At 46.1% G+C, this 138,819-nt stretch overlaps 5 protein-coding genes, 1 long non-coding RNA gene and 1 pseudogene across 34 annotated transcripts; 3 read left to right on the top strand and 4 right to left on the bottom strand.

The window, feature by feature from the left end:
• Positions 1-41,153: 41,153 nt before the first annotated feature.
• Positions 41,154-52,770, bottom strand: PLAAT5 (phospholipase A and acyltransferase 5). Its single transcript, XM_025445917.3, has 6 exons — positions 52,618-52,770; positions 49,628-49,712; positions 48,125-48,233; positions 45,597-45,705; positions 43,391-43,653; positions 41,154-41,428 (listed from the first exon to the last, which is right to left on the bottom strand). The coding sequence occupies exons 1-6, from the start codon at positions 52,706-52,708 to the stop codon at positions 41,336-41,338; spliced, it is 750 nt and encodes a 249-aa protein (XP_025301702.3). The 5' UTR covers positions 52,709-52,770; the 3' UTR covers positions 41,154-41,335.
• Positions 52,771-56,913: 4,143 nt separating this feature from the next.
• Positions 56,914-76,871, top strand: LGALS12 (galectin 12). 13 transcript variants are annotated; one of them, XM_025445907.3, is made up of 11 exons: positions 56,914-57,378; positions 59,010-59,098; positions 59,223-59,436; positions 60,258-60,377; positions 60,924-60,962; positions 61,563-61,589; positions 62,093-62,181; positions 64,824-64,909; positions 65,454-65,696; positions 70,215-70,359; positions 73,594-76,871. In XM_025445907.3, exons 1-11 carry the CDS (start codon positions 57,310-57,312, stop codon positions 73,733-73,735), a joined length of 1,263 nt encoding a protein of 420 aa, XP_025301692.3. In that variant the 5' UTR covers positions 56,914-57,309; the 3' UTR covers positions 73,736-76,871. The 13 variants fall into 13 exon arrangements, 12 of the variants coding, with proteins under 12 accessions (XP_025301692.3, XP_025301697.3, XP_025301695.3 ...); XM_025445912.3 differs by having other exon boundaries at positions 73,339-73,737; XM_025445910.3 differs by lacking the exon at positions 73,594-76,871 and adding an exon at positions 71,357-73,249.
• Positions 69,908-79,697, bottom strand: LOC112659308 (uncharacterized). Of its 3 annotated transcripts, XR_004806740.2 has the most exons (4): positions 79,294-79,697; positions 77,152-77,304; positions 71,282-71,507; positions 69,908-70,864 (listed from the first exon to the last, which is right to left on the bottom strand). It is a non-coding gene; the product is annotated as an uncharacterized LOC112659308 (long non-coding RNA). The 3 variants fall into 3 exon arrangements; XR_007403531.1 differs by having other exon boundaries at positions 69,908-71,507; positions 77,152-77,317; XR_003136296.3 differs by having other exon boundaries at positions 69,908-71,507.
• PLAAT4 (phospholipase A and acyltransferase 4) lies at positions 79,649-86,541 on the top strand. The gene is made up of 4 exons (XM_025445918.3): positions 79,649-79,773; positions 82,442-82,550; positions 83,332-83,600; positions 85,167-86,541. Exons 1-4 carry the CDS (start codon positions 79,765-79,767, stop codon positions 85,263-85,265), a joined length of 486 nt encoding a protein of 161 aa, XP_025301703.1. The 5' UTR covers positions 79,649-79,764; the 3' UTR covers positions 85,266-86,541.
• Positions 86,542-91,398: 4,857 nt separating this feature from the next.
• On the bottom strand, positions 91,399-96,981 carry LOC112659472 (phospholipase A and acyltransferase 3-like). Of its 4 annotated transcripts, none has more exons than XR_003136341.3 (4): positions 96,725-96,981; positions 95,113-95,371; positions 93,346-94,324; positions 91,399-91,866 (listed from the first exon to the last, which is right to left on the bottom strand). XR_003136341.3 is itself a non-coding variant. In XM_049096441.1 (3 exons), exons 2-3 carry the CDS (start codon positions 95,347-95,349, stop codon positions 94,229-94,231), a joined length of 333 nt encoding a protein of 110 aa, XP_048952398.1. In that variant the 5' UTR covers positions 95,350-95,371; positions 96,725-96,981; the 3' UTR covers positions 91,399-94,228. The 4 variants fall into 4 exon arrangements, 2 of the variants coding, with proteins under 2 accessions (XP_048952398.1, XP_025302101.1); XR_004806737.2 differs by having other exon boundaries at positions 93,346-93,537; positions 96,725-96,962; XM_049096441.1 differs by having other exon boundaries at positions 91,399-94,324.
• Positions 96,982-105,388: 8,407 nt separating this feature from the next.
• Positions 105,389-136,062, bottom strand: PLAAT3 (phospholipase A and acyltransferase 3). Of its 12 annotated transcripts, none has more exons than XM_025446037.3 (6): positions 135,932-136,062; positions 135,254-135,329; positions 120,658-120,760; positions 113,609-113,877; positions 108,838-109,006; positions 105,389-105,656 (listed from the first exon to the last, which is right to left on the bottom strand). In XM_025446037.3, the coding sequence occupies exons 2-6, from the start codon at positions 135,266-135,268 to the stop codon at positions 105,550-105,552; spliced, it is 663 nt and encodes a 220-aa protein (XP_025301822.1). In that variant the 5' UTR covers positions 135,269-135,329; positions 135,932-136,062; the 3' UTR covers positions 105,389-105,549. The 12 variants fall into 12 exon arrangements, with proteins under 12 accessions (XP_025301822.1, XP_025301821.1, XP_025301820.1 ...); XM_025446036.3 differs by having other exon boundaries at positions 135,813-135,950; XM_025446035.3 differs by lacking the exon at positions 135,932-136,062 and adding an exon at positions 135,482-135,635.
• Positions 117,405-117,954, top strand: LOC112659355 (peroxiredoxin-1-like; annotated as a pseudogene).
• Positions 136,063-138,819: the final 2,757 nt, after the last annotated feature.

Here is a 138,819-nt window from a genome sequence, read left to right as displayed (position 1 = left end):
AAATGTATGTACAAATTACATAATATACAAATGTACAAATTAATAATAGACAAGATGATTGAGCAAAAAGAGGCTCAGGGAGGGAGGGTGCGGCAGGTGTTTGGGGCAGCATATGCTAAAATGAGATGTGATAGGCCTAAAACACAAATAACAGATGCATTGACAAATCCAAAGGAGTCCAGAATGATATGGTAGCATGTATGACACATAAATTTTATAATTAGGGCATTGTAAATCAATGGTAAAGATGAATGAGTCCCATTAACTGACTTTATAAATAAATGCCTAATAGTTTAACTTCTTTCTCTAAACTAAAAAAATACTCCATGTGATTAAAAAGATATATAGAACAATTAAACCATGTTATTCAATACAAAACCTGGCTACAAAATCTTGGGGTTACAAAAATATTCTGAATAGTAAATCAAATGCCAGAAAGGTAAGTAGAAATAGATCAGACTAAATACTCATTTAAAACCTCTGTTGGCGGGGCGCCCAGCTGGCTCAGGCAGTTAAGCATCTGCCTTCGCTCAGGTCATGATCCTGGAGTCTTGGGATCCAACCCACATGGGCTCCCTGCTCAGTGAGGAGTCTGCTTGTCCCTCCCCCCACTCATGCTCTCTCTCTCTCTCTCTCAAATGAATAAATAAAATCTTTAAAAAAATAAAACCTCTGTTGGACCAGCCCTAGAGACAGAAGACATCTAGAATAACATTCATTAAAATGATAAAAACTGTTAACCTCAAGTGGTGTACCTTTATGAGATTTTTCTTTTCTTTTTTTGTAAGTTTCTGTATTCTAAGTTTAAAAAGGATAATGCAACATTTTAAAATATTATAAGGAATCATGAAAAATAAATTGCAGGGTGCCTGAGTGGCTCAGTTGGTTAAGTGTCCAACTCTTGATTTCAGCTCAGGTCTTGATCTCGGTTGTGATATCAAGTCCCGCACTGGGCTCCAAGCTAGGCATGGAGACTGCTTAAGATTCTCCCTCTCCCAGGACACTTCAGTGGCTCAGTGGTTTGAGGATCTGCCTTTGGCTTGGGTTGTGACCCTGGGGTCCTGGGATTGAGTCCCACATCAGGCTCCCCTCAAGAAGCCTGCTTCTTCCTTTGCCTATGTCTCTGCCTTTCTCTGTGTCTCTCATGAATAAATAAATAAAATCTTAAAAAAAAAAAAGATTCTCCCTCTCCCTCTGCTCCTCCCTCCTCAAAAAAATTGCAAAAGACAAATAAAAAATATTCAAAATGGATCTATATTAATATGTATATCTAATAAATATTCATGAAAAGAATACATAATTCAATATTAAATAGTCAAAAGGTAGGAGCATATAATTTTCAAAAGAAAAAAGTCTCTTAATAATGCAAAATTGTACAAAACCACTGGAATTTGAAGCCATTCAAACTAAAATAAAAGACTTGTAAATAAAAATGTATTAATTGATGACAGGGCATGCTATAGAAATGCTTAAAACACTGGATGATGTCATCATAAAGAGCTTTGCAAACCTTTAATTAACTCAGTAATCATTTATTCAGCATATAACCATTACCGAGCAGTATGCTGAGAACCTTGGATACAAAGAAGAAATGAAGAAAAAAGGCATAAGAGCAGCTGTAGCAGTGATCAGTCCACATGTGCGAGTGTGACATCACATTTTTATTTTTTAGGGCAACAAAATTTTATTTTTAACTCCCATCCCCTCCAGTTGGCAGAAAATTGCAACCAGTTAGTTATTTTCACAAATCTTTCATATCAGGGCTATCTAGATTTCAAGGCACATACTTTGGCAAGATAGTGAGGTGACAACAGGGAGGGGCTACAGTGGTTGTCTATGTTCAAAATCCCCAAAATAAGAAAAAATTGCACAATGTAAATAACTTAAAATACACACACACACTCTTGCACATACTTTTTACAGAACTGTGCTCAGGGTAATGCCATTTGTTGAGCGCCACAGTGGTTATATTTTGTTAAACTGCTGCTCTGGGTATTTTTGTTTGAAAAACCTATCAAAGTAGGGCACAGTTGTTTCCTGGATGAGCGGAAATGAAAGACGCTTCTGGCAAGCAGAAAGTGTTAAGGTCTTTCCAGTTGTACAAAATGGACCTGAAGAATCATTTAAGTGTTCTCAAGATGCAAAGTTGGAGCTGATATATCCAACCAGTTGCAAAAAGTGTACAGCAGCCACCTCTGGAGGTCAAACCTGGTACCAGGCATGCAAGGAAGCTCCAGGATACCCAGCATGTTGGCTTTGTTCCATATCATCACATCATTTAATCATGTGTGAATTTCACCAAAGATTCATATCGTTCTGCTAGTTTTGTATTGCAGATTTGCTTATACTCCTCCTGAATTTTATCTTCATGGTCTTTTAAGAGACACTCACATATTATTCCCATTTGTCAGAGGGTACGGCTGAGCTGGTCCTTCTTCATCCAGAAGGAACCTGGACAACAAGCTGCTATGAAGGCCAAGGAATGAAGCTGACTCTCTGAAGTACAAGCTTCACAAGAACAACTTCTAAATGTCTCCACCTCTGATAATGACTGTTTTCTTTTTTTATGTTCTGAAAAATTTATCTGGGTGTTGGTGGGCTCTGGCTGGGCGTCTGGGGCTGAGGCCAGGAGCAGGACCAGGCAGAGAGGTGCAGAGGCAACTGGGGGCCAACCTCCAGCTCCTCAGCAGAGTTTGCCTATAATCTTTAATTCCCAGTGAAAATAAAAAAGTTAGCAATTGTGGTCTGTCTGTCACACTGGCATTCTGTGGGTTGGCAGATTTATAAATCCATGTCCTAATTTCCGGCAGTATATTTTTCTTCGAGGAAAATTTTTCAATGTAGCACAAAACACGTTTAACAACAGACCCAAATATCTTTAGTTCTTCTGTAAAAGGAAATTATTCTTTTTATGAAAAGAATAAACTTGTGTCTGATAATGTGTCAGTATTTTATCTCATTTGGAAATTATTCAGATATTTAATGAATATCTATCATTTAACTTGTCTCAGGATAACTTCAAAGTTTCAAACCAAAAAAAAATTTGGAAACTATTTTTAAGTAGACATACCATAATACATAATTATTGTTGCAAATGTCATTTATAATCTTTTATCTCATGGCTAGTGAATTTGTTACTTGTTTTAACAATATGTTTAGATCACTCATGAAGATTTCATGAGACATTAAACAGCTCTGATCTTAAGTTATTTTCTTGCTGACAAATCTTGTAACAGAAATAACAGGAGTGTATGTGACTTTTAGTAAACTTAGGTGGAATAAGAATTGTTTGTCTGCGTTATATTTAATGCTGATAGGTCTAAAGAAATGCCTAGTTTAATTAAACCTGCAAATGTAAACTACCTTTTATTTACTGAAGATTATTCTAGACCATGTGAATTTGAAAAATATTTAGGTTAAAAAAAAAAAGAAAAATATTTAGGTTAGTTTCTACATATCTAAGAACATACTTGATTTATGTAAGTGCTGTCTTCCAGCCATTAAGTAGAGCACTTTATTTTTTTTTCCAATTTTTATTTTATTTTTAAAGATCTTATTTATTTACTCATGAGAGACACAGAGGCAGAGACACAGGCAGAGGGAGAAGCAGGCTCCCTACAGGGAGCCTGACATGGGACTCAATCCCAAACTGGGATCACGCCCTGAGCCAAAGGCAGATGCTCAACTGCTGAGCCACTCAGGCATCCCAATTTTCCAATTTTATTGAGAAATAATTGACAAACATCACTGAGTACATTTAAGGTATACAGGATGATGGTTTGACCTTACATGTATTGCAAAATGACCACACTAGATTTAGTTAAGATGCATCATCTCATATAGAAAAATTTTAGCCCTTAAAAAAAAGTAGTTTGTCACATTATTTTAACAAACTTTAAAATTAAAAAATTGAAATAGATAAAACATTGAGTACTAGCTTAGAAATTGACCATAATTTTACTTTCTTATTTCTTTTTTAAATTTGTTTTTATTTAAGTTCAATTTGCTTACATATACTATAACACCCAGTGCTCATCCCATCAAGTGCCCTCCTCAGTGCCCATCACCCAGCTACCCCAACCCCCCCACTGGCCTCCCCTTCCACTACCCTTTGTTTGGTCCCAGAATCAGGAATCTCTCATGGTTTGTTTCCCTCTCTAATTTTTCCTACTCAGTTCCCCTCCTTATAATCCCTTTCACTATTTCTTATATTCCCCATATGAGTGAAACCATATGATGATTATCTTTCTCCAATTGACCTACTTCACTCACCATGATACCCTCCAGTTCCAACCACATCAAAGCAAATGGTGGGTATTTGTCGTTTCTAAAAGCTGAGTAATATTCCATTGTATACATAGACCACATCTTCTTGATCCATTCATCTTTCCATGGATACCAAGGCTCCTTCCACGGTTTGGCTATTGTGGACATTGCTGCTAGAAACTTTGGGGTACAGGTGTGCCGATGTTCCACTACATCAGTATCTTAAGGGGTAAATAGTGCAATTGCTGGGTCATAGGGCAGATCTATTTTTAACTCTTTGAGGAACCTCCACACAGTTTTCCAGAGTGGCTGCACCAGTTCACATTCCCACCAACAGGGCAAGAGGGTTCCCCCTTCCTCACATCATCTCCAACATTTGTTGTTTCCTGTCTTGTTAATTTTCACCATTCTTATTGGTGTGAGATGGTATCTAATTGTGGTTTTGATTTGTATTTCGCTGATGGCAAATGATGCAGAGCATTTTCTCACGTGCTTGTTGGCCATGTGTATGTTCTCTTTGGTGAAATTTCTGCTCATGTCTTCTGCCCATTTCATGATTGGGTTTTTTGTTTCTTCAGTGTTGAGTTTAGTAAGTTCTTTATAGATCTTGGATACTAGCCTTTTATCTGATAGCTCATTTGCAAATATCTTCTCCCATTCTGTAGGTTTTCTTTTAGTTTTGTTGACTGTTTCTTTTGCTGTGCAGAAGCTTTTTATCTTGATTAAGTTCCAATAGTTCATTTTTGCTTTTGTTTCCTTTGCCTTCATAGATGTATCTTGTAAGAAGTTTCTGTGGCCAGGTTCAAAAAGTGTTGAATCAGTGTTGCCTGTGTTCTTCTCTAGGATTTTGATAGATTCTTGTCTCACATTTATCTTTCAACCATTTTGAGTTTATCTTTGTGTATGGTGTAAGAGAATGATCCAGTTTCATTCTTCTGCAAGTGGCTGTCCAATTTTCCCTGCACCATTTATTGAAGAGACTGTCCTTTTTCCAGTGGATAGTCTTTCCTTCTTTGTCAGATATTAGTTGATCATAGAGTTGAGGGGCCATTTCTGGATTCTCTATTCTGTTCCATTGACCTATGTGTCTGTTTTGTGCCCATACCACACTGTCTTGATGATCACAGCTTTGTAGTACAGCTTGAAATCCAGCATTGCAATGCCCCTGGCTCTGGTTTTCTTTTTCAATATTCCTCTGGCTATTGGGGGTCTTTTCTGATTCAATACAAATCTTAAGATTATTTGTTCCAACTCTGTGGAGAAAGCCATGGTATTTTTTGGGATTGCATTGAACATGTATATTGCCCTGGGTAGCATAGACATTTTCACCATATTAATTCTTCCAATCCATAAGCATGGAATATTTTTCCACCTCTTTGTGTCTTCCTCAATTTCTTTCAAAAGTGTTCTGTAGTTTTTAGGTATAGATCCTTTACCTCTTTGGTTAGGTTTATTCCTAAGTATCTTATGCTTTGGGGTGCAATTGTAAATGGGATTTACTCCTTAATTTCTCTTTCTTCAGTCTCATTGTTAGAGTATAGAAATGCAACTGATTTCTGGGCTTTGATTTTGTATCCTGCCATATTGCTGAATAGCTTTATGAGTTCTAGCAATCTTGGGGTGGAGTCTTTTGGGTTTTCTATGTACAGTATCATGTCATCTGTAAAGAGGGAGAGTTTGACTTCTTCTTTGCCAATTTGAATGCCCTTTCTTTCTTTCTTTCTTTCTTTCTTTCTTTCTGATTGCTGAGGCTAGGACTTCTAGTACTATGTTGATAACAGTGGTGAAAGTGGACATCCCTGTTGTCTTCCTGATCTTAGGGGAAAGGGTTTCAGTTTTTTCCCTCATTGAAAATGATATTCACTGTGGGATTTTTATAAAGGGCTTTTAAAACATTGAGGAATGTTCCCTCTATCCCTACATTTTGGAGAGTTTTAATCAGAAATGGATGCTGTATTTTGTCAAAAGTTTTCTCTACATCTATTGAGAAGATCATATGGTTCTTGGTTTTTCTCTTGCTGATACGATGAATCACATTGATTGTTTTATGAGTGTTGAACCAGCCTTGTGTCCCAGGGATAAATCCTACTTGGTCATGGTGAATAATTTTCTTAATGTACTGTTGTATCCTATTGGCTAGTATCTTGTTGAGAATTTTTGCATCCATGTTCATCAGGGATATTGGTTTGTAATTCTCCTTTTTGGTGAGGTCTTTGGTTTTGGAATTAAGGTGATGCTGGCCTCATAGAATGAATTTGGAAGTACTCCATCTCTTTCTATCTTTCCAAACAGCTTTAGTAGAATAGGTATGGTTTCTTCTTTAAACGTTTGATAGAATTGCCCAGGGAAGCCATCTGGCCCTGGACTCTTGTGTCTTGGGAGGTTTTTGATGTCTGCTTCCATTTCCTCCCTGGTTATTGGCCTGTTCAGGTTTTCTATTTCTTCCTGTTCCAGTTTTGGTAATTTGTGGTTTTCCAGAAATGCATCCATTTCTTCTAGATTGCCCAATTTGTTGGCATAGAGCTGATCACAATATGCTTCTAAAATCATTTGTATTTCCTTGGTATTGGTTGTGATCTCTCCTCTTTCATTCATGATTTTATTAATTTGATTTTATTTTTTTTTAATTTTTATTTATTTATGATAGTCACAGAGAGAGAGAGAGGCAGAGACACAGGCAGAGGGAGAAGCAGGCTCCATGCACCGGGAGCCTGATGTGGGATTCGATCCCGGGTCTCCAGGATCGCGCCCTGGGCCAAAGGCAGGCGCCAAACCGCTGTGCCACCCAGGGATCCCCCTATTAATTTGATTTTATTAATTTTCTGTCTTCTTTTTAATAAGGCTGGCTAGGGATTTATCTTATTAATACTTTCAAAGAACCGACTCCTGGTTTTGTTGATCTGTTGTTCTATGGTTCTTCTGGTCTCTATTTCATTGAGTTCTGCTCAAATCTTTATTTATTTATTTATTTATTTATTTATTTATTTATTTTTTATTTATTTATTTATGATAGTCTAACAGAGAGAGAGAGAGAGAGGTAGAGACACAGGCAGAGACACAGGCAGAGGGAGAAGCAGGCTCCATGCACCGGGAGCCCGATGTGGGATTCGATACCGGGTCTCCAGGATCGCGCCCTGGGGCAAAGGCAGGCGCCAAACCCCTGCGCCACCCAGGGATCCCTCAAATCTTTATTTAATATCTCTTCTTCTGCTTGGTGTAGGCTTTACTTGCTGTTTTTTCTCCAGTTCCTTTAGGTGTGAAGTTAGCTTGTGTACTTGAGTTTTTTTTTCCAATTTCTTGAAGGAGTCTTGTATTGCAATGTATTTCCCTCTTAGAACCACTTTTGCTGTGTCCCAAGGATTTTGAATGGTTGTGTCTTCATTTTAATTAGTTTCCATGAATCTTTTGAATTCTTCTCTAATTTACTGGTTGACCCATTCATCTTTTAGTAGGATACTTTTTAACCTCCATGTGTTTGAGTCTCTTCCAAATTTCTTCTTGTGATTGAGTTCTAGTTTCAAAGCATTGTGGTCTGAAAATATGCAGGGGACAATCCCAATCTTTTGGTATCGATTGAGACCTGATGTGCGACCCAGTATGTGGCCTGTTCCAGAGAAAGTTCCATGTGTCCTTGAGAAGAATGTGTATTCCATTGTGTTTGGATGGAAAGTTCTGTATACATCTGTGAAATCTATTTGATCCAGTGTATCATTCAAGGCCCTTGTTTCTTTGGTGATGTTCTGCTTAGAAGATCTGTCATTTGCTGAAAGTGCCATGTTGAAGTCTCCTTCTATTAGTGTATTATTATCTAAGTATCTCTTTACTTTGGTTATTAGTTGATTGATATATTTGGCAGCTCCCACATTAGGGACATAAATATTCATGTTTGTTAGATCTTCTTGTTGGATAGACCCTTAAGTATGATATAGTGTCCCTCTTCATCTCTTACTACAGTCTTTGGGATAAACTTTAATTTATCTGATATGAGGATTGCTACCCCAGCTTTCTTTGAGGACCATTTGAATGGTAAATAGTTCTCTACTCCTTCATTTTCAGGGTGGAGGTGTCCTTAGGCCTAAAATGAGTCTCTTGTAGACAGTATATAGATGGGTCTTGCTTTTTTATCCAATCTGATACCCTGCATCTTTTGATAGGATCATTTAGCTCATTCACATTCAGAGTAACTATTGAAAGATATGAATTTAGTGTCATCATATTACCTATTTAGTCCCTGTTTTTGTGGACTTTTTCTTTGGGTTCCCTCTTTCTTTTACAGGGTCCCCTTTAATATTTCTTGCAGAGCCAGTTTGGTGGGCACATATTCTTTCAGTTTCTGCCGATCCTGGAAGCTCTTTATCTCTCCTTCTATTCTGAATGAGAGCCTTGCTTGATAAAGTATTCTTGGCTGCATGTCCTTATATCATTTAGTACTCTGAATATATCCTGCCAGCCCTTTTGGCCTGCCAAGCCTCTGTGGAGAGGTCTGCTGTTAATCTAATATTCCCCTCATATTAGTTAAGAATCTCTTGTCTTGAGCTACTTTATGAATTTTCTCTTTATCTTTGAAATTTGCAAGTTCACTATTAAATGTCAAGGTGTTGAAAGGTTTTTATTGATTTTTTTAGGGGGGTCTTCCATCTTTTGGATCTTTTTTTTTTTAAGATTTTATTTATTTATTCATGAGAGACACAGAAAGAGAGAGGAAGAGACACAGGCAGTGGGAGAAGCAGGCTCCATGCAGGGAGCTCGATGCAGGACTCAATTCCAGAACTTCAGGATCATGCCCTGAGCTGAAGGCAGATGCTCAACCGCTGAGCCACACAGGCATCCCTCCATCTCTTGAATCTGAATGCCTGTTTTCTTCCCCAGATTCGGGATGTTCTCAGCTATAATTTGTTCAAATATACTTTGGGGTCCTCTCTCTCTCTCACTCTCACTCTCGCTCTCACTCTCTCTCTCTCAGTCTCTTCTGGAATCCCAATTAGACGTATATTCTTCCTTTTCAAGTTATTAATTATTTCCCTAAGCCTTTCCTCATGAGCTAATTGCTTTTCTCTTTTTTCCTCAGCTTCCTTCCTTACCATCAACTTGTCTTCTATGTTACTCACTCTCTCTTCCATTTCATTAACCCTAGCAGTTAGAACATCCAGTTTGGATTGCATCTCATTTATTTTTTTTTAAGATTTTATTTATTTATTCATGAGAAACACAGATAGGGGAGAGAGAGAGGCAGAGACACAGGCAGAGGGAGAAGCAGGCTCCATGCAGGGAACCCAATGTGGGACTTGATCCCGGGTCTCCAGGATCATGCCCTGGGCTGAAGGTGGCGCTAAACCACCGAGCCACCCGGGCTGCCCGGATTGCATCTCATTTAATCTATTTTTTATTTCAGCCTGATTAGATCTTAATTCTGCAGTAACGAAATCTCTAGAGTCCTTTATGCTTTTTTTCCAGAGCCACCAGTAGCTTTATAATTGTACTCCTGAATTGAATTTCTGACATTGTATTGAAATCCAAATTCTGTAACTCTGTGGCAGAGTTGTTTCTGGTTCATTTGTGGTGAATTATTCCTTCTAGTCATTTTGTCCAGTGCAGAGTGGCTGTATGAGTGGGCTGAGTCAAAAATATCAACCATGACCTAAGTAAAATACACCCTAGATGATTCCAAAGAGGTCAGAGACCAGAAAATAAAAGAAAAAAGAAGAAGAACAGAACAAAATAAAGCAAAAGGACCACTAAAGTGAAAAACAAATTTTAAAACAAGGTAGCAAAAATAAAAAGCCAAAAATCAAAAAGAAAGAAGAAGAAAAAAGAAAAATCAAAGAAAAGAAAGGAAGAAAGAAAGAAAAGAGGAAAAAAGAAAAAAGGGGGGAAGTGGTAGTAGAGAGAGAATGTAGTTTACCTGATCACCCTTGAGGGTGATCCTCTTGGTTCTGAGTGTATTTTGTTCTGTATATTAGGAGATGCTCAATCCCAAATTTATATAAACCAGCAATACTTATATAAAGCCCCAACATTGACCACAAAAACATAAACAAGATAAAAGAAGGGGGCAGAATGGAAAGGAAGAGAGAATATAATCTCACAGAATGAACCAATATGGTATTCCACTTGGTTCTGAGTGTATGTTGGTTGTGTTTTAGAAGGTACTAACTCCCACCATTGTAAAACAAAATGAGGCAGAAAAAACAAAAAAAAACCAAATACCTATATCTTGTATATTGACCAAAATTAAATTGAATACATTGAAGGGAATCCAGAAGTGAAAAATTTATCTAAGATATGTAATTGTAGAAATATGAAAGTCAAAAAGGAAAAAACTTAAAAATGAAGAGCTGGTAAAATATTGTAGTTAAGGTGAGAAAAGAGAAAAAATATTGGCTATTTTTAGTCTGATATAAAAACGAGTTGTAATGGAAAAAGAAAAAAAAGACCCTTTAGTTCTATATACTATTTCCCCTCAGTCCTGGAGCTTTCCAGTGCTGCTTGGTCAATAAGCTTGCTCTTCCCTTGTTCTTCCAGCTGACCTTCTGGGGTAGGGGCCTGCTGCACTGATTCCCAGGTGTTTGTGCCTGGGCAGAAAGGCTCTGCACGCCGGGACACCTGCACCCCGATGTTTATAGCAGCAATGGCCACGATAGCCAAACTGTGGAAGGAGCCTCGGTGTCCAATGAAAGATGAATGGATAAAGAAGATGTGGTTTATGTATACAATGGAATATTACTCAGCTATTAGAAATGACAAATACCCACCATTTGCTTCAACGTGGATGGAACAGGAGGGTATTATGCTGAGTGAAGTAAGTCAGTCGGAGAAGGACAAACATTATATGTTCTCATTCATTTGGGGAATATAAATAATAGTGAAAGGGAATATAAGGGAAGGGAGAAGAAATGTGTGGGAAATATCAGAAAGGGAGACAGAACGTAAAGACTGCTAACTCTGGGAAACGAACTAGGGGTGGTAGAAGGGGAGGAGGGCGGGGGGTGGGAGTGAATGGGTGACAGGCATGGGGGTTATTCTGTATGTTAGTAAATTGAACACCAATAAAAAATAAATTAAAAAAAAAAAAAAAAAAAAGAAAGGCTCTGCACCCTGCTGGGTGCTGGGCTCAGTATGAGCTGTTTGTCCTGTGAGGCCTTTGTTCCCTAGAGGCCCCGCCTCTCCCAATAATGAGGTGAAACAAAGAAGAAAAACAAAAATGGCAGCAGCCAGATTTTTAGCTCTGGAGTCAAGCTCCCCACAAGTAACTAAGCATAGTCTCCCAGTCCGCACTAGCCTAGATGCTCCTGGGGACAGGCACAGGTGTACTGATCTGAAAGGCTTGTGGGACGTCCAGCAGCAGGAGAATTCTCACTTTCCTGTGCCCTCCCCACTTCTGCCTGTACGAGGGGCACGGAGGATCCCCGGCTTTGTCTGCTTGGGCACCCTTGGATCCGGGGCCCTGTGCCACTGGACCCACACTCCTGGGGACTGCCTCTCCCAAAAGGAACAGGGCACAGCCAGGATCTAGGGTAAAGGGAGCTTTGGAGCCCGCCTGCCTAACCAATTAGCTTCTCAATGTCCCAGAGGGCTGCCAGGCTCCAGCCCTTTACTGATATCAGGCCATGGTTTACAGTGACCTTTCCCCTGGATGCCCCTCTTCTTATCAAGTAGAGCACTTTACAAACTAATTTTGCAAGTACATCTGGAAACAGAAAAAAAAAAAAGCCTGCATTTATAATACACACACATATATCCACAGACATACATGTAGACACAGAGATATCTTATAGCTTTCATTTTAAAGTTTTAGCCATGATCCAGGTAAGACGGTGCAAAACACACTTGTTTATAAAAGAAGTGTTGGATTCAAATCATGTTTCTAGCAGATGGAATAAGTCAAGGTGATCTGCTCAGATACCTTAAACTTTTCACTAACATTTGTTGAGAAGATGTTAAAGCTTTTTCATAGGCCTGGTTCTCAAATAACCTTTCCTCTTTAAAATATTTCTTCTTACTATTGTTCGCTAATTGAATTTAAATTAAAAAGAAAAAAACGAAAATTTTTCTTCTGATAAGAATGGCTTCTGTTCCTAGAGAAGACCTAGGTGCATCCTGCAATCATAGTAAGAACCACAAGGTCCAGTCTGGCCACAACATTGGCCCCTGTCAAGGAAATGTCGGGGGTGGGGGGGGTGCTTTCCACAAGTAATATGGGGCCAGGCAAGTGCCCCAGTGATGGGAGATAATGCCATTACTATAAATATGCTGAGACCCACACAATAAGGATCCACTAAAATTGGGGCACCTGAGTGGCTCAGTTTGTTAAGCTTCTGACTCTAGATTTCAGCTCAAGATCATGAGATGGAGCCCCATATTGGACTCCATGCTCAACATGGAATTTGCTTGAGATTCTTTCCTTCTGCCCTTCCTCCAAAATATAAAAGTGAATAAATCTTTTAAGAAAGAAGTATTGTTGATATGTTATATTAGTTTCAGGTATATAACATGGTTATTTAACAATTCTTTTTTTTTAAGATTTTATTTATTCATGAGAGATACAGAAAGAGAGGCAGAGACACAGGCAGAGGGAGAGGGAGAAGAAGGCTCCCTTTAAAAAAAAAATTTTTTTTTTAAAGGCTGTACTCCCAACCTTAGCAGAGAGTCACCTCTAGTAAGAGAAACTAAAACATGTGCTATAGTGCCACCTGAAAAACAAAAGGAAGGCTTTTATTTGTCAACCTATTGAACTGTATCAAAGTAAACAAAACCTTGCCTAAATAAGAAAGGTACTTGCTACTTCAAATGCCACAGCAGAGGCACTTTCCATCAAGCACCATGAAAAATCGCAACAATATGATACCACAAAAAGACAATGACAGTTTTCCAGCAACTGAGCCCCAAAGCATGGAATATTGCAATCTAATCAATAATAATTTAATATAGCTATTATGAAGACATTCAGCAAGCTACAAGAAACTCAGTCAATACAATGATCTCAGGAATAAAGGGAATAAAATTAACAGACACAAAGAGAGTACTTTAACAAAGAGATTGAAATTCTGGGGGAAAAATTCTGGAGCTGAAGAACTCAATAAACAAGATGAAGAGTGCATTAGAATGCATTAGAAATAGAGCATATCGGGATCCCTGGGTGGTGCAGCAGTTTAGCGCCTGCCTTTGGCCCAGGGCGCGATCCTGGAGACCCGGGATCGAGTCCCACGTCGGGCTCCCGGTGCATGGAGCCTGCTTCTCCCTCTGCCTGTGTCTCTGCCTCTCTCTCTCTCACTGTGTGCCTATCATAAATAAATAAAAATTTAAAAAAAAGAAATAGAGCATATCATATGGAAGAGAGAATTAGCATGCTTGAAGATATAAATATAGAAATGATTCAGGTGGAAAAGGAGAGAGAATTAAGATTTTTTAAGTGAAGAAATCCTTTGAGACAATCCAGCTTCATCAGAAAAGTCAACATAAAAAAAAAGGAAAGAAAGAAAGAAAGAAAGAAAGAAAGAAAGAAAGAAAGAAAGAAAGAAAGGTCAACATAAGAATAATGGGAATCCCAGAAGGAAAAAAGAGAGAGAAAGGGAGCAGAGACCATATCTAAAGGAATAACAGCTGCAAACTTCACGAACTTGGAGAAGGAACTGGATATACAAATCCATGAAACTAGTAGACTAAACTAATAACTATTATCTCAACAGAAAGATTTCCAAGACATTATATTAAAACTGTCAAAAGTCTATGATTTAAAAACAATTTTAAAGGCAGCCAGGGGAAAAGAGACAGTTATCTACAAAGGCAACATCATTAGGCAATCAGTGGATTTTTCAGCAGAAACCCTATAGGCCAGGAAGAGTGGAATGACATATTCAAAATATTAGAAGATAACAGCCACCATCCAAGAATACTCTCTCTGGCAAAGTTATCCTTCAGATATGAAGGAGAAATAAAGTCTTTCTCAGACAAACATAAGCTGAGGGAAGTCACTAGACTTGCCTTACAAGAAAGATTGAAAAGGGCTCTTCAAGCCAAAATAAAAAGACAAAAGTACACAAAACTCTGATTATAGTGATAGTCAGAATTAGAACACTGTAGCTCTTTCTAAGAACAATATATTCCAGTCTTAACTACAGCATAAAGTTTAAAGGAAAAGAGCATTAAGAACAACTGGGATGCCTGGGTGGCTCAGTGGTTGAGTGTCTGTCTTTGGCTCAGGTCTTGATCCTGGGGCCCTGGGACTGAGTTCTGCATCAGGCTCCCTGTGAGAGCCTGTTTCTCCCTCCATCTGTGTCTCTGCCTATGTCTCTCATGAATAAGTAATTTTAAAATCTTATAAAGAACAACTATAGCTACTACAACTTGATAACAAAATAACAGCATAAAAAGAGATAATCGTGGGATGTTTGGCTCAGTCAGTTAAGTGTCAGGCTCTTGTTCTCAGCGTGGGTTGTGATCTCAGGGTCATCAAACCCAGTATTAGGCTCCATGCTGGGCATGGAATCCGTTTAAGATTCTCTCTCTCCCTCTACCCTTATGCCTCTCAAAAAAAAAAAAAAAGATATAATCATGACATCAAAAATATAAAAGAGGAAGGGTAAAAAGAAGGAAACCTGACAGAAGAATGAAGATAAATTGCTATCAGCAGAAAAAGGAATATTTTATGAGATGTTTTATGTAGACTTCGTAACCACAAAGCAAAAATCTAGAGCAGAGATACAAAACATAAAAGAAGGGAATACTGAGCAAATCACCATGGAAAACTACCAACTTACAAAGGTAAACAAAAACAAGAAAAAGAAACAATGGAAGACAAAATAACCAGAAGGCAAAAGATGAAATAGCAGTAGTAAATTCTTACCTATTGATAATTACCCTACATGTAAATGGATTGAACTCACAAAACAAAAGGTACAGAGTAGCTAAATGGATTTCAAAAACAACACCTGAATATATACTGCCTGCAGGAAAGTGGAAGACTATATTCTGAGCAAGTGGAAAAGAGAAGGCAGGTGTAACCATACTTACATCAGACAAAACAGACTTCAAGCCAAAAAAGGGTAAAAAAAGACCCAAAAAAAGGTTATGATATAATATCAAGGGTACCAATACATCAAGAAGATATAATAATCATAAATATATATGCTCCCAACAGCCAAGCATTGAAATATATTAAGCAATTAATAATAGATCTTAAGGGAGAAACAGGTAACAATACAATAACTAGAGGAGATTTCAATAACCCACTATCAACAATGGATAGGTCAGCCAGACAGAAAATAAACAAAAAAAAATATTGGAATGTAACCGCGCTCTAGAACAAGTGAACTTAATAGACATAGAACAATTCACCCAACAGCAGATGAATATATCTCTTTCATCCAACATTTAAAAATGTGAAGTCTCATGCTTTTGTCATTTCTTTAAAATGTTGAATATCTAAATGTTTAAATATAAGCAAAGCAATGAAAGTTTTCATGATTTAAATCTCTCAAACAAGCCAGACCCCACCTTCACTCCATTGCTGAGTCAAGGCCCATGCTAATGCCCTTGTAGAAACAAGTTTTAAAACACCCTGATGAGGATGACTCAGAGTGTAGACATGGGCTTCTACACTCAGACAACCACCTTGGTGATCACGGTTGTGTGCCAATTAAACACACGTCTAAGCCTAGACAAACCTACTCAGCATTGGTTCCTTAAATTCTTTCCCTTTGCGTATCTACTGCAATAGCCCAAATTCCTTTATTCCTTGACTGACCAGCAATTCCATTTGCCTAATTATTAATAACAACCCCTTTTGGTGTCAAAAGTATCTGAATGGAGATGAAAACTTTACGGTTACTCTACATATTCCTGACTGGAGAGAGGCTACATATCAGAGTTTGGAGAAAGGAAATCATTGGTAATGCATCTAAGCCTTTTGATGATAATGAAAAATTTATTATGAACCCTGATGTGAGATACTGACCTTGAGTCGTGTACAATGTCATCCAGATTATTATCTGCCTGGCCTCCTTTAGGATCATAGAAGCAGTAAATAATTGGGGTAAAGAGAAGGAAATGAGCCATGCTCACTGTCACAGAGTAGAAACTGTTTACTGGGGACTCTGCATAATGTCTGTAACAAAAGCCCTTCCCTATTCCTACTCAATATTAAAAGGACTCTCAAGATGTCAGTTCTTCCCAACTTGATCTCTAGATTCAATGCATCAATATCAAATCTTTGCAAATTATTTTGTAAATATCAACAACTAATTCTAAAGTTTATATGGAGAAGCAAAAGACACAGACTTGCCAACACAATATGGAAGAGAAAGAACAAAGTTGGAGGCCTGTACCCAACTTCAAGACTTGGGTACAGGTCTCCAAAAAAAAAAAAAAAAAAAAGCTGACAAAGCTGCAGTAATCAAGACAGCATAATATTGGTGAAAAAATAGACAAATTGATAAATGGAACAGTATAGAATGCCCAGAAATAGACCCACAAAAATATAGTCAATTGATCTTTGACAAAAGAGCAAAGGCAATACTGTGGAGCAAAGATAGTCTTCAACAAATGTTAAAACAGCTGGACATACACATGCAAAAATAAATAAATATAGACAGAGACCTTACAGCCTTTGCAAAAATGAATTTAAAATGAATCATGGCTCTAAACTCTGGGAAACAAACTGAGGGTTGCAGGAGCCGAAGTGGGTAGAGGGATGGGGTAACTGGGTGGTGGGCATTAAGGAGGGTATGTGATGTGATGAGCACTGGGTTTCATACAAATTTTGATGAATTACTGAAACTGCATCTGAAAATAATGATGTGCTATATGTTGGATAATTGAATTAACATAAAAAAATGAATCATGGCTTGCACTCAAAACACAGCACTACCAAACTACAGGAAGATGACATAGGAGAAAAGCTAACAAACTTGGGTTTGATTATAACCTTTTAGATAGAGCACCAAAGGTGTGATCAACCCATGAAAGGAAGAAATGATAAGCTGAATTTCATTAAAATTCAAATTTTCTGCTCCGCAAAAGACACTGGCAGAGAATGAAAAGACAGACCACAGACTGGAAGAAAATATTTGAAAAACTATATGATAAAAAATTATTAGCTAAAAATATACAAAGAAATTTTAGAACTTGAGAATAAGAAAACAAAACAATCTGATTTTAAAATGAGCTGAAATCTTAACAGACACATCACCAAAGATACACAGGGCAAATAAGCATATGAAAAGATGCTCCATATCAGGGGTCATCACAGAAATGCAAATTAAAAGAACAATGAGATACGGCTACATACCTATTAGAAAAGCCAAAATCCAGAACATTAACAATACCAAATGCTGGTGAGGATGCAGAGCAACAGAATTTCTCTTTCATTGTTGGAGGAGATGCAAAATGTTTTGGCCACCTTGAAAGATTTACAAAACTATATGGTTTCCTACAAAATTAAATGTGGCCATCAGGTACATGAAAAGGTGCTCAACATCACTAATCATTGGGGAAACATAAATCAAAATTAACTCATGCTTGTTTAGAGTGGCCATTATCAAAAAAAAAAAACAAAAACAAAAAGCAAAAAATAACAAATGCCCGTAATAATGTAGAGAAAAGGGAACCTCTCAGTACTATTGGTGGGAATGTAAACTGGTGCAGCCACTATGGAAACTGGCATGGAGGTTCCTCAAAAAAATAAAAATAAAACTACCATACAATCCAAAAATTCCATTTCTGGGTATATATCTGAAGGAAACAAAAACACTATGTTGAAGAGGTATCTGTACCCCCATGTTTATTGCAGCATTATTTACAATAGCCAAAACATGGAAACAACCTAAGTGGTTTTTGATGGGTGAATGGATAAAGAAGTTGAATGGAATACCATTCAGCCAGAAATAAAAAAGAAAAAAAAAAAAAGGAAATCTTGTAACAACATACACAGACGTTGAGGACATTATGTTAAGTGAAATAAGTCAGACAGGGAAAGACAAATATTGTACGAACTCACTTAATGTGGGACAAACAAATCACTCATAAGAAAAGAAATTAGATTTGTGGTTACAGATATGGGGGAGTGGGAGGGATTGAATGAAGGTGGTTAAAGGAACTATTTACATTTATAAGATAAATAAGTACTGGGGATAAATAAATATAACATTGTGAGTATAGTTAACACTGCTGCCTGATATATTTGAAAGTTGCTAAGAATGTAGATCCTGAAAGTTCTCATTGCAAGAAAATTTTTTCTTTTTTTTTTGTATCTATATGAAATGATTGTTGGTTTTTTTACTCTAAAATAAAAAGGACTTTAATATAATAAAAAAATCTAATCTACCATTTACTATTTAAGATGATGAGATATTAGTCCTCCAAATAAGTAAAGAGATGGAAGGAAGTGGTGTTGAGCACCACTCATGGGTCCCATGCCCATTGTTGCCCATGGACACCATTAAGCACCATTGTTGCTCAGCCCTGAGGTTGACTGTGGCCAGTTCTTCCTGTTCTTGAGTTCTGCTGGCCAGCTAGGATCGGGGCTCCAGCTGGCAGGACAGGATGTAGCTCTCCTCTTCACTGAGCTACTTCCCGGACTGGAACCAGGCCCTAAAAGGATGCTTGGGCTCTATGTTGTAATGATCTGCAGCCACCTGGAGCAGCATGATCTCAGTCATGACTCTGTATTCCTTATTCTTCCGGTGGTTGATCTCATTCCCCTCCAGGTACTCCTCCATTGCAGTATCCAGCATCAGCAGGTCAGTGGGGAAGGTACCAAGGAAGGGATGACACCCCCTCTTCCATGCTCTCTGGACATCCATCCCCAGGGTTCCAAGTTTAGATGGCTGTTCCTGGATAAGCAGAACACATGGGCCAAAGTTTCCAGGAAGAACCTACAGACATTTAGAAAGATGTGCACCAAATACAACAATACAACAGAGCAGGAAATGATTGCTGTTAACTAAATTTATTGTGGTAATCATTTTACAATATATGGAACCCAAGTCTTTATGCTATATACCTTAAATGTATACAGTGCTTATGTCAGTTATATCTCAATAAAACTAGGGGAAAGTATGCACCAATCATCATAGTATCTAAATATATTAAGCAAATACTAACAGATATGGGAAGAGTAGAGAAGAATCCAATAATAGTAGGTGATTTAAATACCCCGTTTTCAACAATGGATCAATCATCCAGGTAGAAAATCAATAAGGAAATATTGGACTTCGAGTATACTTTATATTAAGTGGACCTAAACGTTCTTTAACAGAAAGATTTTATTTACTTATTCATAAGAGACACAGAGAGGCAGCGACATAGGCAGGGGGAGAAGCAGGCTCCCTCTGGGGAGCCTGATGTGGGACTTGATCCCAGGACCCCGGGTTCACGACCTGAGCAAAGGCAGATGCTCAATCACTGAGCCACCCAGGGGCCCCTGGACCTAAATGTCCTATAGACATATGGAGAACATCCCATCAGCAGCAGAATATATATTCTTCTCAAGCATACATGGGATGCTCTCCAGCATAAATCATATGTTAGGACACAAAACAAGTATTAGAAAATTTCAGAAGATTGAAATCATTTCAGGTATCTTTTCTGATCACAGTGGTATGAAACTAGAAATCAGTAACAGAAGGAAATGGTTTGCCTTAGTTTGCAGGGTCCTAGAGACTCCGGTATAGATATGGATATGGATCCACTATGTCCGAGGCACTGTGTACTTTCTCCTGTGCTAAATGCATCTTTTCATACAAGGAATATTTATGATGTGCTAAAATTTCCAACATTGTAGCTTGTCTTATTTGGTTCCAACTGGTATGAAAGATCTACTGGTAATAGACTGGGGAAGAAACTTTGTTATACTCAGTATCTCTTTACAAACAGGAGGGTTGCTTCTGGAAAGATATGTTGCTAATTACCTGTTGTTGATTCTTTAAGGTCTCAAGTGCGGAGTTTCACTTGATAAAACTCACCTAAATTTCAAAGTGTGCCTTTTTTTCCACACTTATTTTTTCCACAGACTATTATTATTCCCATAATCTAATCTGTACCTGTTCCTCAGGTTTGGGAAAAGGTTACTCCTTGTTTGGTGTTTGCACCACCTCACCTTCCTCATTTCCTGCTCACTGTGGTTCTTGGCTGGACTTTCTATCATGACCATCTTTGCAAATAGTGTTATGCTCAGTAAGTCAACACCTTTGGCCTTGTATGCTTTCCAAGCGTTGACTCTGACATTGACATTCCGCTTTTGTTTGAACTTCAAATCCTGTTTGTGTTTTATTTCAGTTGTAGAATGTACAGTGCCCTCATGCCAAGCCATGGGAATGACTGGTGATCTATGTCAGCAGTTTCAGACATTTTATCTTAAGAGGTTTGGCTTTTGCCATTTGAGGCTGGTGTACTCTCCAGCTGGTGGTTTCTGTGCCATTATTTGTCATCTTTCTGATTTTAAGATAAAAGCTCTCTCTTAGCCTTACAAGATCCTGGGATGAAAAATGCATGGAATCAGGATATGTGAATTCTGTTTGGTTCTTGGTCAACACTTGAGCATGTACTTTACTAACCTGTGTGATTTGAGAAGCTGAAAAGACAGGGTTGTTAGGTAATATCTTGGACACAACATTAAATGTGTATTTCAGACAAATAACAAATATTTTGTAATAATATCTTAAGTGTTGCATGGCACATAGTTACTCTGAAAATTATTCTTTGTTTGTGTGACATTTCTACTTGTTTGAGGTTCTGGATTTTTATGTGCTACCTGGATAACATACAGGATGTACCATTCAAATTTCTGATGCAGAACAAATAATATTTTAGTATAATTATGTCCAAAGTATTGCATGGAACATAGTTATACTAAAGTTATTTACTGTTTATTGGAATCAAATTTTACTAGGCACACTGTACTTATACTTGCTAAAATTGTCACCTCCCCTGAATAAAAGGGGAGCCAATATGACTCCAAGTCTGTATTCCAAGCAGTGAAGGTACACTGCATGGAGGAGTCATCCTCATATTTTATGTTATGAGAAGAAGTAGATTAGGGACACCTGGGTGACTCAGTGGTGGAACATCTACCTTTGGCTCAGGTTGTGATCCTGGGGTCCTGGGATTGAGTTCTGCATCAGGCTCCCCGGAGGGAGTCTGCTTCTCCCTCTGCCTATGTCTCTGCCTCTCTCTGTGTCTCTCATGAATAAATAAATAAAATCTTAAAAAATAAAGAAGTAGATTAAATACTTTCTGCTATAACTGAACAGTGGTGGTTATTAGATGGGAGAGGAAAGGCATCTATCTGCAGGGGACGAAAACTTCCTTCTAACTTTTTAGATTCTGTGGATAGCCTAAGAGTTAAACTGACATAAAACAGATTAGCAGGAAAAATACATACAAATTTATTTAATATTTTTACAGGTACACAGGAGTCTTCAGAAGGAAAATAGAGAAAAAAGAAAGAAAATAAAGGGAGAAGAAGAAGAAAAAGGAAAAAGGAAAAAAAGAAAGAGAAGGAAAATGAAGACTGAAGGAAACAATTAGCCCCTAAAGGCTAATCTACCACACACACACACACACACACACACACATACACACACACACACATAGTAAATTGTGAGGATGAGACAAGACGAAGGGGCTGGGACTGGGGGCAGTAATTTGTGAGACAATGAGTAGAAAATATATGGCAAAACTAAGCAGAAAAGTTATTTTATTATGAGTTATTCTATTAATTTTGTACAGGTCCTTTTTGGCATGAACTCCCAGTCTCTACTGATAAGAATGTTCTTTTCTTGGCAGAGAAAGGACATCTTTGTCATGGGAAATTTTATGATCTACTTTTAGGTAGAAGGAGAGAGACTGGAGCTCTTCCTGTTTCTCCAGTACCTTCAGCTCAAAATAATCAATAGGCCAGAGTAGCATATTTAGGGTTGTATGTTCTGAGCACCTCCACATCTCAAGACAAAAAATATGTGAAAAATGGAGACATGAGAATTGGTTGCACTTCTGTCTTCTCTGAGTAGGTGGGTGACAGATTCTGCTCAGTGGCCGATTATCACCAATGAACATGAGGAGGACTTAAAGAAACCTAGAAAAGCTGCACACAAGAATGGAAGGAAGAATGCTGGTGATGCCCTAACCAAGGGAGCTGGATATAGAATATGGGGAAGACATAACCTAACATCTATATTACTTAGTATCCATAAGGGGAATGAAAGATAAGATCACAGGTCTTCCAATTTCACTATCCTGGTCCTCAGTGGGTGTCAACATCGTTTGGGTTAACATTAGAAAGGAACAGGCTGTTGCTGAAAATATTGAACACATATTTTCCACAATAGAGGCAGAAATCACTAAGTATTTACAATTCTAAAGAGTATATATTGGTTTCACTCTGTGTAAGAAAAAATAAAAAGAACCAATCCATGCCTTTCCAACTAATGTTATAGAGGCTATTTTTAGAACAGTAAGGCTCTGAATAGTCAAAGCAATCTTTTAAAAAGATTTTATTTATTTATTTGTGAGAGACACAGAGAAGCAGAGACACAGGCAGAGGGAGAAGCAGGCTCCCTGTGGGGAGCCTGATGCAGGACTCGATCCCAGGACCCTGGGATCACGACCTGAGCAGAAGGCAGATGCTCAACCACTGGGCCGTCCAGGTGCCTGCCCCTAGTCAAAGCAATCTTGAGAAAGGACAGAGCTAGAAGAATCACAAGCTCAGATTTCAAGATATATTACAAAGATATAGTAATCAAAACAGTATAAGACAAAAATAGATACATAGATTAATAGAACAGAAAAGAGAGCTAGAAATAAACCCATGCTTGTTTGGTGAATTAATTTGTTTACATTGTCTTCAATTTCTTTCATCAATGTCCTATAGATTTCAGAGTATAGGTTTTTCACTTCCTTTGTTAAACTTATTCCAACGTATTTTATTCTTTTTGGTGCAATTGTAAATGGGTTGTTTTTTAAATTTCTCTTTCTGCTACTTCATTATTAATGTACAGAAATGCAGCAGATGTTACCTGTGGATTTGTTTGCCCAAAGATTTTATCATGAATGAATGAATTTTGTCAAATGCTTTTTCTGCATCTACTGAGATGACCATATAGTTTTTATCCTTCACTTTGTCAATGTTGATGTATCACACTGATTGGTTTGGGGATATGAAACCATTCTTGCATCCCTTCTTGTACATCTTTTTAGTGACAAGGAAATTGAGGCTTAGAGACGTCCTGTTACTTTCCTCAGGATATATACCTAGCATGTTGCAGAGCCATTGTATAAGGCCAGGTTATAAAAATCTGAGTGTAAGTCATACTACACCAAGCTCTCCCCTGATCTCATTCTCAGATTTAATTCTAGCCATCTCATTCATGGCGCACAATTTGCCAAGATTTCTCTGAAAGAGGTCAACGCAAGAACCAAAACAGGCTCTCAGGAAATCATCCTCTTTCCTGAAATAAAACTTTATTTTGTTATTTTATTTTTTTGGTGAACTTTGATTTGCCAACATTAAAATTTTATTTTTATTATTTATTTTTTTACTAAGAGCAGCTGACTGAGAACCAAGCTCAGTTGCCAGAACTGTCATGTCCATCTGATATCAATGAAGTATTGGATCATAATCCTAGTAACTCTTCATCTAGTCCCCATCCTGATCTAAATCTCTAGCCTACACAACTCTTCTGGGGCCCTACAGCCCAATCAAATCTCACTTTAAAATGTCATTGTCAGGGATCCCTGGGTGGCGCAGCGGTTTGGCGCCTGCCTTTGGCCCAGGGTGCGATCCTGGAGACCCGGGATCGATTCCCACGTCAGGCTCCCGGTGCATGGAGCCTGCTTCTCCCTCTGCCTGTGTCTCTGCCTCTCTCTCTCTCTGTGACTATCATAAATAAATAAAAATTTTAAAAAAAAATGTCATTGTCAGGGCAGCCCCGGGTGCTCAGAGGTTTAGCACCGCCTTCGGCCTGGGGCGTGATCCTGGAGACCCAGGATCGAATCCCATGTCCGGCTCCCTTCATGGAGCCTGCTTCCCCTCTGCCTGTGTCTCTGCCTCTCTCTCTCCGTGTCTCTCATGAATAAATAAATAAAATCTTTAAAATAAACAAACAAATAAATAAATAAAATGTCGTTGTCACCATATAATTTCCCTCAGTCCCCAACAGCCCCTCAATTCACCTTTCATGGTACTTTTACACTTATCAATATACATTTAATGGCTGTATTTCCCAGTATTTTATTTCCCAATATTCAGAAAAATAAGCCATCTATCTTGTCCCCCATTATGAATCTCACAATGCCAGCATTTTGTGAAAACAAAGTGATTTCTTGCTGTTGTTATTGAAAGTTGTGAGATCAGGAGGACCTGGAAGCAACACACAAAACCTTCTGTGTGTGACTCAGCCCGCACACCCAACCTGCGTAAAAGAATCTGTGCCCTGTGCTTTGTGAGGCTTTGTACAGTACAGGAAGAGCACTGAAATACTGGAAATATTTTTGTTTGTTATTTCAATGGATACAACATGCTCTAGAGACAGATTTGAAATAAAACTTGAGGAAGGCACAAGATAATTGCTGTTTGGAGGTACCAAATGGATTATGAAAGGACCAACACAAAAGAAATTGCACAATAAGGAGTTTTATCACATGGCCCTACAAGGCTCATCACTGGAGATGATGGTGAGATCTTCAGTCATGGAAAGAACTTGCTTTAAGTTCCTTCATTTGTTTGTTTTCATTTCACTTGAGGTAAAATTACAAACAGTAAAGTGCAGCTCAGTTAATATTTCCATATGTGAATACATAACCATCACCTAGATGAAGATATAGCAAAAACCTCTGAAACTCTAGAAAGTCCCATTATGTAACCTCCATAACAAGACTCCCTACCCTAAATAAGCTTAACAATATTTATAACCTCCATTTTCATAACATTATTTTATGATAACTTTTAAATAACTATCTTGCAAAGGAATTGTGTTTAAATTGTATCCAGAGATTATTTTTTTTAAAGATTTATTTATTTATTTATTTATGATAGACATAGAGAGAAAGAGAGGCAGAGATACAGGAGGAGGAAGAAGCAGGCTCCATGCCGGGAGCCTGATGCGGCACTCGATCCCGGGACTCCAGGATCGTGCCCTGGGCCAAAGGCAGGCGCCAAACCGCTGAGCCACCCAGGGATCCCCCAGAGATTATTTTTAATCAGGTGTGGTAAGACATGCAGACTTAGAAACAATTGTCATAAAGGGAGTTTATATTCACAGATCCCTAGAAAGAGAAGGCATGACATACCAGACAGGGCCATGTGGAGAGCACCAGGATCCTACAGGAGGCACAAAGGTGGAAGTTTGGCCTAGCATCTTTATTACGGTTGTGGTGGGAACAGGAGAAGAGGGTAGGTCCCTCAGTCAGGTTAGGATTCATTGGTTTGAGGAATTCTGGTGGGCTCTGGGTTATAGTGGTGACCCCTAATCATTCAGAACCTGGCACTGAGGGGGCTTGAGGGGAGGGGGAATATTGGCATGGTATGTGAGTTCGATAAAGGAGATGGGCTCTGGGTCAGTGGTTTGTGTATCAAAGGTGCACTTATAGGGGAGTGTTTGTTATTTCTATGAATTAGCTGACCCCAGGAGAGGCAGTCTCTCGGGATCAAGGCCCCAGTGCCAGAGTTTCAAAAATACAGAAAATAAAATATAATCAACACAAATATTCTACAAATTATACCATGCCTTTATATTTTAACACCAACCCCTGGCTTCCTAGCTCAAATGATCATTTTTAGAACAGGGAATTTAGACCTTATGACATCTGCCTTTCCTCTTTTGTTCACTATAGACCTGCAACTGCCATACTCACTTATGGCCGGACTCTCTACTTCCAGCACGTGGAGGGAAACATCTTCCTGTTCCAGATTCTCTTTGGCTTCATCAACCTTCCAGGCAATTGTGTTGGATTTTTGGCAATGAATCTCCCAGGCCCAGGAGTAAACAAGATGATTTTTAGGAATCATCCATTCTAGCCATCACATTTGTGCCCCAAGGTGAGAAAAGAGCACGGGTGAGGAACGGCTTCTCAGCATTCCTCAGGTTTTGTGTGGATCACTGATGATCTGACACCCAAAGAAAGGGAGGATGGTGTTCCAAGGATTTCCTGAAACAGGGGGCTTAGTACAGCTTCTGCCATTAAGTTGCTGGGAAGAGAACCACAGGTGAGCAAAGGTCAGCTCAGATATATGGTTTCCTTCATCACAACCTGGAAGTATCTGGAAACTGGTGCAGTTTCTCTAGGACAGCAATTGATCACTTGTATTTTGGCCAGTAACACTTTATATAATAAGCATGATTCCACATAAAAACACAATACTGTCACCTCCTCTGGGCTCTTTTTTACAGCTTCGGTGAACATTTACTCTCTGGTATATACGTAACCACTCACGTGACTCCATCAGGCCACCATAATTGCAACTCTGGTTTGGGGATGTTATCCTGACCTCAAGAGAATAAAAATTCCTGTCTTCAAGGAAAGGAATGTATAGTAGGAACAAGGCATTTAGCAGTTAAGAGGCTCTCTAACATCTTTTTAAATGCAATGATTATATGTAACGAATGGGCAACCAAGGCGATCGCCACGCTCCACCTAACTCCCAGCACAGATGTGTTTTTTATAGGATCCCAGATCAGGGACTCCACATCTCACACTGAATGTCAGCAATGCCGCAAGCTTGCATCTTACAACAGAGCCCACGCCCATGTTGTAACACAGTTACTTTTTTAGGGATTTTTTTAATTTTTTATTTATTTATGATAGTCACACACACACACACACACACACACACACACACACACACACACACAGAGGCAGAGACACAGGCAGAGGGAGAAGCAGGCTCCATGCACCGGGAGCCCGACGTGGGATTCGATCCCGGGTCTCCAGGATCGCGCCCTGGGCCAAAGGCAGGTGCCAAACCGCTGCACCACCCAGGGATCCCCCTTTTTTAGGGATTGAGAGACAGAGAACTGCAGGGAGGGGCAGAGGGAGAGGGAATCTTGCGCAGCGCAGAGCCTGCTGCGGGGCTCCTCTCACTACCCTGAGATAATGAGCTGAGCCGAAATCAGGAGTCGGCACCACCCAGGCCCCCTGGACTTGCTATTTTATTTTTCTCTTCTAAGTACTAGTCTCCCGCAATATTGTGTGAGCTCCTCGGTTCTCAAGTCAGAGACATGGAGGAGTCTTCGCCCTCAGTAACTGCTCACGGGCAGTCCTGCTTTCTGCATAAAGGGCAGAGAAGACACCGGACAGAATAAATTAAAGCAGCTCCTGCTGGACTCAGCTTCCTCTCTCCTTTTCTGGCAAGTCTCAGATACACAGGAAGAGTCGATGAAATAACTCAGACCCTCTTATTCGCCACACACCAAACTGTGTAAGTAAGTCACACTTCTCAGCACATTAGCCACCGCACATGTTCTGCTTCTGTGCACTTTCTCTACAGCATATTTTACTAACGCAAAAGCAGCTCCAAGGAAGGTCTTTTTCATTTGTAATTTGATGGATTCTGATCCTTTCAGCTCAGATGTTTTGAGTCTCACTGGTCTTCTTCTCTCTAGAAATGCAGACTCTGCAAGTGGTTTCAGGAGGTTTGGGAGAAGTTTCTTCTGCCACTGTGACTACTGCTGCCACTCATGGAAGTGAACTAATCCCCACCATAATCAGGCATAAATCTCATGATGCTCCTTCAGGATCAAAACAAATTTCCCAGTGAATTGAGTTATTGGGAGAAGAGAACCAGGGCCAGTTGGTTATCAAAAGCATCAATTATAATAGCAATAATAATAACAAAAATTATACCTAAATTTGGTTGAAAGTTGAGTTTTTGCCAGGTACTAGATTAAGTCACTTAATGTAACATCTCATGTGATCTTCTGAATCACACAAAGGGTAGACGCTATGGCTAATAGTATTTTTTTAATGATCAAATTGTGTCTTAATGCACAATTAAACTTGAAAAAAAAATTCTTAGCAAATAAGAGAGATTTCCAAGGCAAGAAGATGTCATCAACCTTCCCTGTGTCTAAACATGCTGATGTGCCATCTCCCACAATCAAAGCAAAATAATAAATCACAAATTATATGTGTGGATATTCACTATATTTTTTGTATTATTGTTTGTACCCCAAGAGCAATAGCCATAGGAATCTTGAAAATTGCCGCTAATATTGGAACAGCCCTGGCTTCTCTCTTGATGATCCTAACCATTTATTCTCCCCACCTGTCTGGATCATGTATGGAATCTTCCCCATCCTCACTGGTCTTGTTCTCCTTTCTGAAACCAGGAAATCAGCCTCTGCCTGACTCCATCCGGGGTGCGGAAAAGGAGTGAGTAAGCCCTCTGGCTGCCCCTGGGGGGAGCTGTGTGCTCTAGGTCTGTGATGAAGAAGGCAAAACATGAGTTGAGCCCATCGTCCCCCAGTCTCAGACCTAGACTTTTCTATGTGGTCAGTGCCTTTGGTTTAGCTACAGCCCCATCTCTCCTCAAACTGGCCTCACATTTCCCCATGGCTCCCTACACAGACTCTCTTCCCAGGCTGCACTGTAGGTTGAGTGGTGAAGAGGCCAAAATTAAGTGCCCTTGTGCGAGATCCACACCCTGAAGGTATTTCATAAACAGGCACAGACCTAAACACCAGGCTCTCAGGCTCTCATCCCTCAGATCCTGGCAGTCTCCAGCCCAGGGAGTGCAGGAAACTCTCTGGGACCGCTGATTCCTGTGGGCCTGTATTAATCTGATTCTGATTTTCCAGAGAAACAGAACCAGTAGGATGTGTACCTATACAGAGAGTTATTTGAAGGAATTGGCTAATGAGATTGTAGAGGCTGGTACATTTGAAATCTGTGAGCAGGCCGCAGCCTGGAGACTCAGGGAGGAGTTGAAAGAAGAGACGAGTTCCTCAGTCTGAAGGCCATCTGGAGGCAGAGTTCCTTCTTCCTCTTTTTCCTTTAAGGCCTTCAAATGATTAGATGAGCTCTCCACTCCCCCCTACATCCCTCCCCCCACACACATTATGGAGGATGTGTTTTACCCAAAGTCTACTGATTTATATATTAATAATATCTAAAAACTACCTTCACAGAAACATCTAGATTGGTGTTTGACCTAACATCTGAACAACACAGCCTAACCAAATTAACATATACAATTAACTACCACAAGGTCTGAGGACTGCCCTGGCCCCTGAAGAGTCTGAGGGGGATCAAGGAGAGGGCCTGAGTCCCTCCCACAGATGATAGGCATCTCGGGGAAGAGTCCCCTTGTGCTGCTGGTGAGATCCAGACTAGCAGGTTTCCACTGGGAATGCAACTGTTGAGCAAAGAGGAAAAAGAGTAGTAAATACAGGCTTTTTAAATGATCAAGAATTGGGAAGAATCTTTAAACTTCTGTATACTACCTTTGCCACTTCCAAATCCCTTTGTCATCCAGATCCTTGGCATCCAAAGGTGAGAGTTTAAAACTCTGCAAGCTGCCTTCCCAGATCCTGCCCTGGGAGCCTGGTCTTTTTCTTCACAAGATTTACTCAAACCCTTGGCACAGGGGTGGTGGTTTTTATCAAAAGTGGTGGGTTAAGAACTAGCTTGTTCTAAAGAATGCAGGACATATATGCTTATTTGATGTCTTTTCATTTTTGTGCTACTTTATTGGTCACATTGTATTTTTACCAGGAGATAGGCCCAAGAAAAGCAAAGGAGGAAGATATTTCCATTAAAGTGACATCGTTTTAAAGAATTCTAGGAGCTGACTCAAGAGAAAAATGGAGAAAACAGATAACTCCCAAATACTGGAAAAATTTGTAAAATAAATAAAAATGGAAAAAAAAAGATTTTTTTAACATTTGTGGTACTAAATTGCTAAGTATAAAATACCTATAGTTGGGACACCCGGGTGGCTCAGCGGTTGAGCAGCTGCCTTCGGCCCAGGGCATGATCCCGGAGTCCCGGGATTGAGTCCCACATGCAGTTCCCTGCATGGAGCCTGCTTCTCCCTCTGCCTGTGTCTCTGCTTCTCTCTCTCTGTCGCTCTTGAATAAATAAAATATTAAAAAAATAAAATAAAACAAAATAAAATGAAATACCTAAAATTAATCACAACAAGAAAGGTGAAGAAAACCATAATATTTTAGAAGGACTTAGAATATTTGCAGATAACTAGTGTGCTTCTATACAGAAATGTTGAATAAGACTAAAAATAATAATTTTTCTCCCAACGAATAGTAATTACAATGAAAAACCACAAACTTTTAGAAATATTTGAGGGTGGCTCAGTCAGTTAAGCATCTGACCTTGGCTCAGGTTATGATCCTTAGGTCCTGGAATTGAGCTCCGTGTGGGGCTCCCCACTCAGCACGGAGTCCACTTCTCCCTCTCCCTCTACCCCTCTTTTTGCTCATGCTCTCTCTCAAATAAATAAATAAAATCTTAAAAAGAAGAAGAAGAATTTGAAAAATAGCTACAAATTAATCTAGAATTTAATCATAAGCAAAGTGATTTTAAAAAAGAGGACCAGGGGCACCTGGGTGCCTCAGTAGTTGAGCATCTGACTTTGGCTCAGGTTGTGATCCCGGAGTCCCAGGATCTCCCCTGCAGGGAGCCTGCTTCTCCCTCTACCTGTGTCTCTGCCTCTCTCTGTGTCTCTCATGAATAAATAAGGAAAATCTTTAAAAAAAAAAAAGAGGATCATGGATGAGCACTTAATAAATATATAGAATGGCTGAATCACTGTAATGTACATGGGAAACTAATATAACTTTGTATGTTAATTATACTGGAATTAAAATTTAAAAAAATATAAAAGAGGATCATGGAATGGGGGAGGGGCTGGCTAGTATCTGGGGTAGCACATGCTGGCCTTTATCATAGCGGCAACAGTGGAGACAATACTAACAGATGCATTTACATCAAAGGAAGTCTAGAAACAGACCATAGTAGATGTAATACTTAATATGTAATTATGACAGTATAAATCATACTGTCATATGTTTTGGGCAAAACAAAGGATTATGCAAAAAATAGCATATCTAACTATTTTTAAATAAATGACTAATGTGATATCATAGCCTAAACCAGAAAATAGTCTAATTAATAAAAAGTTAAATGGAATAATAAACGATAATTTTCGATACAACACTTGACTACTGAGACATCTAGGTGGCTCAGTCAATTAAGCAACTAACTTAGTTTCAACTCAGTCATGATCTCAACCCAGGTCATGCTCCCTGCTTATCATGGGGTTGGCTTGGGACTCTCTCCCATTCCCTCTGCCCCTCCCCCCTCTTTCTTGCTCTCTCAAATAAATCTTTTTAATTAAAAAAAAAAAAAACAACTTGGTGGGCAGCCTGGGTGGCTCAGCGGTTTAGCACTGCCTTCAGCCCAAGGTGTCATCCTGGGACCCGGGATAGAGTCACACTGTATTTTTACCAGGAGATAGGCCCAAGAAAAGCAAAGGAGGAAGATATTTCCATTAAAGTGACATCGTTTTAAAGAATTCTAGGGGATCCCTGGGTGGCGCAGCGGTTTGGCGCCTGCCTTTGGCCCAGGGCGCGATCCTGGAGACCCGGGATCGAATCCCACGTCGGGCTCCCGGTGCATGGAGCCTGCTTCTCCCTCTGCCTGTGTCTCTGCCTCTCTCTCTGTGTGTGTGTGACTATCATAAATAAATAAAAATTTAAAAAAATAAAAATAAAAAAATAAAGAATTCTAGGAGCTGACTCAAGAGAAAAATGAGCACCTGGAATGCTAGAACTATATCATCAAAAAATGTATTTAGGGATCCCTGGGTGGCGCAGCGGTTTGGTGCCTGCCTTTGGCCCAGGGCGCGATCCTTCCGACCCGGGATCGAATCCCACGTCGGGCTCCCGGTGCATGGAGCCTGCTTCTCCCTCTGCCTGTGTCTCTGCCTCTCTTTCTCTCTGTGTGACTATCATAAATAAATTAAAAAAAAAATGTATTTAAAAGGCCTGGGGCATTTAGCAGTGTTATGTATTCAATTTTTTGCAAGACAATATTTTACTTTCTTCTTTGTAATTTTCTGTAGTCAAAGTTTAAATAAGCAATATGTAAAATTTCAAAATATTATGTCAAAAATAAAAGAGCAAATGACAAAAAAAATTTTCAAAATACACTTTTAATATCTACCTCAAAAAAGACTATAAATAAATCAATAGACAATGAGTAAAAGGCAGAAGATTAAATTTTCTTTTTTTTCTTTTTCTTTTTTTATTTTTTATTTATTTTGTTTATGATAGTCACAGAGAGAGAGAGAGAGAGAGAGAGAGGCAGAGACACAGGCAGAGGGAGAAGCAGGCTCCATGCACCGGGAGCCCGACGTGGGATTTGATCCCAGGTCTCCAGGATCACACCCTGGGCCAAAACCAGGCGCTAAACTGCTGTGCCACCCAGGGATCCCTAAATTTTCTTTTTTTAAAAAGATTTTACTTATTTATTCATGAGAGACACAGAGAGAGAGAGAGAGAGGCAGAGACACAGGGAGAGGGAGAAGCAGGCTTCATGCCGGGAGCCCGATGTGGGACTCGATTCCATGACTTCGGGATGACTCCCTGAGCCAAAGGCGGACACTCAACCGCTGAGCCACCCAGGTGTCCCAAACATTAAACTTTCAAAAGAAAAAAGTGACATGGCTAATATATTTATGGAAAGCCATATAAACCCACTGGAAATTAAAGACATACAAACTAAAATGGAATATCAACTTTTGTTTTCAAAAGACCAAAAATTAAAATGTGCTCATTGTCAAGAGTGCAGTTAAATAGAAATTCATTAATCAATAGCAGAATTATGAAACAGTTCCTGCTAGAAAGCAGCTAGAAACGCAACTTGGCATCATTATCAAGAACTTTGAAATGAGGAGCACCTGGGCAGCTCAGTCGGTTAAGCATGTGCCTTCAGCTCAGGTCACGAGCCCAGGGTCCTGGGATTGAGCCCCACGGCAGGTTCCTGCTCAGCAGGGAGTCCGCTTTTCCCTCTCCCTCTGCCTGCCGCTCTTCCTGCTTGTGCTCTCTCTCTGACAAACAAATAAATAAAATCTTTAATAATAATAATAAGTAATAGTAGTAGTTTAACATGAGTCTTCATTAATTTAACAGCCATTTGTGGAGCATGTAGTAACTTCCAAGCAGTGGGGTAAGCACTCCACAGACAAAGATGGAATGAAAATATAGGCCTAAACAGAAGGAAGGGTATATTTCTTAATGCGCAAGTACAGGTATAGTTTTATTTTCTATAGGGCAACATAATTTTAAGTCCTCATTTCCTCCACGCTGACAGTAAATCGCAAGTGGTTTAGTTCCGTGGATTGTTTTTACAATCCTTTCCTGCTAGAATTGTCTATATCCCATGGACATGTGCAGAACTGTGATGGGGTGGGAAAAAGCCAGGGATTGTCAATAATCTGTTCAAAAAGACCACCAGGTCAATACTGGCCCTGGACTCACTTGGTTGCTACCACTCTGCCATTCACCACTGCAAGGCATTGGAATTGGAGGCTTCCATGTGAATGTGACTGCTCCTCTCCCACTCTGCTACAGGCCTGCTGCTTCCCTGGGGTCCTACCAGACCTCAGGACGGTGTTCTTGACCCCCACAACCCACAGACCCTGCCCCATTTTCTACCCTTCCCAAACACTCAACTTCTTTCCTCTGTCCCATTATCTCTTCTGGAGAACCTCTAGTTTTCCACGTGGACTTCAGGTTTTGAAGGCAAAGTCAATCGGTCTTAACAAGCATGTTCTGTTTTTCATCTGAGAAATGCGTTCTGAGAGACCAAACAAAAGCATAGCTACTATAAACTGTAGGAATGTGGGAAAGACACAAAGGAAGTTCCAAAGAAATCATCCCCAAAATTATTGGCTTATCCAGCCATATCCCTCCTCCTAACGAAATGTTTGAGGTCCTATCATGGGAAACAACAGGCAGAACCTATTGTTATTCACCTCGACAAGTGGTGGCCAGTCTACAGATGCCGAGGTTTCTGGAGGGCAGCATCCCACGGTTCTTCATGGGCATTTGATGTTGCATCCAGTACTGTGCTTCGTGAGATTGTCAGTGTGTACCACTGGGATTGAAGAAGAATTAGGTAGGAAGTGACACCATGGGAGATGGGAGAGTAGGAAGCCCCAGGAGTCCATCATCTTTTCATCTGGACAACAAAAGAACTGGAAAAACCTATCCGGGTAACTATTTTAAAAATAGAGAGTCTATCTATTCAAAGCTTATAGCTTCAGGATGAATTCTTAGCTGATAACTTGTTGCTAATTTCTGTCCATTTTAGCCACTAGCACAGCACGGCACATCCACAAACTCCTGTCCCTGTGGTACATAGCTGTGCCCACATTCCTGGAACAGCTGTGGGAGCCAGGGTGTACAAAAAGGACCTTGTCCTTCAGACATCCAGGATCTGGATTCACCCGCTATGTCTGATCACAGAGGTACACACAGATAGGAAGGTTGCCATCACTGCAGACCCCATAGGCTGAAGCAGCTTCCAAGAGATTTAAAGAGAGAGCACTTGTCTCTTTTTTTTTTTTTTTTTCATTTTTCCCCCTTTTGGGAGCTACACTTAAGAACTAGGACAATCAAAAGCAACCACACAGGGGCACTTGGCTGGCATAATCAGTAGAGCATGTGACTCGATCTCGGGATTGTAAATTTGAGCCCCACACTGGCTATAGAGATTACTTAAAAAATTGTTTTAAGTCTTATTTTTTAAAAAGCAATCATATATACAGAGAAATTTAGATATCACTCCTATGCTCAGGTGAAGTTAGGCTCGGAGGACAACCAAAAAGTTAGGCTCAGAAGAGAACAAAATGGTATAAGAAATATACCATTCTTTCTGTTTAGGCCTAAGATTCCATCTGGGGCTGATCTATCACAGAAACACTCTGTAACAGTTCTTGGTTTTCTGCTTTTTCAAACATTGACCCCTGGAAAAGGCAGAAATTTTGACTTCCAATGTTACCATATTAAGATTCAAATGTTAGGTTTGCAGCAAAAAAAATCACAAGAGACACAAAGAAACAGGAAAGCATGACGCATTCAAAGGAACAATATAAATCAATAAAAACCATCCCTAAGGAAGCTCAGAGGATGAACTTACTAGGTAAAGACTTTAAGGGGCACAAGTCAGTTGAGCGATGGACTCTTGATTTCAGCTCAGATCATGATCTCAGGGTGGTGGGATGGGCCCCCCCCCATCAAGCTCCGTGCTCAGCAGGGAGTCTGCTTGTCCCTCTCCCTCTGCCCCTCCCCCTTGTACTCTCTCTCTCTAAATAAATCTTTTAAAAAATAAAATAAAACAATACATGGAATGCTAGAACTATGTCATCAAAAATGTATTTAAAAGGCCTGGGGCATTTAGCAGTGTTATGCGTTCAATTTTTTGCAAAACAAGATAATATTTTTAAGTAACAACTGATGTCTAATTTTTTCTACACACACACACACACACACACACACCACCTTTCATTTAACATCTTCACTTGTGCACTACAGTGATCGTACATCCTGGTTTGTCCAGCTCACACCTCTTATCTTGGCGTAATTATTCACTTTATGTAATGAAATATTTGACTGCGTTTGAATAACATTTTCCAGCTGGAACTTATCATTTTTTAGGTGCTCAACTCTTTTAAAACTAAAGAACAAATTAAGAAAACAAAATGTTGTATAAGCAGTATAATAGTAGTTGCTTCTATTGTACCTTTTGCTGATGTTTCCATTTTGCCGCGTGTAGCTTTTGTTGGAATTTACTTACTGGACAATTATTTACATAAAATATAATATCAGGTTGGAACCAAAGGATAAGGTTCAAATTCCAAGGTAGCATAAAAACTATTGAGTAAATAGTGGTACTTTGTATTAGTTGTTTTATTTTAGTCGATTGTGTTTGCTTGCTTGGTTGTATATTCAAAAATCAATTTAAAAGTTTTTCACTGTCTAGTCTGGCTATGATATTATTTGCTTATTTCATGATTAGGACTGAAAATCATTTTGCCATATAGAGGATGAAGGGCTTAAAAGATGACCTATTCCCGGTGACAAATGCGCTAGGTTCTGCCCCCCTAGGAGAGGGGACCTGGGAGTAGAAGGAACTTGTGCACCACTCCCAACAGAGCGTTTGTCACTTGACAGCACTCTAGATGTTCCCCTGCCACAAACTTAAGGAAGCAGCAGGGTATGGATGCAGCGCCCCGGGAAGGGAGGGATGATGAGGGACCCAAGCCTCCCTGGGCAGCCACCAGGCCAAGAGAACAGCTAGGGCTAAGCAGCTCTGGCAGGAAGGAGTTTCAGAGCCTCGAGGAGGGTGCCTCTCAGTGGACAGCAGTGTGAACTGCACCTGTGGGAACCGAACAAACCACAGGGTCCTCTGCAAGTGATGGTCCAACCGCAACAGAAGAGTTCGCCCAGGGTAGATGCAAGCAGTGGGGGACAGGAAACGGACCAGACGCCACCCTCTTCCGTGTCACTTAAGTATCATCCGTGGGCAAAAGAAAGAGAAGAAGATGCTTGGAAATGGGTCGGTTTAAACCTGAAATGACTGAATACTGTCTGCCACCAGGAGGAACTAGGAATCTAAACAGATAGAAAGTTACATTTTTTTTCTAAGTTATATTTTTGCACAGCCTCGTTACTTCGCTTTAAGGAAATCTCACCTGCAGCTCTTACACCAGTGTTCAGTAAAATCCAAACACCCCTGAAACAGAAACCATTTTTGTATTTGCCGACAGAATCGCGTGGACAGGACATGTGGAGGGGAGGCAATGATGTGGTATCCTATGGTGTGGGTATCTCCTCCCCACGATGAACTTTTTATTGTTGAATAAAAACCACAGAAATCATCAGGGGGCCCAGAAAATGTTAAGTGTAGCAGAAACTTCTGTGGGTTGCCTACATGTGTGGTGTGCTGCTCGCTCCCCCCAGACTTCAGGATGAATCTTCCACCTGCTAGGAGTGTTGACTGCTGGCAGCTCTCAACTGAGACGCTTTCTGGGAGTGTCACCCCTTATCCTTGACAGCCTGCAGCCACCAGCCCATACATAGAGAGGCCCTCTATTAAAGGATGGGCCCTGTAGCCTCACTGCAGGACAACCCTACAGGGCCATCACAGCTCCCGAGCTCCCGGTAGGCTGGCTCAGGTCTTTGCTGTGACTGCACCACGGCTGGACTTGCTCTGCCTAATCCTACTGCCTCATCTTCCCCCAGTGAACTTCCTGCTGGCAAACCTCTGTCTCAGAGTTTGTGTCCAGGGAGCCTGATCTGCAATGACAGAGTTGCTGCAATGCACAATTGGAACCACAAACACTGTAAACCCCAAAACACATTTTCTATGGCATAAGCTAAGAGGGAAATCTGTTAACAAGCATTACCCATGACTCACACATTTGAAGCTTCTCTAAGGAATATCAGCCCTGAGTCTAGACAGCAGGATCAGCTTCTGTGCATCAGAGCACGTTCTGAGTCCTACTGGAAGTAAACAAGCAAGGATCATCTAAGATGATAAGGTGTACTGTGGTCATTTGTTCTTTCGGTGGACCTGAGTCCTTCACTTCTTAATCCACAATAATCACATGGTTCTGGACAACTGGCCCATCACGTTATTTTAAAGCTGATGTGATGAAGCCTTAAAATCCAGCTCATCTACTCCAGGATTTGACAGTTACTCAAATCAGTAAACTCCTCACTTCGCTTATGTTATTTTGTTGAATTTTCCATCCTTTGCAAATAAGAGATTCCTAAGCCAGTCTACTTGCAGCTCTGGGAATATCTAGAGGAAGAGATTTCAAGAAGCCTCTAAGAAATTATTTCCCCATATCTGGAGGATGACAGATTAATCATGATATATATATATTTAATCATTTTAAAGATATATATATATAAAGATATATATATAAAGATATATATATCTTTCCACACTTTTCCTAACATTATGTATCTGCCAGGGTAGGGTCCTCATGCTTGGAGTGTGGGTATATGTCCTTCATAAAGCTGGGTGAGCCTCCCCCGCCCCACACTTCCTGAGCCCAGCATTGAGAGGAGTAGTCCAGTTGATGCTCTCTGCTACACCAATCCTGAAAGGCTGATTCATACCAAAGAGATTCTGATGTCCTGCGACTTTCCAGTCCCTCCTCAGACTGAGTTTTTCTCCACCTCTTGTAAAGAGGATACATTTTGTTGCTTCAGCTCTGTGAGTAGTTACTGCATGTGGGTAAACACAACTCAGTGTCTATATCCTGCAGAGCACTTCCATCCCCAAAGTGGTACTGGTCAGCTTCAAGAGTTCATCCTACCCACTAATATCTTACTACTACTCTCCTACTAGCCAAGGCCCGCTGTTAGGACTATGTGTGGACTCTGTCTCTGCTCAGTGGGCCCTATGGATGATGCAGTCTTTGGCCCTCCCCACATTGTCCTCATTATGCATCTTTGCATAATGTACTCAAGTATGCTCTTCCCCTAGTAATCTCTGAATTCATTATAAAGCAGCTCTTCAAAAAAATAAAATAAAGCAGCTTCTGATCTCAATTTCCTTATGTCGCCAAGTGGAGACATTACTGCTATAAACATTTACCCACTCAAAGCACTGGATCAAGCGAATCGAATGGGGAAGCTGTTTCGGGGGCCACAGAGTCTACCGTGAAGGGAGTAAACACATGGACCGTGGGGCCAAGGAAGGTCCTAAAGCATTTAAAATAGTGCATAGAACAGTGTTGGTATTTTATTCCTATCAACAGTTGGCAGAGCACATCTGAGAAGCTTCCAGCCCAAAAGACATCGCCCTCCACCTCCACCCCTGCAGCTACCTGCACCAAGCTCTGGGCCCCACTTCGCTCATAGCTGCTCCATATACATCTAATGGCTCAATGACGTTATGCCTGGAGAGTGGGTTCCGCTGCTGTGACATGAAAGCCACGGCTCTGGATAATCAACAGAAGCTACAGTAGCCTTGTCTTTCCAACTCAGGAGTTCTCACTGCCCATTCTACTCGTGGGTTCAGGAGAAGGTGAAGGAAGCCATCTTTCATCAAAATGAAAAGACCAGGGTATTGTGGCCTCAGGTGATTTTTCCAAAAGTTTTTCTTTTGAAGCAGAAGTATCCACATGTATTCATTTATAAAGCATCCTCCACACTGCTGCAAACTCAGATATGCTTTAACTTTGGAGTCCAACTTTAAGCAATCTATCTAAAAACAAACATAAAAATTAATCTTTTGTATATTGTGGAGACCGAGAAAAATCAAGGCCATTCCACCTCAAGTTTAGCATTAGCACAAGTACAGCCATCTTAGGCCCCTGGGAATAAGAGCTGAACTTTTTTTTTTTTTTTTTTTTTTTTTTTTTTTTTTTTTTTTTTTTAAGAGCTGAACTTTACAGGAGAAACTGCGGAATGTCCTAGGCAGGGAATCCCATATCAGATCTTAAGAAACTCCCCCACCCTTTTCCCCATATTGGAATGGAAAAAATTCTTCCACCCCTTATGAAAATCCCCTAGACCAGCCCATAAAAAACCCAGCTGTAACCCACCTCGGGGTCCAAGTCCCTGCGCCGCTGTGTCGGGTGAACTTGGACCCAAGCTCGAGCTTGCTAATAAACCCTCGTGTGTTTGCATCAGTGTCAGCTCCTTGGTGGTTTCTCGGATTTGCAATCTTGGGCACAACAAAAAGGAATATATTTTATAAAATATAAATTGCTGGTGATTGGATTCTACTTCAAAGAAAAACTCAACCTAGACCACAATGAAGAAGGAGCTGAAGGGAGTGGTATTAGGAACTCAGCAGATTCTGGGGATGGGGGAAGAGGGAGGGGGAGATGATTGGAGGGATTTGGGTTTTATCCTCATCATGATTCACAGAAATTAGGGCAAATGTTCTACCTACCAACACCCAGAACAGCCACACAAACCAGAGAGGCCATTGCGAAGGGCTGGTAGAAGACACACTCCAGAGTCTAGGGAATAGGAGGATATGGTCAAGTTTGGATTGCTAAGAAAAGGATGGAAGGGGGAAGAAACATGGAAGAGATTCAGAAAGTGTCTAATTTGTCCAAATAGGAGAAAGGGTCATGGGACACCATGACAGAGGTCTGGGAGACCTAACAGAGCTCATGTGAAATGCTTTGGGAGTTCCACCCCACTCTCCTTCACATGGTTCCCAGCTCCTAGTCATTCTGAGAGTCCCTCTCTAGCCTTCCCAGGTGGCTTCAACTCTCTTCGGCACCCACAGTCCCTGGTCATAATTTTAGCTCTTCTATCATGACAACGGCAGTCGACACACAAAAATCACTCCTTCCTCTCCCTCATTCGCACAGAAGTCCACTGAAGAAATTGTTTTAAATATTCATCTGAAATTAGTTAAAATGACAGTGTCAAATTTTCTGGTAATTCTAAGGTAAAAGCAAAGTAAATGTTGATTATACTTTAAAGCAGTGGGGTTAAGCAACAAAGAAAAAAGCTGGTGTATGATTTTGGATTGGGGACAAATGGCCCTGAATAGCAAGCTACCAAGTTTCCTAAGCATCCTCCCCTCCCCCCCCCCCCCCCCGCCCTCCACAGCACTGTGGGGCAGAAAGAGCAGGATTCATGTGAATGCAAAAAGCTGGAGACATTCTAGTGCAAGAAAAACAACTTTTGAAAGAGAGCTCTTCTTACTGGGAATGTTCAAGCAGAGGTTTCCTGGATGTCTTAGGTGGGATTCTAACATCGCAGACCAGAGCCAGCCTAAGAAACAAGCAGGGTTCTTCCCACCAAACAAGCAGATGAAATGCCTAGCACCATGCCTAGTGCCTAACGGATGCGTAATAAATATTAGGTTCTTCTCACCCCAAGAGTCCATGGATCTATGATCACACATATTGGATGTATTTCTGGGGGGCGGGGTAATGGGATACATTCTAGATTCTCCGAGAAGCTCACAATTCTCTTGAGTAGGGTTATGGCGAGAGAAGGCAGGGGGAGGCAAGGAGGCATGTTGTCCATGCTAATGGCAGGAGTCCTTCCTCTGCTTGGAGTTCCCAGCACCTTCAGGCAGTTACAGGCTTGGGCCTTATGCTCTCCACTACGGCTGAGATGACTGCTCCTGCAGCCTTAGCTCCTTCCATCAGGGCGTGCTCTACCTGCAAAGCAGACCGGTTCACAGGACATTCAGGGCCATCCCAGGTGTGTACCCTGCCCTACCCCTACTGCACCACTCCCCTTCTGCAACTGGCCTGCCTGGAGAGGGAAGTGATCTATTGCTATCCTCTATTTCCAAAGATCCTAGAGCTGCAAGAGACCTAGAGAAATCAGGATGGCCTGAGATGGACATCTGAGGCAGACGCACTCCCTCTCTGTCCCCCAGGGGAATCCACAGCTTCTGGCCCCTGGCCTCCCTCAGAGCCATCCAGCCCAGGGTCTGCCTCTAGCATAGGGTTCAGAGGCAAATGTTCTCAGAGTGGCACAGCCACTGAGGCCCTCATTCCACACATGGGAAATTTGAAAGCCAGGGAGGGGAGCTCGCTTGGATGAAGTCACAGTGCTAATTAGTGTCTGAGTTTGGCCCACACCCTAGAAGCCCCTTCATAGTCCATTTGATCCTTGGGGTCTTCTTTTCATGTACAAATGCTCATGGGACTGGAGATCCTTTACACCAGAGCCCCCGAGCCCTGGCCTGCACTGGAGCAAGGCCTCCAGAGAATGAAGTACAAGCCAGGAAAGGAGAGGATGAAGTACAAAGGATAAAGGTGCAGAAATTGGAAGGGGACAGGGGATGGTGACCTGTTCATGCTCACTCAGCAATAGTAGAGAGACCAGTATTGGGATCTGAGCCCAATACCCTGAGGGAACATAAGAATCATAGAAAAAAGGCAGAAGAATTATGTCCCTCTTTTAATTCTTGACTTCTTGGGACACCTGGGTGGCTCAGCGGTTGAGCATCTGCCTTTGGCTCGGGTCATGATCCCAGGGTCTTGGGATCAAGTCCACATTGGGTTCCCCACAGAGAGCCTGCTTCTCCCTTCTACCTGTGTCTCTGCCTCTCTCTGTGTATCTTTCATGAATTAATTAATTAATTAATTAATAATTTTAAAATCTTGATTTCTTAATCTATTAAAAAGGATAAACCCCATGCTCATGTCATGGGGTTTTAGTAAGGATTAAATATGAATAAGGGCCACTCTAGTTATCACAGATACGTAGAGCTATTTTTCAAAGCACATGGGCTGTGCCTCATTGGATTCATTACCACCCTGTGTGGTGAGGGGTCACAAACCCAAATGCAGCACGGGCCAAGGAGGTAAAGCGGGTGAAGCTGGCAGGTGGCACACTGATTTCCACCCACCATGCCCCATCTAAAGAGGCAGCCACTACTCAGCCCCACGGGATGCCAGCAAGCAGGAACACCACTCTGATGGCGTCATCTATTAGTTGTTCTAGAAAGGCTGTGAATTCAGATCTTTTTATATAAAATGTCTATATTTTTAAATGTTGGCAAGTAATTCAAATTAAAAATGAGACAAAACACTGCTCATCCAAGCAAAACATGTCTGTGGGCCCCATGCAACTGCTAGTTTGCAACTTTAGCAATAAAGTATCTACCTCAGTTTATCCCCATATTGTACAAGAAATAAAGCAGTCTGACCAAGGAGACAGCATGGCCAAGCTGGCACTCCACCCTGTGTCTTTGCTCTACAGCCCAGTGCATTTGCACTCTTCCAGCCGTTAACAGAGATAAAAATAGGGGATCCCTGGGTGGCTCAGCGGTTTGGCGCCTGCCTTTGGCCCAGGGCGCGATCCTGGAGTCCCGGGATCGAGTCCCACGTCAGGCTCCTGGTGCATGGAGCCTGCTTCTCCCTCCTCCTGTGTCTCTGCCTCTCTCTCTCTCTATGTCTATCATAAATAAATAAATAAATAAATAAATAAATAAATAAATAAATAGACAGAGGTAAAAATACCTCCAGAACCGTCAAGTCCTGTAGAAGTAGAAGCCCACCAGTCCAACAGACAGCATGAAACCACTAACCACTGTTCCAACCACTGATGGAATCACAAGCCCCAAGAAAGTTCAGCAAGAAGCCAGCATCAGAGCAAAGGTACCATACCTGCTGGCTCCTGGCCACACCGTATCTGAGGTCATTGACAAAGTGTTCACAGTTCCCTTCAATCAGGCTGTACTGTACTATCTTGTTGATCATCTTTTTGGTCCGCTGGATAATCTTGTCCACAGGCAGGGGCAGGTACGTCCCATCCAGCTTGTTGTTGATCTTCCAGGAGCAGCCATGCAGCACATCCTCCAGCCGACTGTATTTCACGACAGCCCGGTTGCTGAAGACAGAAGTGATGCTGCCGGCCTCAAACTCCTCACCTAGAGGCCAAGATGAACAGAAGTTTGAGAGCTGCTAGGGACAGCTGGGGCAGAGCCCTGGCTCCCTCTAAGATGCTGGTTGAGCTACTTCCCTCCGAGGCCGAGGCCTCACCATCTATGAAAGGCATGGCCAAGGACAGAGAGTTGGAGGAAACTGAGCTGCCCAGCAGTGAGACACCTGTCACTTGGCTATCAGCCTGCCGGATAGGACGGCAGCATTTCCAGGAGATGTGGCTGCTCGGGACCAATTTTCTCAGGAAGACTCCTGCCCTGCACTGCACTCCCCACTGTCAACTCCCACCATCAGCAATCTCTTTCTTATCAAACTCTAGAAGTACCTTATGGTGCAGCCCCAAGATTCCATTCTATGTTGTACCGAGGTGACCAAGTCCTAGGATTTGAGTCTTGCTTCCCTAACCAGACTTCAGTAGTCTTCAGAAACGTGTGCTAAACACCCTTATGTGTGAGCATCAGCTCCTGGTTGTGGGGGCTAGCCTGGGGCTCCATGACATGATGCCCTGTGCAGCCACAGCTGGGCACAGGGGAGGTCAAGCAGACAGGGCTCTGGGTGTGACCGGCTCAGCTTCCACCCAGAGCCACAATGCCTTTCTCTCACTCAATTACTGGGATTCAAAAACAGGGTTCCACAGATTTGAAAAAAGGACCACGTGAAAGGCGTTGTATTAACATGTTCAGTCCCCAGAGGAGACAGGTGCTTAGAGAGGATCAAGAGCCTGCCCAAACTCAGGATGGTCATAATTCAAAACCAAGACTGTTTTTCTACTCTGACCATGCAGATAAGTAAATGTGTGTACCCTCCCCCTCCGAAAGTTGACTGAGAACAAGAATGTCCTTTGTTCTTTTCTTACGTATTTGAAGAATATCTGCTGATTTTACAAAAGCTGGCAGCGAGCAATTCAGCTTTCAGGAACAGAATTCATTTTTACAGGAAGATCTGATGGCAAAGGTACAGACATAACTATTAGCCACCTCTTTGGTTATGTAAGAGAGAGGCTCCTGGACTTGGTCTGGAAAGGAGATGTGGGGGTGAATGTGATGTGGAGCATTCTTTACCTTCTCTGCATGTAGGCAGGGCACAGGAGAGGGGCTCTGCCCTGTGAGACAGTCTCTGCAGTTAAGAGGCTAGGCCAAGAAAAGAGGAGGATGGAGCCTAGGGTGAGAGCCATGAGTATGGTGTGGCCCCAGGCCATTGGTCCCAGGCCCTTCTGCAATTTCATTCTGAATGGGCAGTACTTGAACAGAATATAAATTCCAAAGGCATCAGAGCATAAGCAGTGGTGTCCCCCAATCTCCCTTTCTCCCAGTGCCTCCAGATCCCTTTGCCCAAGGACCACTGTGACTGAGTTTTTATCTTCTACTATCACCACACCCTCCCATCAGATCTCCACTATTTTCTACTATCTTCCACTATCACCAAGCACTCCCATCAAATCTCCTCTAAATTTTAATTAGTTGCCAATTGAATCTCAGCCTTGTGTTAGGCAACCTTCAGAAATGAAAGGATGGCTGTGTCCACACGGAGGCAGGAGCAACCAGGGACAAGCAGAAAGAGCCGGGAGACAAATCAGGGTGAAGGTGCCCAAGCAATCAGGAAGCTGGAAGCAGCATTTGGGGGCAGTTGGAACATGCAGGCATCTGCACCCCTCCTGGGCAAGCCTCAGAAATATGAGGAGGGGCACCAAGGCTCAGCAAACATGGGGCCACTTTGTGCACTTGCATCTCCCTCAGGGCTGGATACTTGGTGGTGTTTGGTAGACAGAGATCAAGCTCTATCACCCAGCAGTTAAGATCCAGGAAGGCACCAGAGTGTTTCACTGCTAATGAAGGACAGCAGCTGAGGAACAAGATAACTAAATGCACTTCTTCTTACTCTACTAACTTCATTATCAGTATCGATATTTCAATAGAGTATCCACCCTTACTCGGGGGAGCCAGATGGACCACGCAGTCATCTTCCACATAGATGGCCCAGTGCTCATAGCCAATTCGAAAAATCTCAATCAGGTCTCCAGGTCTGGGTCTTGGTTTGCCCTGTGATAGAAGAATAAGGTAATATAATGACACTGCACATTACCAAGGAATTCCAGGACCCTGTTTGGTTGGGGATTAGCTACAGCTCAGCCTGAGGACACTGGGTTTCATTACTTTGTAGAAATCCAGGCTGCAAGAAGCTCCCTTCACAGGCAGGACCAAAGGACCCCCCAACCCCCGCTATCACTCCCATTATTAAGGCCACAGAGGCTAACTGTGCCAGCTATTGATGTATTGCCACTTGGCCCCAAATGTACCCTCCAGATAAACTCTGTGATATCTGATGGAACTCTCTTAAGCTTTTCTCCTTGAAAAGGAGCACTGTGTTAAGCATTATAAGAAGAAGGGGTTCTGGGCAGCCCTGGTGGCTCAGCGGTTTAGCGCCTGCCTTCAGCCCAGGGTGTGATCCTGGAGACCCCGGATCAAGTCCCACGTCAGGCTCCCTGCATGGAGCCTGTTTCTCCCTCTGCCTGTGTCTCTGCCTCTCTCTCTCTCTGTCTCTCATGAATAAATAAATAAAATCTTTAAAAAAAAATAAAGGAAGGGGTTCTCCTGCAGTTTCTGGCTTGGGGCAGGGGTCAGGGGAGGATGATGGTTGCGTAGTGTGGGTGTAAGAACTTCTGATGGAGCTCTGACTGAGCCAGAACCCTTCAACCCCATCTATCTTTCAGCCTTGGCCTGGCAGTAACCTTTTGGGCCCTTTGGACAGAGAAATCAGTGCTCAAACACCTCCTGCACCTGCTGGAGTCTTGATTCCCTCTGCCCATCTTCCATGTGGACGATCAGTGGTGTCCAGAGGGTGCCCCCCCCCGTCCCCACTCCCACTCTGCATGCCCAAACCACAGCCAGCCCCCAGCCTGCACTCCAAAGAGTTGCACTTGCTCAGCAGTTGCAGTGTGCCCCCAGCCTGGTGAAGTAAAGGGGGTTTTTCACCTGTTCCTTTTCTGAGGTATAATTTACAAAATTTGTTTAACCATCACCACCATCTATTGTACTTCATCAGAATTTAAAAATTTTGTCCTTTGATACTGTTAAGAGAATGAAAACTCAAGCCACTGACTAAGAAAGAATACTGCAAAGAGGGGTGCCTGAGTGGCTCAGTCCATTAAGAGTCCGCCTTCAGCTCAGGTCATGATCTCAGGGTCCTGGGAGCCAGCCCTCCATTGGGCTTCGCGCTCAACGAATCTGCTTCTCCCTCCCCCACCCCGACTCTCTCTCTCTCAAATAAATAAAATCCTTAAAAAAAATACACCTACCATATGATCTAGCCATTTCATTCCTAGGTATTCACCCAAGAGAAAAGACAAATTATGTCCATACAAAGACTTGTACACAAACGTTCACAGCAGATTTATTTGTAATAGCCAAAAACCAAGAATAGCCCAAATGCTCACCAACGGGTGAATGGATAAACAATGGTGTATCCATACAATGGAATACTATCCAGTAATAAAAAGGAATGAACTATTAATAACATGCAACAACATGGATAAAACTTTAAATAATTACATGAAATTATGTGAAAGGAGATAGATAAAAAAAAAAAAAAGCACAAACAGTAGATTCCATTTACATAAATCTCTAGAAAATGCAAATTAGGGTGTAGTGACAAAAAAGCAATACAGTGCTGCCTGGGGATGGGAGTGAGAACAGGTGGGATTTACAAAAAGAAACATTTGGGGAGGGATCCCTGGGTGGCATCCCTGGGTGGCGCAGCGGTTTAGCGCCTGCCTTTGGCCCAGGGCGTGATCCTGGAGACCCGGGATCGAATCCCACGTCGGGCTCCGGTGCATGGAGCCTGCTTCTCCCTCTGCCTATGTCTCTGCCTCTCTCTCTCTCTCTCTCTCTCTCTCTGTGTGTGTGACTATCATAAATAAATAAAAATAAATTAAAAAAATAAATAGAAACATTTGGGGAGTTACGGAGATGTTCATTATCTTGATTATGGTGATGGTTTCATGGGTGCACAAATACCATACCCAATATATCCAACTGCATATTCTAAATATGTGCACCTTATCATATGTCAGTTATGTCAGTCATACCTTAGTAAAGCTCAATAGAGTTCAACAAAGCTGTTTTCAAAAAATTTTAAAGGCTTAACCAAATCCCAAATCAATATGCACTTCAACCTGCCACACAATCTAAATAAAGTAAAAACACAGTCTGTAGAGGAGTCAGAGGCACAGTAAAAATCTAAGAGCTCGGGATCCCTGGGTGGCGCAGTGGTTTAACGCCTGCCTTTGGCCTGGGGCGTGATCCTGGAGACCCGGGATCGAGTCCCATGTCGGGCTCCCGGTGCAGGGAGCCTGCTTGTGTCTCTGCCTCTCTCTCTCTCTCTCTCTCTCTGTCTCTCATGAATAAATAAATGAAACCTTAAAAAAAAAAAAAAAGATCTAAGAGCTCTTGTGATACCCACCTCAGCAGCTTGCTTGGTTAATTTCCCTCCACTCTCAGGCTTTGGGGTTGAGTTTGACTCTGTTTTTTTCTGATTGGCTGTGGCCTCCAAGTTAACTGTGGGCTTCTCCCTAAACGAATTTTGTGATCACAGAGTCAACAAATATCACCATTTCGCAATCAGTGGCAATTCTATGTCATATTTGCGATTTTAAGATATCTTTCAATTTTGAGACTCTAGGAAACATTTTCCCTGAAGCTCATTTCTGTGATCATGCCATTAGCTGTCATACAAAATAACTGCAGATGATTGTTTAAAATGCTAATGATAGCAAATGAGTAGCTTTCAGGATTTGTGTGTGTGTGATCATCTCTCTTACATGTTTATCAAAGTGACACTTGTACATAGCTTTAAAAAAATAAATGGTAGCGATACATAATGGCTTCTAATGAAATGCAACAGGCCTCTGCTCCCTCCTTTCTCTCTGCCTGTCCTACTGGGAGAGGCAAGCCCCCTTGAACTCTTGAGCTGTTTCTTCCAATAACTAGCTCCACCTTTCTGAGAAATCTCATTAAGCCTCAACACTATAACTGCAAGTATCCTGAAAGAAATCAGTATATTTTGTCCCTTGAAACAAAATGTTTAAAAAAAAAATGTTGTAAGAGAGGACTGAAACCTTGGGATATGCTTTGAGATCGTATATTGAGGTCAAAACAGCCTGGGTTTGGGGTGCCCGGCTGGTCCAGTTGGTAGAGTGGTAGAGTGTGTGATTCTCTGTCTCAGGTTTGTGAGTTCAAGCCCTACATTGGATGTGGAGATTACTTTAAAAAATAAAAATCTTTAAAAATAAGTAAATAAATAAGAGACCTGGGTTTGAATCCTGGCTCTGATCCTTGCTGTCTAACCTTGAGCTAGTAAATGAATGTGTCTGAACATCAGTTTGATTATAAAATGGAGATGAGAGTATTTGTCTCACAGAGTTGTCAAGAAGGTTAAAGGAGAGAGAGCGTACCTACCCGTCTGGTGCATTACCAACCAAAAAAATGGCACTTTCTTTGCCTTTTCCCACACGTTACCTCTTGTCCCAATTATAGTGAATGGGGGTGGGGTATAGCCCTTTGGGGAACTTTCAGATCCTCAAAATTTTAAAAAAGAAGCAAACTGTTGTTAATGAAAGTGAATTGAGGAAATTTGCAAGAAGATTACATCATTCTTTAGTGAGATCAAGCGACCACGTGATAAGCGCCAGTTTTCAGGGTCCTGGAGGTCTTGTGGCTAGAAACTGCTGCAAGGCAGGTCCTGTCAGTGGGCCTCAGGCCTGGTGGTAATTTTTTTTTTTAATTTTTTTTTCTGGTGGTAATATATTATCAGAGGCACACCAGCCTTCCTGTCACTGGTTAGGGGTAGGATGGTTCCTGTGGAAACCACCTCAGGATTTGCTTTACAGAACTACCTACCATCAAAGTGGGTTCTTCAAAGACTTCCCCACCCTAAGACCCAGTCCTTCCATACAGAGACTCTTACCCATCCTGGTTGCTTCTGCTCAGTTCTGAGGTTCCCTCTTGCAGCTCCTTGGGAGGGAGCTGGACCAACGCTTGAGATGATTCTTCTGAGGGGGAAAGGGGAGGATGCTATTTAAGTCACAACTGCCTCCTACAGGGAGCAAAATCTGTGAAGGGAGAGTTGGAGCAAGTGCCCTGACATCCATGTAGAGGTGGGATCAGGCTCCAGTCGAGAACCGTGCGAGGCCTGGTCGATCAGTTTTTGGGTAAATGAAGGGGACTGTGGGACTGGGTGCTAGAGAGGTCTGTGTCCCTGGGAAGGAGAGACTTTGGAACTCCCACGGATAGAATCAGGGAGAGGATGAAGTGAGATCCCAGAAATCTGCGGGCTAAGCCTGACAACAGAGCCATTGTCAACTCTGCCTGTCAGGAAGCCGCTACCTCTGCTTCCACTTCCACCCAAAACAGAGAGGCGCTGGACGCCTGGCTCACTTTGATTAAATTACCAACAAAAGATCATTCCCGCTTTGTCGAATATTAGTTGACCATAGAGTTGAGGGCCCATTCCTGGATTCTCTATTCTGTTCCATTGATCTGTGTCTGTTTTTGTGCCAGTTCCACACTGTCTTGATGACCACAGCTTTGTAGTACAACCTGAAATCTGGCATTGTGATGCCCCCAGCTCTGGTTTTCTTTTTTAATATTCCCCTGGCTATTCGGGGTCTTTTCCGATTCCACACAAATCTTAAGATGATTTCTTCCAACTCTCTGAAGAAAGTCCATGGTATTTTGATAGGGATTGCGTTAAATGTGTAAATTGCCCTGGGTAGCATTGACATTTTCACAATATTAATTCTGCCAACCCATGAGCATGGAATATTTTTCCATCTCTTTGTGTCTTCCTCAATTTCCTTCAGAAGTGTTCTGTAGTTTTTATGGTATAGATCCTTTACCTCTTTGGTGAGGTTTATTCCTAGTATATTCTTATACTTTTGGGTGCAATTGTAAATGGGATTGACTCCTTAATTTCTCTTTCTTCAGTCTCCTTGTTAGTGTATAGAAATGCCACTGACTTCTGGGATTGATTTTGTATCCTGCCACACTGCCGAATTGCTGTATGAGTTCTAGCAATCTTGGGGTGGAGTCTTTTGGGTTTTCTATGTACAGTATCATGTCATCTGCAAACGGAGAGTTTGACTTCTTTGCCAATTTGAATGCCTTTTATTTCTTTTTGTTGCCTGATTGCTGAGGCTAGGACTTCCAGTACTATGTTGAATAGCAGTGGTGAGAGTGGACATCCCTGTCATGTTCCTGATCTTAGGGGAAAGACTCCCAGTGCTTCCCCATTGAGAATGATATTTGCTGTGGGCTTTTCATAGCTGGCTTTTAAGACGCTGAGGAATGTTCCCTCTATCCCTACGCTCTGGAGAGTTTTGATCAGAAATGGATGCTGTATTTTGTCAAATGCTTTCTCTGCATCTATTGAGAGGATCATATGGTTCTTGTAATATTCAACAAAGCAGGAAAGACTATCCGCTGGAAAAAAAGACAATCTCTTCAATAAATGATGCTGGGAAAACTGGACATCCACATGCAGAAGAATGAAACTAGACCACTCTCTTACACCATACACAAAGATAAACTCAAAATGGATGAAAGATCTAAATGTGAGACAGCATCCATCAAAATCCTAGTGGAGAACACAGGCAACACCCTTTTTGAACTTGGCCACAGCAACTTCTTGCAAGATACATTTATGAAGGCAAGGGAAACCAAAGTAAAAATGAATTATTGGGACTTAATCAAAATAAAAAGCTTCTGCACAGCCAAAGAAAACAGTCAACAAAACTAAAAGACAACCTACAGGATGGGAGAAGCTATTTGCAAATGACCTATCAGATAAAGGGCTAGAATCCAAGGTCTATAAAGAACTTATTAAACTCAACAGCAAGGAAACAAACCATCCTATCATGAAATGGGCAAAAGACATGAACAGAAATCTCACAGACGAAGACATAGACATGGCCAACACGCACATGAGAAAATGCTCTGCTTCACTGGCCATCAGGGAAATACAAATCAAACCCACAATGAGATACCACCTCACACCAGTGAGAATGGGGAAAATTAACAAGGCAGGAAACCACACATGTTGGAGAGGATGTGAGGAAGGGGAACCCTCTTGCACTGTTGGTGGGAATGTGAACTGGTGCAGCCACTCTGGAGAACTGTGTGGAGGTTCCTCAAAGAGTCAAAAATAGACCTGCCCTCCGACCCAGCAATTGCACTGCTGGGGATTTACCCCAAAGATACAGATGCAGGGAAATGGCAGGACACCTGCACCCCGATGTTTATAGCAGCAATGTCCACAATAGTCAGACTGTGGAGGGAGCCTCGGTGTCCATGGAAAGATGAATGGATCAAGAAGCCGTGGTCTTTGTATACAATGGAATATTCCTCAGCCATTAGAAACGACAAATACCCACCACTTGCTTCTACATGGAGGGACCTGGAGGGTATTATGCTGAGTGAAGTAAGTCAACCAGAGAAGGACAAACATTCTATGGTCTCATTCATTCGGGGAATATAAAACACAGTGAAAGGGAATAAAGGGGAAAGGAGAGAAAATGAGAGACTCCGAACTCTGGGAAACGAGCTAGGGGTGGTGGAAGGGGAGGAGGGCGGGGGTGGGGGTGCCTGGGTGATGGGCACTGAGGGGGGCACTTGGCGGGATGAGCACTGGGTGATACGCTATATGTTGGCAAACTGGACTCCAATAAAATAAAATAAACTCTTAAAAAAAAGATCCTTCCCAAGTAGGCACTCATTCCGGTTAACCGGCTTTTCGCAAGATCCACGGGCAGCCACGCGAAGGAGTGGATCCGTTTCCTCGAGGAAACTCTGGGGCCTTTTCTGGGGGGTCCGACGGCCCGCGGGGACCCGAGAAGCCCGGGCGGGGGGCTCCGTGGGGAGGAGCCCGCTGCCCGCGGCGGGTCCCGGCCCGGCCCGTACCTGCGGCTCGCGGGGCGAGTTTGGGGCGTGGCCGGGGGAAGCCGGAGGGGCGCGGCCTGCTCTCTGCGCCGGCGGCGGGGCTCAGGCCCATCCCGCTCTGCGGCTCCGCGCCGGGCCGGACCCCGTGGGCCTCCCGGGGAGGGGGGAGGGGGAGGGGGGGGAGGCCGCGGGCGCAGCGCGGCGAGGCCCTGCGGGGGGCGGGCGGGCGCCTGGCAGGGAACGCGGAGCGCGCAGCCAACGGCGGCGGTGGCGGGTCCCGCGCGGCTGCAGAAGCCGGTTGTGCAGGAGCCGGGGGACCCGCAGCCCCGGTGGCGCCGCGGTTTAGCGCCGCCTGCAGCCCGGGGCGTGGTCCTGGAGACCCGGGATCGAGTCCCGCGTCGGGCTCCCTGCGTGGAGCCTGCTTCTCCCCCTGCCTGTGTCTCTGCCTTGTGCTCTCTCTGCATCTCTATGAATGAATGAATGAATGAATGAATAAATAAATTAATTAATTAATTAAATAGGGGATCCCTGGTGGCGCAGCGGTTTAGCGCCTGCCTTTGGCCCAGGGCGCGATCCTGGAGACCCGGGATCGAATCCCACGTCGGGCTCCCGGTGCATGGAGCCTGCTTCTCCCTCTGCCTGTGTCTCTGCCTTTCTCTCTCTCTCTGTGTAACTGTAATAAATAAATTTAAAAAAAATAATAAAAATAAATAAATAAATAAATAAATAAATAAATAAAGTCTTTAAAAAAAAAGGGGGGATGAGGACGAGCGCTTTGATGCCAGATTAGGAGCGCCTGCGGAGGCACACTCAGGAATAAAATCTTGAGGGACTCGAGGTTTTTATGTAAATTGTTTCTACGCCTTAAATTATATATGTATAATTATATTTATATATAATGATTATATATATAGCTGATTATATATAATATGTAACTTATACAAAAGAACACATGCGGGGCTGGCTGGGTGGCTCAGTCCGTTAGGCCTGGAACTCTTTTTTTTTTTTTTTTAAGATTTTATTTATTAATTCATTCATGAGAGACAGAGAGAGGCAACCAGTTGGCGTGCCTCCTAATTGCATTGAAAGATCAATTAAAGTAAAGTCAGCACCTACCCACTACCGACCACCCATTGCCTGTCTTCGTTTGGCCTGAGAGCTAAGATTGGTTTTGTACATTGTTAAATGGTTTTCAAAATAAGAGTATTTGTGTCATGTGAAAATTATATGCTATTCAACTTTCAGCATCCATGTTTGATTTAAACGTAACCATTCCCAGGGTGCCTGGCTAGCTCAGTCAGTTAAGCCTTCGACTCTTGATTTTGGCTCAGGTCATGATCTCAGGTTGTGAGATCAAGTCCGGTGTTGGCTCCACACTGGGTGTAGAGCTTCCTTCCTTAAGATTCTCTCTCTCCCTCTCCCTCTGCCCCTCCCCTGCTCGCTCACTCTCACTCACTCTCTCTAAAAGAATAAAAATAAATAAAGAGTCATATACTTTATTTTCAGGTTATCTATGGCAACTTTCCCACTACAAGGCATCCCATTCCTCGTAACTTTTTAATTGAAGAAATGGGTTCACTGGCTTAGGCAGCACATATACTAAAAGTGGAATGATAAGAAATGATTAGCATGGCCTCTCTGCAAGAATGATATGCAGGGAATCCCTGGGTGGCTCAGAGGTTCAGAGCCTGCCTTTGGCCCAGGGTGTGATCCTGGAGTTCCAGGATCAAGTCCCACATCAGGCTCCCGGCATGGAGCCTGCTTCTCCCTCTATGTCTCTGCCTCCTCTCTCTCTCTATGTCTATCATGAATGAATAAATAAATAAAGTCTTTTAAAAAAATAAAAAAAAGAATGATATGCAAATTTGTGAAGTAGTCCATATTTAGAGGGAAAAAAAAGAACCAGTGTTATTTGTCTTGTAAAATCTCCCACAGTCTGAATTTTGCTGCTGTTGTTTAACATGATCACTCATGCCCTATATTCCTATACTCTGGTACCTAAATATAGAGACTCAATCAAATTCAGATTAGGTGACTTTTTCTTCAGGAGGATTCCATTAGTAGTGATGTGTTCTATCAGGAAGTAAATAGGTCTGCTTCTGTTTCTGTGGTGTCACCAACGTTGATGATCGGTGCTATACTGTATTGAGTTTCAGTAACCAAAAGTGATTGGAAAGTGACAGGAACCCAGCAGGAAAGAGCCAACCCACATGGTCAAGAGCTGTGTGTAGGTGGGGGGAAAAAATCAAGCTATGTCAAGTTTTTGGTTGAGATTCTTCAATAAATTCGTGTTCCATTGGGTAGGGAAGAAGGTTCATAGGATAAACACAAAAGTAACAAGAAGTGTTATGTAAGCCTACTGAAGTTATGAGGGATGCTTGCTCTTTCCTGCATTTCACAGTACCTCCATCCACATGGTTTGATCTCTTTGGGGGGAAAAGAATAAATAAAAAGCAGCTGGCTTTGTCCTATTGGTTTTTCCCCTCCAGTGTATGTCGTCTCTTTCCAATTAGACTGGAAGTTCCTGAAGAGCTAACCTAACACTTGGTTACTCAACTGGTTACTGGTAAATAAATAGGTAAATTTGCCTCAATGAGGATCTGGGGCCAGTTAGAAGAGCATGTGCCTAGTGTGTGCTTGGGCCAGGGCTCTATACCTGCTGGGGAAGAGACAGAAGTTGCTGGCAGCGGCCGGACAGGAGCCAGAAACCATGGCTCCTTACAGTCATTCATTTAAAAAAATAATAATAATTAATTAATTGGTGAGACAGAGAGCACAGGAGCAGGGGGAGGGGCGGAGGGAGAAGCAGACTCCCTGCTGAGCATGGAGCTGAAGATCCCAGGTTTTGGGATCAGGACCTGAGCACAACGCACATTCTTACGCCTGGTAACTAGAATGAGACTATATTCGGATATAAGGCCTTTTTTTAAAAAGGGTAATTAGGATAAAATGAGTCCATAGGGGTAGAGTTCAATATGACTGATCTACTTGTAAGAGATTAGGACCCAAACACACAGATCAAGGGGGAACCCTCTGCAAGTGTCAGAAAAAAAAAAAAAATCCTTGCAGATACCTTGACCTTGGGCTTGTAGCCTCCAGAACAGTGAGAAAGTGAACATCTGTGTTTAAGCAGCCCAGTCTATGCTATTTTGCTGTGACACCCTCTTTCTTCAATTGGGGTGGAGTTGAGGGTAGGGGGAGATTGAGGGTGGGTTGGGGAGAGGGGGAGGGCATATTTGCCTCAGACCTAAAGATGGGCACTGGGAGGCGGGGACCAGGACCCAGGCTTGCCTCCCAGAGACAGGGCCCCCCTTGCCTTGCCCAACAACCCGATTCTCCATCTTGGTTTCTCACCTACGGTGTGTGTGGAGATCATTCCATCTGAACACACCTCGGATGGAATTCCCCCCACTTCCACCGCACAAAGCACCTTCAGCAGCCCAGCTCCTCCCACCCACCAAGATCTGCGCAAACTTCCTTGCTCTGCTGGTTAAGACCTAAGTCAGTGAGTGCCTCTCAAACACCAGCATGCATCAGAATCAGCTGGAGAGTGCGTGAAAATGCAGCTCCCCGGACCCTGCCCCCAGAGACATTCCTCTTCAGCTGGTCTGGACTGGGCCCAAAGTAGGCATTCCTAGCCAGCTTCCAGGCCAGCCACACTAGAGGAGCTCACTGAGACGTCTTTCCCCAGGGCCGCCCATGCATCTCCCAAATTGGGATAAAGTGGAACGGTTGTGCTGCCTGTTAAAGCGAAGGGTTTACTAGAATCTGAGCCAGAACTGGAGCCACTCTAGTCCAAAGAATCATGGGGGATCTCAATAAAAAGGCAGATACCTGGGCCCACCCCCAGACTCTTTTGGAGTCACCCTCTCTACACAGAGATGAGCAAAGGGAGTCACAGAGAAGGCAAGTGACTTGTTCCAGGGCGCACAGCACGTTAGAGCAGAGGCTGAGCTGGACCCGGGCCTTCTTCACCGCAGAGTAGACTGCGGGCTCTCCAGTCCCTGCCTCTGCTGCGCCTCAGGGAGGTGGGGGGGGGGGGTGTCTCCTCCTGCCCCTTTCTCACCACCCCCCACCTCCCTTCTGGTGATTGCAGCTGGGCCCTGGCATTTGTGGCTGAAGCTGAAAGGCAGCCTCGTGGGACTATAAATCATGCAAAAGAGAGAAAAGTGGAGGAAAGGTTTGTGGGACGGAGGGGAAGAGATGAGAACCTCTTGGTGGGAGGGGAGTAGGGAACGAGAAGCCATTCGCTGATGTCCAAGAAGCTGAGGGTGGGGCTTCTCCTGAGACCTGCCTACTTGTGTCCCCACCCCTGCCTCTGACTGGGGAGGACTTCGCAGGGAGCCCAGGGAAATCACAAATCCCCACAAGGCCCTAAAAGAGCCTCCCTCTGCCCTCCCTCTGCAACAGCTCTGTGTTTCAGGTCCCCACGCACACGGGGACCGGGGGCTGGTCAGTCAGTTGCTTAGTTCAAGCTTCTTGCTCCTGGACTCGGGTTTCTGCTGACAGCCCCAGTCTGGCTGGTGGGATTGGAGCTGGGGTGTGGACCAGAGGTGGACCACCGCCCAGACCTGCCCTCTCACCTGGGCACAAGAGAGGCTAACAGCTGGGAGAGAGCTGCCCTGGCACCTAAGATCCTGGCTGGGAAAGGCCAGTGAGGGCAGGGCTCCAGGAATCTGGATCTGCAGACTGGGTTGGAGGCACTCCACTCCCATGTCACCTGGAGAAAAACTGGACCCACTTCCTGATATCTTCATCTTGCAGCCACCTGTCTTCCATCCGGTGAGCAGCCGTTCTGGTCTGGAATCTCCAGGTCCCAAGGCTCCCCCTACTCCAGCTGGACCCAGACTCCCTGGGGGGTGCACTTGCGTAGGAATGACTGGGCTCACAGTGCCCTTATATTTTAAAAGTAGTAGCGCCTGGGGTCAGTGCTGCATGATGGGTGGCTCGGAGGATCTGGGGCTTCTAGGGAGAATTGTTGCGGGGGCACCCTGAGTACCCAGGGTAGCCTCATCTCCAGCCTGGAAGAAAGTCAGGCTGGAACCTCCAACTCGAGGTTGAGTGGGGGGTCCCCTCCCTTCTTCCTCCTGCTTGGGCCCATGCAAATTGTCTTTTTTTTCTTCCATGCAAATTTTCTGAAGTGTGCCCTTGCTTTACAGAAGGCTGAACGCCCAGCACACTGTGTGCTCCCGTTAATGAATGCTAATTATCACTTTCTCTTTACTTGGCCCTCTCCCTGGGGGCTTGGGGGGAGGGTGGTGAGCTGCCTCAGCTCAGTAATCACAGGCCAGGCCTGGAGCCTGGGAAGTGGGGGAGACTGAGGTACTAAGCCTGGCTATGCTGTGGGCCCTCTGACAGCCCACCTCCCCAGGTGCCTGAGCAACGGGTGAAGCAGCTGCCCAGGTTACAGCCACTCCTTGCTTTGCAAGCTGCGAGGTCCTGGAAGGGCAGCATTGTTGGGGCTCAGTTCCTTCTAGATGGTTCCGGCTTCTAAAGGCTGCTGACAGCTGGAGGGCACGTGAAAGCGGGTCTTGTGTTACGTCAGCATGTGCTTGCGACAGTTCACATTCGTTCTGCAAACACCTAGTGGAACACCTGTGCCAGGGCTGGTGCGGAGCACAGAAGGGAAAGACAGGGCCTCAGCTCTGAGTGGCCAGTGCCTCCAGCAGAAACAGCCAGCCCCCTGGTCTCCCTGTGAGCTGGCCAATGGCCAAGCTAGAGCTGCAAGTGAAGCATTCTGGGAACACAGGGGAGGGAAGGAAAAACTCAGTCACGTGATGGACAGTGCTTGGAGAAGGTGTCAGAGAACCTTGAAACTCAAGTTGGATCTCACAGGGCAGAGGGAGGGCACAGGAAGCAGCCCTGAAAAGGCAGCGAGTTGTAAAGGTGTACTGCGTTTTAGGAATCCTGCAGAGCTTCTGTGTGGGGAAAGGTGAGCCCAGGCTGGTAGGCTAGGCCACTGTTGGGTATCTCTCCAAGTATTCATATCAGGGTCCCAACTTGTCCAGCCTCCTGCCCCCCGCCACCCTTCCAGATCCTGAGCTCTAGCCAGTAAAAGTCCTCAGGACCTCGATACCAGGCCTCTGGAAGCCAGGGTGGCATCCAGTGGACATCAGGTCTCACTGAGGACACGACTATGCTCAAGGAGCGGGGGAGAGGGGCAAGGCTGGTCCTCCAAGGGGCCAATGGAGCTGAATTTGGCAACGTGGCTTTGACATGTGAAGGTCCGGGAAAGGGGAGAAGGTGCAAGAGAACATTTCAGAGAAAACGAATTTTTCCCCATAAGGACATTTTTCTGTTGGGGAAGGAGAATCAAATGTTCTTCTTCTCTGCCCACCCACCTGCCTGACATGGGGGTCCCTAGTAAGACCCTTTCTCCAACCCTCTATGGATAGCCTTCTCCCCTTTTTCAGGTGGTTCCTTATGTGACAACCATTTTCGGCGGCCTGCGTGCAGGCAAGATGGTCATGCTCCAGGGAATGGTCCCTGAAGATGCACACAGGTAAGGGGTGCTCCATGGCGCTGCTGAAGCTCAGCCCCAGAGGCATCGAGCTGGAGGCTGCTCCCTGCCTTCGGGGTCTCGGGGCTTCTGACCAGGGGTGCCTTTTGAGAGCACCTCTCACCAGGTTCCAGGTGGACTTCCAGTGCGGCTGCAGCCTGCATCCCCGGCCCGATATCGCTATCCACTTCAACCCTCGCTTCCACACCACCAAGCCCCACGTTATCTGCAACACCCTGCAGCACGGGCGCTGGCAAGCCGAGGCCCGGTGGCCCCACCTGACCCTGCAGAGAGGAGCCAGCTTCCTCATTCTCTTTCTCTTTGGAAACGAGGAAATGAAGGTGAGTAGAAGGGGTGGACATCATTGCCTAGAACCTGTGTCCGTCCTTCCGCTGAGCTGCCCACATCATTGTGTTGAGGGGCATTGCCAGGAGGGCTCAAGAACCCAAGCAGCCACCAGGCCCCATTCCAAGCTGCCCAGCGCCCACATGGCCTGGTACACTAGGCCCTGGAGAGGGCACCACTGCCATAGTCATACCAAGCTCTTCGAGAGTGCCTGCAATACGCTGGGCTCCGTTCTAGCCCCTACATATCAGCTCGTTAGGGCCTCACGACAGCACACAAGGTGGGTACTCATGTCCTCCCCGTCTCATGGTGGTGGAGGGCCCAGGCCAGGGAGAAAGAACTCCACTTCCAGGCTTTCCAGATGTGAACTCCTGCCAGAGAGATGCCAGGACCTTGACCTCTCCAGGGAAAAGGGGGGCTGGTGAGAGCCAGCAGAGGAGGGAGGGTTCTGTGGCATAGGGGTTCACACAGCCACCTGAACCTCCATTTCCTCACCTGGGATAGGGTGGTTGCCGCTGCTGATAGGTCTGCTGAGAGGTGAAAAGAGGGATGGTGTGGGGTGTCAGGGGCAGAGGGACAGAGAAAGGTACCTTGGTTCTAAGGCCAGCCCTGCAACCTTGGGAAGGTCACCTAAGCTCACCAAGCCTTGGGTACCTTGTCTGTCAAATGTGTCTCTCAGAGTTGGTGTGCGGGTAAATGTGGGACACTCCAGGTAAGAGCGCCCAGCGATGCCAGGCACGTTCGTATGGATTCAGTGTACATCAGCTCAGGTGCAGCTGAGCTGTCTGTCGGTCTGTCTGCCTGTCTGTCTATCCAGGTGAGTGTGAACGGACAACATTTTCTCCACTACCACTATCGGCTCCCGCTGTCTCGTGTGGACACTCTGGGCATATTTGGCAACATCTTGGTGGAGGCCATCGGATTCCTGAACATAAATGTGAGTTCCCTTGGGGCCAGTGTGAGTTCCCTGAATGGCAACTGCCCCCGACTTCCCCTGATGTCTGGATGGGCCCAGGACCACCCCCTCTGCCCCAGGCAGGCCCTGTCACACCAGCTATAACCAAGGGGGAGGGGATCCATCAAGTTGCAGGATATGAGGGGGGTGAGGAGCTGACCACAGAAGGGGACCCGAAGGCCACGGCAAGGAGGTGGATCACTTGGACACTTGGAGCCACAAGGCCCAAACAGCAGCTAGCTCTGTCATTCGCCCCCAAGGAGCTTATGAAAAATGCAGATTTCTAGGACCTGCCACCAGACATTCTGACTCAGTAAGTCTAAGTTGGGGCCCAGGAATCAGCACTGCCAAATGCCAAGTTTGAGAACCACTGACTAGGTGTACAGGGAGAATGAGGAGCTGCCAAAGCCAGCCTCTGCCCACCCCCTGGACAGCCCCTGGACAGACAGGGTAGGCGGGAGCCAAATAATGACCCTGAGCTTGCAGTGCTCCTGAATCCCGCGTGTGGCTTTCTCTCCTTCCCAACAGCCGTTTGCGGAGGGCGGCATCGAGTATCCCATTGGATATGTGAGTCTCTTGGGAGCCAGGTTGGCCTCTGTGGTTCCACCAGGGATCCCTGCTCCCCCAGCCTGACCTGCCACTCACTGGGCCGCTGCCCAAGTTAAGAAAAGCCAGCTGCCCCATCTTCCCTCACTGCGCAGTTGCCATGGATACTGCCAGCCCTTCTTGGTCCCCAGCAGGCCTTGATTCGCCTCTCCCAGCCCGAGCCAGCAGGGCCAGCTTGGGAAGATGGACGGGATGCACTGGCTGCCCAGGATGGCCAGAGCTCCAGGAGTCCTCTCAGGAGATCCCACTCGGCTGGGAACACTTCTCTTCTCACAACCCGGGGAAGCAGCTGGGGTGGGCTTGTCAGGAGGGAGGGGCAATGAGGCCCAAGGCCACATTCACAATGAGTGAATGACAGACCATCTGTCTAGCTCCTCCCCATTATTCCAGACCTGGGGTCCATCTGGATCCAAGAGGGACCCCCCTGGGGCTCTAATCAGTCGCCTGTATTGTCTGAGATTGACAACACCCAGGTACCCCCAGTTCTTAATAATAATGTTGAGAACTCTCTCACTGAGCAAGCACTGCATGGCTTCCATGTCCTGTTTCTCTCCTTGTTAGCCCTTCCTGCTGAAGAGCCCCAGCCTGGTGAGTGACCTCCCTTCTGGGTCTGGTGGTGGTGTCCTCCCGGGTGTTGTCCCACCCCTACCTGTTGGGAAATGCCCTCAGCGTCAAGCTGCCCCGTTCCTTTATAGAAACCTGCAGGCTGCATGGGTGGGTCAGGCAGCTTCAGGCTGAAGCTCTAGCTTCATCTTCCCTTTTTTCCACTTATTCTGCACACAATTATTTGCTACTCCTCTGTACCAGGCCTGGTGCCAGGCCCTGGGAGAGAGGGACCAGCTAGTCCCAGCCCTCCAGGTACTTGCAGGCTGGTGGGGAGGCAGATCAATGAGCAGGTGGTTCAGGATGCAGCAATGGGGGGGGGGACATGTCAGGGGCTCAGAGCCCCAAAAGGCCAGGGAGAGCTGAGGCCTGCAGTAGATGTTTAAGAAATGAGCAGAGCTGAATCTCCCGGCTGCAGGCCTAGAGGCAGCAGCCCTCCCCAAACTCCTGTGTGCCTCCCCACTCAGTCATCTCCTATCCTCCTACAGAAGGTGCCCTGCTCGTGTGCTCTTCCTCGGGGTCTCTGGCCTGGACAGGTCATCGTACTGCGGGCACTGGTCTTGTCAGAGCCAAAGGAGTAAGTATCCAGATGGAAGGGGGGGGGAAGCATCTCGGAGCTGAGCATGAGCACTACAAGCATTACCTTTTTCATCTCCAACGCCACTGCTCCTTTGTGGAGCTTGTGGTTGGGAAGGTGCTCAGTGCTTAGTCAGTGGCCAGTGCCCCCAGGGCCCCAACAGCCCCAATTCTGGGAGTATCTGCCCTGTCTGTACATCAGGCCAACCAGCCTCTCGTCGCAGGTACCAGCTGGGGCTCTGGGAAAGGTCCTTCAAAGGCCCAGAGAGAGAATTTGGCCTCCTGGGGTGACACAATGCAGTGGTTTAGGCGACACGGCCAGGCAGCCCCAGAGAGGAGGTCCCCATTCGGGTGTCTCGGTGTCAGGAGCCACTCAGGGACTACACTAATCTCTCCTACAGGGGGCGCTCCTGCTCCACTCCTCAAACCTGCGGGCTTCAAGCCACTTTTTCTTTTTCCTTCTTTTCTCCCTCCCTCCTCCTTCCTTCTTTCCCCCCTTCCTTTCCTTCTTGCTGGAATTCTGCTGGATTTCATGTCTTTTCTGGGCCGGATTACCTGGATTTGACTTCTGCTGAGGACACTTGCTACCCTTGTGTCCCTTCAAGGCAGTTCCTTTGCCTTTCTGTGCCTCAGTTTCCTTGTCTGTAGAAAGAGGTAATAATACTGCCAGCTTCAGGGGTGGTTCACATACTTAGAATTATGGCAGGTGCATAATAAGTGCTCTACAAGTGTGCTAGCGATCAAAACTACTTCCGTGGAGGGGCAGGAGAGAAAAGGAAAGGCCCTGTATCCTTTCTTTCTGTTTCAGTTTTGTTTTCCTAGAATCATGACCTTACTAAACTCTTGCCCTGCATGCTCTTGCACAAGCCTGTGAATTCTGGGGCAGGCATGCAGCACAGCCCCGGACAGCATGAACCTCCAGAGCCAGGCACGACAGGGCTGGATTCCTGCTTTTGCCTCTTATAAACCATGCGGTCTTGGGGAAGTCACTACCCCTCTTCTGAGCTTCCCCATCTGAATAAAAGGAGAAAGATCATCTCAGTCCTAGAGGGAAAATGGACAAGTTCCCAGTGATAGAGATACACCCTCCCCCACAGAAACTTGGAGACATGATACCACATTCATCTCCTCGCTCAAAGTCAAATGGTTATGGTTGGTCACACAGCAAGTAATTTAACTGCTCTGTCTCAAGAGCCATGAATTCACAAGCCCTCTGAGGCCAGACAGATCACATAAATAGTGAAGCCCTGGGTTGGGAAGGTAAAGTGGAAAGAGTATTTCCATAGAGCCAGATCTTCTGATTATTTTAAAAAGAGGAGCACAAAGCCATCTTTCATATAAACTTCCTCAGTTTTGAAACATGGTCTTACCTGGATGTTGAAGAACACTATGGACCAGCCAGGACATTTCTACAGATCACTCCCACCAGGAGCCACCAACATCAGGACTTAGCACAGTGCCTGGCATTCAGCAAGCCCACAATAAATGCTGTCACCATTGTTTTCTGGAAGCAACTGTGGCTTGAAATGGGCAAAGGGAGTAGGAATTGGAGGGCATGGAATTCACCACTGTCTGGGGTGTCCTCCTAGAATAGATCCAACAGGAGTCCCTGAAAGGCTGGCCCAAGGCTCACCTTTTCCTGGCTTCACCCCGCCCTGTGCCCCATCTGGTCTCCCCACTATCAACCACTTCCTGCCCAGGCGTCACTCACCAGTAGCTTCAGGAGTGTGATTTCTAAGGTGCCTTTGGAAGTCCCAGAACAGGAAACAGGATGTGGCTGCCAAATGAGGGGCAGGGGCCAGGCAGCAGAAAGGCCCCCAAATCTGGGTCCTATATTGTTCCCAGCCCAACCCAAAGCCCCACAGCTAATACTAGTGACAGGGCCAGCTAGGTGACTTCTTGTCCTTGTCAGTTATATGGGCTGCTGAACTCAAGCCACTGGATTTCCGGGAGGACTCCGTAAAACACCCACTATGTGCCGGGCACTTGGTAGACTTCATGTACATGACCTCTTTTGTTCCTACCAATGAGAGGTATTGTATTATACAGTAAGATTTGTTAAACAATAGGTGTGATTTGAGTGCTTATTACACCAGGTGCTGTTCTAGCACTTTACACATGTTAACTCAGCCAACACAACTCATGAGGCAGGTATGGTACTCCTCTCCCCATACTACAGATCAGGACACTGAGGCACAGAGCCATGAAGTGACGTCCCCAAGCTCACAGGACTAGAAAGCAGTAGAGCAGGGTTGAAGCCAGATAGACTAGCTCTAACCCCCACAGTATACCTGGCCTATAGCACCCAATAAATGTTAGCTACTACTTATATAATTCTCCCCATCCCAAGGAGGGGAAAACGAGGCTCAGGCAAGGTAATTTGCTCTCCCAGGGTCCTCTAACTGGTGGGTGGCAATGTGGGGACTCTGTCAGGTGTGCCTGGGACTCGCTCAGGTGTTCCCACCCCTCTGAGCTGCTGAATCTTCCAGCTGCACTCCCACATCTGTCTTGGTGCTCAAGATCCAGCAGCCACAGCTTGGAGAAGTCAGGGAGCCCCTTCTCTGGCCCCTTCTCGTAGCTTCACACTGAGCCTGAGTGATGAGGCTGCGCACGTGCCTGTGACGCTTAGGGCTTCCTTCGCAGACAGAACTCTGGCCTGGATCTCGCCCTGGGGATGCAAGAAGCTTATCTCAGCCCCCTTCATCTTCTACCCACAGCGATTCTTCGAGGTCAGTCAGAGCCAAGTAGCCTCATCCTTCCCCAGTGGGCACAGAGCAGCATTCCCCTGGGGAGCAGGGGGACATCCTGGGGCAGGGGGAGGAGGACTGTGGGGCTGGGAAGCCAGAGCCTGCCAGGAGGAAGAAACATCCACCCCATGGCTCTCAACCTTCCATGTGGGTGCCAGCAATCCCACTTCCAAAACATGGATTTAATTAATCAGAGCAGCCCCTGGCATTAGTGTTATTTAAGATAAAAACAAAACAAAACCAGTGCCCCACGCCCATGACTCCATTGTGCAGCCAGAGTTGAGAACCAGTGCTGGAGAGAATGCAACGGGCACAGATGGTGAAACCGAGGCCCAGGGCTGGGATCACGGTGGTCTGATGACAAGCTGCCCACCGCCCCCCCGCCCCGCATCCTGTTCTTTCCCACCCTGGGTGCCCTGTGGTTTGGGTCTTTGTGACCTCTGAGGGGAGGGCTTACTGGGTGGGGTGTCAGGCAGCTGGTGGAGGGTCTGTCTGGAAGCCTGCAGGCCCCTGCTGCCCTTTCCAGGTGCTGCTCCTATGCCAGGAGGGAGGCCTGAAGCTGGCGCTCAATGGGCAGGGCCTGGGAGCCATCAGTCTGCACCAGCAGGCCCTAGAGCAGCTGCGGGAGCTCCGGATCAGTGGCAGCGTCCAGCTCTACTGTGTCCACTACTGACAAGTGAGCCAGGGACTCCGCCAGGGAAGAGAAGGGCCAGCCGGTGCCTAGCACCCCATAGGTGGCTCAGCTCTCCTCCCTTCAAAAAGATTAGAGGTATGCCTGTCACCACCACCTGAGTCAGCAGGGGCTTTGGGCCCCACAGCAGAGGGAAGGAACCTGTGTGAAAAGGCTCCACCCACCAGGAGCCTGGGACCTGGCTCCATCCTCCTTTAGGGCCTACACAGGGGGCAGGTGTAACAGCCTAGCAAGGACACTCAAAGGTACAGTGGCTTCGGGGCGCCTGGGTGGCTCAGCCAGTTAAGCGTCCAACTCTTGGTTTCAGCTCAGGTGGTGATCTCAGGGTCATGAGATGGAGCCCCATGTTGGGCTCCGTGCTCAGCGGGGAGTCTGAGATTCCCTCTCTCCCTCTCCCTCTGCCCCTCCCCTGCTTTTGAGCACACCCTTCTCTCTCTCTCAAAATAAAATCTTTTTTTTTTAAAAAGTACAGTGGCTTAAAGAATTGAGACATGCATTTTCTTCTCATCTAACAGTTCTGGAGAAAATGGTCCTGGTCTGTGGAGCAGCCCCATGGACCTTTGGGAGGGTCCCAGCCATGGCGCCCCATTTCTGGGGCATCATCATCATGTGGGTGGCTGGGTCTCAGATACCACCACCCTAGGTTTCAGTCACTGAGAAAGTAACTAGAAAATGTATACAAGGCCCACCTGCTTTCAGAAGCCCCAGCCTGGGATTGGCATGGCCTGTGTACACTCGCATGTCCTCCATAAGCAGTGGGTCACAGGCCACTCTGGGTGCAAGGAAGGCTGGAAGTGTGCTCCAGTGGGATGGCCAAGTGCCGGGCCATGGTTCCACCACTGTGATTCCTGGTATGTGCAGGTAGATTTTGTGTTTTCCACGTCCTGTGCTATTTTTTCCCTATATTTTCAGCTTTCTTGCTTGCTACTGGATTGCTGAAATCTTTAATCACCCTCCCCACCTTTTTTTTCTTATAGTGGCTTGGAAGTTATAAGCTGCATTTTATACTGCTAGTGGTTTTCCTCACTTTTTATTATTAACAATAAAATTGACTTTTGGAGATGGGTAAAATTCTGAGTTTTAATATATACGTGGATTTGTGTAACCATCACCACCACAATCAGGATGTATAACAGCCCCATCACTCCAAAAAACTCTCTTGTATCACTGCTTTGTAACTATACCTTCTCCACCCCACCCCTAACCCCAGCAACCAGAGGATCTGTTTTCCACTCTGACATTTTGATTTTCAAAATGTCATAAATGGAATCATAATATCTGACCTATTTAATCCAGTTTCTTTCATTCTGCATTATCCTTATTTAAAAAAAAAAAAAAAAGATTAGAGGTGCCTGAATGGCTCAGTTAAGCATCTGCCTTTGGCTCCAGACATGATTTCAGGGTCCTGAGATGGAGCCCTGCATCGAGCTCTCTGCTCAGCGGGGAGTCTGCTTCTCCCTCTCCCTCCCCACCACTAGTGCTGTCGCTCTTTCTCAAATAAATTAAAAGAAAAGATTAATTTATTTATTTGAGAGAGAGAGTGCATGAGCAAGGGTGAGCGGAGGGTAGGCAGAGGGAGGGGAGGGGAGCAGACCCCCTGCCGAGTGGGGAGCCCAATGTGGGATGTGGGGCTGGATCTCATGACCCCATGATCAAGATCATGACCTAAGCCAAAACCAAGGATTGAACCACCCAGGTGCCCCTGCATTAACCCTTTTGAGGTTAATCTAAATTGAGATTAATCTTGCTGTATGTATTAGGGACCCATTTCTGTTTATTTACTCAGCAGTATTCCATTGTACCACAATTTGCTTATCTATTGATCCATCGAAGAACATGTGGGGTGGTTTTCAGATTTTGGCAATCATGAATAAAGCTACTAAAAATATTTGCATGCAAGTCTTTGATGAATATAACCTTTAATTTCTCTAGGGTAAACACCTGGTAGTAGAATTTCTGGACCATATGATAAATGCATGTTTGATTTCATAAGAAACTGCCAAACTAGTTTTCAAAGAGTGACTGTACCATTCTGCATTCCCACCAGCAATGTGGGAGATTTCCAGGTGTTCTGCTTCTCTGTACTTGTTGCTGTCAGTATTTTTTATTTTAGCCATCCTCACTGGTGTGTAGGGGTATCTTGTTGTGGGGTTTTGTTTTGTTTTGTTGCCACTGGCTGCTTGGAGTTTATTTTCCACTTGGTGCAAGGCACACAGTTTCAGGGTGTCGGGAAGGCTTGCGTGTGGCTTGGACAGTAAAGCGTGGGATTCTCTCGACTTCCTTTTTTGGTGTTTTGCTATTTTGATACAAAAGAACCCAACAGCTTCTGCACGCTGCAGCCTGCCTAGTCTATAGGAAAGGGAGGGGAGGGGAGGGGAGGGAGGGGGATGAGCCGGGCCCCCCCTACGAGCCAGGCGCCTCGGAAGCTTGGTGCTGGCGCTCAGGACGGGGCCGGGTCGCCTTGGCCAGGCTGGCGCCCGGGCTGCTTCCTCACGGCTTTTTTTTAAATGTCTCCCCACCTCGGCTTTTCATTCTCTAATAAGCAGCTCCTTCCACAGAGCGGGAGTCTAGCTTTGGTTCTGATTCATCAATTTTTTCTCGTATGGATTGTCCTTTTAACGTCATGTCTAAGAATTCTTTGCCAAATGAAGATTTATCCTTTGTTTTCTTCTAAAAGTTTTATACTTTTGCTAAATAATAAAATTGAACTAAGGAAATCTGGAGATCAAACTGGCTTTATTAAACTATTCATGAGCAGGTATTAAGCCCCAGCTTGGGAACTTAGTCTAAGTGACACCATTTTGGGCCTGTGGTCTTTTTTTAGCAACTATGATCTTTTTTTTTTTAGCAAACCCAACTTAAATAAAAAGACTAGTCTGGAGAGGGGCCTGGCTGGCTCAGTCAGAAGAGCATATAACTCTTGATGTTGGGGTCATGAGTTCAAACCCCATATGTAGAGATTACGTAAATAAATAGAAACTAAAAATAAAAATGTAGAAAGTAAGAACATGATGATCACTCAGAGCTAGTTCAATTAATTTATGAAATGATTAGAGAAAGAATCTTGCTTTCATTACTTAAATATTAACAACGCTCTGTTAAAAGTAGAGTTTAAACTGAAATAGCAAAGCAATCTCCTGGACCAAGAAACAAACACTTTCAAAGTAAGATCAGCTACTTCCACCCGCAGCCACTTCCTGACCACACATTCTAGACATCTGGGGAGTTCTTAAAACATGCTCTTTCCTGGTCACCACCCCAGAGTGATGAAATCAGAGTATCTGGGGGTGGGGCCTGTGCCTCAGAATATTTTAAGAGCTCCCAGGAGATTCTGACATGCAGCCAGAATTGAGACTATTTCAGGCCTTGAAGACTGGAAATTTCCAGACCCTTTTACATATGAAATTGCTGCAGGAAAGAAGATGCTTCATGTGAGGCCAGCACAGCCCTTGGTAGGGACTAGCCACCAGACAGCTGAGAGCCAGGCTTGAGAAATGGGATCCAGGCTATGGGAGGATAGGGTAGAGGGGAAGATAAAGTAGCAATGCCAGAGAACGTGGGGACACCCCAAATTAGGGAGCCAAGATCCTAAAACATGGCGCGAGCAAGAGGGAGACTGGACAATGTGCCAGACTCAAGGTGACGGGATCTATGCTGATGAGCCTCAGGTGGACCCCGTGACCTCTCTGAGCCTCAGCTCCCGTGTAGAATGGGGATGGTAAGCCATTGCTCTGATCACCCCACCGGGCTGTGAGGCTCAAATGTGAGCAGTCCTCTCTGTTTTCCAGCACTTTTCCATGCAGTTCATTCCAGTAAAAACCCCGCGAGGTAGATGGGGTAAGGAGGAAAGCCAGGCAAACTAGCAAAGTAGCTTGTCAGAAGTCACAGAGCTGGGCTGGGAGTGCCAGAGTCGGAACCAGCTCTTCCTGTCTCCTGGTCGGTACCGTTCTCAGGGCTCTCCAACAGTGATCCTCCTGAACACAGCTCCCAAGGCAAAAAAACCTGAGTTCAAATCCTGCTACCTCCACGAGCTTGGATGTCATGGCTTTGAGCAAATCCAGTGTGTTCCCATGGAGAGATATGGGCAATCATATCAACCCAGCGGGATGGTGGTGAATTTATGAGTCAAAATTACTTAAAATGCCTTGAACTGAGTTGGAACTCAATAAATGGTGGCTCTTTCAGGAAATGTGAGAAATAATAGGCTGCCCCCTCTCCCACGTTGCCAGTGCACCCCCCACCCCGCCCCCCACCCCGCCCCAAGCATGAGCACAAGGCATCTCACCTGCGGGGACCGGAGACCGTATCTCAGATGCATAACAAAGTGCTCACCAATGCTTTCCAGCCAGGTGGACTCCCTGCATTCAACAATCTGCTCCACAGAACTGATGACCTCGTCCACACGCCGGGGCTGTTAAGCTGGTTGCTTTAGGATGTGAAGAACTTACTGGGAATCATAGACAGGCACACTCTCAACTCTGGGTGGGGGAGGTTCGGGGTGCAGCACAGGAAAGGGCTGGAAAGGAGGGCAGGTTGCTCCACGCTGCCTGATCAGCATTCTGCACTGTCACCTGCGCTGTTACACTGTCGCCGCAGGTAGGATCCAACATCGTGGAGTGTCCTGCTCTGTTCATTCGATGATTCAGAAAGAGGCAGCTTTTCCTAAGGAGCTTCTCCAGGCCAGGCGCCGCGTGGTTCTTCTGTGTGTCTTCTCATTGCACTTCTTCCCTATCCCAAAGGGGTAAGTATTCCCCTCCCCCTTGAGGAAACTGTCTCTCAAGCCTCAGGAAGATGGAGCAGCACCCCCAAGGTCTCTGCTCCGAGGCTGCAGAGCCAGGAGGAAGAAGCAGGGCTCACAGATTAGGAAGGGCCCGCTTTCTCCGTGCAGCCAGGCAGACACTGTACAGGCCATTTCGTAAATAAGTTCTGTTTGGGACACCCAAAAAATGCAGTTCGATTGATGTACAACAAATCACATACTGTAGAGAATAAAGGGTCCAGAGTCTTTTATTTCCAAAGAATTCAAGGTGCTCAATAGGAAGGAACAAAGTATTACAAGTCAGTATGCGCGAACACATTCATGCTTCTAAACCCAAGGGATGGGAACACCTGGAAGGCTCAGTGGATGAGCATCTGCCTTCAGCTCAGGGTGTGGTCCCGGGTCCTGGGATCGAGTCCCACGTCGGGCTCCCTGCAGGGAGCCTGCTTCTCCCTCTGCCTGTGTCTCTGCCTTTCTCTCTCTGTCCCTTATGAATAAATGAAATCTTTTAAAAAAAATAAATCCAAGGGATGCTCTTTAAACAGAAAATCTTTCCCAGCCTGCAGGGGCCATATTCCCGTCTCCCACATAGATGGCCCTGTGGTCGTAGCCACTCTGAAAAATCTCAACCAGCTTTCCAGGTCTGCCGTTTGGGAGACCAGGGAGATGCAAACACTTGTCGCAAGAGGAATGCCCAGCCCCGCCATCCCTGTCACAGGATTCCCTTTGTGCAGATGCCAGACACTGGATTCTGGGAAAAATGACCTGCACTCCCATCCCTGAGTCGTGGAAGAGGAGAGAGGGTCCTACGAGAACACATTCATTCAGATGTGTGTTCACATGCCCATGCCTGTATGGCCGTGTTTCTGTACATATGTGGTCATGACACCACATGTCCCAGCACCTTTCTGATGTGTCCTAGCACCCCCGGCCAAGGCAATATTGGGAAGTCCATGTCGAGTCTCTTCCCTCCTTGCAGACGGATCAGCACCCCTCTGCTCATCATCTCCGGTGTCCGAATGCCTTTCTCTCTTGACTGATGTCCTGAGCCAGGGAGCAGGATCTGGTGGGTCACACAGCCGTAGGGGGTAAAGTGGACATCTGCCAGCCAGTCCTCCCAACCACACATCCTGAGGAAGAAGCATCATCAGCCCTTGTTCAGAGGCAGGAACCCAGGCTCCCAGACTGTGATTTGCCCCTCTCTGAGTCCCCAGGTCCCTGGGGTGTCCACCTCCCTCTGCACAAATCATGTCATGCTGGGACTTCCCCTGTGTCTGTTAAAAGGCTGAGCTGGGTCTCCCACTATTGCCCCAGGGCCCTGACTTCCACACCCCGTTTCTTGTCACTATTCCACCCAGGACACCCCAGCTGCAAGAATGAATACCTTTTCTATTCCTCCTCCTTCTATGTTCCTGAGCTGAGAAGAGCATTCCGCATCCCAACCCCTCATTCCTGGTACCCAACCCCAATGAGAGCCATCCTAAGTCCACTATCTCTCTCACACACTCACTTCCCTACACCCTACACCCCCGCAACCTGTGTCCGTTCACCAAGTCCAGTAAACGATAACTCTAAAAGTTTCCCTGAACTTGCCTTCTCGTCCATCTCCCATCCTCTGACTTGGTTCAGGGCATCCCCGTTCCTGCCTTCATGATGCCCATGGCCTCTTCACCAGCACCCCTGCCTCCTGTCCCTTCTCCCCCACATCTGGTCTCCCCAGGACCCACTGTGGTTTTCCCACAGAGCACATCTGGCCTCAGGGCATGGGGCCTGCTCTGTGGGCCACTCACCCTCCCTGCCCTCTGCTCCACAGGCTGCCAGGCTTGCCCTTCTCACCACACAGCTGGCTCCTGCCTCTGCTCCCCTGCACACCTGGCTGTCTCTGCCCCCAGTCCCCTTCCCCACCCGCTCCCTTCCTCTTCTCACCCACACCAGAAAGTCCTCTCTGAGAAGCTGCCATCAGGCCCAGCCTGGCTCAGCTGCCCTCTCTGGGTCCCCAGGTCCTGGGGCAGCCACCCCCTCTGCACAGACCATGTTGTGCCGGGACTTCCCCTGCCTGCCTGCACCTCTTCTGGGTTTGGAGCTCCAGTGGGGCGGGATCCTGTGTGGTGCCCCTTGCCTCCTTCCTCTCTGGGAACCAGTGAGGGCCTGGCCTAGAATGGGGGCCAAGGGAATCTCCATGGAAGAGAGGCTGGAGGACCAGCAGGGCTGGGACCCAGGGCCAGGGCCTCCCCTCTCTCAGCCAGGGCACGGCAGGCCCAGAGATGGCAAACACAGGGGTCTATTCACTTTGTCCCTCAACACAGAAGGCCACAGCCAGGGCACTTCAATAGGAGCCAAAATCTGAGCATGTTTCCTATCTGGATGAGAAAGCAGCCAGCTGCCTTGCAGAGCTAGGCCAGATGGCCTTTCATTTTACAGATTATAAGACAAGCCTTCTAGGAATTAGTCCATTTCCTGGAATAATGTACAAAGCCAGCTTGCTCCTTTGAGAGGCACACCACTGACCTGAAACTGAACCTGCCGGGAACTTCAATGACCAAATAGGGGGCTGCTGGGACTGGGTATTTCCCTTCCTGGGCAAGAATAGTCTGGAACCGGAATGGAAAGACTATAGGAGGACGGGGAGGGCCAGAGGTGTTGTTGGGGGAGTGAGAAGCTCCAAGCCCGGGCCAGGAGCAGAGGCGGACAGGGTGGGGATTAGGTCGCCTCCCGGAACCCGAAGACTTCCCCCCATAGACGCTCACTGAGTGTGAGCAAGGCCCAGACAGACACAGCTTCTACAACAAGGACTCAGTTCCCTTTGCATGTCACTCCCCATGCCTCCCCCTCCCAACACGACAGGCATGCAGTCAGTCCCTGTGGACACAGACAGGGGATAGCCACCTGACAAAGACCTCATCTCCCACCCACCCTCCCGGGGAAAGAAGGCTTTCATATAATAATAGGATTTTCACACAGGTTTTCAAAATAGCAGCTGGTGCCCATTCTTCCCAAGACCAGCAAAGCAGACTGAGGGCACCAACCCACTGTAGATTTTCCCTTCTAAGCGAGAGGACTTGGGTAGACTTCATGAAGCGGAGGCTGAGAGAGTCTGGCACCTGCTGGCTTCCTGCCTGACCCTCTAGATGAACTCCAAGAATCTCACTTTGGATTTCATTCTGCCATGCTCAGAGTCGATTACTCACTAACCAAGCGTTGAACACAACCCTGCAGCCCAAGCAGCCGCCGTGATGTACAATCACATGGGGACCCCTCACGCACAGAAGCAGAAGAGAAAGAAGCCCCTGGGCAGCCATCCGTGACCCGAAGGAGGGCTACTTTTGAAGCCAGCACAGCATCCCTGACTCCCACCTGAGGATTTCCTCCGCTTTGCAGTGCTAACAGACAACCCAGAGAACCCAGGGCCTTAGCATAGCAAACACTTGGTTCCGCCCATAACCTGAGGTCTGTGGGGGTCAGCTGAGATTCTTCTGGGCTCCACTGAGTCTGGCTTGTCAAGTTCAGGCGCCACCACCTGGGTTTTATTCTGGTAAGCCTGCTGAGGGAGCGGCCTCTAGCTGGGACACGTCTTCGTCTTCCTCGTGGCAAAAGGCACCAAAGCTAAAGAAACGGAGCCTAACTACGCACTCTGGTTTAAAACGTCTGTTCAGGTGAGGAAACTGACTTGGGTGCTCCTTTGGCCCCTTCGGCCAAAGCAGATCGCATGACCAGGCCTGAAGTCAGTGAGGAGCGTGGACAAGTCACACAGCAATGGCAGGGAGGTATCATCCATTACTGTGAGGGAGCAAAATGGGGGAAAAAAGAATCCAACCTCCCTCAAGGATATTCTTTCCATGGCCATTCAGAAACTGAACTTTCAAGAAGTACTTGGCTACAAAGGACTGGAGAGTGACAGGTGAAAGGCACTGTGTCCACAGCAAAAGCACCAGTAGGATCTAGGTTAGGTTCTTTGGAACCCAAAGTACGTACTGCATTCACTGGAACATCTTTAGGTAAAAGTAACAAAACTAAACTACAGTGGATTCGACAGTGAGGAAATATATCTCACCATCATTTGCTTATCAAGAAATCAAGTGATGGCCGTCCCAGGACTTATCAGAGGGCCCATGGTGGCATCAAATTTTGTTATTCAGATTTCAATCTTGTTTTTCAAATTTCAATCCTTTTAAAATCTACCTTTGTATGGAATGTTCCAATGTGTCCATAGGTTTATCTCTGAATTCTCTATTTTGATCCATTATTTTAGTTTTGAGCTAATATCACCTCTATTATTTCGTGGTATATCTTATAGCTTTCCTCTTCCTAGTCATCACTTTTACCTTGGGTATCTGTAAACCTTGATTTTCCTGTATAAAAGGTACAATGGCTTTATCCAGTCTCTCAGATACAATCTAGTTTGGGTTTGGTTGTTACTACATCGAATTTCTTAAATATCAGATAAACACTAACCAAGGCCAAAAGCATTAATAACAATACCTCAGGATGTTTTATGATCGTAAAAGTCTACTTTGGTATCCCCTTTTTACCATCTAGGTTCCCAATTCCTGTGTAACCGATCTGTGTACTAAATCCTACTGTTTCAAATACCAACATCTTTTGTGAGTGGCCAGTGACAGGCAGAGCAGATTCTGCATTATGAGCAAGGAACACAGGACACATTTTCATTTCCCACATGGAGCACCCAGGGCTATGTCAGAAGATAACGGTTCTATCAGATCTCTGGAATTCGGCTCCGCTTGGATATCAGTTATAGGAAAAACAGAGATAAATCTGAGCAGCCTGGGGCAGTTCTCTACCTCATTGGACAGGACAGAAAAAGCCCTCCTCACAGATGAGGCCCCTTCCCCACTGTCCCTGTCTGTCAGTGGCTGCTAAGGACTGACAATACCAAGACTGGAAAAGATCCCAGTGGGGACACAGGCAAGGGTTTATCCAGGATGTGTGATGCATTGTGTCCCCGGAGTGAGCATGTGTCTAGAGGGTGTGTTTGGCTTACCCTTGTGTTTTCTGTAAACGTGTTTCTGAGTGGAGTACATGTCTCCCTGTACAGATGTGTGTGCTTTACACATACACACACACACACACACACAATGCAAATCAGCTGATATAGAATAAGTTCGATCTGGAATGAATAAAGGTCTCTAGCATTTTATTTCCACAAGGACAAGCTAATTGCTCTCATTAGAACATAATACAGATGTTTGTTTCCATTCTAAATTCATGGCTGGTGTTTAAATAGAAAAATGTGTCCCTGCCTGGAGAAGCTACACCAATGACAGTCCTCTAGTGATCATAGCCAGGGTAATAAATCGCAATCAAGTCTCCAGGCTTTGGGCTGTCTTGGATAAACAGACCAGGGGATAAAGAACAAGGAAGATATATAGACTAAGCCGCAACTTCCCCAAACGGGCTCTGGTATTCCTGGGGTGAACACAGGCAGGGCCAATGGCATAGTTTAAGAGGAGACTGGAGCCCAGGGAAATGCCCTCTGAGAGATGCAGAGTAGAAGGGTTTGCCCAGGTATATGTGTGTGTACCGTGTGTGTACTCAGTTGACTATGCGTGCGGGGGAGGTCTGCTCTCTTTCCGTGCATAGGCGTGGGCAAGCACGTTCAATGAGTCAGTGCATTAGGCATAACCCAGCAGAATTAAGAATTAGCTATTTCCCCTTCCTTCTTTTCAGACTGACCCTCAGGGCCCTAACATGGTCCCCCTGCTCACTGTGTCCCTGGCCACATGACAAGGATTTCCTTCCTCAGATTCCTCTCCAGTCTCAGGACACTCATCACTAGGAGCTGACACTCTGAAAGATTAATGGTACCAGAAAAAGCCTCTCTTCCTCATCCATTAGGTAACTGCAAATCCCAGAACATATTTGGCAGTGGGGAAACGGGTACAGGTTGGAGGGAACCCTGAATTCCCAGAGGAAAATCCTGACGATGGGGTGTATTACACTGTTCCAGAGAGGAGTGATCAATGTTCTCCTCAGGATATTTTTGGCTCCAAGATACAAGATTAAATGAAAAGTTCCTTAAAGGACCCAATTTTGCTTTCTACATACCATTATCTATTAAAGGAATCAGGCTCCTTAGAAAAATAACTGATTTCCAGCATAAGGGACAGGAAAGTAGAAACTGAATGTGGATTATTTTGCTCTGCCAGAATGTAAATGTTATAGGTTGAATCTGTCCCCACAGAATTCATGTGTTGTAGCCCAACCTCTAGCACCGCACAATATATTTGGAGATAGGGTATTTAAGGGGTAATTAAATTAAAATGAGATCATATGTGTGAGTCCTAACCCAACTGGTGTCCTTATAAGAAGAGATTAGGACATAGACACACACAGAGGGGAGATCATATGAAGACTCGGGAAGAAAGCAGCCACCTACAAGCCAAGGGCAGAAGCCTCAGAAGAAACAGACCCTGCTGGCACCTGGACTTGAACCTCTCGCCCCCAGAATCATGAGAAAATAAAATATTCTTACTTAAGCCAGCTAGTCTGTGTTATTTGCCGCGGCAGGCCTAGCAAACTCTATGTTCAAAATATATCAAGAATCAAATCACTTCTTGCTACTTGGTTGTCCGAAATACAACCAGCTGCTCTTGGTTGCTCCCACTTGTACTCCAAAGCCATTCTCAATACAGGAATTAGAGGTAGTCTAGGAATCAGCACAAGTCATGTCACTGTCATGCTCCACCCCCCAGTGGATTCCACTTAATTCAGAACAAAAATCAACACCCTACGCCATGTAGATAGGGCTCGGGTTACTCTTGGCTGTTTTCTCCTGCGACTCAATTCCCAGATCCAGAAACCTTGGCAGACATGTGCAGCCACAGGGCCTTTGCAATGGCTGCTCCGTTCACTTCCTGCCTCCTTGATTGCGTTGGTCAAAAGTCACTTGTCCAGTGAAGCTGTTCCTTCCTACATAGGAGACCTAAAATTAAAATTGCACCTCCCATCATCTCTATCCCCTTTCTATTCTCCATTTTTCTCAGCATTTGACCATCTAACATAATATCTACCTTATGATACTTCTGTCCATCTCTCCAACAAGAAAGTATGATCCACAGTGGCATAGATTTTTATCAGTGTTGTTCACTGATGGATGTCTGACTTCCTACTGCAGTGCTTGGCACGTGGTAGGACCTCAGTGGGTACCTGGTGGCTACAGGTTTAAGATGAGGTTGCACCATGTGCTGAGCATCGCACGAGTAAGTTATCTCAGTGTTAGACTTCAAGATGACCGCTTGCCCTTGCTCCCTGAGAGAGCAGCCCCAACCTCAACGACCAGCACCACCTCCCTTTTCCCCCAGATGCCTTCCCTCACCTACTCTCCAGTTGTCATGGGAGGTTATGTTCTGATGTCTTACCACCTCGAATGGGAAAGGCCCTAGCAGTATCCATGGCAAAATGAGGTATATATGTCCTTCTCAACTAAGGAGAAAGGGCCTGGGATTGAAAGAAGACATACATGTCACAGGAAGATAAAAAAGTAAATGTTGGGGCACCTGGGTGACTCAGTGGTTGAGCATCTGCTTTTAGCTCAGGGCATGATCCCGGGATCCTAGGATCGAATGCCCCCTTGGGGTGTCCACAGGGAGCCTGCCTCTCCCTCTGCCTATGTCTCTGCCTTTGTGTGTGTGTGTGTGTGTGTGTGTGTGTGTGTGTCTCATAAATGAATATATAAAATCTTAAAAGAAAAGAAAAAGTAAATATCTGGTAAACAAATTTCCTGGACTACCTATTGACAGTGGTACATAAAGGACTTTGATCCCACAGACCTTAACTGGGTTCCTCCCTATTTACCATAACTAGTTCATAATACAGTGTGGTTATGTAGGTGGTAGTTATCTTCCTAGAGCAGAACTCCTAATCAATTCTTTTAGGCATTTGTGAGAGAAGTAAAGAACCAAGGGAGACGGCCTCCAGGGGCTGTAAAGCTCTAGTAGGACTAGCTCCATCTTGATTTAATTTTGCCCTGAATATTTCTCCCTCCCTTGTCATTCCACAGTAGACCTGTTTGAACGCTGTAAGCCTGTTGGGGAACTAGCTGACCTTATAGGTTTTGTTTTTTTTAAATTTTTAAATTTCATTTTTAAAAAAGATTTTATTTATTTATTCATGAGAAGAGACACAGAGAAACATAGGCAGAGGGAGCAGCAGTCTCCCTGTGTGGTGCCCTGTGCAGGACTCGATCCCAGGACCCAAGGATCACGACCTGAGCCAAAGGCAGGCACTCAACCACTGAGCCACCCAGGTGGCCCTGTCCTTAGGTTTCATAGGAATCCTCAATTAAGGCAGAACACATTGCACAAACAAACTAATGATCATGTTCTTGCACATCACCCCATAAGCACATGATAAGCTAGTAATCAATTCTGCTTAAAATTTCTCAGGAGGGCAGCCCCAGTGGCTCAGCGGTTTAGTGCCACCTTCAGTCCAGAGCGTAATCCTAAAGATCCGGGATCGAGTCCCATGTCGGGCTCCCTGCATGGAGCCTGCTCCTCCCTCTCCTTGGCGTCTCTGGCTGTCTGTGTGTGTGTGTGTGTGTGTCTCTCATTAATAAATAAAATCTTTAAAAAAAAATCTCTCAGGAAACTTGAAGAACCTGACGCTCGATCACTGAAGACATGTGGTGGATTACTCTAGCCCTCGTGGCACTGTAGCTGGTTTCTTTTTTCATTCCTGTTCCCCTTTAAAAGCCCTTCCTGCAGGGAGATGGGACAGTGGTGTTTTAGGACATGAGTCCACCGTCTTCTCAGTGAGCGGGCTTTCTCGAATAAAATCGCTTTCCTTGTCCCAACTCTTTGTCTCCCTCATCATATTGGCCTGTCGTGCAACGAGCGGGTGGGACCCAGGTTCAATCACAAGCCACAGCAATTCTATGTTTTGAGGTAGGTAATCACAGACCTTCCATTTAGAGTGACTGTTCAGTCTCCCTTTAAAAACTGTTTCTCGGGATCCCTGGGTGGCTCATCGGTTTAGTGCCTGCTTTTGGGCCAGGGCGTGATCCTGGAGTCCTGGAATCGGGTCCCACGTCGGGCTCCCTGCATGGAGCCTGCTTCTCCCTCTGCCTGTGTCTCTGCCTCTCTCTCTGTCTCTCATGAGTAAATAAATAAAAAATCTTTAAAAACAAACAAACAAACAAAACTGTTTCTGTGGTGCCTGGGTGGCTCAGTTGGTTAAGCATCTGAGTGTTGGCCTCAGATCAGGTCTTGGTCTCAGGATCCTGAGTTTGAGCCTGGTGCTGGGCTCCACCCTGGGCCTAATGCTTACTTTACTAAGAAAAGTAGCTTTACATAGCATCGAAAAGGAAAGTGAAAGCAAAACTTTCAACTTCAATAAAAGTTGGTGCACAAGCAGCACACAGCAGACAGCACCATGACTGAGGTAAGTGTCCCTGACTTTCTACCTAGGGCTCTCCAGGGGTGGGGGGGCCCCTTCCTATAAAGGCCTCAGTCTGGGTTCCTGGCCTTGGGCACAGTTAACTCCAAAGTTTGGAAAAGCTTCAGAAGGAGGTTCTGGAAGACTCTTTGTAGTTTAAAAGTCCCTCTTTAAAAGCCCCTGCTGGGCTGTGAGGGCTTTGGGTCCAGGGAGCCTCCTCGCTCCATCTGGCTCAGCCGGGGCCCAAGGGCCTCCGGGGGTAGGAGCTGTGGTGGCAGGGGGCTCTGTCTCCTGAGCTGGGAAGCATCTGGGGCGTGGGTGAAGGGCGGGGGGTCCCAGGACTTGGGAGGTGAGTGGATCCCCGCTGGGCCTGGCTCCCTGGCTCCAGATGGACTTCGGCGCCTGCTCAGCTCTGTCCTCCTCTCCCTCTTGCTCCATGGCACTTGGCCTGCCCTGTGAAGTTGGCTTGAATTTCAGCTTTCTGACGCGGACTCCCTTCCTGACCTCTATGGTGTCCAGATTCCCACACAGCCCAGGCAGGCCTAGGCAGGGCTCGGTGGCGGGCGTACAGCTGAAGGGGAACAAGTAGAATTCAGGCAATTCAGGGCAATGAGATCATTCCAGAAGGAGCGGCCTTTGTTGCCTGGGCAACCATCTCCTTATCCAGGCACGGCCCAAGTTCACATTGGATCTGCTGGCAGCTCCTATGCGCGTGGTGTCTGGGCTTGACCTTATCACAGGTGGAATCCAGAGTGCAAAACCCCCTTTTGATTCCAGCGTGGAGGCCACCCTTGGACCAGCCGTGCCCTGGCTGAGAGAGGGGAGGCCCTGGCCCTGGGTCCCAGCCCTGCTGGTCCTCCAGCCTCTCTTCCATGGAGATTCCCTTGGCCCCCATTCTAGCCCAGGCCCTCACTGGTTCCCAGAGAGGAAGGAGGCAAGGGGCACCACACAGGATCCCGCCCCACTGGAGCTCCAAACCCAGAAGAGGTGCAGGCAGGCAGGGAAAGTCCCGGCACAACATGATCTGTGCAGAGGGGGTGGCTGCCCCAGGACCTGGGGACCCAGAGAGGGCAGCTGAGCCAGGCGGGCCTGATGGCAGCTTCTCAGAGAGGACTTTCTGGTGTGGATGAGAAGAGGAAGGGAGCGGGTGGGGAAGGGGACTGGGGGCAGAGACAGCCAGGTGTGCAGGGGAGCAGAGGCAGGAGCCAGCTGTGTGGTGAGAAGGGCAAGCCTGGCAGCCTGTGGAGCAGAGGGCAGGGAGGGTGAGGAGGGCCTGTGAGTGGCCCACAGAGCAGGCCCCATGCCCTGAGGCCAGATGTGCTCTGTGGGAAAGCCACGGTGGGTCCTGGGGAGACCAGATGTGGGGGAGAAGGGACAGGAGGCCAGGATAGGAGTGGGGCCTGTGGTCAAGAGGCCTTAGGGTCAGGACACCTTGCTGGCTAAGTCAGAAAAACATGTGACCCTTGATCTCAGGGTCATGAGTTCAAGCCTCACATTGGGTATGGAGATTACTAGAATAAAGTAAAAAAAAAAAAAAAAAACACAGGAAAAAGAGGGTGAGGGTCTCAGAGACAGGGTTGGGGGCTGCCCTGAAACGAATCACAGTGTGAGAGATGTTTGAGGAGGAGAATTAAGGAGAAACTCCTGGATTCTACATTGGTGGATGGATATTGGCACAAAGAAGAGGGCCGGGGTACACAGGCCCCAGGTCTCCCATGAGGTGGCCTGCAATCAGAGATAGAGGGTTGTGGGCTGAGAGCTGGCTCAGAAAGGGAAGAAATTGAAACATTCTCAAAGCAGAAGCCATGGCAGCCTGGGGGGGAGGGCACAAGCCCTCCATGTGCGTGCTGTGACCGTCCCCATGGGTCCAGATGCTAGCTGGCCCCACAGAGTCTCAGGTTTCCTTAGGATGCTGTCAGCTCCTGCCTCTCAGGTTGCCATCTCCGAGGGTGGGTGTCTTGAGGCTGGCGGGGACAGAGTCCAGGGAGGAACAGGTGCCTGTGTGGCCATGGACAACCAGGGCCAAGAGGTGGGATGAGGACCTGAATGTCAGTCTGAGAAGAGGAGAGAAGGTGGTGACTCCCCTGCCCGACTGCTGACGATGGGTTCGGGGCTCCCAATCTCAGTGAAGGGGTTTTCATGCAGGGAGTCACGTCAACACTCTCAGGAGCAGCCGTGCAATGAACCTGAACGTGCACATTCACATCCTCCTCGGTGTGCCTATGAGTATCCACAACACGCACACACACACACACACAGACACACACACACACAATATGCAACACACACAGATATGCATGTAATCAGAACACAACACACATAGAACACACATGCACAACACGTACATATATATTCATGTGTGCTACTGCACTGCAGCCCATACCACATGTACACAAGCACATACATACATGATAATGTGGGCACACTGAACAAATCCCCACTCTCCTATTCCACAAGGTCCTTTTATCCAGACTTCAGCCCCCAGTTTGGGGAAGCTCTAAAAGTGACAGAAGGCTGAGGACCTCACAGAGGCCAGGAGTTCCCTCCCACTCCAGGCTCTCATCAGGTGATGAACATCAGCAAGGGGGTCCCCAGGCCAAGCTGCAGGGTCCCAGGAGGGCTCTCAACTGTTACCTAGAGGCTTCCTACACCATCTTGGGTTTTTCTGTTGCAGTTTCATCAAGAACCCAGGCCTGGAGACCTGATTGAGATTTTCCGCATTGGCTATGAGCACTGGGCCATCTATGTGGGAGGCGGTTATGTGATCCATCTGACTCCCCCAAGTAAGAGCTGTTGGAAATATAATTTTTCAAAATATTTGTTACCAGATTGAGAATAATTGGAGGAAAGAGCTGAGCAAGGGAAACCAGAGTTGGTTTCTCCCTGAGCAATGCTTGAGCAGATCCTATATCCATATCCCACTGCGTAATTGAGTGGGATCCCATAGATCCAGGGGCAGGGAAGTCAAACAGAATGCCCATTCCACGGACAGGAAGGGAATGAGAAGCCTTTGATTGCTGGGATCCAGCTCATGGGTCACTGGAGGTCACATCTTCAAGATGAAACCCCCAACACCCATATTTTGATTACCCAAATGGACATAATATGTACCTCGAAAGTTAAAAGGTGATGAAGTAATACATGGAAAGTAGCAGTGTGTGAAACACAGTCAATAGTAAAATAAATTTGTTCTCTTCGCGAAATGTATAAGCGCACAAAAATGAACAAATAGTAAATGTTTGACTATCACTGGTCATAATGGCAAAAATTTTAAAGACCTAAGTGTTCAATAATAGGGCTTGGTCAAATAAACGATCTATATTCATGTGACGAAATTACAATGACATTGCCATAAGCAATCATGACATTCACTGACTTGAAAAAGTATTCACAGCTTGTTAAATAAAGATCTAGGAATCCTCCAATCACCTATGTGAAAAGACAAACAGTGACACTCCAGCAGTGTCCTCCTTGCTCCTCTTTTTCATCCTGCCTCTCTTCTCTCCCTGTCTCACCTTCCCCTGCAACCCACCCCCATGACCATGACCATATCTCTGACTCCAGGTGAGTACCCTGGGGCCGGCTCCAGCAGCGTCTTCTCTGTGCTGAGCAACAGAGCCGTGGTGAGACGGGACCGCCTGGAGGATGTGGTGGGGAACTGCCGCTATAGGGTCAACAATCACTTGGACCACAAATACACACCAAGGCCTGTGAATGAGATCATCTACTCTGCAAAGCAGAAGATTGGTCAGGAGATGCCATACAGTCTTCTGAGCAGAAACTGTGAGCATTTTGTCACCAACCTGAGATATGGTGAACCCCACAGCAGGCAGGTAAGGCCCTCTGAGGTGATCCCTCTCCCTCCTGAATGTCTCCTGGGGTGTCTAAGCTGGGCAGCGAAAGGGGAGAATCATTATGACCCACATGCTGGAATCAAGATGTCTGAGCTCAAATCTTCAATCAGATTTTGATCCACTGGGGGTCGTTGGACAGGTCACTCCCTCCCTGGGCCTCAGTTTCCCCACGTGTAGGAGGAGGAGTTGAATGGAGGACCTCGGGAGGCCTGCCAGTCTGACCTTCTAGGATCCTGCAGCTTGAATACCCACCCTAAAGGCAGCTCCTAATGCTCCCAAAGCGTGTTGGGAAAAGTCAGGGCCAAGCCAACCGCATAACAGGTCTCCTAAGGCCCCAGAGAGCCCTCAGCCAAGGGATGCTCAAGGTCATGAGCCTGTGTAAGAGCTCAAGGATATATTTATGGAAGATCTGGGGCTCAGCTCCACTCCCACCTCTTCAGTCTTCCATGTGTTGTCCCCAAAATGCACAGCTAGTTATTGGCAGAGGCAGGATTCCAACCCCAGCTGTCCTTCTCTAGAGTCTGCTCCTTACCGCTGTACAGCAGCAGGCCTAATAATTTAAAGTATCGCATCACTACTGCTCCTAGTTGGGCCATTTATTTAAGAACTCATAAAGAGCACCTCTGTGCTTGGCAGAGCTGGGTGCGGGGGATGCAGTGAGGAACAAGACAAGTGACACAGGTGAGGTCCTTGCTCTTCCCGGAGTCACAGTAGTGACCTAGTTTGGGAGCAGTTCCTGGGCCACCTCACACTTGCTTCAAGGGCTCCCCAATGGCCAGACAAGATGTCAGCCATCCGGGCTTCATCTCCTCGTCCATTCCACTACTATCCCCAGGGACTTGTGTTCTTTAAATACTTGCAGGGCTCCAGGCCCGGGTGATTGGGTGGACAGAGGCTTCTGGATGAGATGAGGGTGAGGATGGGAGGACCAGGCTTGCGGAGGGAAACCAAGAATTTGGAGGTAGTTGGTGATGGGTGGCCTTTAGACCTCCAGGTGACGATGGTGAGTAGCAGTTGGACCTAGGAGTCTGGAGTTGAGAGAGGAGCTGGGGCTGGAGGTAGACGTTTCCATGCTGCGGTTCACAGTGCATAGTGAAGTCAAAGTATGCTCCCTTGGCCATGGTGTCCAGAGGTCTCTCCTCAGCTTCTGCCAATCCCCCTCCCTCCCTGGGGGTGTAGCCCAGACAGCAGAGCAGTTCCCAGGTTCAGGAGAGAGCTCTGTTCTCCTAGGAAACCAAGCACAAACCCTCTTCCTTCCCCAGTCTGAGTCAGGAACTAATGAGGTCACCCAGCAAACTCACACAAAAGGATCCCATCAGCCCAGACAAGCCCACCACTAAGAGGTCTTCACCACTAAGAGAATATAGGTCTCCCTGGAAATGGGGCCACGAGGACTCAGCAAGTATCTTCCCTGGGAGAGAACTCTGGGCTGGCAGCTCAGGGGGAAGGAGAATCGGGTGTGGCCTCCAGGCCCTTGGAAGAGAGGGAGAATCTGCCTGTACTTGCTGTGTGTGTGAATGCTGACCGTGGGTTACTCACTTTCAGGTGACAAATGTCCTGATTGGAGGAGGGGCAACCCTGGGAATTGGCTTCATTGCTGTTCTTGGATACTCTCTTTTAAAGCGGCGATCCCAAAACCAGTGACAGCCTGAAGGAGCCACAAATCCTGCATCTGGGCACATCAATGGAGACACCTCACGGCTCTTCTGTCTGCTGGACCCTTGCCCTCAGGCAACCTTGGTTCTGTTTCTCCCCTTCCCTCACTCACTGGCTGAAGGATGGGCTAATTGTATCAAAACCAAAGAATCAATCAGTAAGTGTATCTTAAGAAAGGAATTCCAGGGATCCCTGGGTGGCGCAGCGGTTTGGCGCCTGCCTTTGGCCCAGGGCGCGATCCTGGAGACCCGGGATCGAATCCCACATCGGGCTCCCGGTGCATGGAGCCTGCTTCTCCCTCTGTCTGTGTCTCTGCCTCTCTCTCTCTCTGCGACTATCATAAATAAATAAAAATTAAAAAAAAAAAAGAAAGAAAGGAATTCCATTATATTTTTATAGATTATGAGCAAACAAGGAAGAAAGGAACATTAATTCGGCACCTGTTGGGTTCTCTCAGCAATTTCTAGCTGAGTGACCTTGGGAAGAGCTCTTGACTCTCAGAGCTTGGGTCCCACCTTCTGTGGGATTGGGGTAATGATCCATTTTTCAGTGATGTCATCACTGAGGATTCAGTACGGTCATGTGGAGAGGACACTCCGTGATGTCTGGTGCCTAGCTGGTATCTGATGGGTTGTCTACATCTGTCCACCTAGACTAGCCATTGCTGTCTAGGTAAATTCCTTTTACTATTGGGGTGCCTAAAAACCAAACTCAACAACTGAATTTTGTCCCTCTGTAGCCACAACACCTGGTGCTTGAACCCCTGACCCCACATGTACATTTCCCAACATCTTCCCAAGGACCCCCTTCACTCAGTCCTCCTTTTAGCTTTCTTTGTCAACTCCAAGTCTGGTCCTCATCCTCTGTGAGTACCAGATGGAAATATATTGACTTTCCATGCCTAAATTGCATGGCTTGAAGTTCCCCCTAGTTTGCTGAAAATTAACCACCTCAATTTTGGGGCAGTGAAATTACTCTGTATGAGACTATAATGATGCATAGGCCCCATCACACATTTGTCCAGACCCACAGAATGTACAATGCTGAGAGTGGACCCAAACAGAAACTGTGAACTTTGGGGGATAATGACATGTCCACGTGGGGTCATCAGTTGTAACAACAGTGGATGTTCCGCTGAGGGATGTAGGTAGTGGGGGAGGCTGTGCATGGAGTGAGCACAGGGTGTCCAGGAACTCTCTGTACCTTCTTCTCAACTCTGCTGTGAAGCTACAATGGCTCAAAAAAATAAAGTTTTTAAAACCAATTAGCCACCTCTGAATATCCCTCTGTTACCTTCCAGCAAGCTCTCCAGGAGGTCTCAGAAGTGCCAAGTCCCCATGTTCTTGTGCCTGCTCAGCCTGCCCCTGCCAGCAGCAACCCTACTGAATGGCCGCCCCATGTGACCATCCTCCACGGTAGTCACTACAGCCACTACCTCTCTGGCTTGAGGATGAGGGATGTTGCCCTCCTCCGGGCTGTACCTTCCCAGGCATGTGAAAGCTGGTGGGTCCCTGAATCCCCCGGCATGACAGAAAACAGGCTACAACCAGTCATAAGACTTTCCTGAAAAGTCAAGGCTATCAGAAGGTTGAAGGTTAAAAGAGTGTCTTACACTCGCTACAACCAAAGGGGGCCCTGCTCTGATCCCCAGGCTGAACTATCAGCCTCCATTTGGGGGTTCCAGAAGTGTCCATGCCTGCCTCACGGTGGTCAGAGGGCCACGCTACCCTCCACAAAGGTGGGCACAAATGGAAGGCCCAGAGACGCAAAGGCTTTCTTACTTCTTGTTATCTGTGACTCCCCTTCCTGGAACTCATTTCATGTCAAGATCAATTGTCCCAGCATAATGGTCAGTCCAGGGTATGCGTAGCCGGCACCACCATGTCCCACCCCTGTTTGCAGTCTCACGTATCCCTGTATCTACCCTTGATGGCAGTTCTCACGGTGAGACTTGGAACACTGATCCGTGAGGTTCTTTTACTAATATCCCTCTCTCCGTTAGAACTGCAGGGACCCCAAGAGGTAGTCCTGTCAGAGCTTGTCACACTGGGACCCCAGCATCCATCACAATGCCTGGCTTACTGTGGGTGCTCCATGAAAACTTGTTTGCTTCATACTTTCACTAATACATAGGAAAATACAACGATTATTCTCTGCGATTGTGAGAAAAACCTTGAAATGAAATAAAGTTGCAGCCCTCAATATAAAGTTTAACGCCCACTAGAAGTGTGTTGAGTTGCTGGAAAGTTTTAACATATGCTGGACGAGTTGTAGGCTCCCACCCTCTAGACTGACTTCCATGAATCAAATTCCACTAAAACGTGAAGATATATATAATTAATAAACCATAGTTGACCTGCATGTGAAAAGCTGACAAAATTGTGGCACTACCTCCGGACAACCCTTGGTCTCAGCACAACATTGTTTAGGGCTATAACCTGCTTCAGAGAATATGCATATCCACAGACTGTGTTTCAGTTCAAGGAAAGTTTAATAAGACTGCTGAGTGCTGGAGAAACGAGAACCCTGGAGTCCACGTGGCATGACTCTGATTGTCCCTTGACAGCATTCTGTCACTTTGGTAAGACAGCATCTCTGTCCTCACTCTCAGTTGTGGAACCACTGGCAGGACATAGGGAAGTCCCCCATGCTGCCCCTCCTGCCTCGGGGATGGCTGATGTTTTCCTCTGTGTGCATCCACGAGAATTTTCTAAAGGTAGCTGGGATCTGGAATGGCTGAGACATAGGAGGACAAGGGAACTCTCCGGGCTGCCAGCCAGCTGGATGTACCACAAAGTCATCCTCCAGGGGAATGGCCCTGTGCCACCCAGGGTGAGGGGACATGCTCAGGAGAGCCCCTTGCAGGGTGATGGCAGTGCTGAGAGCACCCGGCAGCCCTTAGGCAGTCCCTCTGCTGTGGGGAAGGGCCATTGTGCCACTTCACATAGCCGGTCACTAGACAGCTGCCCAGGTTATCACCAGACACTCCCATCTCTCTCTGTAGGGTGTGGGGGTAACGTCCCCTTATTCCCCACCTGTTTCTATCCTCCTATCCTGGTACCTGGAATTTGCCACAGTGAATTCGGTTGTTAGCCTTTGTCTCTCAGACAACATGTGCTTTCAATCTCTTCTGAAGCTGTTGGTATCTTAGTACAAAGTAGTCCTGTGGTGGCTTTCAGGACCTGGAAGGACCTGGAAGGACCTGGAAGAACTGGGACTTAGCAAGGGCTAAGTCTTGGTGTAAGGATATGAGTGAGGGTTGTGTAGCCTGGGACCAGGGCTGTTGTGGGGGAGGGAGGGTGTTCTTTGAAATGCATGGTCAGGGTGGGGAGGCAGTAGGGAGTCAGGAAAGAGGGATGCTAAAGAGAGAGGCAAAGGACTTGAAGATAAGCTCCCCAGTCCCCCCCCCCCCAGAACCCCTTGCATCCTACATGGCAGGAATGTCAGTCAGTCTTGTTCTGGGGGCTTCAGGAAGGCAAGGGAGTCAGAGGGCTCTGTGTCCACCTTTGGGGAGAGGCTGGTCGGGAAAGGAGGCAGGAGACCGGGATTGTGAGGATCTCCTCAGCCCTTCCCCTCGGCCAGACCCTCACCGCAAATGTTGGCACCTCCAGCTGCTCTCTCCATACCCTCTCTGTTAGCTTTGCTCTCTGGGCAGCTCTAGTGGACCTCCTTCCTTGAGGCTTTTCCAGAAAAGGGTCATCCTCAGTCCCTATGCACATTCTCCTGTTGCCTGAAAGACAAGAGAGGCTAGATTCCTCGCCAAGAACCCCCCCAGGGACAGCTGACCTTCGAATAGGAAAACTACAGCGGGCGGGGGGGGGGGGGGGGGGCAGTAGGCTGGCACTCTGCCTGAAAGACATCGGCTACGTAACTATCTTCATTTCTGATCTCCAGGTATGGTCTAACTTGCACACTGAGTATTGGAAATGGTTTATCCTTGGAAAAATTAAAGACGTGATCATGAGCCTAATAGGAGAGAGATGATGTCTCATTGGTGACGGGACTGCTTCCCATGACCCTCCCCGCCCTTGCAGGAGCACAGTGCGGGAGAGAAGCCCGGAGCCTGTTTCTTTAGGAATGGCCCCTGAACCTTGATGCCCAAACTGCTAGGACAGAGCGCAGTCCTAGCAGTCCTAGTCCCCACTCTGCTCTCAGGGCAGGCTGGTGACTGGCTCTGTGGCTCCTTGGTGAACACTTGTTCCATAAATGCCTACGTGTGCCATGGAATTTGGTCTGAGATTTGCTTTCATTATAAGCTGAGGGTGAGGTCTGGGGAAGCAGCTAGCTAACAGGAAGGCATTCAGACATTTCCATGGTCACCGGGGGGGGGCTAATTGAAACCTAAGAGCTGTGCAGGCAGGTGACAGCTCAGCTGATGTGCCACAGTGGGAGCCAGGGTACCGCTCCCAGAACTGCTGGTGTGGCCACAGCAGGCCCCTCACAGGTGCCAGGGTCCCTTCCCTTTCTTCACAGGGTAGGCCCTCCCCAAAGACTCAGGGTCTGGCCAGGTAAGGGGTGGGGGTGGAGGGACAGAGCCCTCTTGCTTCTCCCTCGATGTTCCTGATGCCTTCTAATGAAATGGGCATTTGAGACATGACAAAAATAGAGTTAGAATCAAATACTACATTTTCCAAAGAGCAGCAATAGGTTGGGAAATCACATCTTATGAATGATCTGGGAGCTCCAGCCTCTGATTGCAGTCAAGGAAGATCCCCTGGGTCCAGACCCAGGCTTCCAGCAAGTCTTGAGGGGCCCAGATTGGCACCGGCTCCACCCGCCCCCCCACCCCGAGCTGCCCTGTAATCAGGGGTGCCAGCCTGGCCTGTCACCCTCACATCCCTCCCAGGGAAACTTACTCTGGGGCCAAGTGTGAGCCGTCCCTCGGGGGCTCCTGACAGCCCCTGACCCAACGGCGGCCTATCGGAAGTCTGAGCTGGTGCGGCACTGAGTCAACCACACCCTAGGGACTGGACGTGGGGGCCCGAGGTTCCCCGGAAGCTGGGAGAGGCGGTGCTGAGATGACGGGAGAGGAGGGGCCGCAGGAGAGGTGCAATGTCAGAGACTCGGGGCCAGGGCAAGCCTTCGTGGAGAGGAGGCAGGAGCGCTGGGGGTAGAAGGGCCGGGGGCGGGGGGGAGGATGATAAAGGCAGAGAGAGAGAGACCAATCATTCGTGGAAGGAAGACAAGCAGGCAGGAAGGGGACGATGGGACACCTTCCCTCACTGAGGTGGCCTCATGCTCGTGGCCCAGAACTCGTAGACATGGTTCAAACCACTGAGGTCCCAGGCCCTGGCAGGCCCATGGTTCCCGTTCTTAGGCATCACAGGTGTGTCTCCCCTCCCCTTGGTGTATCCTCACACTGTGGAGAACACAGGCCTCCAGGGGCACCTTCTGGCTCAGTGGGTCAGGCTCCCACTCTTGGTTTCCACTCAGGTCATGACCTCAGGGTGGTGAGATTGAGCCCCAGCCCCACTTTAGGCTATGACTGAATGTGCAGCCTGCTTAGGATTCTCTCTCCTTCATCTACTTCCCACTCCCTTCCCACGACCACCCCCGCCTCCGGTGTACAGGTTCTCTCTCTCTCTCTCTCTCTCTCAATAAAAATAAGAATACTAGCCTCCAAGAAGAAACCAGAGGAAAGTGGGAATGGCCAGGGTACATCTCAGTGGAGCTGGAGCCTGTATGCACCTGCTCGGGCTACTGTAAGGACAGACCACGGACCAGGAGCTTAAAGCACAGACGTTGGTTTCTCACGACTCTGGCTACTGAAAAATTCAAGATCAAGGTGATGACAGATTCAGTTCCTGGTTGAAACTTCTCGGGTTGCAAATGGTCCGCTTCTCACTGTGTCCTCACATGGAGGTGAAAAAGAACTCTGGTCTCTCTTCTTCTTCGAAGGCGGCTAATCCCTCAAGGGTGGGGGGCATTCCCATCACCTCATCTGTTCCTACTCACCTCCCAAAGCCCTCTCACCTCCAGGAACCATCACATTAGGCCTTCAGCATGAATTTTAGGGGCACACAACCCTTCAATCTATAATGGAGCCAACTATGCCTTTAAAAGAATTTAAAGGAGATTTGATTTTTTTTTTAAGATTTTATTTACTTATTCATGAGAGGCACAGAGAGGGAGAGAGAGAGAGGCAGAGACACAGGCAGAGGGAGAAGCAGGCTCCACGCAGGGAGCCCAACGTGGGACTCGATCCTGGGTCTCCAGGATCACGCTCTGGGCAGAAGGCGGCGCTAAACCGCTGAGCCACCCGGGCTGCCCAAGATTTAATGAATTCGCGTGAGGTTTTTATTTCTCCAACTAAATGAATTTATATTTATTCCCAAATAAAATTTTCCTGTGCTTGTATTTAGCTTGGTTGAAATTAGCCTCAATGATCACAAAACAGAATGAAAACAATCAACCAAATTCCACGCCTGCTGGCCAAGCAACATTTCTCCGCACTAACTCGTTGCCATCAGGACAGTTCGTTGAACTTAATGCTTCTTCCACTGGCTTCTGGCCAGCTGAGGCCGGACGAACAACACAGCAGCCAGGAGAGCTACTGTCATCACTTGTCTGCGAGGGCCGCCTCAGCAATCTGCAGCAGAAGAGAAAGGGGTCTGACCACAGAAACACACACCAGGAACCCTCAGCTCAGGGGGTGCCTGGGTGGCTCAGTTGGTATCTGCCTTCAGCTTGGGTTATGGTCTTTGGGACCTGGGATGGAGCCCTATGTCTGGCTCCCTGCTCAGCAGGAAGTCTGCTTCTCCCTCACCCTCTGCCTGCCACTCCCCCTGCTTCTGCTCTCTCTTTCTCTCTCTCTCTGTCAAATAAATAAATAAAATCTGAAAAAAAAAAAAAAAAAAGAACCCTCAGCTCCGGAAAGACGCATCTGGCATTGGTCCTCTCAATGGAACCGCAGGCAGAACAAATAGGAGCAGGGAAGGGGGATCCAAGAGGGCGGGAGGTGCCTGGTGAGGAAATGATGAGAGGAGGAAGGAGCTATAGGTGTGGACACTCCAGGGAGTAGAGCTCATGGTCCTGTGGTATGGACAGCATGGGAAAGCCCCAGCGGTGGCTGCGGAAAGGCCAGAGGGCCAGGGGTGAGTGTTCTAGGTCAGGACTGGCCAGCCCCAAGCCTTGAAGCAACTGTGAAGCTGGGGACGGTGGCCCTGTGACGCTGCCACTCTCCAGGGCTTGAGGGCCGGAGCTCTCCTGGCTTGCCTTCGCTGCCCCAGGTGCGCGGCCTACCTGCAAGCACATAGCAGGTGTTCACGGTTCACCTGCTGAACAACTGTCTTGACACTGAGTAGCACTGAGGCTCTGCTTTTATGAAATAAGCTTATCTCACTTGTGCACTGAGGGGAAAAGGGCTCTGGGAAAGGAGGCAGATCCTCTGGAAACACCGGATGATGAGGTGGAGCCGAGAGGATGATGCCTGAGGATGGGTGGACAGGGAACAACTGCTGTGAGCCTGGGGGCCCGGCCCTGCCCCCGCCTCTGTGACCTGGAAAGCAGGGCAGAGGAGACTAGAGGCAGAAGGGGACAGCGAAGTGGGGGACTGGCTGCTTTCCAGGGGTCGAGGGACTTTGCAGGCACTCTAGCTTTCTTAATCTGCCCGCAACCCTGTTTCTATTCCTGGTCCCTTCCCATTTTGTGGAGATGACAGGGTGGGCAGCAGAAGTAGTTCACAGGGCTGGCAAGTGACGGGGCCCGGGACCGCCCGACCCGTAGTGCTAGTGAACACACTCAGCCCTTCACAGCCAGGGGAGCAAATGGTCAAAACAGCCACCAAAGAGCAGATTTCTGTGACTTATCTATGAATTTGAACCTTGTGATGATTGGGGAAGGAGAACTGCTTCATTCAGACACACGCAGAAACTTTCCCAAGGGTCCAAGCCACATGGTAGTAAAAGCAGTGAGGACAGATGGTATTCAGCCAGTCCGATGGGCACAGAGGCGACTGGGCGTTTCCCAGCAAGCAGGAGGGAGAGGTGAGCAGGTGCTCAAGACGGGAGGCGCCAGCATGGCCAAGGGTGGGGCAGGGTCCGGGCCTGAGGCCAGCGCAGTCCCCTACCTGGCAGGTACGGAAGGTGGGATCCTACCCTCCTCCAGAGACTGGGAGACAGAGGCTCTGTTCTTCCTGATGATTATATTCAAAGAAATAGCTTCCAGGTCCTCGAGACAGACACATCTCAGTTGTAAGAGATACATACGTGTCTCCCAGGCGGAGGACGGATTCCTAATCGTAAGCCCTTTTTAGGAAATGCTGGAAGAAAGGGAGGTCAGGGGCCTATGGTCAGATGTTGGCTGGAATAGACGGTAGATTCTCCTGGCAGCGCTGAGCTTTTTCAGGCAGGTATTCTGGGGAGCTGGAGTCAGCTTGAGCACCTGGCCTCATGTGGCAAGAAGCCCCACGAGACTCTGCTTGTCTCCTGGGGTGACATTTGGATGCACTCACCCTAGGCTGCAAGTGCTGCCGGGTCTCACAAGCCCCCACTCTCAGAGATAGAGAGCAGAGTCTCCAGAGGCAGAATCAGGAATGAGAAGGAGAAAGAAAGGCAAGTTAATGAGCCATCTTCAGGGGAAGGAGTTCGGAAAGAGAGGCACCAGAGTAAGGGACAAACCAAATAAAAGAAGTGGCTCACCACGCCTGGGTCCCTCCTGCCCTCTTGATTTCTCACCTCCCAGAAGAACAGCTGAGGGACAAGCTCTCTCAAAAAGTCGGGGTCTTCCAGATTGACTGTTGAGGCTTATCACAGTCTTGGGACAGGCTTCTAGACAATGACTGGGAGCCACCCCTCCGCACCTCCACATTCCCCACCTCACCACCCCCTGCCATTCCTCCTGGACAGAGGCAAGCCTACCCTCCTCAGCCCAAAGGAGAGAGAGCCCATCACAGGGTCAGTGCTGGGCACCACACAGCTTTCCCACTCTGCCCCCAGCCAGGAGCAGCGCCCTCAGTTAACAGCCTGCTCTGGGTGAGGATCCTCATTTCTGGAAGGTAAGGCTTCTCCTTGTGCATGTCCCTCTGTCACCAGAGGCCTCCTCCCACTCTACAAAAAAAAAAAAAAAAAAAAAAAAAAAAAGCCTAACCCTCAGCCACCCTAAATCCACAGCACACAGCCTAAACTCTGAACATTCCTGGATGCCAACAGGGACGATGAACGAAGGAGCTGCCCCTGCCCACAGAGGATTCTGGAAGCAATCTGGAAGCACAAGCCCATCTCCAGGGAGGTAGCTCACAACTATTCCCTCTGCCTACCTTCCTTATTGCCCTACTCCCTGGCAATCTCCAGCTCACTTTCCAGTTTCAGATTAATGAAGAGAATTAAATCAGACTCAGCTCAGGTATTAGCTCTTCTGTGAAGCCTCGCTTGACCCGAGCCTTTGGAGAAGAACACACCTGGGTTCAAATCCCACCCCTGCCCAGTGGCTGTCATGTAGCAGGGACTCAATCCCTAATTGTTGAGTGAGCTCAGACAGGCTGCATACACCGTCTAAGCTGGTTTCCCCGTCTGTAAAGTGGGATGGTAACACCTGCCTCTGGGGCCGTGACTAGGGTCCATCTCGGGACCTGGTGGCCAGCGAGGGCTGGAGAAGCGAGCTGACCCCCGTCCTTGGCCGCCACCCCCAGCAGTCTGCAGTGCCTCGGGGGGGTCGCCTCCACACTGCTGTCCCCACCCCAACCGTGACATCCTCAAGGACAGGGATCCTGTCTCTGCTCTTTGATCTTATCCGTGCCTCCCGTCTCCAGCCCAGTCCAGTCCACACTGATGTGCTGCCACAGTCGGTTGAGGGACAGGCTGGTTCTTGGGGCTGAGGACACAGGCTGAGGACGCACCCGGTCACTGCGGGCCACCCCGTAGCGCAGCTCGTTCACAAAGTGCTCGCGGTTCTCACAGGGCAGCGAATAGGGCAACTCCTGCCCCACCGGCTCCTCCGCCCGCTGGACGATTTTGCTGGGCGGCAGCGGCGAGTACTTGTCATCGTGTTTGTTATTAATCTGGTACTTGTCTCTCCCGACCACATCGTACAACAGCTCCTTCTTCACCACGGCCTTCTCGGTCAGGGTGGACATGACGCTGCCCCTTCCGTGTCACCTGGGAATTCACAGAGCAGACATGGTGGGTTCAACCCTGGGCAGGCCCATGGGCTCCCCTGCAGCCCCAAGCAGGCAGCCCATCGCCCTTGGCATCATCAGTGAGGATGGGCCATGGCCAACCTGCCTGGCCCCCAGCTCAGAAACAGGAGGGACCCACACCTGGGTGACCTTGGAGAAATCACCAGGAGCCCATGGGCTATGGTTTCCTCACTGCTAAAGCAAAGGACAGGAGTCTTTCTGAATGACCCCATGAGCTCAGATGCTCCTGCAAGAGTCCAGTGCAGAGCAGAGGAGGCCAGAAGACACCCAGGTCCTCATCCCAGTTTCCTATACTGAGCCTGCGACCTAGAGACCGTCACTGAGCCTCCCTGGCCCACAGCTGTGTGGCCCCAGCAGGCTAGAGTGGCATTTTGAAACAGTAAGAAAGGAAGCAGTAGAGGAGGATGAAGCCTGACCCCAGGGCTCCAGCCCCTAGCTCCGGCTCACTCACCAGGTCTCGGGCAAGTCCCTTCTCGTCTCACTAGCTTCATCATTTACAAATTGAAGGGACCAGGCCTGGCAGTGTCCACACTCTCCCAGCTCAGCCTTCTCCAGGAGGAAAGACAGGAGGGAATTCGGCATCTGGCCAAGCCCTGCCCTGGGGCTTTCCCGAGCCCCCTTTCATGACATTCCTCTAGCCCAGGAGATAGGGGGTCTTCTCTGCCCGGCAGGGTGCACCTGAACCCAACCAGGCAAAGTCATGTGTTTGAGTCCTACTGCCAGGAAGCAGAGGCCCTGGGACTGCAAGTTGGTTCAGTGGAGCTGGGAGACCTGGGGTCGGTAACCATTCAGAGGAAGTCTTTGCTTCTTAGTCCTGTTTGTTCCTCCAGAGCAGCGAATACATAGGGGTGGGATCCATGAAGGGTGCTCCTCAAATGCAGTGGGTTGCCTGGGAGTGAACCCCATTTTCTAGTGGAATAGCAACAGTTTCGGGACGCCTGGGTGGCTCAGTGGTTGAGCATCTGCCTTTGGCTCGGGTCGTGATCCCAGGGTCCTGGGGATTGAGTCCTGCACTGGGACTCCCCTGGGGGAGCCTGCTGCTCCCTCTGTCTATGTCTCTGCCTCTCTCTCTCTGTCTCTCATGAATAAATAAATAAAATCTTTTAAAAAAAATAAAAAGGTCAACAGTATCTCCACACAGTTCCTGCTAGAGAGGAAGAGCAGCTGACACTCGGAGCAGGCAAGACAAGGCAGCAAATGGTCAATGAGCGCCTCCGACACCAGACACTGAAATGAGGATGAGTCCATCATCGTGCAATCATTCACACTCTCCACCTCAACCCTTGTGCTTAAACACAAAATCTGTCCTTACCCAAAGGAGCCACATGAACCACATAGCCATATCTCACATAGACGACCAGGGATTGAAAGCCAGTGGGAAAAGTCTCAATCAGGTCTCCACGACTTGGTCTGGGATTGGCCTGCACCAGAAAAACCAGAGACAGACAGAGATGAGCCAGGGAATATTCTTAGTTGGAATATACTAGAGCCTGACCTATAAGGAGCCCAAGCCCAGCCTGCAGATTCCCTCCATCACCTGTAGGAAACGGGGAGGGGCTCTCCTCACTCAGGTGGGAAACCCTCCCACCACTCTTCTGGTATCCACCAGTTTGTTCTCTAGAGTCAGCTTCTCGGTTGTCTCTTTTTTCCACCTGTGTTCGTTTGTTTTGTTTCTTCAATTCCACACACGAGTGAATTCACATGAGTCACCTTCTTTGACTTATTTCACTTAGGATTATACTCTCTAGATCCATCCATGTTGTTGCAAAGGGCAAGATTTCATTCTCTTATGGCTGAATTCATTCATTCTTTTATGGCTCAATCATATATATGTATATATAAAATCTCGCTACTTCATTATCCATTCATCTTTCAATGGATATTTCTGCTGATTTCATAATTTGGCTATTGTAAATAATGCTGCAACAAACATAGGGGTTTATGTGTCCTTTTGAATCATGTTTTTATATTTATTGGGTAAATACCCAGCAGTATGCTTACTTGATCGTAGGATAGCTCTATCTTTAATTTTTTTAAATATTTTATTTATTTATTTGACAGAGAGAGAGAGAGAGAGAGCACAGTAGGGGGAGCTGCAGAGGAAGAGGAAGAAACAAGCTCCTTTTTGATCAAGGAGCCTTACTGGGGGCTTGATCCCAGGACTCTGGCATCATTACTTGAGCCAAAGGCAGACACTTAAATGACTGACCCACCCAGGTGTCTCTATTTTTAATTTTTTAAAGAGATTTTATCCATCTATTCATGAGAGACATGGGGGGAGAGAAAGAGAGAGAGAGAGAGGCAGAGAGAGAAGCAGGCTCCATGCAGGGAGCCCGACGCGGGACTCGATCCTGGGACTCCAGGATACGCTCTGGGCCGAAGGCAGGCACTCAACCGCTGAGCCACCCCGGGATCCCCTATTTTTAATTTTTTTTTAAGAACCTCCATACTGTTTTCCACGATGGCCACACCAGTTTGCATTCCCACCAACAGTGCAGGGCAGTTCTTTTTTTCTCCACGTCTTTGCCAACACTTGTTATTTCACCGTGTTTTTTATTTGAGCCATTCTGACAGATGTGAGGTGATATGTCATTGTAGTTTTGATTTGTGCAAAATTAAAATAAAATACAATGAAAGGCAACCAAAAATAAAAGATGTATATGGCATATATATACATATAATAAACATATAAAAAAGAGAAAAAAGGAAATAGGAAAATATCTAGAAAAAAGGAATACTGAAAGACCAAAAAATATACAACGCATGAATGCTTATCCTGTTTTCCCCAAGAGCTGAAGCTTTGCAGTTCTCTAGGATCCGAATCCTTGGTGCTCCCAGGTTGTTCCTACTGGTCCTCTGGGGGAGGAGCTGTTGCTCTGATTCTCAGGCGTCCTCACCCAGGCGGATCCCCCCCAGCCAGGGGTCAGGCTCAGTGGAAGCCCCTCCAGCCTCCACTAGCTGGCAGTGTTTTGCTCCCTTTAGGCTTTGGCACCCACCAATGCGGGGTGGGGGGTGGGGGTGGGGGGTGATGAAAATGGCAGTGCCCCAATCTCTAGCCCCAGAGCTGAAAGCCCTAGCCCTAGCTGAAAGCCTAGCCCTAGGTGGGCCCTCACAGAGAAGCAGTCAATCACTCTTGGCTTCCTGGTTTCCATCTACAGTCTGGGTTCACCCAGCCTGTGGCCCAGCACTTTTGTCTCAGTCCCACCACCCTATTTGAGACTCTAAACTTTATGGACTCTTGCAGCAGCACCTGTCCGGCTCCTGATGGGGAGTGGAGGGGTGGGAGGTGGGGCAGCAGGGAGGAGTCGGGGAGTAGGGGAATATCTGGAGGGGGTTACACCACTGCTTGGAGAGCAGCCCCCCAGACCATGGGTTGGTTCGAGGTTTACGGCAACCCCCCATCTGAGAGCTGGTGCCAGTGTTGCTGTTTGCATCTGGCCTCCCTGCTCTGATGCTTGGGACCTTTGCTTCCTTCAGGCACCCCTGTCCCGTGACCCCAGGGATCCTGAGACCATGCTGTCCCACCCGGGATTCTGCTTTGCCACCCGAGCACCTTCCAGCCAGGGAGTCGTGTCCCCCCACCCCCTACCCCTGTAGCAGACTCTCAAGTTCTGATTTTGTGCTGGCTGCTTCTATGACTTGGTGGTAGCACCTTATGCAGGCTCCTCCCTTGGCCATATCCTTCATAGATTATCACCCTGAATTCAAGTCTCCTCACCACCTACCCTGCAAAAAAGTGGTCACTTTTCTATTGGTAGAATTGCAGCATTTCTTTTCTCAGATCTCCCATTGATTTTGCCGGTGTTCAGAATGATTTGATGACTCTCTAGCTAAATTCCAGGGACCAGATGGACTTGGGGTCCTCTACTCCCCCACCACCTTAACTCTTCCCCAGTCTTGGCATGCCTTTCTGATTCCACTTGTCCCACTGACATTCAAGAAAGCATAGAAGTGTGCAAAGGAATGACGGTGTCACTTATTATGGGGATTACTGAGAGAGTTCCAATTTCTATTCTTTTAAAAAGCAAAGACAATAATTCCTCACCTGTGGATCTTGATGTTATTGCTAGCAATAACTTGTACTTCATAACTGGTGGCTCTACTCTGGTGCCACGACTCAGGGGTTGAGGGCTGTTGTTCCTGAGACATTTCCATCAAAACTTGAGTTTCACACCTTTTCACCTGAAATTTCTTTCTAGACTCCCTCTTTTTTTTTTTTTAAGATTTTATTTATTTATTCATTAGAGACGGGGGCGTGGGGGCGGGCAGAGACACAGGCAGAGGGAGAAGCAGGCTCCATGCAGGAAACCTGATGTGGGACTCGATCCCGGGACTCCAGGATCACGCCCTGGGCCAAAGGCAGGTGCTAAACCACTGAGCCACCCAGGGATTCCCAAGAGTCAGATTCTTAACCACTGAGACACCCAGGTGCCTTGTGACAGGATGAGGCTTAATGATAAAGTCAGAGAGGCATTTAGGTCTTGCTCATACTCGGCCTATGCCAAGGGCTCAGGCTTTTCCTCTGGGGGATGGATATAGGAGCCATGTTTTGAGCAGAGGCGTGATGTACTTTGAGCAGAGGATCGCTGTGGCTATTTAGAATAGATTTTTAGGGACAGGTGTGCATTTGGTGAGACTGGTTATGAAGCTATTGCAAAAATCCAGGTGAAGCTAAATAAATAAGTATTTATAAAATGCAGAGAATTACATGCCTAGAAAAGAGTATGTGCTTAATAACTGTGGGCCATTTTTATTACGAGTACTGTTACTAGTTATTATCTTCTTTTCACCATGCAGCAGTTTTTATGTGTTATTCCTGTAAAATACTCTTTCATGAATATGCCAGAGTTGAATGTAATTCTTGGCATGTCTGTTTTCTTTTCTTTTCTCTTTTCTTTTTTCTTTTCTTTTCTTGTCTTGTCTTTTCTTGTCTTTCTTGTCTTTCTTTATTTATTCATGATTGATGAGGAGAGAGGAAGGCTCCCCTCAGGGAGCCTGATATGGGACTTGATCCCAGGATCCCGGGATCACAACCTAAGGCAAAGGCAGATGCCCAACCATTGAGCCACCCAGGTGCCCCTTGGCATACCTTTCTTTTTTCTCTTTTTTTAAAAGATTTATTTATTTATTTATGATAGAGAGAGAGAGAAAGAAAGAGAGAGAGAGAGAGGCAGAGACACAGGAGGGTTGGCATACCTTTCTGATTCCACTTGTCCCACTGACGTTCAAGAAAACATAGAAGCATGCAAAGGAATGACGGTGTCACTTATTACGGGGATAACCCTGAGTTAGTTTTAATTCCTATTCCTTTAAAAAGAAAAGACACTAATCCCTTAACTTTGGCTGTTAATGTTACTAGTAGCAATAGCTTGTACTTAATAACTGGTGATTCTTTTCTGGTGCCACGACTCAGTGGTTGAGGGTTCCTGAAACATTTCCGTCAATACTTGAGTTTCACATCGATTCACCTGAAATTTCTTTCTAGACTCCATCCTTTCACACATTTTTTTGAACACCTGGTTTGTGTGAGACAGTGGACCCAGTGCTGTAGACATGTTAATGTTTGGGGCAGACATAATTCTTTATGGATCGTGTCATCCAGGACCCGAGAGGTCATGAATGAGTAGGCACAGGTGATGTGTGAGGGCTGCTGTCACTAAGTACCACAAATGAGGGGGCTCAAGATATCAAAACTGTATCGTCTCACAGTTCTGGAGTCTGGCAGTCAGAAATCAGCTGTCGGCGGGGCCATACCCTCTGTGAGCCTGTGAGGAAGACTCCGTGCTTGTTCCTACCTCGTTCCTGGGGGTTTGCTGCAGTCCTTGGTGTTCCTTGGCTTTAGCCATAGGGCTTCAGTATCTGCTTCTGTCTTTCCTCTGTGTGTCTCCTTGTCTTCACATTGCATTCTTCTCCCTGTGTCTATGCTACTTTTTCTTACAAGGAAACCAGTCCTGTTGGCTTAGGGCTCACCCTGATGACCTCATCTTAACATGATGACCTTGGTGCAGACCCTGATTCCAGTATGTTTCCTGGTGGAGATCCTCTCTTCAGTCTATGCCTTCTTCCTGGAGGCTGAATTTGGCTCTATAAATTAGGAATATGATATCGGTGACTCTAGTAGTCTCTGTATTTTTAGAAGTTAACAGCGTATCCCTTATGAAATTAGAAATGATGCTGTTCTTGCCAAAAATTGGGCACCTTGGATAAGGCTGAAGTCTCCCTTCCCCGTCCCCAGAGGTCACCACATATCATATCAGGTTTGAATATATCCTTCAAGTTCTTTTTCTTTGTAAACACATATATATCCCCATAGGAAGTATAAAACGTGACAACAAGTCTTAGGCAAATCCTTTAAGACATACGTGTGTTTTGGAATTTGAAAGTTTCTGGATTTCAGATAGAAAATACGGTGCATATAATCAAGAGGTCAGGGACAGGAATGGGCAGTCAGGTAATACTTCCTAATGAAACATGTTACTGTTTCTGCGGTGGAAGCTATGACTGATGCATGGGATGTGATAAATAAAGCTTATTAAAAGCCTCACATCCGCTCAAGCCATGTTTTCCTTCATGTGATTTGCCACCTACCTTGGGTTTTTAGAGCTTCTTTGGATTTTAGGATTACAGAGAGGAGAGATCCTGGGTTTTGTAGTTTTGTATGTGTGTTTCGGTTTTGTTTCTATATGGTATTTTGTACGTATTAGGCACTTTCTTTTTCTTAAACATCATTTTATTGTTTTAACACAGTAATGTATATAGTTACACACATAGATTAAAAGTCAGTAGCATTACAGTGTGCATAGTAGAAAAGAACATCCTTTGGACCTCCTACTTCCTTTCTCCAGAGGCAATCACTTGTCCTTTGTGTTCTGCTCTTTGTTTCTAAATTTTTCAAGAACATACTTTTGCTCCTTCTGGATTTTTACAATAGAAATAGCAATGACTTCTTTGTAAAATTAAGGCTTAGCATCTTTACTGTTCTCCCACCCTCACCCACAGTTTCCTTACCCTCATCCTTCCAATAGTTACATCACTATTTTGGCCAGAAACGGTATTTGTAGTTGCCTTACTACATGGGTATATTTATATGGTCTTCCTCACTGAGGTTTCTTGTGAATTATGGTAGAATTTCTTGTAAGGAATTTCTGTATCATCTTCTTTGTTAGTTAAGTGTTCCGTGTGCTCATCACTAATGTATCTACAAGGAATAGGCTCCTAACACCTCTCAGGATGGTCTTCATTCTTCAGGCTTTGTGTTCTTTCTCCTTGGGGAAGCCTCACTCCTGGGCACTGGCTTCTCTTCCTCTCCTCTGGACTGCCTCTTCTAAGCCATCCTAGCAATTTCTCCCTCCTCCTTTTTTCCCTTGATGTAAACTTCCGAGACCTGCTCTTTTAGCAATTTTCAAATAAACAATACCTCATTTTAACTATAATATCGTGCTATACATTACATCCCATGACTTACTTATTTTATAGCAGAAAGTTTCTACCTTGTAACCCCCTTCAGCCATTTAGCCTCTCTACACTACCTCTGGCAATCAACTACTTGTTCTTTATCCATCACTTAGTTTTTTTGTTTTGTTTTGTTTTGGTTTGGTTTGTTGTTGTTGTTTGCTTATTTGGGGTTTGGTTTTGTTTGGTTTTAGATGCCACATATAAGTGAGATCATACAGTATTTGTCTTTCTCTATCTTATTCCACTTAGCATGATACCCTCAAGGTCTATCCATGATGTTGAAAATAGCAAGATTTCCTTCTTTTTACGGCTGAATAATATTCCATTGAATATTCCATAGATCACATCTTCTTTATTCATTCGTCCATTGATGAATGCTTAGGTTGCTTCCATATTTGGCTATTGTAAATAAGGGTGCAGTGAACCCAGGGGTGCAGGTATCTTTTTGAGTTAGTGTTTTTGTTTTCTTTGGATAAATACCCAAAAATGGAAGTGCAGGATATGGTAGTTCTATTTTTAATTTTTTGATGAATCTTCATATTGTTTTCCATAGTGGCAGCACCAATGTGCATTCCCACCAACAGTACATGAAGATTTCCTTTATGTGCTCTAAAATTTCTTGAAGTAGAACGGTTTTCTAGCTATCAATTCATTACTGATTTCTAATTGAATCGCATTATAATTAAGATAATCTTTATGTTATCAGTCTCTTGAAATTTGCTGAGACTTGCTTTAGGGCCCAGGATATGGCCAGTTTTTACAAATGTTCCTTCATGCCTGGTCAAGAAGAATCTGTAGGCCACAACTGTACTATCTATATACTATATGGTGCACTGTTAGGATATACTGTGCCATATGTATGAAATCAGCTTGTTGGTAAGTTTTTCAAATTTTCTATATCTTCACTGATTTTTGTGTCTCTTGATTTATCAGTTTCTAAGAGCGGTGTATTGAGATTTTCCCCCCATGATGGAGAATTTGTCAATTTCTCCATGCCATAGGCCAACATTCTCAGTATGTATTTTGAGATTTTTATTAGATGCAAACAAATCGAGAATGATTATATCTCCCTAGTGGGTTGAGACTTTGCCGGAACCTCTTGGAGTGTTTTCTTACACCATCAACCAATCCTGCGATTCTCCAGACACCAAACGGATGTTCAACAATTCATTTCAATTTTGACAGTGATACCTGGAGCTAGCACAGACCCCATGGTAAGGGCTTAGTCTCACAGGATTATAGCCCCTGCTCCTGCTTTCAGATGTCATCCACAAGTCCAAGGCCCCTGTCCTTCTATCCATAGGTTATACATTGGGGGTTCCCATGATCCCTATTAGGTTCAATGACTTGCTAGAACAGCTCACAGAATGTGGAAAGGCACTTATGTTTTGTTTTGTTTTGTTTTAAAGGTTTTATTTATTTATTTGACAGAGTGAGATTGAGAGCGCACAAGCGGGGAGCGGCCAGCAGAGGGAGGAGAAGCAGGCTCGATCCCAGGATGCATGTGTTTACTCTGGACCAGATTGGGTCAAGCAGGAGGCAGCTGGCATGGAGCCACTGTGAGTCCTGCCCAGGCTCCCATCCAGTCTCTAGACAACCAAGATCAACAAAAGAAACTTTTGCAACCAGATGGGAAGCCTTGCCCTGTGGATGGAAGGCCAGTTTGTCCCAGGAGAATATTTCTGAGGAAGCCATGAAAGCCTCCTTCAGAGAAATGGCGACTTTGAACATCTGCCAAGTCCAGCAAGCAGTAGCAACAGTACTCAAGTGACCAGCCATGACAGGTCTTGCCTCATCCCCAAGCCCTCCCAGGAGGGCTCCACCACCAGGAGGCCAGTCATGTGGGCAGCCACAGCCAGGAAGGTCTGAGGCAACTCCCCACCATGTGACCCATCCTCCTGGGCAGAGCTGATTGGCCCATGAATAGGATGAGCTGGAAAGCCAAGAGCCTCAGTCCATGGGTAGAGTGAAACTGAGGGGATCCAGGAAGAAGGGCCCAGGAGGGGTGTGGGATCGGATTTGGGGCTTGCGGCAAGCCCAAGCGGAAAGGAAGCAGGAGCGTTGGGGAGTAGGAGCCACAAGGCAGAGGAAGGATGTGGAGAACAGAAGGAGATACAGGAGGTTTCCACAAGATTGGGAAGAGCATCTACTGACTTTCCTTATGGCAGAAGTTTGCTTTGGTTCGGGTTTTACTTCATGGAACATCCATAGACTCCAGCTGCGGAGTCCTAGAAACCATGCTGGCTCTAGTTCCAGGCCAAGGATTCTAGGTGTCCAATGGTCCTTGTTCTTGCATTATCAGCCAGGTCTGTGCATCTCCCTTGCTGTTCCCCTGTTTCCCCACAACCAGAAATTCCCATTACTTGAAAGAACTAGAGCTGGACTGTCTCCTGCAAGATCAAGAATGCAGCCACAAAGAGAAAGTAAGAGAAAACCACCAAAGGGCCACAGCACAATCTGGTGTGGCCAGACACAGAGCCCAGCTGTGCCCTTAATAGACTTCACACCAGGCAATTCCTGCTGCATTTCTTCCAGTAAAATCCTCCCCTGTTGGGCTTTATTTTATTCTGTAAAAATAAGCCTTATTATAAAACAGAATGAAATCCACAAACCAAACCTCAAAACCTCTGGTGCAACGAGACCTCCTAAATGTATAAAGTCACTGCTGATAGGATAATCCCTTCAACTTATTGCTTCTGCCGCTTGTTTCTTGAGAACATGACTCCAATGAGGCCCATGGCTGCCAAGCCCACTCCTGCGATGCCAGCCGCCATGACGGCATCTCTGACCTGCAAGAGAGAGCAGGGGAGGTCAGAGCCCATTGGGAATCCGAGTACGGGCTGTACATTCAACAAGAACATTCAACTCAAGGAGACTTATGCACCCCTTGGCCCACTTGACAAACCCAGGAGTCAACAAATATTGGCAGAGAAATGAGGGCTGGCTGGGGAAAGGACAGCTGCATGGAGTCAGCTGGCCAGGGCAGTACAACCCAATCCACAGTAGGTATTTAAAGCACACAAGTCCCCAGGGGTAGTAGTGGAATGGATGAGATGAAGCCCAGATGGCTGACATCCTGTCTGGCCATCGGGGAGCCCTTGAAGCAAGTGTGAGATGGCCCAGGAACTGCTCTCGAACACTTACTAGGTCACTACTGTGACTCCAGGAAGAGCAAGGACCTCACCTGTGTCATTTATCTTGTTCCTCACTGCATCCTCCGCACCCGGCTCTGCCAGGCACAGAGGTGCTCTTTATGGGTTCTTATATAAATGACCCACTTAGGAGTAGTAGTGACGCGATACTTTAAATTATTAGTATTTCTGACTTGTATTGCTCATATAGAAAAAAAGAAATGTTGCAAAAGTAAGAGTAGATCTCAGGGTAAAAAGTGAACACATGTCAAATTTCACTCCCTCCTGAAACCTACCCAAGAGTAAAGTAAGGCATTTGTTTTTTTGTTTTTTGGGTTTTTAAAAAGATTTTATTTATTTATTCATGAGAGACACAGAGAGAGAGGCAGAGACATCAGCAGAGGGAGAAGCAGGCTCCCCACAGGGAACCCAATGTGGGACTCAATCCCAGGACCCTAGGATCACCCCCTGTGCCAAAAGGAGACACTCAACCACTGAGCCACCCAGGGTTCCCAGTAAGGCATTTGTTTTAGGTGTAATTCCACAAGGACCTACAGAACTCTAAATTCTAAAGCAGCAGTGGGAAAAGTTGAGGATCAATCCGAATTATACAACAGGAGACTTGGGAAGGGTCAGCTATTTGCAACAGCAAATACTTCTGGAAACAGCAGAGAGAAAGAGCTTCAGCTAGATCCCCAGATGCCCCCACCCCACCTCCTGCCCAATGACAGCAGAAGTCTGAAGGTTTATTCTCTGCGGAGGATGAAGAAGACTTGGGGGCCTGGGAATCGAGAAGCACACATGAGGATGCAGATATCATACCAAAAACAAGGGACTGGGAGACCATAAACATGCTGTGAGACTCTTGGCCTTCCTCCCTCTCTCTGCTCCCCCAGAACTTTACCTACCACACCAGAGTCAGGAAAACTTTCCTGGAGAATCTGACCAGCCCAAGTGGAAACAAAAGATATCTAAGGTGCCTGGCTGGATCGGGCGGGGGAGTATTCGACTCTTAATCTTGGGGTGGTGAGTTCGAGCCCCACACTGGGTATACAGATTGCTTACATAAATAAACTTTAAAAAAAGAAGAAAGAAAAAAAGAAAGAAAGAAAAGATACTCATGCCAAGGACTCCCAAACTGTCCACCTTTATCATCCAGGAGGGAAACTCAAAGTCAACAAGCCACTGTCCCCTTCCAGTTCATTCAAAGCTTCCATTAGGCAGCAAATCCCCCACCTTTAATCATTGGCAAATGACCAAGAAACTAGACATCTGAGAAGGACCTATGAAACAGAAGACAGGGATGCCTGGGTGGCTCAGTTGGTTAAGCGTCTGCCTTCAGCTCAGGTTATGATCCCAGGGTCCGGGGATCGAGCCCTACATCAGGCTCCCTGCTCTACAGGGAGCCTGATTCTCCTTCTTCCTCTGCCTGCCACTCACCCTGCTTGTGTTCTCTCTCTCTCTCTCTCTCTCTATCTCTGTCAAATAAATAGAATCTTAAAAAATAAAACAAAATAGAGAGCAAAACAAATAAAAAACAATCTGAAGAAACAGAAATCATATCTAGAAAACATCTTTTTAAAAACTATCATCAGAGAATAAAAGAACATATTGCATCCAATAAATAAGAGCAGGGTGCTATAGGGCACCTGGGTGGCTTAGTCAGTTAAGCGTCTGCCTTCAACTCAAGTCGTGATCTTGGGGTCCTGGGATCGAGCCCCGTGTCAGGCTCCCTACGCAGCAGGAAGTCTGCTTCTCCCTCTTCCTCTTCCCCTCCCTCCATTTGTGTTTTCTCTCTCTCAAATAAATAAATAAAATATTTTTTAAAAAGAACATGGTACAATTCTTAGAAAGTACAATGGAAATGGCAGAGTCAATAAAAAGTTTGAAAGATAAAGTTGAGGAAATCTCTAGGGAAAAAAAATATACCAAAAAGATAAAAACACAGAAAATAGAAGTCAAAGATAAAAAATAAGGGATAATCCAGGCAGTCCAACATCTGATTAATATATGTTCCAGACAGAAATAATATAGGAAACTCAGAGGCGAATCAAGAGTGAAATAGTTCATGAAAATTAACAGGACTAGGGATCCCTGGGTGGCGCAGCGGTTTGGCGCCTGCCTTTGGCCCGGGGCGCGATCCTGGAGACCCGGGATCGAGTCCCATGTCGGGCTCCTGGTGCATGGAGCCTGCTTCTCCCTCTGCCTGTGTCTCTGCCTCTCTCTCGCTCTCTCTGTGTGACTATCATAAATAAATAAATAAAATTAAAAAAAATTAACAGGACTAAAGGACATACATTTTCAGATTGAAATGGTGCTCTGAGGCCCCTCTTAGTGGATAAACGTAGGCCCCCACCAAAACAAATTACTGTGAAATTCTAGAAAATTGGATAAAGAAAAGACACTGCGATTGCTAGAGCAGGGGGAGAAAAATAGGAAACAGGAACGATCAAGAGTTCGGATGACTTTAGATTTCTCCAAAGAGATGCTGGAAGCAAGAAGACAGTAGAACATTGCCTCCAAAAGTCCAAAGTAAAACAGTTTCTAACCTAGAGTTCTGTACCCAAACCATAAAACCAAGTGGAAGAGTAAAATAAAAAATAATTCAGAAATGAGGGTTTCGGGATCCCTGGGTGGCGCAGCGGTTTGGCGCCTGCCTTTGGCCCAGGGCGTGATCCTGGAGTCCTGGGATCGAATCCCACATCGGGCTCTCGGTGCATGGAGCCTGCTTCTCCCTCTGCCTGTGTCTCTGCCTCTCTCTCTCTCCCTCTCTGTGACTATCATAAATAAATAAAAATTTAAAAAAAAAAAAAAGAAATGAGGGTTTCAAAAAACATACCTTCCATACATCCTTTTTCAAGAAGCTGCTGAAGGAAGTTCCACCAAAACAAGAAGGTGAACCAGGGAAGATGTGAGCCACAGAAGAGGGCACAGCAGCGCAGGAGAGGATAGAAGGGAACTTGAGAGCGATGGGGAGGGCAGACTCCAGGGCAACAACTTTGTACCAGCTGTAGAGAATAGGGGTAAGGAGACATATGGTCCCTCTCAAGGTGTCTATGTCCTAATTCCAGGAACCTCTAAGTATATTGTGTTACATGGTTAAGGGGGAACTAAGATTCCAGATGGAATTAAATTGCTAATCAATTTACCTTAATAAAGGGGGGAGAGAGATAATCCTGGATGATCCAGGTGGGCCCAGTGTCATCACAAGGTTTCTCAAAAGATGTAAGAGAGAGTCAGAAGCATCAGTATCATGCAGTGTGAGAAAGGCTCAACTGGCAATTGCTGGCTTTGAAAATGGAGGACAGGCCACAAGTACAGGAAGCCTCCAGAAGCTGGGAAAGACAAGAACACAGATACTCCCCTAGAATCTCCAGAAAAGAGCAGAGCCCTGCTGGCATCTTGATTTTACCCTGTATAGTTATTTTCAGACTTCTGACCTCGGGAACTGTGAGACAATAATTTTGGGGTGTTTTTCGCCATGAAATCTGTGGTGATTTGTTATAGCAGCCATAGGAAGCTCATACTGTAACCAAACCAGAGGGCAGAGGTGTGCCCCCAGAGCCTGGTGGCCCCGTTATTCCAGTGCTGTTTTTCTAATCAAAGGCCACTTCTGAGGGATGTGGTCTACCTAAATTGAGAGAAAAACAGAGAAATAAAGAAATGAAGAGCTCATAGAACCAGGGAATCCAATCCAAGAGGAAGGCAAAGAAAACCTCAAGAATGACAGACAAGGGAGGTCCTGGGGTAAAGCCATGCAGTCAGCCGAGAGCCAACCAGCATAGACAGCAGAATGGCCATCTCTGGGGATGGAGGTGTCCAAGGGGAACATCTTGAAAATGATAGACTAGTGGACATGATTTCCCTTGTGGAAAAGTATACGGAGAACTGACAATAGGTACAAGGGAAAATGAGTGATGTAAGGAGATAATTATCTTCAAGAAAAAAGAAACCCTTCCCCCCCAAAAAGAAAATTCATAATACACTACAACTCTCAGCTGTGCAGGGGATCCCTGGGTGGCGCAGCGGTTTGGCGCCTGCCTTTGGCCCAGGGCCTGATCCTGGAGACCCGGGATCGAATCCCACATCGGGCTTCCGGTGCATGGAGCCTGCTTCTCCCTCTGCCTATGTCTCTGCCTCTCTCTCTTTCTCTCTCTGTGACTATCATAAATAAATAAAAATTAAAAAAAATAAAAAATAAAAAAACAACTCTCAGCTGTGAGTAAAATTTACATAAACATAACACAAACACTGAATGTTAATTTAATAAAAATATATAATATAAAATGATAGGGAGAGAATGGGGAAGGGGCAGGAACAATGATTTAAACAGTTTAGTCTTAAAAAATAAAAAAATAAAAAAATAAAAAATAAATAAATAAACAGTTTAGTCTTCACTTAGCATAAGAAGTTGTCAAAAGAGCATATCTAAATTTTTCTTTTTTTTTAATTTTTATTTATTTATGATAGTTACACACAGAGAGAGAGAGAGGCAGAGACACAGGCAGAGGGAGAAGCAGGCTCCATGCACCGGAAGCCTGACGTGGGATTCGATCCCGGGTCTCCAGGATCACACCCTGGGCCAAAGGCAGGCGCTAAACCGCTGCGCCACCCAGGGATCCCTAAATTTTTCAAATAAAAAGATGGTAGCAGGGCCACCTGGGTGGCTCAGTGGTTGAGCTTCTGCCTTCAGCTCAGATCATGATCTCAGGGTCCTGGGATCAAGCCCCACTTTGGACTCTCTGCTCAGCGGGGTGTCTGCTTCTTCTTCTCCTTCTGCCCTTTCCCACTTGTGCTCTTGCACTCACTCTTTCTCTCTCAAATAAATAAATAAAATATTTTTTTAAAAAAGATGATAGTATACATATATTGCTTAGAAATTCAGAAATAGGTAAATGCCAAACTGAAAGAGAGACGAGTGGTTGCCTGGGCAGATGGGGAGGAGTAGAGAGAGGTTTTTGTTACAGGTCTTTTTTGAGTACTGTTTGTTTGTTTTTTTCAAATTGTGTGCATGCATTACTTTCAAAATTTAGAACTTAAATTATAAAATATTTTCCAGAAAAAAAACAGCAAAAGACAAAGAGATAGAAGCATGCATAGTAAGCCCAGAAACCTGATACCAAACCTTTGTGCACCTGCTAACCTCAAATGCCAACAGCATGTTTCCAAAACTTGAAAAGGCAAGAAGATGAGGAGGAAACCATCCCATCAGTGAGGCAGAGAGTATGGGAGTTTTAGGAGGATAAACAGGTGACGTCCTAATAAACAAGCACAGGAAAACATCACTGACATAGCACATAGGCAACTAACTACATGTTACACAGATCTAACAGAAGCAGATGACTGCTGATGTGATAGTTTGGCTTTGTTAGGGGGCTGCTGAGTGCACACACACACACACACACACACACAGCACAGAGCTCAGATTCATCCTTCACTTTGTTTGAAACATTCCCCCTCCCCTTTGACCTCTGGTCCTTGACCTGGTTTATTTCACATGCCTAAAAGCGCACTCACGCATAGCTACTGGTGGTTCAGACCAGGGCTTGGTCTGCCTCTAATAAGCTTTCAGTAATTAGGTCCGGTGTGGCTAGTTCTTCTTTTACTTCAACAATTATGTTTGATGTACACAGCTCTCTTTGTGGACAATTCGAAAACCTGACAGTATGCCACAGACCTAAAACATGAGGGCCAGAGACTCAAGCTCCCAAGGCATCAAGAGCCTCAGACTCAATGTCAAGAAAATGCCTTCTGTTACTGGGTGCTGAGGATGCACTCCGCACCTTAGAAAACATCCCAACGCAGAAGTCTATTGTCTTAATTTGCAATCTGGGGGCATCTGGGCGGCTCAGTGGTTGAGTGGCTGCCTTTGGCTCAGGTCATGATCTCGGGGTCCTGGGATCGAGTCTCATGTCTGCCTCTCTCTCTGTGTCTCTCATGAATAAATAAATAAAATCTTAAAAAAAAATTTTTTTAATTTGCAGTCTGTCTACCAGGCCAGTGTATGCAGTGGCCCTTTCCCCAGCTCCTTCCCCAGTCTGTGAGCCACAATGTCTTTATAGCCTGCATGTATAGCAGCAACACTGACATGAACAAAACACAGTGGAAACAATTGAAATCAGCAGGAATCAGTGAGAAAGCTCGACTTCTTCCTATTTCCAGCACTATCCAGGCGCAACAGCTCCTGTGACAATGCAAAGGGAGAGTTTGCTGTCATAGCCACTGCCCCCAAATAAAGGCACAAGTCCCCAAATCAGCAGAACTGTACTTTTTCCCACATGCGGCATTAAAAGAGTGTCACGATCAAGGATGGAGAAATTGCACCCATGAACAGAGCCAGGCACTTAGGCAGAATCAAGAACGGCAAAGAAAAAGATGTCTCATTATCATTTGATGCCAAGAAATCCAACGAAGCCCATGGACCCCCAAATCCCAGGAATTAAAAGGATGAAAATACAAACTCTGTACCCAAAACTAACACACCCTTACCTGAGACGGTCAACTATGCCCTCACTCCCCAAGCACAGCTTGCCTCGATTGTATGCTGTGGCTGCCAAAACCCCCAAGGACCATTACAGAGAAGAATCTGGAGGTCTTCAATGGTTAAAAAATATAGATCTTGGCGCTGCCCGTAAATGTGCCCACCATAGCCATGTGCACTGTCAGGAAACACACCAGTGTCATTTACATCAGTTGGGATCCAGACCTGGCGTTCCAAGCAGCCAGAAGCCACAACAAGGTTTGGAGGAAGCTCCTGACCTCCTGGGGTTTAACTGCCACTCAGTCTTGAGCTTTCCTTCAGAGGTCATCAAGCATGGCTTTGTGGCAGCAGGGGTCCTGGAGGGAACCTGCATGAGAGCATCTGTCCCCAGAGCCTTTCTAGCTAAGCCATTTGTCAGGGTGGGAGAAACAGTTTGCAGATAATGCAGGAGGAACCATGTGGCCTTTGGTCTTTACAGAACCTCATGGAGTAAGAACAAATGAGGCAGCAGCTTCATACAAAAAGTACTTTGTCAAGGAAATCAACAATAGCCTCACTGAGCACGTGCTGCACAAAGAGCGTAAGCAAATACAAGACCATGGGCCCTGGTTAGTCCTGAGAGTGCATATTCTACAGGGGCCGTGACCGTCCCCAGAGAGTCAGCACCACGCCCAGACTTCCCTGCTGTCCATCTCCTAGGGGCCAGCCTGCCAGGTGAGCCAGGCCTGGGAGCTGATTACAAGATCTCTGATCATGGGAACGGCCGCTGGCATGCAGCACAGGTCTTAGAGCAGGATATTATGGACCAGCAAAACTCCCATCATTAGACATGCTAAGAAATCTGCTTTTTTTTTTTTTTTAATGTGGACAAACTGAAATTCTGTTAAGCCTCAGAAAATGAGCTGTTTATGCTCCACAGCTCCTCTGTGCGAGGTCCCAGGAAACTTCTGGTGTGGTCTCTTCACTTGCAGCAATGTTTAAGTGAGAAAAGACAACCAGCACTATCCTGGAAACACAAGATTCCACCCTGGCTGTGACTCACAGACTGCACTGGTCTACGGGGCCCGGCCACCATCAGCCCGCAGACTGCTCTGGCTCATGCGGCCAGGGACACAGGCTGAGGACGCACCTGGTCACTGCGGGCCACCCCGTAGCGCAGCTCGTTCACAAAGTGCTCGCAGTTCTCACAGGGCAGCGAATAGGGCAACTCCTGCCCCACCAGCTCCTCCGCCCGCTGGACGATTTTGCTGGGCGGCAGCGGCGAGTACTTGTCATCGTGTTTGTTATTAATCTGGTACTTGTCTCTCCCGACCACATCGTACAGCAGCTCCTTCTTCACCACGGCCTTCTCGGTCAGGGTGGACATGACGCTGGCCGCACCAGCTCCCGCAACCTCACCTGAGGATTGGCAAAGGGAAAACAGAGGGATTGGTTCTGGGCAGGCCCAGAGGGGTCCATCCACAGGCCCTTGGCACCCTCCACAACAGCATGAGCAGAAGGAAAGGGAAAAGGGAGCAGGGTCAGACATACACTGTGTGGCTCTGGAGAAGGTGCTTGTGGTCTGGGCCCTGGTTTCCTTATCTGAAATGAGGAATGGTGAAGTTTCATGATTCATTCTGATTTTTTTTTAACCTAGAGAAGGGGCCTTCTTCACCCTGTGGCTCCTCAGGGGCCCTCTTTTATACAAATATGGGCCCTGAGCACCCCCATCTCCCTGGGGGAACAGATTATGAACCTTCTGTGATTCCATCAAGGCTACACTCCCTGACAAATACAAAGCTGAAGACTGCAGAAAAGGCGAATGGATTTGTAGTTCTCCTTGGAGCAAAGTACCCAAAGGGATCCACAGCTGGAGAGGCATTGCCAGGGAGGCCCGTAGGTACACCAGCATGGCCCCGGCCAAGGCTGAGGGGCAAAGGGGCAACAAAGCTCCAGAAATTAAACTGTCTGTGGAATATTACTCTGCCATTAAAAAGGATGAGATCTTGCTCTTTGCAACAATATGGCAGACCTAGAAGGTTACTTGTGCTCAGTGAAAGAAGTCAGACAGAGGAAGACAAATACCATACGATTTCACTCATAAGTGGAATCCCAAAAACAAAAGAAGTGACTAAAGAAATGAAAAACAGAAACAGACCCATAAGACTAAACTGGTGGTTACAGAAGGGAAGGAGTGGGGAGATGGGAAAAAATGGGTGAAGGGGGTTGGGAAGTACTGGCTTCCAGCTATGGCATGAGTAAGTCATGATGATAAAAGACACAGCACAGGGAATATAGTCAGTGGTGGTGTACTAGCGTTGTATGGGACAGATAATGGCTACACTTGTGAGCACAGCACACCATGTAGACTTGTCCAGTCACTACCCTGTACACCTGAAACTAATATAACATCGTATGTCAACTACACTTCAATTAAAAAAAAAAAAAGAAAAGAAAAGAAAACTCAAAGAAAGGGAGTCTAGGGTCAATACAAGGACCAGGATGGTGTGGAGGAAAGGCTGATGTCAGCACAGAGACTGGGCAAGTGTCCCAAGGCAGTCAACCTACACAATGTGAGCGTGCTTTGTTTGTGATGGCTGAAAGACTGTGTGCGTACCAAAGAGGTAGGCCCCAGAGAGACCCACTATCCCTCGAAGAGCCTCTGCGGCCCTGCTGGGATGGGATCTCCAAGGCCTTTCCTGGCAGCGGAGGCACCCTGTTAGCTGCACAGGAACAGTCTTCCAGGTGACACCATGTGACAGGAACAAGCAATGGCAGGAGGGGCTGATCAGATTCCAGGCCTTTCCAAAGAGGACTAAGCCCCTTTGCCCTGAGTATATTCCTGAGATTTTAGAAAACCAGGGTAGTTCAGGCTTCCTACCAATAGGGCAGGAGGTGCTTGAAGGAGCCATTGGAGTAAAGAAAAGAAATGGTGCCATGCAGAGTTCTGAGTCTGTGGAGGGCGTCAATGTGGGAATGGGACCACGTGAGTTTCAGCCCCCAAGTAGGGAGGGTGGCAAGGCTGAGAAGGAGGTGAGGTAAGCAGGGTACCTACACCACGAAACTTAAGGAGGCTCCACACTTCAGGGCTAGGCATGTACACAGTCAAACCCTAAGAGTAAGGCTTCCTTAAACTTTGCGCTGAGAGTGCCGCTCTGGGGGTGGTACACGAGGGCACGGGCTGATGATCAGAAACTCTGGGCTTGGATTCTGGCTGCATCACTGAGTGGTCTTGACATGCCACTTAACTTTGCTGAGCCAATGATGTGCAAGCCCCCAAATACCTACCAAAACTGATACACAAACACATATCAATATAGTTATTTAAAGCTCCTTTAAAAAAATTCCTTTCTATTTTTAAAGTTAGTCCATTAAGGAAAATATTAAACAATCACAGAAAGGGCACGTGGCTGTGGCACACATCTGATGAGTGAGTTTTGGAAAATGTCAGACTGGGTAGTGTAGCATCGTGGGTAAAGGCAGAGTTGAAAGTCAGACAGCCAGAGTTCGAGTCCCACTTGCACCACCTCCCACCTGCTGTGTGACCTTAGGCAAGGTGCTTAACTTCTGAGTCCCCAATTCCTTGTAGCACAGGGACAATAACAGCCCTTCCTGTCTCTACAGCACCATGGGGGCGGGGTGGGGGGCTGCAAGGGTTATGGGAGCTGGCCACGTACACAGCTTTCTCCAGGGCCTGGCACAGAGTGAGTGCCCAGCAGGTGTCAGCTGTCATTATCATCAGAGTTGTTCCTCAAGCTTCCTTCTAACTCAAATCTCTACCATGTTCTGAGTGGCATGAGTCAGTCTTGACCTATCTGGCAAGATTCCTGTGAAGTTCGAGTGAGAAGATGCATGTGGAAGCATCTTTTCCCTTTAAGGAGCATCATCTGTCTAATGACTGTGGCACACCTGTCCCCAGGATCCCTGCCATGTCCTCCCTGTCTCCTGTCCACCAGGGACATCCACTCAGTATAGTCAATGTATAGTCAATGCTGCAGCCCTGCAGTATAGCGGGGTGGCGGGGTGAGGGGCAGTGCTCATCCAAGGTGCTGGAGATAGCAGCAATAAACTAGACAGTGCATCTGCATTTAAGTAGCTCACATTCTAGTGAGAAGACCCACCCCGACAATGAACAAATAGACAAAAGCAGGGACACCTGGGTGGCTCAGCAGTTGAGCGTCTGCCACCTTTGGCCCAGGATGTGATCCCACGGTCCTGGGATCGAGTTCTACTTTGGGCTTCCTGCGGGGAACCTGCTTCTCCCTCTGCCTATGGCTCTGCCTCTCTCTCTGTGTCTCTCATGAATGAATAAATAAAATAAACCTTTAAAAAATAAACAAAATCAGGTACTTTTAGGTTGAGAAAGTGTTATGGATCAGATTAAGTGAAATATTACAGGAGGGGATGACTCCGGAAGGCCCGGGAGGGAGGGCTGCTCCAGGGAATAGGTATTGAGTGGAGTCTGGAGTGATGGAAAGGAGGCAGCTATGCTGAGATCCAGGGAAGAGCATCACATACAGAAGGAAGAGCAAGGGCAAGAGCAAGAGCTTGGGAAGGGAGAGCATGGAATGCTCCAGAGGCTGTGGGAAGGCCAATGTGGTTGATGTCTAGAGACCCCAAGAGCACCGGAGAGAAAGATCTGGGTCAGAGAGGCAGGCAGAGGCCAGACCACACCAGGTCCAGTACAGACTCTGGGCCACAGTACAGACTTTGAAGCTTATTCTAAGTGTGATGAGAAAGCCGATCAAGAGCTCTAAGGGATGTCTTCTTCCTGACTGACTTTTGGTGAGTTCTGTCTCAGAGATGGTGAGAAGCACCCCCACACCCTGGTCATGGCCTTTTGCTCATCCCCCCAGGGACCTGTCTTACTCAACTTGGGGTGGTGTGATAGGGGAGGTGGCTGGGCAAGGTCTGGCACTCAAGAGTGGTTAGGTGCCAACAGCAAGATGTCTTCAGGAAATGCCAAAATTGGGCACCCTGGCCCAACCTTCAAAGCCATGGCCACTACACCAGATAGCCAGTTCAAAGGCATCAGCCTCTCCGACTACAAAGGAAAATACGTTGTGTTCTTCCTCCACTCTTTTGACTTCTCCTTTGTGTGCCCCATGGAGATCACTCAACTGCCGAGTGGCTGGTACTTCTGTGGATTATCATTTTTGTTATCTGGCATGAATCAACACACCCAAGAAACAAGGAGGGCTGGGACCCATGAACATTCCCCTGGTATCAGACCGCCATATGTACAATCACTCAGGAATATGGAGTCTTTAAGGCTGATGAATGTATCTCGCTCAAGGGCTTCTTTATTATTGATGATATAGGTTTGCTTTGGCAGATGACTGAGAATGACCCCCTTGTTGGCTCCTCTGTGGATGAGACTCTGAGACTAGTTCAGGCCTTCCAGTTAGCTGACAAGCATGAGGAAGTGGCTGGAAGCCTGGAAATGATACTATCAAGCCTGATGTGCAGAAGAGCAAATAATAATTCTCTAAGTAGAAGTAAGCACTTGGGCCCTTTAGTGCCAGGCTACAGTGGGCAGCCATGAAAACAAAATCTCTCTAGTACTACTATGATGCTTAAAACACAAGACTTTAGATTTGGTGCAGACATGGTCTGGGACAGAACAGGCCTTTCCTGAAGGGGCCAGGGAAGCCAGCCTTCCTTCCTCTGGAGGAAACAGTCTGACCTGTGCTATGGGCAGGCTAACTGATGTGTCCAGTAGTGGGACATCACTTTTGGTCTTTGTGGTTTCTGTTAAACTTGAACTGATAGAAAGAAGAAGAAAGAGAAGAAGAAGAAGAAGAAGAAGAAGAAGAAGAAGAAGAAGAAGAAGAAGAAGGAGGAGGAGGAGGAGGAGGAGGAGGAGGAGGAGGAGGAGGAGGAGGAGGAGGAGGAGGAGGAGGAGGAGGAGGAGAAGGAGAAGAAAGAAGGAAGGAAGAGAAGGGAGGAGAAGGAGAAGAAAAAGAGAAGAAGAAGAAGAAGAAGAAGAAGAAGAAGAAGAAGAAGAAGAAGAAGAAGAAGAAGAAGAAGAAGAAGGAGAAGAAGGAGAAGAAGGAGAAAGAGGAGAAGAAGGAGAAGAAGGAAGAAGGAAGAAGAAGGAGGAGGAGGAGAAGGAGAAGGAGAAGAACTTTAAGGAGAGAAATAACATAATCTGGTTTATACTTTAGAATGGTTGTGCTGGCTGCCCAGGGAAGGAGGGACTGGCCACAAGTGGGCAAGAGGCAGTGAGATCAGCAACAAGCTGCAGGAGCTTCAGATGGGTGCAACAGTGCAGACGGTGACAAGTGATTAGACCCAGAGTCCCTCTTGGAGAGAGAGACAACCAGATTTCCTGTTGCATTAGATACAGGGTGAAAAGCATTGAGGATGATACCTAGATTTTGGGCTCGAGCAGCTGTCATCCACCGGAGGCTTTCTTTCAGAGAATGTCAAGTTCAATGCACCAACTGTACACCCAAGTGGAGATGCCAAGTAATCAAGAGGTTATACAAGTCTGAAGCTAAGCAGGGAGGCCTGCGCTGAGGGGACGCTTAGGAAACACCCACCAATAGAAAGTATTGGAAGCCATGGGCCCAATGAGGCCACCTGAGAGAGTCAGGAAGAGGGATATGGGAGAGAAGGAGGAGCCCACATAGGAGACCAAGAAGGAAAGGCCCAGTGAAAGAGGAAGAAAGACAAGTGCCAGAGGAAGATCAGAGATGAAGATCTCATGTCAAATGCTACAAAGAAGCCAAGTAAGCCTTGACCAGAAAATTCACCTGTGGCTTCGTTAAGATGTGGAAAGTCTTTCGGCAGCCTTGATACGCGCTACATTGGGAGGGGGCTAAGTAAGAGAGACTGGTGGAGGGAACCAAAGACAGAATGGCAAGAGGAAGTGATGAGGGCCACAGTGGACAATCAAAGATTCACTCTACAGGGAATTAGCTAGGGAAGACATGAGGTCGAGGGAGTGTTTGTTCATTTCATCAACAGGAGCTAGTACAGTGGTTTCTATGCCAGTAGGAATAATCTAGTAGAGAGTGGGACCATAATACAGGAGGTGAGGAATTTGAGGAGCACAGTGCTCACAAAAGAGAGCACCCAGGACCCACACGTAGAGGTTGGCTTTTTAAACAAGGACAAGGCATTTTTCACATCTTAACAAAAGAAAAGGCAGACTGGGTGGGTGCAGTTGGTGGTGGTTTGGTTCACCGGAGCTGGGGAAGGTTCCATATACTCTGCTTACTTCTGATTTCTCTGTAAGTACAGGGTGAAGCCATTAGTTAGAGGTAAAAGGGGTGGGCAAAGATATGGCCAAGAATGTCCACAGCCACTATGTTCACAGCAGCCAAAACCTGGAATCCAATCCAACGTCCATTGGTAGAAGATGGGGTAACAATCTGAGGTATGTTCATATAACAGAAAATACACAGAATGAAAAAGAACTTCTCCTGCTATTCACGACCCAGTGACTCTCGCCGGCCTTACTTCTTTAGGGTAAGAAGCCAGACGTAAAAGAGCACAGAATCTGTGGCAAATCCTACGTGAACGTCTAGAACAGGCAAAAATAATCTACGGCAAGAGAACTAGAGTAGTGGTTGTCTTTAGGGAAGATGAGAGGATGCTGAAGCAGCGTGTGGGAGCCTCTTAGGGTAGTGGATATGTTCTAGATCTTGATCTTGGTCATTGTTACACCGATGGAGACTTTTTTTTTAATTCACCAACTATACACTTTACTATATTTGTGCACTGTACTGTATTTATGTTATACTTCAGTTTAAGTAAAAAGTTTAAGAAAAGGGGTAGGGAATTCTCAGAATTCTCCTAGTTAAGTCCTCTTACCTTCAGTTTACAGTAAGTCAACCAAGACTGGAGAGTAGAAACTAGATTCATCACCAAGCCTGCTGCCCAAAAGCCCATGCTCTCTTAGGGAGGTTTACACTTAATAGGTGAATATTTGATAAAAACCCTTAATATTTAAAACTGTAAAAGCAGGGCCATCCCCTTGGAAACCCACCTCAGCCCCTAGGGGGAGCCCCTAGGGTTCCAAGGAGCAGAGTTTGAAAACCATGGCCCCACACCAACCTGCCTTGTTGCAGCACTCAGGAACCAACCATTGGTCGGGGATCAAGGAGAAACCTGGGGTCACCTGTTACCCACAGCTGCCCCATCTCCCTCTCCTCCCAGCCCTGGCACAGCAGAGGCCCTTAGCACCCTTACTTGGGGGCGCCAGGTGGACCACGTATCCATCGCCAACGTAGATGGCCCAGTGTCTGTAGAAAGGGCGGAAAATCTCAATCAGGTCTCCAACTTTGGGCTCTGGCTGCAAAATCAACAAGAAGGCTGTTAGAGGGATGCCTGAGTGGCTCAGTGGTTGAGTGTCTGCCTTCAGCTCACGTTGTTGATCCCAGGGTCCTGGGATTGAGTCTTGCATCGGGCTCCCTATGGGGAGCCTGCTCTCCCTCTGCCTGTGTCTCTGCCTCTCTCTGTGTGTCTCTCATGAATAAATAAATAAAAATCTTTATAAATCAATCAATCAATCTGCAAGTGAGTATTACAAATAGCAGGAAAAAAATATCTTTTCACAGATATGCTATGGATAAACCATGTTCTCTTATGCAGTAATTGTAGTTAGTCTGGCAAAAATAACGCAGCCAGGCCTCACTGAGAACCTATTTCAAAACAATGGACAATAGTTGCAATTTATGAATCCCACTTGTTTTCCAGAATAAAAGAAAAAAGAATATTGTTTGGTAAGAATTAAGTGGCCTTCAGAAATCCTCAAAAGGGAATTTAACTGGGGGAGGGAGGTCTCCATGAATAGCAAGGACATAAAGACAAAGCAGGGATCCAGCCCTCGGGAACACTACTGATTGAACAGGAGACAATGTGAATATCCATAGTATGATGTCAAGTAAGGAGCAGTCAGGGGGTACACGGACCCAAAGAGCTCGCTGTGTTCCAGACAAATACCAAGGAAAGGAGGCCTAATGTAGAAAGATGTCTGAAAACAAATTTTCTTATTATAATAACAAAAATATCTATAAAGAAATTCAAACCCTATAGACATTAAACACCACAAGATAATGGAGCAGCAACTGTGTGGTGCTGAGTAAAAGAAACCATACCCAAAAAGCACAGCAAGTATTCTCCCATTTATGCCCCATTCCAGAAAAAGCATCACCTTAGGACAGAAAAATGACCAGTGATTGCCAAGGACAAGGAGTGAGGAGGGGAGCTGCCAACAACAGGGCAGGGGGGAACTGGAGGCAACTAAACTCTCCGTACTGTTCTGTGTGTGTGACAGCAGTGACAGTTGTGCAATTGTATGTGTTGATTAAAACTCATAGAGGGCATCTGTGTGGCTCAGGGTTTGAGTGTCTGCCTTTGGCTCAGAGTGTGATCCCGGGGTCCTGGGATCGAGTCCCACATCGGGCTCCCTGCATGGAGCCTGCTTCTCCGTCTGCCTATGTCTCTGCCTCTCTCTCTCTGTGTCTCTCATGAATGAATAGATAAAATCTTTTTAAAAAATAATAAACCCATAGAAATGAACACTAATGGGGTGTCCAGCTGGCTTGGTCAGTGGAGCAAGTGACTCTTGATTTCAGCATCATGAGTTCCAGCCCCAGGCTGGGTGTAGAGATTGATAAAACAAATATGTAAACTTTTAAAAATACAATAAAATTATTATTAAAGAAATAAATGAACACTAAAAGGGATAAATTAGACTTTGGTTTTGTTTGAACAAAATTTTTAAAATTTCTTAACAATTTTAATGGGTATCTATAGTTTAAAAGGCAAAAAAAATTTTTGATTTTTAAAATACACAAATTCCTTGCCCTTTATAAGGGCAAAGGTACTTATTTCTGAAGAGGCACAAGGCCACGCATAATTCCACTCAAGGACACTTCTATTTATTTGTTTATTTATTTATTTATTTATTTGATTTTTTTTTTTTGGACACTTCTTTTTAAAAATGAAATGAAAGGTGGTGTACTGACCAGGAGAGCCCAAGTTTCTAACTAGTGCAAGGACTCAATGTTCACATGGCAACAGGGATAAGCTTTTAGATATAGAGCCAAGTGGAAAAATGAGAATGCCCTCTGCAATGCAACACCACTTCTATAAATTAAAGATACACACATGCAAATCAATGATACTTGTCTTATAAGAACCAAACCTGAAAAGCTCATTTTAAAAAACCAACGAGAACAGAATCCTATGGACTAGAGAACATACATTAAATACTCCAGAATACTGGCTATTGAGAAGATGGGGTACAGGATGATGGTATCAGGGAACCAAAAACCCACAAGAGAGGGGGGCCTTGTAGGGACCAGTGAGGACACGGTGCCATGAACTATGAATATTAATGACTTCACTCTCTATCATAAGATCTAACTAGAATAACAATAACTGAATGATACACACGAGCCATCTCAGCAGAATCAAAGTGAAGAACACAAGGAATCAGGTTATAAAATTAGAAGTTTGAGAACCACAAGTGCCAAATTGGTGCCTCTGCTTATTTTTGTATGCAAGCTAAGAATGGGTTTTGGTTGTTTGTTTGTTTTTTTTAAGATTTTATTCATTTAAAAAAAAAAAAAGATTTTATTCATTTGGGCAGCCCCTGTGGCACAGCGGTTTGGCGCCGCCTGCAGCCTGGGGCGTGGTCCTGGAGACCCTGGATCGGGTCCCGCGTCGGGCTCCCTGCATGGAGCCTGCTTCTCTCTCTGCCTGTGTCTCTGCCTCTCTCTCTCTCTCTCTCTCTGTCTCTATGAATAAATAAATAAAATATTTTTAAAAAAAGATTTTATTCATTTATTTGAGAGAGAGAGAGAGAGAGAGAGAGAGAACAAGCTGGTGGGGAGAGACAGAGGGAGAAGCAGACTTCCAGGACTTCTGACACGAGCAGAAGGCACACTTAACCAACTGAGCCACCCAGGTGCCCCAGGCTAATAGTTTTTACATATTTTAAATGATTGGGGAAAAGTCAAAAGAAAAATGATCTGTGCACATGAAATTATATGGAATTCACACTTCAGTGTCCACAAAGCTATATTGGCACACAGCCACCTCCATTCATTTATGGATGCAATGGAGACCCTGTGACCTACAAATCGTAAAATCTTCACTATCTGGCCCTTTACAGAAAAAGTTTGCCAGCTCCTGTTATAAAAGGATTGACAGGGGATCCCTGGGTGGCTCAGCGGTTTACCGTCTGCCTTAGGCCCAGGCTGTGATCCTGGAGACCCGGGATCGAGTCCCACGTCGGGCTCCCTGCATGGAGCCTGCTTCTCCCTCTTACCTGTGTCTCTGCCTCTCTCTCTGTGTCTGTCACGAGTAAATAAATAAAATCTTTTTTTAAAAAAAGTTTTTATCATTACCTGTTATGTTCAGACTCTCTTTAAGGGAATATGATTGCCTACAATCCCAGCTGCCCAGACAGTTATATTTCATACCCTGTACTACTGCCTCCCACCTCAGCCAGCAGGACCTAAAGAAGGCATGGGGTCCCAAGCAGATCTCATCCTATGATCCTCCATGATCAGTGAAGCCAGGCCAGTCAAGTCCACACACAATCCCATTTTACCCCCTTGTCACTCTTGCTCTCCCTCTTGCTCTCATTCAAAAATCTGAACCAAGAAATGGGGGAGGGGGGATAGCTTTTTGGCAGTGGTAGCTAAAGCTAGAAAGTCATGATGTAGAGGAGGCAAGAGAGATTTCACTGGATCATGGGCCAAACCAAGGGTGGGAAGAGAGAATGCCAACTCTGGCCATATAGTAGACCCTTCGATAGTGGGAGGAAAAGAAGCAGGCAAATCAAAAATAGCTAGCTGCGTCACATCAGTGATGGGGCACTAATTTGGAGACACACTAACTCTACCAGCTGAGGTACCTGGAACCACCTTGATCCTGCACTGCCTCCCAGCTCCTTGTTATTATAGCTCCAGTTCTTAGATTTTCATAAGAGTCCCTTTACCTCTCCACATGGGTCCTTAAACTAAAACTTCTTTACTTGAGCTAGCTTAAGTGGGCTGCTTGTTAGTTATAGCCAGACCAATACATTCTATGCATTGAAAAAAACACACAAACTGCTATGATCAACTGGAAGAAAATGATAGAAAAACAGTATCTTTAATATATAAAGAGTTATTAGGAATCAACTAAAAATTTAAATAACAAAATAGAAAAAAATGGACAATGAACATGATAAATAATTTTAAAAGGAGAAATATATATTACCACTAATATAAATAAACATATTCTACCTCACTAGCAATCAAATAAATGCAAATTAAAACTGGTTTGTGATGAAATTAAAATACTAATATTAAATACAAGAAAAGATACAAATAAACACCTCATTCATTGATGGTAATAAAAATCAGTAGAACTTTTCTGAAGGGCCATTTGGCAATTTGTATTACTAACCTTAAAAATCTCATACTCTTTGACCCAACTTCTATTTATAAACCAGATCTTAAGTAAATAATCTGAAAGGGTCACAAAAATCGTGAAGTTACATCTAATGGAGAAACATCAGATACCTAAAAAGTCCTACATGAAGGGAAGCCCGGGTGGCTCAGCAGTTTAGTGCCGCCTTTAGCCCGGGGTGTGATCCTGGAGACCTGGGATCGAGTCCCATGTCAAGCTCCCTGCATGGAGCCTGCTTCTCCCTCTGCCTATGTCTCTGCCTCTCTCTCTCTCTCTCTGTGTGTCTCTCATGAATAAATAACTAAAATTTTTTTTAAAAATCCTACATGAAAATATTATTTAACTCTTGCCATATTTATATACTAGGATATTATAGGCTATGTTTTAAGTTTTTAAAAAAATACTTAATGACAATAAATGTCCATACCTAATGATTAATTAAAAAGCTTTATACAAAACAGGGCAGCCCGGGTGGCTCAGCAGTTTAGCGACGTCTTTAGTCCAGGGTGTGATCCTGGAGATCTGGGATCAAGTCCCACATCAGGCTCCCTGCATGGAGCCTGCTTCTCCCTCGGCCTGTGTCTCTGCCTCTGTGTGTGTGTGTGTGTTTCATGAATAAATAAATAAAATCTTAAAAAAAAAAGCTTTATACAAAACAGTATATTTTTTTAAACTTCGTTTAAAAAAGAAAACACATAAAGAAAGCTGTGGAAATACACCAAAATGTAAACAGTGTTTATTATCAGACAGTGACATTTAGGGTATTGATTTCTTCTTTAATTCTTTTCTAGTTTTCCAAAATGTTTAAATACATCTATATTCATTTTATTTTTTTAAAGATTTTATTTATTTATCCACAAGAGACACAGAGAGAGAAAGAGGGAGAGGCAGAGACACAGGCAGAGGGAGAAGCAGGCTCCATGCAGGGAGCCCGACGTGGGACTCGATCCCGGGTCTCCAGGATCACGCCCTGGGCCAAAGGCGGCGCTAAACCACTGAGCCACCCGGGCTGCCCCTATATTTATTTTAGAATCACACATGTGCAAAAACAAAACTCTGACAAACATTAGTGTGTTCAATTTAGGGTAATCCATACAACTACCACTATGTAACAAAATAAATACAGCAAAACAGACTGGAAGGATGTATACCAACATCTTCACAGAGATTCCTTCTGGGTGCTGGGGCTCGGGGTGGTTATTGGCATTATTTTACTTCTTTCTTTTTCTGTATTTTCCAGTTCTCCTGCAATTAGTGCCTTTAAGTTCATAGCATGCTTCCCAACATTTTATTAAGAAAAATTTTCAAACATAGAATTTAAATTGCCAAATGTTTCTAATGGCTGAGGAATATTCCATTGTATACATAGACCACAGCTTCTTGATCCATTCATCTTTCAATGGACACCGAGGTTTCTTCCCAGTTTGGCTATTGTGGACATTGCTGCTAGAAACATCGGGGTGCAGGTGTCCCGGCGTTTCCCTGCATCTGTATCTTTGGGGTAAATCCCCAGCAGTGTAACTGCTGGTCGGAGGGCAGGTCTATTTTTAACTCTTTGAGGAACCTCCACACAGTTTTCCAGAGTGGCTGCACCAGGTCACATTCCCACCAACAGTGCAAGAGGGTTCCCCTTTCTCCACATCCTCTCCAGCATCTGTTGTTTCCTGTCTTGTTAGTTTTCCCCATTCTCACTGGGGTGAGGTGGGATCTCATTGTGGTTTTGATTTGTATTTCCCTGATGGCCAGTGATATACAATGGAATATTCCTCAGCCATCAGAAATGACGAATACCCACCATTTGCTTCAAGGTGGATGGAATTGAAGGGTATTATGCTGAGTGAAGTCAATGGGAGGAGGACAAACATTATATGTTTCATTCATAAGGGGAATATAAAAAATAGTGAATGGGAATAAAGGGGAAAGGAGCGATGAGTGAAAATATCAGCGAGGGAGACAGAACATGAGAGCCTCCTAACTCTGGGAAACGAACAAGGGGTAGTGGAAGAGGAGGAGGGCGGGGGGTTGGGGTGACTGGGTGATGGGCACTGAGGGGGGCACTTGGAGGGATGAGCACTGGGTGATATGCTATATGTTGGCAAATTGAACTCCAAATAAATCAATAAATAGCCAAACATTCAACACTGAAAGCATTTTTTAATGAATATCTGTATACTGGCAGCCCCGGTGGCACAGCGGCGCCGCCTGCAGCCCGGGGTGTGATCCTGGAGACCCAGGATCGAGTCCCACATCGGGCTCCCTGCATGGAGCCTGCTTCTCCATCTGCCTGTGTCTCTGCCTCACTCTCTCTGTGTCTCTATGAATAAGTAAATAAATAAAATCTTTAAAAAAAATCTGTATACCCAACCACCTAGATTCTACTCTTGTGTTACTGTATTTGCTTTATCACAAATATGTCCACCTACTCATTTCACCTGTAGAGTATCTTTAAACTCTTCTTTTAAACTCAAATGGTCAGCATTCTGCGAAAAGCAGAGGTTAAACCCTGGGGGAGTCCAGGACAATAACAAAAGCAATAATGTTGTGTGATGTGCTTTGACTGTGCTCTAGAGCTCACTGGGTTCCTAACTCCGAGCCTGCAGCCTTCATCCCCAGCTGTGGTTCTCAGACTCCAGCCTGCACACAAATTACAGGAGAGAGGGTTGCATGCAGAATCACTGGGCACTTTTAACAAATACTCTTTCCTGCCCTAAGGCCATGGTATAAGCAGTTGACAACACCCCATGAGAATCCCTTCACCTTGGGGATGCCCATCTCTGCCTAGTAGGATCAAGGAACTCATTCATTTATTCATTCTCTCAACAGATGCTCACAGAGCTAGAAGCCAGGCACCAACTTATGTACCTGGGCTGTGTTTATGAACAAAGATCCCTGCCTTCATGAGCTTTTTGTTCAGTACCAGGGAGAGAGAGAACATTTTTATTTTATTTTAAACCTTAGTAAATAAGTAAATCATCTAGAATATTAGAAGAGATACCAAATAAAAACAAAAAGAAAGAAAAGGTAGAGCAGTGTTAAAGCAGCTGGCGGGGGGGATGGGGTAGGTGCGAGGGCTGCAACATTAAATTGCAGGTCATTTGGCTGGAGTGGAGGGGCCACAGGAGAGGTGTTGAGCACAGGATGGAGAGAGGTGTTTGCTGATGGCTCAGACAAGAGGGGCAGTGGGGATGAAAAATACCAGGTTCTGGATCTCTGTGCTGGTCAAACCAACAAGATTTGCTGATGGAATGAGGGTGGGGCATGAAGGAAAGTGGAGTCCAGATCAGCCCAGAGTTTCAGGCAAGGACAAATGGGAGGCAGAATGAGCAGGCTGGGGACAGACAGAGCCGGCTAGGGAATAGTGGGCACGCCTGCTTGGGCCGTTGGGCGAGCCGTCTGCCAGGTAGCCAAATGGAGAGGCGAGGGGGCAGCTGACTACATGAAGGTCAGGAGTGAGCTCCAGGGTGAGGGTCATTGGTGACCTTTATGATGTGGAGGCCATAACCAGGCAGGAATGGGCGTTAAGGAAAGGGAGTGGGGAGGAGCTGCAGGTAATGCTAGGAAAGGCAGCGCCTGAGATTTTTGTTGAAGTCCTGAAGTTGAGAGGGGCCATGTACGGAGTAAAGCTAGAATTCAAACCCGAATCCTACACTCTGAACCCTCACGTCCTCCTGCAATCAGAGAAGGTGCTGGGGAGGGGGTGGCCTCAGGGGGCTGATGGAGACAGGTAAGCAGGGGTGCAAAAGCACAGCTGAGAGGGGAGTGCTGGGTGTCCATGGGGGCATTTTTTTCTGCTGTGTAGCCCAGAGTGAGAACCAGAGAAGAGGGCATCTGAGGGCAGAGAGCAGTGACCCTGAAGGCCAGGCTGAGATGAGCAGACATACCTCATTCTGTGGTGGGAAACCTGAGGCTAAGGGGGATGAGCTCGCTTACCCAGGGTCAGCCTGAAAATGGCAAAGGGGCTGCTGGAGCCCCAGCCTCCTCCCCCACCACAGGGAGAAAAGAGACAGTGGAGCCCCCCACCCCCTCATCCCCACATAACCCTCCACACTCACCCCTGTGGTTCTGACCCAGCGTGAGCCCCTCAGCTGTGGGCACTGAACAGGGACCAGAGGGCATAGCCATGACACTGGCATAGCCATGACACGGGCCGAAACAAAACAAAAAGAAGGTTTTTCTTGGGGCACCCGGCTGGTGTAGTCATTGGAACGTGCAACTCTAGATCTTGGGGTCATGGGCTCAAGCCCTACATTGGGTGTGGAACCTACTTACCAAAAAAAAAAAAAAAAAAAAATATATATATATATATATATATATACATATATATATATATGAAAATATATATATATAACAATAATATATATTTTAAGCCTTTTTCTTTCATTTAAGGCCACTATGGAAGTGCTCTGATCCACACACATCTGGCCCCATTTAGCCCCACCAGTCAGAACTTAGCAGTTTTGCTTTTTTAATGAAATATTTCGGATGTACAAACAAATACAGAAAGTAGGCTCCTGAGCATGACTCATGAGCTTGTCTATATCAAGATGAGTTTTGTCTTCAGAAAAAGCATCCTGACTACAGCCTTGGGGCTCCAGGGCCAGACAGCCTGGGCTCAGATTTGGGCTCTACGACTTACTAACTGCACAGCCTTGGACAAGTTACCCAGCCTCAATTTCCCCAGCTGTAATATGAGAATAATTTGTGGGGTTGTCCTGAGGATCAAATGTGTTAATATCTATAAAACATTCAGCAAATACCACCTAGTACATAGGAAGACCTCTGTAAACACTGGTTTCTGCTGCCACTGTCCTTGGGGTGTTTTTGTTAGGTTTGATTTGGAAAGTTCTCAGCTCCAGGACCAGCTGGAGGTGCCATGGAGGTTGTGAAATCCAGAGAGCAGATTCTCCTTGTTTCGAAAACCACGAGCTGTGATAAGTGTGGAAATCCCCTGCGTGTGGAATCTCGGCCCCTGCGTGTCTGATACTCTGGGGAATGCCTGGAAAATTACCAGAAAGGCTGAAGTCCAGCATGAGTGCTGAGAAGGGACTTCCTAGCAAAGACTTGGTAGCTTGGTGCTAAGGTTTGAGGAAGAGAAGAAACCTGTGAGGGGCTGGGCATGAATCCCATCCATCAGAGGCTGCTTTTTCAAAAGCAGAACCCAAGCCCACCCAAGACTCAGCCCCCGTCTGCTCTACTGCTGTGTGACCTTCAGGAGTCACCTAACCTCTCTGAGCTTCTCTAGTATGATATGGCCATCCAGACCCATCCAGCAGAGTTCACGTGTGGAGTAAATGAGATCGTGGGGCAAAAGCTGTGAAACCAATTACACCTGTGAGAGGTTGAGGCCTTGTGCCCTGTCCCTACCAGGCACCCCTGCCCTGGGTTAGGTGGGTGCAGGGAGCATGACCTGACTGCCCATACTCCCCAGCCTCAGGTCCAGAGAGAAGGTAGAGGAGAAGCTGGACTGACATATCCCCTCTCCCCTTGCCAGTTGCTGGGAGAGAACAGTGGCAACTCCAGTGAGTACCAGGTCCTGCCTGTTGGCCCCAAAGGTCATGAGTAGTATAGAAAAAGGAGGCAAAATTTGTAAGGCCTCCCAGGCTCTTGACATCCAGGCCCAAGGCCTGTGCTATGTATGAGTCCAGCCTCACTCCACATGAATCAGGACTGCCTCCTAACTCATCTGGAAACCACCACCGCCACCAGGCACCACTTGGCACACAGGTTATCTGAAACTCTTCTTTCGTTTTTAATTTATTTTTTTTAATTTTTATTTATTTATGATAGTCACACACACACAGAGAGAGAGAGAGAGAGAGGCAGAGACACAGGCAGAGGGAGAAGCAGGCTCCATGCACCGGGAGCCCGACGTGGGACTCGATCCCGGGTCTCAGGATCGCGCCCTGGGCCAAAGGCAGGCGCCAAACCGCTGCGCCACCCAGGGATCCCCGTTTTTAATTTATTTATTCATGAGAGACACAGAGAGAGGCAGAGACACAGGCAGAAGGAGAAACAGGTTTCCTGCGGGGAACCCGATGTGGGACTTGATCCCAGGACCCCAGGATCATGACTTGAGCTGAAGGCAGATGCTCAACCAACTGAACCACCCAGGCGCCCCAGCAGGTGCAAATAAATCCCTACTACATGCTTTGATGTCACCCTTTTCCATGTAAGTTTCTTTTAAAAACTCTCCCTGACCTCTCCTTGCCTGAGGATTCTTTCCTTTGTGCTGCCTCCCTTGTGCTTGACCACAAGCCCCAGTAAAGCCTGGCCTGGAACTCCCGTTTGGCCTCTTACCAATTTCTGTTGTTTAGACAGCCCAAGGGCCCAGTTCAGTACCAATATTATGGAGCTCCAGTTTCACTCTGGATATTCACTTCCCCAGCACCAAGCCAAAGACAGCAGGGCTGGAGAAGCAGAGGCAAAGGCTCCTGGCCTGCTCATTCTAAGCCAATTTGGAACACACAGAGGAGAGAAATGATCAGCGCTGGCATTGACCAGGATGCATCACAGGCTAGACGAAAGGCTCAGAAAAACCCAGGCCTGGATAGTAGACATGCAGCCTCTGCATCCCAGGGAGATCTGGGCAGCTGCTCTCACAGCAAATGACATTTGTCAAGCCCTAAATGTCAGGCAGCAGCATACTCAAAACAGTGGGGAGGTGGGAGCTGTATTCCCTGGGTGCAAATAGGGATAAGTTGTCCATAGAAAATTTTAGAACAATAAGAACACACCATGGGGCACCTGGGTGGCTCAGTTGGTTGGGCATCTGACTTTGGCTCAGGTCATGATCTTAGGATCCTAGGATCGCCAGGTGGTCAGGTCGGGCTCCCTGCTCACCGTGGAGTCTGCTTCTCCCTCTCCAACTGCCCCTCCCCCTGCTCATTCTCTCTCTCTCTCTCTCTTTCTCTTTCTCAAATAAAAAAAATTAAAAATCTTAAAACAGGGGATCCCTGGGTGGTGCAGCGGTTTAGCGCCTGCCTTTGTCCCAGGGCGCGATCCTGGAGACCCGGGATCGAATCCCACGTCGGGCTCCCGGTGCATGGAGCCTGTTTCTCCCTCTGCCTGTGTCTCTGCCTCTCTCTCTCTCACTGTGTGCCTATCATAAATAAATAAAATTAAAAAAAAAAAAATCTTAAAACAAAACAAAACCCCATATGAGCACACCAAGAATCAATCTGCTGTGTATCATTATGAGGTACCAACAATTTTAAAGAATATTAGTGATAAAATACTACTTCCCCAACAAAGCTATTTCCTTGAAGTTCTAGTTGCTGCAGTTACAATTGAGATTAATTATATTCATGAGCCTCAGGGCACTTGCATGGCTCCATGGCTGAGTGGCTGCCTTTGGCTCAGGGCGTGATCCCAGGACCCTAGGATGGAGTCCCACATGGGGCTCTCTGCAGGGAGCCTGCTTCTCCTTCTGCCTGTGTCTCTGCCTCTCTATGTCTCTCATGAATAAATAAATAAGATCTTTAAAAAACAATTATATACATGAGCCTCAAATAAGCACATTTTTATTTCTGCTTCATTAAAAAACTTTGTCTTGGGATCTCTGGGTGGCGCAGTGGTTTGGCGCCTGCCTTTGGCCCAGGGCGCGATCCTGGAGACCCGGGATCGAATCCCACATCGGGCTCCCGGTGCATGGAGCTGGCTTCTTCCTCTGCCTATGTCTCTGCCTCTCTCTCTCTCTCTGTGACTATCATAAATAAATAAAAATTTTTAAAAAAAAAAGATTTAAAAAATAAATAAATAAATAAATAAATAAATAAATAAATAAATAAAAATAAAAAAAATAAAAATTTTGTCTTCTATGTGGAAATTCAATCGGGGAACACCTAGTCCTATAGTCTGCAGACACACAAGACTCAGCTACTGTCCCAATAGTAGGTTCCAAGGGGCTCAGAGTGGCCCAAGCTCATGCTGGGCATGGCTTTTGTGCCGATTTTCAAGGTCCTACATTTTCCTATGTTTTAACACAGAAGACAGAAGAGTCGGCTCACCCAGTGCCAGAATAAGCTAAAAGAGAAATGAATACCTTTTACCGAGAACTAGACTTATTCTAAAGCTGTAGATTAAATAAACGTCAGTGCCCACTATCATTCAACCATTTTCTCTGATTTTTTTCTCATGAAGGAAAACTTGGGAGAGTTTTGCCAAATAAGATAAAAGGTTATGATTAATTTTCTGTTGATGATGGTTTAGCAAAAATGTTTCAAAAAAATGTTTCACATGTAGAGATATTTAAAAGCCACTAGATTGATTTTTTTTTTTTTTAAAGACAGGTAGTATTGCAGTTTCTGGAATTTATTCTGAAATATGACTTTTAAAAAAAAAGATTTTATTTATTCATTCATGAGAGACACAGAGAGAGAGAGAGAGAGAGGCAGAGACACAGGCAGAGGGAGAAGCAGGCTCCATGCAGGGAGCCCGATGTGGGACTCGATCCCGGGACTCCAGGCTCACGCCCTGAGCCGAAGGCAGTGCTAAACCGCTGAGCCACCTGGGCTGCCCTGAAATATGACTTTTATGAATCTCTGACAAACCTCCCCTAATATTTAAGACTTTCCCTAGTTGTATATCTGTGGTTTCATGTGAGCGGAGCCTTTGAAATTAAAATTAATAAAAAGTCCTCCTCAGTCAGCTGTGAGCAAAGATGGATGGACAAATTGAGCTCAACTGAATACCAAGCATGAGTATGCAAAGACCAACCTTGACAAAGTCACAGACAACTTTCCAGGAGAAAAAGTTCCCAAACAGAAACTGTAATGTTGCTATTATTTATGACTATGACCAACTTACATTCAAGAGTAAGCTTTCTTTCAAAACTACATTAATGCAATTAAAAACTCATTTTTTAAAAAAAGATTTTGTTTATTTATTCATGAGAGACAAAGAGAGAGAGAGAGAGGCAGAGACACACAGGCAGAGGGAGAAGCAGGCTCCACTCAAGGAGCCTGATGCGAGACTCCATCCTGGGACTGCGGGATACATGCCCTGAGCCAAAGGCATATGCTCAATCGCTGAGCCACCCAGGCATCCCTAAAAACTCGATTTTTTAAAGCAATCTCTATACCCAACATGGGGCTCAAACCCACAACCCCAAGATCAAGAGTCACAGACTCCGTTGACTGAGCCAGCCAGGTGCCCCAAATTAAAAACTCGTAATCCATTACTTTTTTCTATTTTTTGCCATAACCTTTACTTTATTTTTCACTTTTTTACTTTTGCACTGGCATGATTTCATATACAAAGTTCAATAAAAGAAAGTTTTCACTGTTTCTTTTGTGGATATTATTACTATTCATTTCATGATTATTACTGAAAATAGTGTTGTCAGATAAGGGAGAGGGATATTTAAAATGGGCACTCCAGGCATCAAACGTGGCCAGGTAATCCTGATATCAGTCACTGTGGCATCTTTCTGTAGATTGAAATAACAGTGAAATTTCAGTTGAGCACTTAACACGTGTAGGAAGCCCTGTTTGGAGCAGGTCCTATGTCGTCAATCCTATATATCTTCACTCTGGAGAACAGAGTGGATTTGAAACCTGAAGTGCTCAGAACAGCACCTGGCACACATGTGCCACAGCAAGTGCTGGGAGGGGGGGTGACACCACCCCTGGTGAGTGGAAGGCAACAGTGCCCTGAATCTCCTGGTAGCAGGTTTTGCCAGGTTGAAAGGAAGCATTTGCCACGCCCCTTTATGATTTCTGAACCACATCGCAGGTTAGAAAAAGAAAAAGTGGGATCCCTGGGTGGCGCAGCGGTTTAGTGCCTGCCTTTGGCCCAGGGCACGATCCCGGAGTCCCACGTCCGGCTCCCGGTGCATGGAGCCTGCTTCTCCCTCTGCCTGTGTCTCTGCCTCTCTCTCTCTGTGTGTGACTATCATAAATAAATAAAAATTAAAAAAAAAAGAAAAAGTGAAAGCCTGGAAATTGCTGGGAGGGCAGGTCATGGGATAAGTCAGCTGAGACCAGAAAAGGTCTGGGAAAAGGTCAGACCCGAGTAGGGCTTAGGGCAGCAGTCTAGTCTCAGACATCTGGCGCCAGGAGCCAGTCCAGGTGTTGCGGTCTAACTCGGGAAGGCGGCCCAGGGCCTTCCGGGGGGCAGGCCCCCCACTTGCTGCCTCCCTGGTCCTGGAGGTCCTGCCTTCCTGGCATTGGTTTCAGGCAGGTGCACACGCAAGAGCAAGTAGTAAGTAAGACGCCCGGACCAGGTGCGGGCGAACCCACACCAGACACCTGCTGCCCAGAGGCGGCGGGAGGTGCGGCCCACATCCTCCAGGGCCCTCTCCCGCCGTAATCACCCCGCTCCAGGGCGGTGCGTGGCCCCTAAAGCAGTCCGCCCCCGGCCCACGTCGCCCCACACTTACCGTGGATGCGCGCATCTTTCTTGGTGCTCTGGGCTCCGTCTCAGGCTGGAGTTCGGCTTACTCGCCGCGTAAAGGCCTGCGGCGGGGGGAGCAGGGGTTCGCCGGGTCACGAGGAGGGCACGGGGTCCCCAGGCCCCCGGGCACAGTGCGTCCTGGCGAGGGGAGCCCCCGAGCCCCCGCCCAGCACCTCACCCTGGCGTAGGTCCGCGGAAGGGCGGCTCCACCCACCTCTCGAGCTCGGAGGCGGCGCGGCCGCCCGGGCACAGGTTTAAAGGCCGCAGAGGCCGGGGGCGGGCCCGGCTCCTCCCCGAGCGCCTGACTCATGGGAACCGCGCTCGGCTCCCGGCGGAGACCGCGACAGCCCCTCCGACCGCTGGGGCGGGGGCTGGGGCCGGGCCCGGGCTGCCTCCACTCACCGCCGCCGCCTGCGGGCGCCCGGAGCCCGGGCCTAGCGCTGCCCGCTGCCTGCTGCCTCCGGGGGCCGCCCGATGGCTAAGGCCGTCTCGAGTTAGACGCGCTCTGTACCCCCCCCACACTGGACTGGGCTCCACTTACTTACTTTCTCCCTTCAGGTGAGCTTACAGTTTAAAACTGTATTAAATTTGAAAACTAGTTGAAGGTTTTGAGAGGTCAAGAAAGCAAACTATGGGGCCTTAAGCCATCAGATATCCCCCAAACCTGGCTCGCAGCACGAATTCCACGAATGAATGACCAGAGACAGGCCATTCCCGGCACTGGGCTCTCTGGCTGGACTGTGACGCTCCCGAAGAGAAGAATCAGCTCCTGTTCCTCTCTCCTCCCACTCCCAGCCAGCCCGGAGGCCTGCAGTCAAGATGCTTAGGCCACATCCAGGCCCTGTGTGTCACTTGCTGATTATAGGGTCCAGGAGACCCTTCCCTCTCTGAGCCTCAGTCTATTCACCTCTTAAACGGAGTGATAGGGGCAGCTGGGTGGCTCAGCAATTGAGCGTCTGCCTCCGGCTCAGGTCACCAACCCGGAGTCCTGGGATGGAGTTCCGCATCAGGTTCTCCACAGGGAGCCTGCTTCTCCCTTTGCCCATGTCTCTGCCTCTCTCTGTGTCTCTCACAAATAAAATCTTTAAATTAAAAAAAAAAAAAAAAGGGAATGGTGATGATATTGGACAACATATAACATGTAAAAATACACTCCCCAAAGGGAGAGCAAAAAATGAAATGCTTAGAAAGTCCTGGGCCTGATGTGTGGCACGTGGTAAATCTTCATCAGGACATGTTGGCTGACTCTGGGAAATGAACAAGGGGTACTGGAAGGGGAGGTGGGCTGGGGGACGGGGTGACTGGGTGATGGGCACTTGACGGGGTGAGCACTGGGTGTTATATGTTGGCAAATCGAACTCCAATAAAAAAATTTACAAAAAACAAACAAACAAAAGGACATGTGGCTGTCAACATGAGGGAAAACACATGCTCATCACATCCCGTCATTCACTGGCTTCCCAACCAGAGAGTCAGAGGCAACACAAATAAATACCATAACTTTATGGGCATCACTACTCACCCAACAGATGTTTTGCATATTAAGCAAGTGACTATCTGTAAAGCAGTCCAAACTCAAGGCAGAGGGATTCGGGTTTGAGAACACCAGACTGACTTCTGCTCATCCCTACTCTCTGCTTTCAGAACTGCCCAGATGTCACTTCCCTTATTTCCCCCTGTGCTGTGCCAGGGAAAACAAAACAAGAGGATAAGGGATGAGGATGTCAGCAAAGTGATTTTCACCTTCCACCAGGTGCTCAGAACAGGAGCGCAGTAAGACAGACCTCAGGCTGAGAAGCTACCCCACATGATGTAGGTACCTCCACCAGCCAGACTGTGGATAACCCCCCCTCCCAAGTCCATCACCAAGGCTCAGGTGGGAAGCCATGCCAGGATCAAACCCAGGGCTGACCCCAAAGCCTCCAGTCTTTTCTGCAACCACAGCCATGGAGCCCTGATCTTCTTGCAGTGAGAAAGGGTAATATTATTTACAAGGTCTCCATTCTCTGCCTTCTGAGGAGGAGGATGGCTCCTCCAGGAGAATCTGATGTTTTGCTGTCTCTGAGAAAGTAGGAGAAAATGGCTCAGGCTTATGCTGAAGACAGGATGCCTTGTGGGGATTCTGAACAGGTGGGATAGGAGGGGCTGCAAGGCCAGGGCAGGAGGAGGGGGAAAAGCAGTGAGAGGGCAGGCAAGCCACATTTAAAGGAGCAGAATCTATTAGGAGCGTTTTGTGAGAACATGAGGGTTTCTGTTGCTTGACTTTTTTTTTTTTTAAGATTTTATTTATTTATTCATAGACACAGAGAGAAAGAGACAGAGACACAGGCAGAGGGAGAAGCAGGCTCCATGCAGGGAGCCTGATGTGGGACTCGATCCTGGGACCCCAGGATCACACCCCAGGCTGCAGGCGGCACCAAACCACTGCACCACTGGCGCTGCCCGTTGCTTGACATTAACTTTCAAAACCTGAACACTCTGCTGGGGAAAACTCTATCAGTCCACTGAATACAGGATTTTTTTTTTTTTTAAGTTAGGTTCTGTGCCCAATGTGGGGCTTGAACTCAAGACCCTGAGATGAAGAGTCACTGCTGACTGAGTCAGTCAGGTGCCCCTGTATACAGGGTGTTTTTTTTTTTTAATATTTACCCAGGCTACTCTGGTGCAGCTTTGTGAATAGGCCTAGTCTGATAGTTTGACCAGAAAAATTAGGTTTTTATGAAAGAAAAGGAAGGTGAAGTGTAACATCCTCCTGAATCCCATCTCTGAAACCCCTCAAGTCCTACTAATGACAAATCCCAGTGAGACACTCTGGAGAGCTTCCCCTGCATAAATGTGCAGCATAACCACCATACTTCCCCTTGAAAGAACATTCCTGAAATGTTCCAGTCTTTCTCAATCCCACTCTGTTAAATGGCCCAACAGTCTGGGGAACTGGGAACTGTAGTGGACATTTGTTTTTGTTTGCCCAGCGGTCTTTCACTTGGTGACTGTGGTTTTGGTGGACCCGCCAAATCAGTCCACATCACCCTGACTAAAGACACATGTGACCTTGGTCCAGCTATCAAGGCCCAGCCCCCAGGCGATCACAATGGACCCTGAACATATGACCCATGCCAGGCCAATCAGGAGCCTTCTCTAAGTTGCAGCTATGTGTACACACATTTTTAAATAGGCAATGGGTCAAAAAGTAAATAGCCCTTTCCTCTGGAGACATAAAAGTAGTATGATGTAACCCTGTAATCTGTGCCTTACCTCCCCCACAGCATGAAAGAAATCCATCTGGAAAAGCAGAGAATACAGCCAATATATTTGAGATAATAGCCTTGTTGATGTTTGAGTTTCTTCAGTGCCTGTTGACAGTTTTGCTCCTAGACATTCACTTACAATTGCTTTTCCTTCAATTAAGCTAACTAGGGTTGAACTCATCTTTGCGAATATATGGTTATCAAAGACAAGAATGTCAATGCACTGACAAACCATAGTTTGCTTGACTTCTCCCCATCCACACACACCCACTTTCCCCACTTGTCTTTCCTTCTCCCCAGCTTA

Source organism: Canis lupus, chromosome 18 (assembly GCF_003254725.2).
Source record: "Canis lupus dingo isolate Sandy chromosome 18, ASM325472v2, whole genome shotgun sequence".
NCBI lineage: Eukaryota > Metazoa > Chordata > Mammalia > Carnivora > Canidae > Canis > Canis lupus.
The sequence above is the reverse complement of the archived record's forward strand: the minus strand, read 5'-3'. Positions and strand labels throughout refer to the sequence as shown.

What these genes read in the sequence shown, in the direction of transcription:
- LOC112659472 (XM_025446316.3), bottom strand. Translation starts at nt 95,349, where the DNA reads ATGTCCACCCTGACCGAGAAGGCCGTGGTGAAGAAGGAGCTGTTGTAC.
- LGALS12 (XM_025445907.3), top strand. Translation starts at nt 57,310, where the DNA reads ATGTCACCTGGAGAAAAACTGGACCCACTTCCTGATATCTTCATCTTG. An exon ending in AGCCACCTGTCTTCCATCCG is followed by an intron (nt 57,379 to 59,009) that starts GTGAGCAGCCGT and finishes CCCCTTTTTCAG; the next exon opens with GTGGTTCCTTATGTGACAAC. An exon ending in TTCTTCCCTATCCCAAAGGG is followed by an intron (nt 70,360 to 73,593) that starts GTAAGTATTCCC and finishes ACAACCCTGCAG; the next exon opens with CCCAAGCAGCCGCCGTGATG.
- PLAAT5 (XM_025445917.3), bottom strand. Translation starts at nt 52,708, where the DNA reads ATGGGCCTGAGCCCCGCCGCCGGCGCAGAGAGCAGGCCGCGCCCCTCC. An exon ending in ACTCGCCCCGCGAGCCGCAG is followed by an intron (nt 49,713 to 52,617) that starts GTACGGGCCGGG and finishes TTTCCCCCTCAG; the next exon opens with AAGAATCATCTCAAGCGTTG. An exon ending in AGCAGAAGCAACCAGGATGG is followed by an intron (nt 48,234 to 49,627) that starts GTAAGAGTCTCT and finishes AAATTCGTTTAG; the next exon opens with GGAGAAGCCCACAGTTAACT.
- PLAAT4 (XM_025445918.3), top strand. An exon ending in GATCCATCTGACTCCCCCAA is followed by an intron (nt 82,551 to 83,331) that starts GTAAGAGCTGTT and finishes CTCTGACTCCAG; the next exon opens with GTGAGTACCCTGGGGCCGGC. An exon ending in GTGAACCCCACAGCAGGCAG is followed by an intron (nt 83,601 to 85,166) that starts GTAAGGCCCTCT and finishes ACTCACTTTCAG; the next exon opens with GTGACAAATGTCCTGATTGG.
- PLAAT3 (XM_025446037.3), bottom strand. An exon ending in GGGTGGCCCGCAGTGACCAG is followed by an intron (nt 109,007 to 113,608) that starts GTGCGTCCTCAG and finishes TATTCTCTACAG; the next exon opens with CTGGTACAAAGTTGTTGCCC. An exon ending in TGAAAAAGGATGTATGGAAG is followed by an intron (nt 105,657 to 108,837) that starts GTATGTTTTTTG and finishes TCTCTCTTGCAG; the next exon opens with GTCAGAGATGCCGTCATGGC.